The sequence below is a fragment of the Mobula birostris genome, chromosome 7 (assembly GCF_030028105.1).
Source record: "Mobula birostris isolate sMobBir1 chromosome 7, sMobBir1.hap1, whole genome shotgun sequence".
In the NCBI taxonomy this organism is placed as follows: domain Eukaryota; kingdom Metazoa; phylum Chordata; class Chondrichthyes; order Myliobatiformes; family Myliobatidae; genus Mobula; species Mobula birostris.
The window spans coordinates 18,299,604-18,443,782 of NC_092376.1; the positions used below are offsets into that span (position 1 = coordinate 18,299,604).

At 42.0% G+C, this 144,179-nt stretch overlaps 1 protein-coding gene across 1 annotated transcript; it reads left to right on the forward strand.

Annotated features, from left to right (window-relative positions):
• The first annotated feature begins 18,738 nt into the window (after nt 1-18,738).
• Nucleotides 18,739-85,821, forward strand: LOC140200666 (cytokine receptor-like factor 2). Its single transcript, XM_072264231.1, has 10 exons — nt 18,739-18,891; nt 36,760-36,877; nt 46,162-46,325; nt 51,814-51,949; nt 55,098-55,279; nt 59,342-59,487; nt 65,261-65,420; nt 69,768-69,870; nt 78,341-78,425; nt 85,479-85,821. Exons 1-10 carry the CDS (start codon nt 18,816-18,818, stop codon nt 85,755-85,757), a joined length of 1,449 nt encoding a protein of 482 aa, XP_072120332.1. The 5' UTR covers nt 18,739-18,815; the 3' UTR covers nt 85,758-85,821.
• Nucleotides 85,822-144,179: the final 58,358 nt, after the last annotated feature.

Here is a 144,179-nt window from a genome sequence, read left to right on the forward strand (position 1 = left end):
ACAAATTGGGTAGTAAATAAGCAAAGCAATGTTTCAGAGAAGCAAGATGAAATAAGGTTCATGCATTTGTGAGACACAGTGAAGAAGAAACTTCAATGCGGAGAAGTTCAAGTTCAACTATACATATGTATACAGCTAAACAAAATATTGTTTCTCTGGAGCCAAGGTGCAAAACACAGTAATAGTCACGCACAATGCATATAGTTATTACAAAACACATATTCTGTCGTTATAATAAAGCACAACACAGTCACAAAATAATATTAGCACAAGCCCCTGAGAGGCATGGCCTGAAGACTGATGGTGCATGGTGTGCTGTCCTGAAGCCATGTTTCTGCAAGAACAAGCATGCGACAATTCCTCAACTCATGCTGGGTCAATTGCAGATGGACATAATCCAGTTTGTTTTCCAGGGAGCAAACATTGGAGAGCTGCATTGATGAGCGAGCCAGCCCACAGTGGTTAGCCTTTTAACCTAACGCAACACCACCAACATTGACTAATAGGGAAGACTACCTAGGGAATGATTACAGAACTTTTTGGCTCTTGAGATAGAATATAAGGAGACAAAACAAAGGAACAGAATTAGGCCAACGGTAATATCATGGTTGGTACCAGGTGAATAAAGTAGCCTTGTGAGAGAGAATCATATTGCCTTCAGTATCAAAAAGGCTTGGCAGAGGATGTACTTCCTGCGCAGTTGGTGAAATTCCATCTTCCGCAGAACATACTGGCCCAGTCCTACACTACCATCACAGAGAATATCCTCACGTCAGACATTACAGTCTGGTTTGGTGCATCATCTTCTCACAGTATACAAAAACTACAGCATACTATCAGGTCAGCAGAAAAGCTCATTGGTTGCAAACTAGCATTACTTCAGGACTCGTATATGTGCAGGACAAGGAAGTGGGCAAGAAAAATCATAGCGGACATCACCCACCCAAAGCAAACTGCCTTTTCAAAAAATTCCCTTATGGAAAGGACTATAGGGATATTACAATAGAAAACTCACTTCAGTTTAAAAGATTCTTACCATAGGCAGTTAATCTGATCAACCATTCTAGTTAGCCCTCCCACACCCCCCTCTATCTATTACCTCAAATATTGCACTGCACTGTACACACTTTAAAGCATTTTGTATGATCCTGTTTACATTGTAAATACATGCTGGTATTTATGTATTGTTGCACACTTTATTCAATATCCATGCTTTACCTTTAACTTTATTTTCATATAATTCAATATTCTTTATAATTGTTGAATGTCGTTGCTTTCTGTTGCCTGTTGCATGTTGCACCCTGACTAATACACCACAACAAATTCCTAATACATATTAATGTCATAGTCATAGTCATAGTCATACTTTATTGATCCCGGGCGAAATTGGTTTTCGTTACAGTTGCACCATAAATAATAAATAGTAATAGAACCATAAATAGTTAAATAGTAGTATGTAAATTATGTCAGTAAATTATGAAATAAGTCCAGGACCAGCCTATTGGCTCAGGGTGTCTGACCCTCCAAGGGAGGAGTTGTAAAGTTTGATGGCCACAGGCAGGAATGACTTCCTATGACGCTGTGTATATAGCATATAAAGTTGACACTTGATTGTAAAGTTGATCCTTGATCCTTGATTCCCATACCTCGTCAAACATATTGATCCTGCTGTGAATATTCTGAGTAAATGGGCTTCCAAATCTCTCAAAGGTAAGGAATTCCTCTGGTCTGAAACGTCAACTCTCTATTCATTTCCATAGAGGCTGCCTGACCTGCTGAGTTCCTCCAGCAGTTTGTGTGAGCTGCTTTGCATTTCCAGCATCTGCAGAATTTCTTGTTTTTTTTTAACTTCTGTCCAAGTGTCAGGCCTCAGAAGGACACAAATGCAACGGAAGGAATCGCAAAAAAGCTTAGAAAATGGGGAAGAAGAAAAGTGGTGGAGAAAAGCTTAGAAATTCGGGGAAAAAAAGTCAAATACAAAGCACCAGGAAAGCAAAGGCAAAAAGCTGGGGAGGATGATAAGCAAACCCAGTGCCAACTGACCATTCACGGTATTTAGTACATTGTCTAATTGTGTCTGCTGTAGTTATTGATTAGAGGTCAGTGAAAAGGTTGACCTAAACAATGCTTTGCATTCAGGTGGTTTTTAGAAAATGGTGATCCAAATAACTTAAAGAATGTGCTTACAGTTATGGAGGTAATTATGCTAATACCACAATTATACAACAGAATACCAGACCAAGAGTACAAGGGACCTACATGAAGAAATGATTCATTGAAATCAGCGGTGCCTCAGTTGACGCTTCAGATCATCCATTAACTGTAACTCAGAAAGCTTTGCCTAGCCCCAACCATAATCCTAAGAGACCTATTGAGCTTACATTTGTTTAAGTTAATAACTGTGTCTTTAGTAGTAATCTTGGGTGGTGGCGTGGATATACATCTCTACCAAAGGAGGTGTAAGCTGCTCCTTCCCTCCACTAGCCAGTAGGGCAAGGTGTGACAACTGTTTAGCCCCCTGATCAGGGTCACATGAAACCATGGGAACAGGTGGGGATGGATGCAGAGCAGCTGGTGCATATAACAAGTCCTGGTTATGTGACGACTGACTCCAGGCAGACAGTCTCTGAAGGATATTGATAACGGTTGGGGTCACCTGCCTTGTAAAGACACTGCCCAGAAGAAGGCAATGGCAAACCATTTCTGCAAAATAATTTGCCAAGAACAATCATGATCACCAATGTCATACAACATGGCACATAATAATAATGATGATTTGTAAGCAATTAGGTAATTGATTAATTTCTTTGATCTACTTAATTAACTGATTGTTTTATGTACATAGTTGATAGCTTCTGTGAGTTTATTATTTGGGTTAAAAGGGAGGCAGTAGAGAGAATATAGGTGCATAGGTAACTTTAAGAACTGCATATCACAGGGTATAACCTTGCTGTGTTACTGTTCAACTTCTAAAGACTGTCTCCAATAAAAAAATCATTTGTAGTAGGTTCTGATTAATCACAGTGATTGTATTTGTAGTAACACCAATGAAGTGCATGGACAATGCAGTATCATGACTTATTTCTAACATCTTTTGGATGGACAAGTAAATGAAGGATAAGAACTCATTTTACACAGAAATAGCATCTACAATGATACAATGGATGACTCCAAGCTTTGGGGCCGTAGAGCACAGCGAGGAAAGCTATCAAACCTTCCAAAGTGATCTGGACCAGCTGGAAAAATGGGCTGAAAAATGGCAGATGGAATTTAATGCAGATAAGTGCGAGGTGTTGTGCTTTAGGAGGACAAACCAGGGTAGGACGTAAACGAAGTGGTAAGTGCAGTAGAACAGATTCATAATACCTTGAAAGTGGAGCCACAGGTAGGTAGGGTCGTAAAAAGAGTTTTTGGCACTTTGGCTTTCATAAATCAAAGTACTGAGTACAGGAGTTGGGATGTTTTGTTGAAGTTGTATAAGACATTGGTGAGGCCTAATTTGATGTATTGTGTGCAGTTTTGGTCACCTACCCAGAGGAAAGATACCAATAGGATTAAACAAACACAGAGAAAAAATCCAGGTACAGAAACAATTATTACACCTTAGCCATCAGACTCTTGAATCAGAGGGAATAACTTCACTCAACTTCACCTGCCCCATCACTGAACTGTTCTCACAACCTAGGAACTCACTTTCAAGGACTCTACATCTCATGTTCTCAATATTTATTGCTTGATTATTTATTATTATTATTATTCTCTTTCATGTTTACGCATTTTGTTCTTTGCACAACAGTTGTTTGGTGCAGTCTTTCATTGATTCTATTGTGTTTCTTAAATTGACTGTGAATGCCCACAAGAAAATGAATCTCAAGTTTGTATATGGTGAAATATATGTATTTTAATAATAAATTTACTTTGAAATTTGAATGAGGGAAGAATTGATAGAGGTGTACAAAATTATGAGGGGTATAGATAGGGTATGTGTAAGCAGGTTTTTTTCCACTGAAGTTGGATGAGACTGAAACTAGAGGTCATAAATGAAGAGTGAAAGCTGATCTGTCTAAAGGGAACATGAGGGGCAACTTCTCCAGTCAGAGGGTGTCGAGAGTGTAGAACAAGATGCCAGCAGAAGAGGTGGTTGAAGGTTCGACTGAAACATTTCAGAGAAATTTGAATAGATACATGGATGGGAGAGTCATGGAGGGCTATGGTCTAAGTGCAAATTGATGGTACCAGCCAGAGTAATATCTCGGCCTCTTTCTATGCTGAAGTGCTCTGTGTCTCTGACTCTATGAGGTAACTGAACCATTCCTTTAGCATAGCAATTTAAGAACATGTGAAATAGGTTGCAGTGGATTTGCAGTTTTATGTAAGTATGGTTAGGACAGACTGCTTTCAGTTCTGGTCACCCCCGTTATAGGAAGGATGCAGGTGCTATGGAGATGGTTCAAAAGAAGACTTGCAAGATGCTGCCTGGATTTGGGGATAGTTAGAACAAAATAATTTATTTCTGTCTGGAGTGGCAGAGACTGAGGAGAGCTGTAATAGAATTTTATAAAATTATAAAATTTTATGAGAGTCATAGGTAGAGCGGACAACCAGTATCTTCTCCCCTTGGTCAAAATAACTCATTCTAGAGGACAATGCATTTAAGTTCAGAGGGGAAAAGTTCAAAGTAGATGTGCGAGGCAATTTTTTTTTACACAGAGTGTGTTGGCTTCCAGGGTGACAGTGGGAGAAAATATGGCAGAGGCATTTAAGAAGCCCTTAGATGGGAGAATGTGTGTATAGAAAATGGAGAGACATGGACCATGTGTAAGTAGAAGGAATTAATGAAACTAAGTATCACTAGATTGACTTGTTCAGAGCAATATTGTGGGTGAAAGGGCCAGTTCCTGTACTATACTGTTCTTTTTTCCAGGTTCAGGAGTAGCCCACACAGGTTCTCGCGAAGTTCCTGCATTCAGTAAGAACATGACTTAGTTGATCTTAGCCTCATCTCCATCTTGCAAGTGCCCCATAAGTCTTGCCTCTATGTCAGAAGGACAATTTGTCTCTCCCGTTATGAATCAGTGGAAGAGCATCCACAGCTGTAAGGACTACAACATTTCAGTATCATGAACATCAGGTTATAGAAACATTGTTGTAATAAATGGACGATCTCTCTTTCTGAATTGGAGAATCTATTCATTTTATAAAACCCCTAATACTTATTCTAGGTTCCTTCATGAAAGAAAGTATCCACTTTTAAGCCCTTTCAAACCTTAAAAAAGTTTATTTATCATACTTCTAAAATCCTAGATACCCAAATGCTCGAAGTTTAAGATGTCAGTCCCGTCATTCTATGAATTAGAGTCTGAACATTTTCAAAATTTTCTTTTGTAAATAAGGAGAACAAATTTTATGCAAAAGTCCAGCTGTGGTCTCATATTGCAGTACAGTTGTGACAAAACCCCCATGCTTCTTTTCTCCATTTTCTTGTAATAAAGGCTGATATTCCATGTAGTTTTTTATCTACGTGCTGTATTGGTGTAATAAATGCCTGTGTTTTGTGTGCAATAAAACTTCATAAGACTAAAGCTGATGAAGCTGATGAGTGGTTGTCTGCTGGTCGAGGTCGACTACGGAGGTTGCATCCTATCTATCTACATTGCTGGTGAGTGCCATCTGTGGCTGACAAGATCAGTACAAGAGCGGCAGTTTCTGCTGCAAAGGTCACATCTATATGTGGCTGTAGCTCTGCTGGAGGTGTAGCCTTCCTTCCTAAAGGCCCTTTTGTCTTCTGTGACTTTCAGGAAGTTTTTTTCACCAGACTTAAGGTGTTGTTTCAGGGTGCTTCTCAATCTGGTGCAGCTGACTGCAAGTTTTTCTCAAAGCTCAGTGTTGATGTCCAGTGCTTTCATGTCCTGCTAGCAGACATCCTTGTAGTGCAGTTTTGGATGACCAGTAGTTCTCTTTCCTGAAGCCAGCTCATCGTAGAGGATGTCTTTTGGGATGCGGCAGACATGGCCAAGCAGCGCAACTGTGCTGCCTGACCAAGTTGTAGATGCTACAGAGGTCGGAATGAGAAAGGATCTCAGCATTCTGTGATAAGCCTATAGAAAGATGAGCTTAGGTGCATTTTTCACAGAGCATAATATTTCTGCTTGCTATTTTTCACTGTCTTAAGGACAGTAGATGGTCATGCACTTTAGGAAGACCAAACCTGCACTGCTCCCTGCTACTATTGATGGTGAGGACATGGATGTGGTGAGGACCTTCCAGTGCCTGGGAGTGCACCTGGGTGACAGACTTGTGTGGAGCACCAACATAGAGGCTGTGTACAAGAGTCATCTCTACCTCCTGAGAAATATTAAGGACATTTAGAGTATGCAGGCCTCTCCTTCACATGTTCTACCAGGCTGTTGTCATCAGTTCAATCTTCAATGTGGTGGTGCGCTGGGGCAGTGGATTCTATGCGGGTGACGCTACAGGCTCAATAGACTGATTAGAAAGGGTGGCTCTGTTATAGGAGTCAAACTGGGCACACTGGAGGCTGCGGTGGAGAAAAAGACTACAGGAAATCCTGACAATTCTGGACAATGTTTCTCACCCTCCGCATGCCACTTTGGCTGAATAGAGGAGCACTTTACTAATAGACTAAGACAACTACACAGCTCATTCTTACCCTCGGCCATTAGGCTCTGTAATGAGACAACCTATAGCCAGGGAAGTGATGACCCCTCCTGTTAACTGTTTGTGGTAACTTATTGTTTTATTCTTTCTTACTTCTGTTTGAATATTTGTATACCTGTGCACTTGTAATGCTACTGTGACACTGTAATTTCCTTCGTGATCAATAAAGTATCTATCTCTCCATCTATAGGTTGACCCCCATAGGTCCTATTGTTGGAATTAAAAGGCAGAACAGCAAGGGCCTATTGTTTTTTTTAAAGAAAGGCTTGCATTTATATGGCAGATTCTGCACCATTTCAGGACACCTCTAGTATTTGATAAACAGTCAATTGGGTAAATACTTTGAAATACAGTCAATGTTGTAATGCAGAGAAAATAGCAGGTAGTCTGCACTCAGAAAGATCACACAGCAAGCACGGGGATGATAGTCACTACTGAATCTGCTGTTGGTGATTCTTATTGAGGCCTAAGTGTTGGGCAGGACACTGATGGCAACTCTATTTCAAAATAACATCACAGGATCTGCTCCCTCAGAGAGTAGATGGAATCTTGTTTTGAAGTCTCATTCAATAGCCCAGAGAAGTCTAACTCAGAGCTCTACATTACAGAGTTCGAGCTAACACACATCTGACCAGAGGCATGCACACCAAGGGAGCCACACCAGATGCTTAGTCAAGTGGGAGAGCGGCTTGAAGGCCTTAATGTCCAAAATTCCTGGTCCTAAGTGTGTGCCTCTGACAGCTTACATTAAAATCGTTATGAGAATGTTGTGATCTTTATTTGTGGGCTTGAGCATCTGACCACATCAAGCCCAAGGCAAAGAATTTATCAAGATGAATCTTGTATCTGAGTTACCATTAGTACATGAACAGAGCGAAGACTGTTCAGTTGCACAGTGAACATCTATCTACTGTAGCATTAAACAAAGATCTAAATGGCTATATAAATACAAATTATAATACAAATATGTTAAATGGTGCAAAATTGCAGTAATTCATCAAATGATTTACCTCCTGAGGCAAGTTAAATTAAAGACTTGATGGAATTACTTCCTTGCAATGGCTTCGTTTTCGTGTTCCAGATGTTCGCTGTTACCATGAAAGTATTCATTTCAATTCTCCAGCAACAATTACCGGGGTAGCTCAGGGCTGATCACTTACATGCCTGTTTACTCTCAAGACCTGGGTTGCATTTGTATAAAAGTGCATATCAGTAAATACTGAGGAGAAACTTGCAACACGAAGATTGTAATGCAGTCAAGGGGTTGAGATGAAGTCCCAGGCTGAAAGAAGTGAGGCTTTGATGACTTAGTCATAGAAAAGTACAGCACAGAAACAGGCCCTTCGGCCTATCTAGTCTATGCTGAACCACTTAAACCACCTACTCCCATCTACCTGGACCTCTATGTTGGGATTGTTTGAGTCTTGAGATCCAACTACAACCTTTAACTTGATCCTATTTCACAAAAAGATGAACATATTTTTGAATATAATTTGGACTCACTTTCAAGGACTCTACAACTCGAGCTCTCAATATTTATTATTATTATTTTCTTTTTTCCTTTTTGTATTTGCGCAATTTTTTTGTCTTTTACTCATTGCTTGCTTCACTGTCTCTGTGGGCTGTTTTTCACTGAGTCTGTGGCGAAACTTTGTATTTACTGAGAATGCCCACAAGAAAATGAATCTTAGGGTAGTATATGTTGATACACTGTGCGATCGAGAATCTCCGGAGGGAAGGCCCCGAATCCTCGGTTTTTCCTGTTGCTGGCGGCCGGGGCTGGGGTCGAAGCACTCAGCAGAGATGGTGCTCGGTGTCAGAGGGCTGGTCGGAGGCTCAAAGTTTTTGGACGACTCGGAGTCAGACTGTGGTCGGGTGCTTCCAGGATGCTGCATCGGCAGGTTTGCAGCGCTGGTAGCTCATGGCAGAAAGAGAATTTTCTTCCTTCTCCCATCTGCGTGAGATGATGGGACTTTCGAGAGACTTTGTACATTTTTTTACTGTGCCCGTGGCCTGTTCTTCATCAAGCTACAGTATTGTTGCACTGTTGTAACTATATGTTATAATTATGTGGTTTTTGTCAGTTTTTCAGTCTTGGTCTGTCTTGTGTTTCTGTGATATCACAGCGGAGGAATATAGTATCATTTCTTAATGCATGAATTACTAAATGACAATAAAAGAGGACTGAGTGTCCTCATAATCTAAATCTAAAAATCTACATATATGTACTTCGATAATAAATTTACGTTGATCTTTGAATACATTTGGGGTCACACAGTAGCATTGGGTTAGCACAATGTTTTACTGTACAGGTGACTCAGGTTCAATTCCCGCCACTGCCTGAGAGGAGTTTGTATGCTCTTCCCGTGACCGAGTGGGTTTCCTCTGGGTGCTCCTGTTTCCTCCTACAGTTCAAAGATGCAACGGTTGCTAGGTTAAATGATCATTGTAAATTGTCCCGTGATTAGGTAGGATTAAATTGGGGGATTACTGGGTGGATCGGTGCGAAGAGCCAGAGGGACTATTCCACACTGCATTTCAATAAATAAATGTTAATACTTGAAGTCAGATGGTGAATGGGGGAGAAATAGCAGCAGGTTAAGTCACTGTTGTTGGAATGAATCTGCTTTGAAATCTGAGTTAGAAAGCTAAGCAAACTCAAGTTGAGTAATAAACTCTCCTGTCAATTTTAACTGAAGTTTCGATGAAAAACTCTGCCATCTTCATCAGGGCATGTCTAGTCTGGTGATATTTATATCCCCATCATCGGTTTCTCCTGATTGGTTAGTCCTCATCCAGTCAGGTTTCTGCTGTCCCACCTTGTTTACAATTGAATTCCAGTTCTTACTCAGAGCAAGACCTTCGTCTTTATTAAAATTCTTTTCCTCTAGTTTAATTTCAATGGCTTCCTACACCAGGAGGTCTCAAAAGTCATTGGCACGGCACAGTAGTTTTGTGCTGTCGAGGTCAATCCTATGGCCATTGCAAATGTAATGTTCTTCTACCACCGACATCTGTGGGTAAGCCAAACGGATACACCTCCTGTGCTCCTTGATGCGGGTTACCACCGTGTGTCCCATCTGACCGACATACAATAAAAAAAAATCTGACCGACATACACTGCTATGCATTCACAGGATATCCTGTAAATGCCAGTCGTCCTGAAAGAGGAGGGGATTCAGGAGGAATTGATAAGCGGGTGAGAAGAGGAAAGAGGCCAGAGTGGGGGGAATTATGAAGAGAGGAGAGAGAAGGACTTTTTTTTAACGAGGAGAAATCAATATTCATGTCATTAGGTTGGAGGTTACCCAGATGGAATAGAGGTGTATAAGATGATGAGAGGCATTGATTGTGTGGATAGCCAAAGGCTTTTTCCCAGAGCTGAAATGGCTACCACAAGGGGGATGGTTTTAAAGGTGTTTGGAAATAGGTACTGAGGGGGATGTCAGGGGTAAGTTCTTCGCACAGAGAGTGGTGGGTGCTTGGAATGTGGTGGTGGAAGCAGATACAATAAGAGACTCTTAGATAGTTATATGGAGCTTAGAAAAATAGAGGGCTATGCGTTAGGGAAATTCTAGGCAGTTTCAGGAGTAGGTTACATGGTCGGCACAACATTGTGGGCCGAAGGGCCTGTAATGTGCTGTTGACTTCTATGTTCTATGTTCCTCCACCTTGAAGGTAGATCCCCTCCTCCTTCCTTTCCTCCTATGGTCTACTGAGCTCTCCTATCAAATTCCTCCTTCTCCAGACCTTTATCTTTCCTATCCTCCTGGCTTCACCAATCACTTTCTAGCTATCTTTCTTTCCCGCCCCCCCCCCACACCTTTTTATTCTGGTATCTTCCCCTTTTCTTTCTAGTCCTGAAGAAGGGTCTTGACCCAAAACGTTGCCTGTTTATTCAGGTCCAGTGATGTTGGCTGATCTGCTGAGTTCCTCCAGTATTTTGTGCATGTGGCTTTGGACTACTTTCTATTGTTTGTGATTCTGTAGGAATGCTCTGATTAACAAATCCCTACACATTTCAACATGTGAGTCAGGAGCGTGTTTGGGGTCAGGAGCCAGTGAACCCAACTTCACTCTCCACACCTAAACCTAAGCTCAGACCCAGGGCTATGGGTGGATATCTGCTGCATACACCTTACCTCTAATCCCTCCAATTTAAACTACCATATCAAAAGGGCAATAACAGTAGGAGGATGGGCAAACCACCACAGACCGATTCCATCCAAGTCACACATCATCCTCATCACACTCAGTGGGCACTGTATTTGGCAGACTGAGTGCATGTTCATGGTCTTCTGCTGCTGTAGCACATCCACTTCAAGGTTTGAAGCGTCGTGCTTTCAGTGATGCTTTTCTGCACACCACTGTTGTAACACATGTATTTTTGAGTTACTTTTGCCTTCCTGCCGGTCTGAACCAATCTGGCAATTCTCCAGTGACCTCTCCCACAAACGAGGTGTTTTCACCCACAGAACTATCACTCATTGGATGTTTTTTGTCTTTTTGCGCCATTCTCTGTAAACTCTAGAGGCTCCTGTATGTGAAAATCCCAGGAGATCAGCAGTTTCTGAGATACTCAAACCATCCCATCTGATACCGGGAATCATTCCATGGTCAAAGTCACTTAGATCACATTTATCCCCCATTCTGATGTTTAGTCTGAATAACAACTGAACTTCTTGACCATGACTGCATGTTTTCATTCATTGAGATGCTGCCACATGATTGGCTGATTTGCATTAAAGTTCAAAGTTCAAAGTATGTACACAATATACAGCCTTGCAGACATCCACAAAACGAAGAAACAAAACAGAATCTTGAAAAACCTCACACCACAAAGACAGTCATGCATCCAATTGGCGAAATAGAAAGAACAAATTGTGCAAAAAATACCGAAAAGCCAACAAACAATCCACAGAACATAAACCACAGAGTTTCCAAAAGTGAGACTACAGCAGTCAATTTAGCACCGCAGTCGGTTCAGGAGCCCAATGCCTGCAGGCCACAGCGGCGGAGATGTTTCAGCACTCAGGTGAGTAAAGTCTCTCAGAGTAGCGAACTGAACACTGATTCATCCTCTGCCCTCAGCCTTGATGCCTTAACCTTTTAAATCTGGCTCGGCACTTAAATCGGCCAAGCTTCACTTTGTTATCCAATTTCAGGCCCGAGCCCTGCCGCTTCGGTCTAGCTTGAGGTTTCAGTCCAGCCGCAAGTCCAATCCAGGACTGGACCCCCACGGCCGTACCTGCAATCTCGGGGGTCCAGTTTGCTGAGTATTTCATGATACCGCAAAAATGCCAGGTCGTACAGATGGTTCCAGCTGGAAATTACAGGCAGCGGATTGCAGTGATCATAGTCCTGAAAAAGAATATTTAATAGAATTGTTAGTAGTTTTGTTTGTTGGTTACAAAGCGTTGCCATGTCTCGCCAGCACCATTTTTGCCAGCGCCATCTTCGGGTGTACTGAATAAGGGCCTCTGAGCGTATATCTCCGGTAGCACACGTCCGTTTACTGGAAGGATGGCACATCACAAGGGTAGTGAGGACAGAGGAAGGTTGCAGTAGTGAAGGGTCCCCAGTCATCTTGCATTCCCTGCCACTGGACACTAACATCAATCTGTCAAGGACTGTATGGTGGCTTCCTGCACATCAGCCTCTCCACATTAAGGTCACGCATAGGTGTTCTCCACTAAGAGTGCAGCCTAGCAGAATACGTACAGCCATCTGAGAACCCTCCAACAGACAACTCAAATGATCACCCTACTACTGGAATTATTTCCATAATTTTTGCAATGATCCCATGAACATTGTCACAGGTTGCTGTGGAGGCCAAGTCATTGGATATATTTAAGGCAGAGGTTGGTAGACTCTTGATTGGTCAAGACATGAAGGGATATAGGGATAAAGAAGGAGATTGGGGCTGAGGAGGAAAATGGATCAGCCATGATCAAATGGTAGAATGGACTCGATGGGCCAAACGGCCTAATTCTGCTCCTATATCTTATGGTCTTATGGAACACAACATCATTATGTTCTTACTCTCTTTTTGCTCAACTTATTTAGTTTTTTGATAAATTTCTTATTAGAATTTCTAATGTATATAATGTATTGCATTGTACTGCTGCTGTAAAACCACAAATTTCACCACATAGGACAGTATTAATAAACTGGCTTCTGATTCTGATTCAGTTTACGCTTGTCTTTAAAAGAACCCATGTGAAAAAGCTTGAATGGGAAACTTGAGACAGAAGAAGAACTGCCTTGATTATGGAATATCAGAAATCAGATATCAACATGCTGATTAAAAATTGTCACTTAGCCACTTCAACGCATTTTGAAAGTATGCAGTATTTCTGAGATGTGATAAGATGCATACCTGCCGGCAAACACTGTCCTTTTTCAGTTTATCTACTTCCGCTGTTTGCTTCTTGGAAAGTAATCTGAAGTAAATCTCCAAAACTCATCTAAATATTGCTAACAAAATATGACATTGTCCAGGTCATATAAACTGCAAAACTGGAAGCCACTATCAAAATTATTCAGAGTGAGGCAGGCGATTAATGAACGTAAAGACATAAAATATAGAAAAACAGCTGCTCATAGAGCCACTCAAACCCGCTTTATCAATCGCTTTCTGATCCAATGGCTAAAATTCACTTTCTTGTCCAATCAGTAATCTGGGTGATACACTATCAACAATTTCACCAGGATCATGAACACAGAAAAGTCTGCAGATACTGAAAATGCAAAGCAAGCACACGTAAAATGCCTTAGCAGGTCAGGCAGCATCTCTGGAAATGAATAAACAGTCGATGTTTCAGGCCGGAAGGGTCTTTCTTCAGGACTGGGAAGGAAGGGGGAAAATGCCAGAATAAAAAGGGGAAGGAGGATAGCTATAAGGTGATAGGTGACGCCAGGTGGGTGGGAAAGGTAAAGAGCTGGAGAGGAAAGAATCTGAAAGGAGAGGAGAGTGGACCACAGGAGAAAGGGAAGGAGCAGGAGCCCAAGAGGAGGTAGTAGGCAGATGAGAAGGGGATATTGGCTGGGATGGACTGCCAGAATTAGAATCAGAGTCAGATTTTATTGTTCTGACATATGTTATGAAATTTGTTGTTTGATGGCAGCAGTTCAGTGCAAGACTTAAAAAATATTATAAGTTTCAATAAATAAATAAATACAAAAATGTCTACAACCCAGTGCAGTCTCGTGCGATCCTGTGCATTGGACGGTGATGCAGCCAGTCACAATACTCTCCATGATACATATAAAGAAATTCGCAAGAGTCTTTGGAGACGTACCAAATCTCCTCAAACTCCTAATAATGTAGAGTCATCCTTATGCCATCCCTATGGAAGTAACTCAGAAAATGTGTAGCTCAGGTGGTTGATAGTTGGATTGAGTTGTTCTCCAATCTCGGCAATCCATTTGCAAATATTTTGTCACCATACGATGATGCCTTCCTTATGATTGCATCAATGCGTTGGGCTGAAGATAGATCCTCTGAGGTGTTGATGCCCAGAAACTTGAAGCTGCTCCCCCTTTTCACCACTGACCCCTCAACGTGGATCGGTGAGCGTACTCCAGACTTCCCTTTCCTGATGTCCACAATCAATTTCTTGATCTTATTGATGCAGAGTGCAAGGTTATTCTAGCGACACCACTTAACCAGCTGATTCATCTCCCTCCTGTATGCTTCCTCATCACCTTCTGAAATTCTGCCTAACCAGACAGTCGTGAGTGTTGAGAGAACAGAGTAGTAAGCTGAGAAGGCATTGTTGAGGTGTGCCTATGTTGAATGTCAGTGAGGAGACGCCGTACCAATCCATACTGACTGTGGTGTCCAGATGACGAAGTCAAGAATCCAATTGAAGATAGAGGGTCAAAGGCCCAGGTTTAGAAGCTTGGTGATTAATACTGAGGAGATGATCGCATTGAGTAACGAGCTGTAATCGATAAACAGCAGCCTGATATACGTTTTACTTTTGTCTAGGTGCTCCAAAGCTGATTGGTGAGCCAGTGAGATTGCATCTGCTGTAGAAAAGTTGTAGCAGTCGACAATCAGCAGTGAATCCAGGCCCTTGCTCTGTCAGGAGTAAATTCTATGCATGACTAACCTCTCAAAGCACTTCATTACAGTAGATGGGACTACTTTTGGCTGATAGTTATCAAGACAACTTACCGAGCTCTTCTTGGTCACCAATATGATTGATGCCTTTTTGAAGCAGGTGGGAACTGTTACGTATTGTAACTTCAAAACATGAAACTAATTTAAAGGAACTCGCAGGAGTCCAAAAATATGGGTGTGGTTTGTGTTTACTTAAAGCGAGGTGCGCACCTATCATGTGGTAGCATGATAACATATGCAATTAACTTATTTTTACATATAACCCACAATTAATTGTTTAAATGAACAAGAATGCTTAATCAACCAACATATATCAAATCAAATCAGATTCAAGTTTAATTATCATTCAACCATACGTGAATACGTGTGGCGTGTGACTAAGTGGTTAAGGCGTTGGGCTCACGATCTGAAGGTCGTGGGTTCGAGTCTCGGCCAAGGCAGCATGTTGTGTCTTTGAGCAAGGCACTTAATCACACGCTGCTCCAGTCCACCCAGCTGAAAATGGGTACCGGCAAATGCTGGGGGTTAACCTCGCGATAGACTGGCATCCTATCCGGGGGGCGGGGGGGAGTCTCACTCAGTTGCATGGTACATGTGATATTAATAAACCAATACTAAATGCTCTTATGTTAAGCAAGCCACACTTAGCATTGTATTAACACGGATGCGATGCTTGTACATTTCTGTCTGAGTACTTTGAAAGGTTTTGAAGCAATGGTCTGTTCTGAGTAGATTATGACCAGGAGGCAGTGAGTGGGAATAAAAGGATCCTTGTCTGGTTGGCTGCCAGTGACTAGTGGTGTTCCACAGTGGTCGGTGTTGGGACCACTTATTTTTATGCTGCATTTAAATGATTTAGATGATGGAATAGATGGCTTTGTTGCCAAGCTTGCAGATGATACGAAGATTGGTGGAGGGACAGGTAATGTTGAGGAAACAGGTAGGATGCAGATGGACTTGGACAGATTAGGAGAATGGGCAAGAAAGCGGCAAATGAAGTACAGTGTTGGAAAATGCATGGTTATGTATTGGTAGTAGAAATAAGTGTGTGGACTATTTTCTAAATGGGGAGAAATCCAAAAATATAAGATGCAAAGGGACTTGGGAGTCCTTATGGAAAACTCCCTAAAGTTAACTTGCAGGTTGAGTTGGTGGTGTGGAAGGCAAATGCAATGTTAGTATTCATTGCAAGAGGTCTAGAATACAAGAACAAGGATGTGATGCTGAGGCTTTATAAGACACTGGTGAGGCCTCACCTTGAGTATTGTAAACAGTTTTGGGCCCCTCATCTTAGAAAAGATGTGTTGGCATTGGAGGAGGTTCTCAAGGATGATTCCAGGAATGAAAGAGTTATCATACAGGATACATTTGATGGCTCTGGGTCTATACTCACTGGAATTCAGAGGATGAGGGGGGATCTCATTGAAACCTTTCGAATGTTGAAATGCCTAGACAGAGTAGATGTGGAAAGGATGTTTCCCATGGTGAGAGAGTCTAGGACAAGAAGGCACAGCCTCAGAATAGAGGGGCACCATTTCAAAACAAAGGCGTGGAGAAACTTCTTTAGCCAAAGGTGGTGAATTTGAGGAATATGTTGCCATTGGGTGTATTTAAGGCAGAGATTGATAGGTTCTTGATTGGACATGGCATCAAAGGTTACGGGGAGAAGGCCGGGAACTGGGGTTGAAGAGGTGAAAAAAAAAGGATCAGCCATGATTGAATGGCAGAGTAGACTCAATGGGCCAAATGGCCTAATCCAGCTCCTATGTCTTATGGTTTTACCGTCTTATTTAGAGCAGGGGTTCACAAACTTTTTTATAGCATGGACCATTAAGCTAGGAGGTCTGTGGACCCCAGGTTGGGAACTCTTGATTTAAAGATACAGCACAGAATAGGTTCTTTGAACTATGCTGCCCAGTAACCCCTAATTTAACCCTAGCCTAATCATGGGACAATTTACAAAGACCAGTTAAGCTACTAACTAGTATGTCTTTGGACTGTGGGAGGGGACCAGAGCACCCGGAGGAAATTCATGTATTCCACAAGGAGGACACACAAACTCCTTACGGAGGACACTGGGACTGAACTGTGAAGTCTAACGCCCTGGGCTGTAATGATGTCGCGCTAACTGCTACACAACCATGGCCACAGTGTGTGACCTGGAGGGGGACTTGTAGGTCGTGATGTTCCCTTGTGAACTGCAAATATTTTCCTGAAGCAAAGGAAAAGAGTAAATGCTTCACATTTTACTGATAGTGTCTTTTCATTGAAGATTTTACTTTTGATAATTTGGAAACTCATTGTGGTTGCAACTTGAACAATGATGGAACAAGTACAATTTGTTTTCAGTTTCCCTATTACACCCGCAATACTCTCCCAATATTATTTTTAACAGAAAGGGCAAGACAAGGAGACATACACCAGTACTCATCGAAGGATCAGAAGTGGAGAGAGTGAGCAATTTCAAGTTCCTGGATGTCAGTATCTCTGAGAAACTAATCTGGACCCAACATATCGATGCAGCTATAAAGAAAGCAAGGCAGCGGCTATATTTCATTTAGAGTTTGAAGAGATTTGGTTTGTAATCAAAAACACTAACAAATTTCTACAAATGTGCCATGGAGAACTTCCTGAGGAGACTGAGGTCCTTTGGAGTATGCAGGCCTCTCTTTCACATGTTCTACCAGTCTGTTGTTGCCTGTACAATCTTCTCAGTGGTGTATGCTGGGGCAATGGCATCAACACGGGTGACGCCAACAGGCTCAATAAAATGATTAGAAAACCTGTTATAGGAGTCACACTGGACACACTGGGGGCTGTCGTAGAACATAGGACCCTATGGGAAATCCTGGCAGTTCTGGATAATGTTTCTTACACTCTGCATGCCATCTTGGCTGAACAAAAGAGCACTTTTAGTAATAGACTGAGACAACTGCACTGCTCCAAAGAGCACGATATGAGGTCATTCTTACCCTCAGCTATTAGGCTCTATAATGAGTCAACCTATAGCTGGGGAGGTGATGACCCTCCTCCTGTTAGACTGTTTGAGGTAACTTATTTTTTATTCTTTCTTACTTCTCTTCTAATGTTTGTATATCTGTCTACTTGTAATGCTACTGTGTCACTGTGATTTCCCTTGGGATCAATAAAGTATCTACAGTATCTATCTAGCTGGCTGCTGCACAGTCTGTATGGTGGGGGGAGGGGTGTGGGGAGAGGGTGTTAGCTACTGCACCGGATTGAAGTAAACTGCAGAAAGTTGTAAAATTAGCCAGCTCCATCATGGCCACTAGCCTCCGTAGCATCCAGGTCATCTTTCTGAGGTCATCCTCAGAAAAGTGACATCCATCATTAAGGGACTCCACCAGGACATGTCCTCTTGTCGTTACTACCATCAGGAAGGAAGTACAGATGCTTGAAGGCACATGCACACTGATTCAAGAACAGCTTCTTCCCCTCTGCTATCTGATCTCTGAATAGACATTGAACCCATGAATACTACCTCACTACTTTTTCCTATTTCCTGTTTTTTGCACTACTCATGTAATTTAACTATTATATATATATATATATATATATATATATATATATATATATACACACACACACACATACACACTGTATGTGATTCACAGTTTTCTATCTCTCTCTCATTATGTATTGCATTGTAATGTTGCTGCAAAGTTAATCTTCATATGAAAGGCATTACTTTTGTTAGGTGATATCTCAGACTGCAAAAGCTTAGAAATGTATCAAACGCTGCATGTTCTCAAAAACATTCTGGGCTTTCTATGACAGCTAAGTAGTTTAAGTAGGTACTGAAAAGGTGACTAATTCTTAAAACAGGAAGTGAGTACAGGAAACATGATGCATCAGTTTATAAATTAAAGGCGCACTGATATGAGATGAGTTCAGTACCAAAGCCAGAGAAAAATAATCAATGAATCAAGCAAATAGTTGCAGCTAGGGTGTGTAGTGCTTGGCCCATAAATCATTCCAATTTCCAGAGATGGACTTAAAACTTGCTCTCAATGTGGTCATTATTGTCAGTCTGCAAGAGGTTGATAGTCATTCTACAAGGAAAGGTGAGTCCAGGAAAACTTTTAAAAGCTGGAGACTAAGGTAAACCTTTATACCCCACTGGTATTCAGAGTTGGGGTTCTTATGTGACATTGGTATCAAATAATTCAATATCTAGTTATGAGAAAATCGTTTGAAACAGATTTGCAAGCCAGTCATTTTGGTGATTAAATATTCTTTAAGGAGAAAGCAATTGGGTCTTCGCTTGAGCATCACATCAGCTAATGCGGCACTCTCTCAATATTTTAGTGGTGTGAAAGTTCTCCAGCTGACTCACTTGGCTGCAATCATATCTCTTCAGCAGATGCTTTGGAGTTCCAGCAGAGAACATGAAAATCTAAACTGGAGGAAGTTATGCAGTGTTAGAGGTGCTGTCTTTTTGATGAGGTGTTATAAAAGTTCCCATTCCAACGTATTGAAGTTTTCCCTGGTCCCACCACCTCTGTCTACCTGCCATTCAAATTTACTATAGCAAGCTCTCTTTCTATATTGCTGCTTGTAGAAACTTGCTGTGCACTAATATGTTGTAATGTTAACTGCATTAAGGTACATTGAGAGAGCATAAAACACACTGGTAAACTCAAGTTTTTCATTCCTCTGTGACAGGCTGAATATGACGCCACAACTCAGGTTCTCAGTATTACTTCAAGCAACACGCATCAAAGTTGCTGGTGAACGCAGCCTGGCCTGTTGCGTTCACCAGCAACTTTGATGTGTGTTGCTTGAATTTCCAGCATCTGCAGAATTCCTCGTGCTTGCATCTCAGTATTACTTGTTTAATTATTTATTATTATTATTGTTGTTGTTTAAATTATATTTGCACAGTGCATTTTCTTTTGCACATTGATCACTTGTTAGACTTGTGTGTAGTTTTTCATTCTATTGCATTCCTTTATTCTACTGTGAATGTCTGCACGAAAATGAACTTCAGGATAGTATATGGTGACAAGACAATATATTCACTTTGATAATGATGTGGTGTATTCAATTTTATAATAACATTAGATAAAGGCCTGAACAATTCCAAGTGGCACTTTAACTCTTTTGAGTTTGCAGCATGTAAGGTGTCTGTACAAGTTAAACACCTGAGATTTGTTCAATGTTTGCTTAGGCACTCGTGGCATGAGTACAAATGACCAAAGAATTGATTTGGGTTTCCAGCATCTGCAGACTTTTTCTTGTTTGTGAAAGGATCTACTTGTCTTTCATGTCGCGCAATGCTTGCGGATTGAACCATTACTTACTCAGGCACCCTTCACTCCTTTCTTGGGACTTCACCTAGGCAGAGGAATCGCGGTCGTTTGGTGCCTAGGGTTTCACAAGTCGGAACTGAGAGCTCCCCCAACAACAGCAGCGATCAAGTCACCTGACAAGGGCGACAATCGGGTGGTGACTCAGAATTGTGAGCCCTGAAATCTTTGTGGAAATCTTTGTAACTTACTACATTGCATCTTGTGTGGTTTGTTTGTACTTTCTGTTTTATGATAAGAAGCTGGGCTTGAGTTATTTTGTTGAGCTTGTACGATTATTGTCACATTTCATCGACACTCAAATTGATTTGGGTCTTTTGGGTCTAAGAAACACAGCCCATTACAGATAATAAATTTACTTTGAACTTTATGTAATATATGGTGCAAATGTCAATCTTAATTATATGATGTAGCTAAGTGTTCTTCATGTATATATTGTTGAATGAGTTGAATCTGATTTGCCTCCCTGACAGGTGTCACTCAGGAAAGTGCCCGCTCCGTCTTTTAAGTTGTATTGTTTCTTTAACCCACGAACCACCCTGCAGTACCTTAGAAATTGATACTGGCGTGCTGAATGACTCAATGTGTTTTGAGTTTTTTTTTCACTTTCAGTGGTTTCAGGATATTTGCGATAAGACCGGCATTTGTATACTAGGCCCACAGAGAAAAGGGAATAATGAGTCATGTTCTAGTCAAGCTGACACTAGCAGAAATTATTAATATTTTGTCAGGAATTTCCTTCATTAACTCATAGCTGTCTGGGTTAGCATTTGCTAATTGGATGATGTACTTTGGAAGTCATGAGATTACATCATTGAAATATAGCTTCTGATATCAGAGATACTTGCAAACTCTAAGCTTCTGCAACCATCACTAAATATATGGATGGTACTCAACATTTTTAAGGAGTGGGAAAGGAAAGGGAAGAGAAGAAAAGAGAAGGAAAGGACTCTAATTATTGCAAACACAAGAGATTCTGCAGATGCTGGAAATCCAGAGAAAACACTAACTGTGAGAGGAACTGAACAATTTAGGCAGCATCTATAGAGAGGAATACACATAAAAGTTGCTGGTGAACGCAGCAGGCCAGGCAGCATCTATTGGACTGTACCTCTTCCAATAGATGCTGCCTGGCCTGCTGCGTTCACCAGCAACTTTTATGTGTGTTGCTTGAAATTCCAGCATCTGCAGATTTCCTCGTGTTTGCATCTATAGAGGGGAAAAAAGGTTTGTTGTCTCGGGCCAAGACCCTTCATCAGAAGTGGAAAGTAAGGGGGAGGAAGCCAGGATAAAAAAGTAGGTTGAGGGGAAGGAGGTGAATGGGGGAGGGGAGTTGCTGAGAGATGATAGGTGGAAAGGGTAAAGGGCTGAAGAAGATGGAATCTGACAGGAGTGAAGAGTGGGCCATAGGAAAAAGGGAAGGAGAGAGGAATCAGAGGGAGATGATAGGCAGGTAAGGAGAAGAGAAGAGGTAAGAGGGGAGCCAAATCGGGGAATGAAAGAGAGAAGGGGGAGGGTGGGGAAACTACCAGAGGTTAGGGAAATCGGCATTCATGGCGTCAGGTTGGAAGTCTACCCAAATAGAATATGAGGTGTCGCTCCTTCAAGCTGAGAGTGGCTACACATGCCAGTAGAGGAGGCCATGGACCAACATGTCATAATGAGAATGGGGATTAGAATTAAAATGGTTGGCTAATAGGAGACAAACAAGAGCAAATCTGTAGATGCTGGAAATCCAAGCAGCACACACAAACTGCTGACGGAACTCAGCAGGCCAGGTAGCATCTATGGAAAAGAGTACAGTCAACGTTTTGGGCCGAGACGCTTTGGCTCGAAGTGGCGACTGTGCCCTTTTCCATTGTTGCTGCCTGGCCTGCTGAGTTCCTCCAGCATTTTGTGTGCGTGGTTACCGGGAGATCTTGCCTGTTGCGAATGGAGCAAAGTTGATTCCAAGGGAATTTGAAAGATGTCCTTGCGGTGTTAACAGCAACAGCCAGGGCTCAGTGTATTGTGGCCAGGCATACAAACTATGTGGTCAGGTCAGCCATGGTGATCCGAACTCCCATGCTGGAGATGGTGGTTTTGGATTAGTTCACAATGTAAGAATTTGGAAGATTCTGTGAAATCAACATTGGTGATAAATCTTCGGTTACTCTGAGATACCTACTTCAGCTTTTCTGAGTCTAAACCCCACCGGAGGACAGTGGCATATCTTATGAAGATAGGTTGAGTGAGCTCAGGCTTCCTCTTTGGAGTGAACGTGGATGACAGGTGACTTGATAGAGGTGTACAAATTGGTAAAAGGCATAGCCAGAGATTTTTCCCTAGGGTGGCTAATGGATAGCCAGAGATTTTTCCCTAGGGTGGAAATGGCTGATACCAAGAGGCATAATTCTAAAGTGATTGGAGGAAAGTATGAGAGAATATCAGAAGTAAATTCTTTACACAGAGAGTGAGGAGTGCATGGAATGCCTCGCCAGCAGTGAAGGTACAGGAAGATACATTAGGGCCATTTAAGAGGACTCTTAGATAATCATATGGATGATAGAAAAATGTAGGGGTAGGTAGGAGGGAAGGGTTAGATCTGTCTTATAATAAAAAAGGATCTAGTAATTTGAAAGATTGACATTAGATTAGGTTGAAATGTTGGCAAAATATTGTGTGGCGAAGGGCCTGTACTGTGCCATAGTGTTCTATGTTCTTTGTACTCTTGACAACATCTGCCTGCCAGAGCATAAACTTATTGTCGGGTCTGAAGTTCTAAATGTCAATTTTCCCTTCTTCATTCATCTCAAGGCTACACGGAGGCTCTGAATGTGAAGGTGAATTGTGTTGTCAATATCTAGCTGACAGGTGGCTCTTGAGAGATGGAAGTCCACAGTTTGAAAGGGTCTTGCCACATATCCTCACGGGTAATCATTGTGCATAGGGAGTAGAATGGTAGACGCTTCTTTCCTTCTGAATTGTTTAACATTCCAGCATGCCTTACTGATGAGTCATCATTTGCTTAGACTTAACCTCCGTGTGTGCACAGATGGAAGCACTTTTACATGCTCTTGCATGAAGAATAAATTTGGCATCATCATGTTACTGGAGTAGAAACAATGAAGATGAAACCAGTTTAACATCTCTTGATAGCTTAACATTCCATTAGGAGGAGTTCCAGTACTGCAGTTTGGAGGACTGAGAAAGCTAAGGATTCTTTTTATCTGTCACATGTACATCAAAACATACAGTGAAGTGCATCAGTGAAATAAGTCCAGTCAAATCAGTGAGGATTATGCTGGAGGGCAGCTCACAAGTGTCTTCATACTTCCAGCACCAACATAGCATGCCCTAACTGAACGTCTTTGGAATGTGGGAGGAAAGCAGAGCAGCTGGAGGAAACCTACACAGTCACAGGGAAAATGTACAAACTCCTCACAGACAGTGGAGAGAATTGAGCCCAAGTCTAGCGTTACACTAGCCACTATGCGACTGTGCTGCCCCCTGGAGATTTTTATCACAGAGAAAAGATTTTGTGCAAACATGCTGTCTTCTACAGTTGTACTCAACCTGAAGTGGACCCATCGATTAGGATCACCTGTTACTCATTCAAGTTTGGTCCAATATGCTAACTTGCCTTTAATTTCATGGGCTCTTACCTTTTGGTCCACACTCCCACATGGGATTAGGTGAAACGTAGAGACACAGAGCCTTACAGCATGGGAAAAGGCCGTTTGGGTTGTGTTGCTCAGCGATTGAGATCTACCTGCCCTCTAAACAATTTCTCTCCATGTACATAACTCAATGTAGAACCACATAAATCACATTGCCCTCATCTACACATTTAGAAACTCGCTCAACCATTCTATCAAAGTAGCTGGACAAGTGTTTCCTGTAACAAAGCCATTCTCGATAATCCCTGCCACTGACGGTTCAGCTTAATTCTACCCCTGGGATGCCAGAGTAATGGTTTGTACAATGTTATTGCAGCTCAAGCCGTTGGAATCTGAAGGTCAATCCCAGTCCCGGCTGTAAGGCATTTATGCACACATCTCGTGACTACGTGGTTTTTCTCTGGGCACTCTGGTTTCCTCTCACAGTCCTAAAATGTACCAGTTAATAGGTTAATTGGTCATTGTAATTTGCCAGTAATTAGACCAGGGTTAAATAGCCAGGTTGCTTGTTAGCACAGCTGGTTAGGCTTGAAGGGCTTGTTCCGCACTGTATCTCCAAATTATAAAATATAGTTCCATACCGCTCATATTGGATTCACCCTTTCCCTACAGCCTTCCTGAGTGCAGCTACTGCATGTTCGGTGCAAAGTTACTGAAGTGTTAACATGTCTGGCAGTAAGCACCGATACACTCTGATTTAGTGACACTGTTTTTGTATCTGGAGATAAACCTCTCGCACAATGTCCCTCACATCTATAAGAGAAGGGCCACAAACTCATTTCCCTAACCAAAAGATGATGTATTTAATCATAAATCAATTCCCTTTTTAAGTATATTATTGGTGAATATAACTACATACATTCAAGAAAATTACTCAGCTTCCTCTCAGAAGGAGAGATTCCCAATAACTAATATGTTATTGTGCATTCAGAAATATGATGGCAGATGGCAAGGAGCTATTTCTAAAATACGGAGATTTTCATCCTGTAGTCTTTGCCTATGAAAGTAAGACAGAACTCAGAAATTTTCTCCATCCTTTGTACAAAGAAGTACTAAAGGATATTTTACACTATTTATTTCTGTAATGTTTTAGTAATTTGATGTCTTTGCACTGTACTGCTGCCACAAAATAACAAATTTAATGTCATCCAAATTGCTGTTAATAAATCAGATTCTGAAGAATTTGAAGTCACATTGGGATATAATCAGAGCTAGGTGAACCCCTTCATTCTGTGTGGGATTGTCACATCCAAGACAGAGCTTCATGCAAGACAAGCTTGCTGGGATATTCATTTACTCTGCTGCCAGTTCTCAAGATATATAAAAAATCTTTGAGAGAATATGCATTGTATTTACAGTGAGTGTCTTAACCCTTGAGAGGTGTCTGAGAAGGTCTGATTGATGACTTTCACAAATCACTGTCATTGTAATCCCAGAGAGATATACATGTCTTCAGGAACCAGATCAAACATAAATGAAGTGTGCCTATAGTTTAAAACAATATGCCTATCGGATATATGACAATTTACTTTGACTTGACTTGTCAAATTAGCTAAATTTGCCACATAGTGGAAATAAATCAAATGTGTTGATGAGTCAGCATTTAGGAAGGAGATTGAAAATCTGGCTGAATAGTGCTATAACAGCAACCTCTCACTCGATGTCAGTAAGACAAAGGAGCTGATCATTGAGTTCAGGAGGAGCCAATCATCATCAGGGAATCAGAGGTGGTGATGGTCAGCCAACGTCCTTGAATGGAAAATCCGACAAAAATAGTGGATATGGCCCCGTCCATCACAGGTAAAGCCCTCCCCATCACTGAGAACATTCACAAGGAGCGCTGTCGCAGGGAAGCTGCATCCATCATCAAGAATCTTCACCAACCAGGCTCTCTTCTCACTGCTGCTATCAAGAAGATACCCACAGGAAGAAGACCCACATTACCAGGTTCAGGAACAGCTATTACCCTTCAACCATCAGGCTCTTGAACCAAAGAGGATAACTTCCCTCAGATTCACTTGCCCCATCACTGAACTGTTTCCACACTTTCCAGAACGTTTCATCTCATGTTCTCGATATTTATTGCTTATTTATTTATTCTTCCTATTTTTTTTCCTTTACATTTGCACAGTTTGTTGTTTATTTCCCCCGTCCTGTTGGGCATGCTCTTTCACTGATTCTATTGTGTTTCTTGGAATTACTGTGTATGCCCACAAGTCCCACCACTGCATGTAAGAAGCTTGTATATTCTTCCTGTGACTGCATGAGTTTCCTCCCACAGTCCAAAGACATCCTGGCTGGTAGGTTAATTGGTCATTGCAAATCATCCTGTGATTAGGCTAGTGTAAAATTGAGAGATTGCTGGGCAGCACAGCTCGAACGGCTGGAAGAGCCTATTCCGTGCTGTACCTTAATAAATAAATAAAAGGAAATGAACTTTATGGATGCATATCTGGTGACATTTATGTACTTCAATAATAAATTTACTTTGAACTTCGATACGTGAAAGGAAGATTTGAATTTACATTTACATTGCAGCCGCTTTTCTGTAGTAGCTTCCTTTAACAGCCATGTGTTAAAGACTGGATAACCTATTTATTTTGGTGATGTCCATTAAGGAATAAATGTCGGGTAGAATACAAGCGATCTCTCCTGTACACTTATTCAAAATAACATCTCATATTCTTGCAAGTAATGATAAACCCAGCGTAAATTTTGGATGGTAAGGTGGAGACAAATCTCTACCAAAGTGGGTGTAAGGCACTCCTTCCCTCTGCGAGTCTGCAGGTCACCCTTGGGGAAGGTGTAGCACCAGCTTAGCCCCCTGATCAGGGTCATGTGAAGCCATGGGAGCAGGTGGTGGATGGTCATATGAGCAGCTGGTGCATATCACAAGTCCTGGTTATGTGACCACTGACGCCAGGCAGACAATCTCTGAAGAGCATTGATAATAGCTGTGGTCTCCCTTCTTGTAAAGACGCTGCTCAGAAGAAGGCAATGGCAAACCACTTCAGTAGAAGAATTTGCGAGGAGCAATCATGGTCAAGGAAAGACCATGATCGCTGATGTCAGACAACAGGCACATGCTGCAATGAATCAATGTTGTAAATTTCTCTGAAATAAATATCACAGTTAATATGGAGGTGCCTACAATCTTGTTTGCTTTTGTAATTACAATGTTGTTTGTCATATACATTAAAAATCTGGATGATGAGGTGGTAAATTGGATTAGTAAGTATGCAGATGATACTAAGATAGGTGGAATTGTGGTTAATGAATTAGGTTTTCAAAGCTTGCAGAGAGATTTAGGCCAATTAGAAGAGTGGGCTGAAAGATGGCATATGGAGTTTAATGCTGATAAATGTGAGGTGCTACATTTTGGTAGGACTAATCAAAATAGGACATACATGGTAAATGGTAGGGCATTGAAGAATGCAGTAGAACAGAGGGATCTAGGAATAATAGTGCATAGTTCCCTGAAGGTGGAATCTCATGTGGATAGGGTGGTGAAGAAAGCTTTTGGTATGCTGGCCTTTATAAAACAGAGCATTGGGTATAGGAGTTGGGATGTAATGCTGAAATTGTACAAGGCATTGGTGAGGCCAAATTTGGAGTATTGTGTACCGTTTTGGTCACCAAATTATAGGAAAGATGTCAACAAAATAGAGAGAGTACAAAGAAGATTTACTAGAGTGTTACCTGGGTTTCATCACCTAAATTACAGAGAAAGGTTGAACAAGTTAGGTCTTTATTCTTTGGCGCATAGAAGGTTGAGGGGGGACTTGATAGAGGTATTTGAAATTATGAGGGGGATAGATAGAGTTGACATGGAGAGGCTTTTTCCATTGAGAGTGGGGGAGATTCAAACAAGAGGACATGAGTTGAGAGTTAAAGGGCAAAAGTTTAGGGGTAACATGAGGGGGGAGTTCTTTATTCAGAGAGTGGTAGCTGTGTGGAACGAGCTTCCAGCAGAAGTGGTTGAGGCAAGTTCAAAGTTGTCATTTAAAGTTAAATTGGACAGCTATATGGACAGGAAAGGAATGGAGGGTTATGGGCTGAGTGCAGGTCGGTGGGACTAGGTGAGAGTAAGAGTTCGGCACAGACTAGAAGGGCCGAGATGGCCTGTTTCCGTGCTGCAATTATTATATGGTTATGTGGTTATATAAGTGAACTTATATAACCATATAAATCTCGCGAACTTTGTATGAAGCTCAGGTTGTGTGAAATTATCTGCAACATATGGTTTCACACTTCTTGCAGTAGTGTCGGACACAGTCAAACTGCTTACTCAATATTGATATTTCACAGGTGCTCAAACAGCATCATCTTAGATCAGTGATTACCTGGTCAGGATGCTGAGTTGCAAAACTTTAGAGTGTATATGTATTGTGTATTTAATATTTCAGTAATTCTTTTTTAGATTATGAGAACACTCAGTCCTCTTTTATTGTCATTTAGAAATGCATACATGCATTAGACATAGTCATAGTCATACTTTATTGATCCCGATGGAAATTGGTTTTCATTACAGTTGCACCATAGATAACTAAATAGTAATAAAACCATAAATAATTAAATAGTATTATGTAAATTATGCCAAGAAATAAGTCCAGGACCAGCCTATTGGCTCAGGGTGTCTGACCCTCCAAAGGAGGAGTTGTAAAATTTGATGGCCACAGGCAGGAATGACTTCCTATGACGCTCAGTGTTGCATCTCGGTGGAATGAGTCTCTGGCTGAATGTACTCCTGTGCCCAACCAGTCGATTATGTAGTGGATGGGAGACATTGTCCAAGATGGCATGCAACTTCGACAGCATCCTCTTTTCCGACACCACCGTCAGAGAGTCCAGTTCCATCCCCACCACATCACTGGCCTTACGAATGAGTTTGTTGATTCTGTTGGTGTCTGCTACCCTCAGCCTGCTGCCCCAGCACACAACAGCAAACACGATCGCACTAACCACCACAAACTCGTAGAACACCCTCAGCATTAAGAAATTATACAATGTTTCTCCAGAGTGATATCACAGAAAACAGGACAAACCAAAGACTAACACTGACAGAACCACATAATTATAACATATAGTTACAGCAGTGCAAAGCAACACCATAATTTGATGAAGAACAAACCATGGGCATGGTAAATAAAGTCTCAAAGTCTCGAGTCGATCGAATCCCGAGTCCCCGATAGCAGGCGGCAAAAGGGAGAAACTCCCTGCCATAAACCTCCAGGCACCATCAACTTGCCGATACCTTGGAAGCAGCCAACACTGAGTCCATCCATCCGAAAACTCCGAGCTTCTGACCAGCCTCTCTGATACAGCCTCCCGAGTGCTATCCTCTGCCGAGCGCCTTCAAACTCTCCCCAGCCACTGAAACACGCGAAGCCGAGGATTTCAGGGCCTTCAGCTCTGGAGATTCCAGTCACCGCACAGTAGCAGCAGCAGCAAAGCGAGCATTTCAGAAGTTTTCCAGATGTTCCTCCGTACTCTCACATCCGTCTCCATCAAATCAGAATTGTGCACGGCCCCCTACTTGACAGATAACAGACATCATCACCGAAGTGGCTGCGCGCGCTGCCGTCACGCCGCCATCTTCTCCTCCCTCCCGGGAGGAATACTGCAAATATATTTGATGAAGCATGCTTTGTTGTTCACATGATGCATTGCGGATTATATGTAAGAGTATGTAAATGACATACGTCATCACACCACCACATGATATGTACAGTTGAAGTTGAAAGTTTACATACACTTAAGTTGAAGGCATTAAAACTCATTGTTTAACTACTCCACAGATTTCATATTAGCAAACTATAGTTTTGACAAGATGTTGAGGACATCTACTTTGTGCATGACATGAGTAATTTTTCCAACAATTGTTTACAGACAGATTTTTTCTTAAGATTTAGATTATGAGGACACTCAGTCCTCGTTTATTGTCATTTAGAAATGCATGCATTAAAAAATGATACAACGTTCCTCCAGAATTATATCACAAAAAAATGCAGGACAAACCAAGTCCCAATAGCCTCAACATCTCACGCAGGCGGTAGAAGGGAGACACTCTCCCTGCCATGAACCTCCAAGCACCGCAAACGTGCCGATGCAGCACCATTGGAAGCACCCAACTGCAGGGGACTTTGAGTCCATCCGAAAACTTCGAGCCTCCGACCAGCCCCTCTGACACAGCCTCTCCGAGCACCATCCTCTGCCGAGCGCTTCGACCCCGTCTCGGCCGCCGGGCAACAAGCAAAGCCGAGGACTCGGGGCCTTCCCCTCCAGAGATTCTGGCAGCAGAGGCAGTGAAGCAGGCATTTCAGAAGTTTCACCAAATGTTCCTCCGTGCTCTCACGTCTGTCTCCATCAAATCAGGATTGTGCACGGCACCCTACTTGACAAATAACAGATATCACCACCAGAGTGGCCGCTGCGAGTTACGTTGCGCTGCCATCTTCTCCTCTCTCCTCTAATTCACTTTTAATTGACTATATCACAATTCCAGTGGGTCAGAAGTTTACAAACAAAATCAGAAGAAATCAGCCTAGACCTCAGAAAAAAAATTGTGGACCTCCACAAGTCTGGTTCATCCTTGGGAGCAATTTCCAAACACCTGAAGGTACCACGTTCATCTGTACAAACAATAGTATGCAAGTATAAACACCATGGGACCACGCAGCTGTCATACCGCTCAGGAAGTAGGCGCATTCTGTCTCCTAGAGATTAACGTACTTTGGCGTGAAAAATGCAAGTCAATCCCAGAACAACAGCAAAGGACCTTGTGAAGATGCTGGAGGAAACAGGTGGGCAAGTATCTATATCCACAGTAAAACGAGTCCTAAATCGACATAACCTGAAAGGCTGCTCAGCAAGGAAGAAGCCACTGCTCCAAAACCGCCATAAAAAAGCCAGACTACAGTTTGCAAGTGCACACGGGGACAAAGATCTTACTTTTTGGAGAAATGTCCTCTGATCTGATGAAACAAAAATTGAACTGTTTGGCCATAAACCAAAAGGGTGGAGAGGAGAAGATGGCGACGCGATGCAGCTCGCAGCAGCCACTCCGGTGGTGATGTCTGTTATTTGTCAAGTAGGGTGCCGTGCACAATCCTGATTTGATGGAGATGGACATGACAGCATGGAGGCACATCTGGTGAAACTTCTGAACTGCCTGCTTCGCTGCTGCTGCTGTTGCTGCTGTGTGGTCCGAAATCTCCAGAGGGGAACGCCCCGAGTCCTTGGCTTTGCTTGCTGCTCGGCAGCCGGGGAGAGGTCAAAGCGCTCGGCAGAGATGGTGCCCGGTGCTCGGTGTCAGAGGGCTGGTCGGAGGCTTGAAGTTTTCGGACGGACTCAGAGTCCACTGCTGTTGGGTGCTTCCAATGGTGCTGCATCGGCAAGTTTGCGGCGCTTGGAGGTTCACGGCAGGGAGAGTTTCTCCCTTCAACCGCCTGCGTGAGATGATGAAGCTATCGGGACTTTGAGGCTTTTTTTTCCCGTGCCTATGGTTTGCTCTTTATCAAATTACGATATTGCTTTGCACTGTTGTAACTATATGTTATAATTATGTGCTTTTGTTAGTTTTAGTCTTGATTTGTCCTGTGTTTCTTGTGATATCATTCTGGAGGAACATTGTATCATTTTTTAATGCATGCATTTCTAAATGACAATAAATGAGGACTGAGTGTCCTCATAATCTAATCTAATGAACATCATTATGTTTGGAGGGAAAAGGGCGAGGCTTGCAAACCAAAGAACACCATCCCAACCGTGAAGCATGGGGGTGGCAGCACCATGTTGTGAAGGTGCTTTGCTTCAGGAGGGACTGGTGCACTTCACAAAATAGATGGCATCGTGAAGAAGGAAAATTATATGGGTATATTGAAGCAACATCTCAAGACATCAGCCAGGAAGTTAAAGCTGGGTCATAAATGGGTCTTCAAAATGAACAATGACCCCAAGCATACCTCCAAAGTTGTGGCAAAATTGCTTAAGGACAGCAAAGTCAATGTATTGGAGTGGCCACCACAAAGCCTTGACCTCAATCCGATAGAAAATTTGTAGGCAGAACTGAAAAAGCGTGTGCGAGCAAGGAGGCCTAAAAACCTGACTCAGTTACACCAGTTCTGTCTGGAGGAATGGAACAAAATTCCAGCAACTTATTGTGAGAAGCTTGTGGAAGGCCATCCAAAACATTTGACCCAAGTTAAACAATTTAAAGGCAATGCTACCAAATACTAACAAAGTGTATGTAAACTTCTAATCCACATGGAAAGTGATGAAAGAAATAAAAACTGAAATAAATCATTATCTCTACTATTATTCTGACATTTGACATTCTTAAAATAAAGCTGTGATCCTAACTGACCTAAGGCAGAGAATGTTTTCTAGGATTAAATGTCAGGAATAGTGAAAAACTAAGTTTAAATGTATTTAGCTAAGGTGTATGTAAACTTCTGTCTTCAACTGTACATGGCTCACTTAAAATAAAAACAAACTAAGACTTGCATCGCTTGGCTCTCATGTTTTCCGTTCAATTAGTTTAATATTTTTGAGTTACAAAACATAACCATGGTGACGAGGTATTTCTAAAATGAACCCAAGGTGACTATTTACCTGTTGAAGTGCAACGAGTTGTTCAAATTTAAACACAGCACGGTAAGAAATGGTTGAATTTTTTAAAAAGCATCACATTTTTTTCTTCAGAGTCACACATGTTCTTCACAAAAGTAAACACAACCAAGTAAAAAAAGGCAGAAAATGCAAAATTCATGAAAGGCAGGAGGAGAAGATAGCAGCGCGACGCAGCGCGTGCAGCTCTCCGGTGAAATGATATTGTATCTGTTAAATATGGGCCGTGGACAATTTTGATTTGATGAAGACAGACGTGAGAAGCAGAGGAACATCTGGAGAAATTTCTGAAATGTCTGGTTTCACTGCCGCTGTTACAGTGTGATCGAGGATCTCCAGAGGGAAGGCCCCAAAATCCTCGGCTTTGCCTGCTGCTGGCGACCGAGGCTGAGGTCGAAGTGTTCGGATAGAGATGGTGCTCGGTACTCGGTGTCGGAGGGCAGATCAGAACTTGAAGTTTTCAGACGACTCAGAGTCGGACTGTGGTCGGGCATGGCAGGGAGAGTTTTCTTCATTCTCCCGTGTGCATGAGGTGTGGGACTTTCGAGAGACTTTGAGCTTTTTTACTGTGCCATGGACTGTTCTTCATCAAGTTATGGTATTGTTGCACTGTTGTAGCTATATGTTATAATTATGTGATTTTATTAGTTTTTCAGTCTTGGTCTGTCCTGAGTTTCTGTGATATCACACCAGAGGAATATTGTATCATTTCTTAATGCATGCATTACGAAATAACAATAAAAGAGGACTGCATGTCCTCATAATCTAATGATCTAAATCTAATAAGCAATGAGTGCTGGGTAATAATAATCATAAAAAATACCAATAATGGCTGGCTACATCTGAAAGACAGACGCGATCAAGAGCACAACTGTTAACTGGCTCATGTATACTGAACTAATTGAGCAGTATTTTGAAGCAAATGAAATAGCCAATGAGAAACGAGTGCCAATTTTGCTGAGTGCTTTGGGTTTAAAGGCATACAGTTTATTTAGAACTGCTAAGTAAGATGCTCCAACAAAACCAGCAGAAGTGAGCTTTGCTGATATCTTGAAAGTAATGCAGAGACATTTAGAAACAAAACCATTGTTAATTGCAGAATGCTTTAGGTTTCATAAGTGGAATCCAAAGGAAGGGGAGCCCATTTCAGTGTACATGGCTGAATTGAAGAGATTATCTGAGCATTACCAATGATGGACTTACTTAAACACTGAGAAATTGTTTAGTTTGTGAACTCATACTAGTTGTACACAACTTACATTTAAAAGAGCAGCAGGAATAGTTGTATTAATGGAAGCAGCAGACTGAGATGCAATTGAATTGCAGTCAGGAATCAAAGTGGGCATGAACAAAATTCAAATGTCTAAACAGGAATCAGCCAGGCTGAGCAAATTGTGTTATTGTTGTAGCAGGAGCTCACACACAACAGACAAATGCAGATTTAAAGGCAAAACTTGAAGAAAATGCAACAAAGTAGGGAACATATGATGAGCATGTTAGGCAGACAAAAATAAATGGATTGTACAGGGGAGAGAAGAAAGATAAAAAGTTGAGCTGCAGTTTCCAAAAGAGCATTAAACTGCATGCTCTTGATGAAGAATCTGACAATGATGAAAGTGACACAGGTCTGGATAGCCTTGGGATTTTAAACGTGAGAAGATTTATGCAAAAAGCTAGCTCTGGTCCACAGGTGAAGATTCTAAGTTGGAGAAAGGTCTATTTTAATGGTATCAGAAATGATATGGCAAGTGTGGATTGGGACAGGTTGTTCTCTGACAAAGGTGTACTTGGAAAGTGCTAGATCTTCAAAAGCACAATTTAAAAAGTATAGAACTTGTATGTCCTTGTCAGAATTAAAGGTAACGATAACAAGTGTAGGGAACCTTGGTTTTCAAGAGATATTGAGGCCCTGGTTAAGAGAAAAAAGGTGCAAAGCAGGTAGAGGCAGGTAGGAACAAATGAGATGCTTATGGATTGCATGAAATGTAAGAGAACACTTTAGAAAGAAATCAGGAAGGCGAAAAGAAGGCAGGAGGTTGCTCTAGCAGACAAGATGAATGAGAATCCTAAGGGATTCTACATGTAACGTGCTGTAAGGATTCACTGCTAATGTAATGGCTTCTTTGTAATGTTCACTGCTGAGGTAACGGTTTCTCTGTAGAAGCAATGTTTGGGTTATGGCTGGAGATAACAGGACTGTGATTATGCATGTTAGCCAATCAGAAATTGTTGCTCTGTCTTGGGAATCTGGAAGGAGGTTTTTTGCAGTCTGTTGTCGAGGAGAGATGAAGAGGGAAGACGCGTGTGGAGAGGGCTTGTAGACCACCAGATGGAGTGGACTGAGATCTGAGGGTCCGAAGGTCGGCGACGCTCGGAGGAGATCGATGATGGAAGAATGACTACTGAGTGAGCTGCAATGTGAACTTTTGACTTTTCCTTGAATTGGGCCCTTTTTTTATTTTCATTACTAACCCTATATTCAGATTAAGATTCATAAAGTTCAGTTATTTAATTGCATATGGTGTATTGTCTGATATTTTGCATTGTGGGTTTGTAACTGGGCAGTACATTGCACAGCATCCACACAAACGTGATTTCTCAGTTTGGCGGGGCCAAAGGCTGTTGCTCCTAGACGAACATGAGCTGGCCGAACCTAAGGGTTACATATAGATATATTACGAGCGAAAGGATAGCAAGGGACAATATTGGTTCTCTGGAAGACCAGAGTGGAAATTGATGTGTGGAGCTAAAATGGAAGGGAGAGATCTTAAATACATTCTTTGCATCTGTAAATACTCAGGAGACAGCTGCTGAGTCTGACATACATCAGTTGTGGGAATATTTTTGGAAAGTATTCTAAGTGACTGCATATGTAAATATTTGGATAGACATGGACTGATTAAGAATGGTCAGCATGGCTTTGTGTTTGGTAGGTCATGTCGAATTAATCTTGTAGAGTTTTTCAAGGAAGTTACCAGGAAAGTGGATGAAGTTAAGATAGTGGATGTTGTCTACATGGACTTTAGTAAGGCATTTGACAAGGTCCAACACAGGAGGCAGGACAAGAAGGTTCATTTGCTCAGGATTCATTTGTGGGAGAAGCCAGAGAGTTGCCTCTCTGAATGGAGGTCAGTGACTAGTGGTGTGCTGCAGGGATCGGTGCTGGATCCTTTATTGTTTGTCATCTGTATCAATAATCTGGATTACAATGTGGTTAACCATTAAATCATGGTTGATTTATGAAAGATCTACAAGGATGTAAGTTGAGAAATTAGTAAATTGGTTTATCATTGTCTCATGTACCAAAGTAGAGTGAAAAATATGTTTTGTATGCCGTTCATATCGATCATTTCATCATATCAGTACATTGAGGCACCACAAGAGAAAACCAGGGCCAGGCAGTTAAAGTGTTAGCTGTCACTGAACTGCAATACAGATACATTTGACCAGTTTTTACAATGCTGTTTACATTGTAAATACATGCTAGTATTTATGTATTTATGCATATTTTATTCTATATTTGTACTTTGACTTCTAACTTTATTTTTATATAATCCTTTATTCTTTGTAATTGTTGAATGGTGTTTTTTAGTTTAGAAAATATTATTTAAAAACCATAAGACCATAAGACACAGGAGGAGAATTAGACCATTCAGCCCTTCAAGTTTGCTCCACCATTCCATCATGGCAGATTTATTATCCCTCTCAAACCCATTCTGCTACCTTCTCCCCATTACCTTTGACCCCCTTACTAATCAAGAGCCTATCAACCTCCTCCTTAAATATACCCAATGACTTGGCCTCCACAGCCTTCCATGACATTGAATTCCACAGATTCCCTGACCTCTGGCTAAATAAGTTCCTTCTCTGTATGACACAGTGATGGTGCCGCAAACGCAGACAGACATCATGCCTAGACTGGTAATCCACTGTTTACAACCTGCCATGGTGATTTGCGAAATAAAAGCAGGTAAAATTCATAATACACCACAAACCTGTCAACCTTTGAGGAAACCCTAACTGTGCCCTTACAACTTTGAAAAGAAAGTCTTGCATTTGTGCTCTAAAGGTACATCCTTGGACTCTTGTCCTAGACCCTCCCACTTTAGGAAGCATCTTCTCCACATCCACTCTATCTGAAGAAGTGACGTTCTTTAAGTAACTGGTCAACTGGTCAGCACAGTGAGATGCAAAATGTTAGAAAACTCATTGTATTAACTGACATTCTTTAAAAAATGGAACTGTTACTTTATGAAATTTATTTTCATTGTATTACGTTTGCACACTTACATTTAAAGTTTAAAACTATCTGTACTTGTGTCTTTGATATTGACAGGGATAAGTGAGACTACTAATCAAATAGAATGTATCTGTGACAACTTGGAACAAGTAAGATGCACATGGAAGCCAAAGGAAAAGGCAGATCATGGCAATAATGACAAGTTTTTTTATTGGTATGTCATTGTCTTGAACATTTCTATAACAGTGTTGAAAGATACAACCAGAAAAATTAATACTGATCAAACATGTGTTTTTACACTAATGCTTTGCTAATCTATTTTGTTCCTCTTCCTCTCTCTAGCATACACCTACACATTCCTGTGGTCAATTACCCCATCACCCTCCCTCCACACACACACACACACACACACACACACACACACACACACACACACACACACACACACACACACACACACACACACACACACACACACATTTTTGGCATGTGGGATGAAACAAGAGAATCTAGAAGAAATCCATGTGTTTGCAGAGGGAGCTCCACTCAGACAACACCTGAAGTCAGGATATGAACTTGATTGGTTGATGGGGTAGCTGTTCTATGAGCTGTGCCACTGTGATATAACATAGAACATTTGTACACTGCCTCTGCCCACAGTGTTATACTGACCTTTTAGCCTACTCTTAGATCAATCCAACTCTTCCCTTCTACATACCATCCATGAGCCTAAATGTCTAAATGTCTAAATGAGCTTAAATGTCACAAATGTATCTACCTCTACCATCAAACCTGGCAGGACGTTTCTGACGAAGGGTCTCGGCCCGAAATGTCGACTGTACCTCTTCCTAGAGATGCTGCCTGGCCTGCTGCATTCACCAGCAACTTTAATGTGTGTTGTTTGAATTTCCAGCATCTGCAGATTTCCTCGTGTTTGAGGACACTTCTGTCATTGTCTTTCTTTCTTCAATCTTTTTCCACCTCCCTGAAATCCGATATTGGCTATTAGCCAATTCTTCCCTGAAGCTCACTCTGTTTTTGATACAGAAATTGTCTTTATGGCAAAGATGCTGATATGGTCTTTTGTTTTTCCCCTTAATCTCTACCTACACGGAGCACAAGGGGAGCATTTTTCAAATGGTTCAAGATGGTGGGTCAGAAGGCTAAAGAAAGCTAAGAAATTCGGTGCAGAGTTTGATGGTGTGATCTGTAAATCACTCCAGTTGAGATAATGCTAATAGAATCTTTAAAAATAAAGAATTGGTTAGGCAGTATTACCAGCATATTGGGAAGGAATTCTGTGCAGTTGCTCCACCTCCCATACCAGACAGTAATGCAATCAGCTAGAATGCCCTCCACGGGACATCTGTAGGAATCTGCGAGTGATTTTGGTGACTTACCAAATCACCTCAAACTCCTCATGAAATATAATTGCTGTCTTGCTCTTAGAGGAGGGTAAAAGGGTCAGCACAGCATCTTGAGCCGAAGGGCCGAGACCGTGCTGTAGTGTTCTATGTTCCATGTTCATTAGCACTGCTTAGTTTGATTTTATAATTCTATTCCATTTGAACCCTCAGTGGAAGCGGCTGAATTCTGCCTCAAGAATTGGACTGAAATCTTAACAGGAAATCCAAAGTAGACAGCTCTGCAAGGTTTCTCGTTCAGAAAACACCTGCAAATTGCATTACCTGAACGCTGCATAAGATTCAAACCATGCTGCACAAGCGGGAGTTGGTAAACACTCACTTATTGCATCTGGTGTTCCCAATGCAGCCTCCTCCTTATGTTAAGACCTGATGGGTTGGGGGGGGGGGGGGGATCAGTCGAGCACCTTCATTCTGTCATCACGACAGCCATGATCTCCCAGTGGACAGCCATTTTAATTCTACTCCCTTTCCCACACTGATATGTCAGTCTACGGCTGCACTGCTACCATGGCGAGGCTAAACACAGATTAGAGCAGCAGCACCTAATATTTCACCTTGCTTTTTGCCTACCTTCCGGCATGAATATTAGCTTCTGTAACCTCTGGTAACCACTCCCCACTGTGCCTCATTCACTCATCAGCCTCATCATCCCTTCCTGTTCCACACCTCCCAAATCTGCCCATTGCCCACACATTCCTCCCTCCAGTTTTCCTCCTCACCTCCTTTCCTTTAATTCTTGGTCCACTGTCCTCTTCCTATCTGATTCCACCTTCTGTAGCCCTTTGTCACATACACATCTCACCTCCCTACTCCTTTATCTTCACACTCCCCCACCCTCACCTGCCTACCATTCCTCCCTCATTTATCACCTACCAGCTATTGCCCATACTATTTTATGCTGGCCGTCTCCCTTAGTCCATAAGGCATAGGAGCAGTATTCTGCCATTCAGCCCATCAAGTCTACTCTACCATTCCACCATGGCTGATTTATTATCCCCCTCAATCCTATTCTCCTGCTTTCTCTCCATAACCTTTGATGCCCTGACTAATCACAAACATATAAACCTCCACTTTAAATACACTCAATGCCTTGGCCTCCACAGCCATCCGTGGCAATGAATACCACAAATTCACCACCCTCTGGCCAAAAAAAAACTTCTCATACTGTCCTTGTATTCTGAGGCTGTGCCCTCTAATCCTAGACTCACCCACTACAGGAAACATCTTCTCCAATTTCACTCTATCTCGGCCTATCAATATTCAATAAGTTTCAGTGAGATACCCCTCATTCTTCTAAACTCCAGCAAGTACAAGCCCAAGATCATCAAACGCTCCTCACGCATTAACCCTTCCATTCCCACAATCATTCTCATGAACCCCATCTGGACCCCTCCAATGCCAGGAACATCTTTTGTTAGATGATGGGCCAAAAACTGCTCACAGTAGTCCAAATGCAGTCTAACCAATGCCTTATAAAGCTTCAGCAATACATCCTTGCTCTTATATTTTGGTCCTCTCAAAATGAATGCTAGCATTCCATTTGCCTTCCTTACTACTGATTCAATCTGCAAGTTATCCTGTAGGAAATCCCACACAAGAACTCTCAAGTCCCACTGCACCCCTGATTTTTGAATTTTCTCCTCATTTGGAAAATAGTTGACACCTTTATTTCCCCTACCAAAGTGCATGACCATGCACTTCCTTACGCTATATTCCATCTGCCACTTCTGTCTCCCAATTCTCCCAATTCTTCCAATCCATCTAAGTCCTTCTACAGACACCCTGCTTCCTCAACATTACTTGCCCCTCCACCTATTTTCGTGTCATCCACAGATTTGGCCATCATCGAAATCATTGACATATAATGTGAAAAGAGGCGGTCAAATACTGACCCCTGTGGAACACCACTAGTCACCATCAGCTAGCCAGAAAAAGCCCCCTTGATTTCCACTCTTTGCCTCCTGCTAGTTAATCACATCCAAAACGTAGAAAACCTGGGCAACACTCTCCAGGACCAGCAGCAGGCTCTCTCCTCTCCAGTAGCAGAGCCATCAAGAGAAAGGCAGCCAGCGCTCACCCTCTGCACTCGCCTCGATATTTTAATTTCCCTCATCCAATTACCCGGCAAACAATGGAAGCTTTAATTGGCAAAATGGAGTCGAACATCGGCTCGCTTGCTTGCCTGCCATGAGGTTTGTTTATGCTGCCTTTGCCTCTCAGAATCCTCTCGGAGAGTGCAGAGTGCTGGAACGTCCAAAAGATCTCCAAACAGCAAATCACAGGCTCCAACAGTTCCAGAAGCTCATTCAAGACAAAATATAAAAGATATAAAAGAAGTGAATTACATGGTTTTGTGATCTATCCAGAGGATGTCAACCGAAGGAGTATTGTACACAGGCGCCATCTTGACTGGAAGTTCAACTGATTAGCTTGGTGAACCAATAGGGCTAGCTGACTTATCTACCATCAGACTTATCAGCTTCCCAAGCATCTCCTCCTTAGTATTAGCAACTGCATTCAAGTTAGTTTAAATTGTCACCTACAGTTCTCACAAAGTTGCCCACGAGGATATTGGTCCCCCTTGAGTTGTCCTGTAATCCGCCTTTTTTTCAGGTGTAAACGTTCTGTGTTTGTGATTCCATTTTCAGAGAACTATGGATTTGTACTCCACTCACTGCATTCTTCCTACATTTGACCTCCCTGTGCAACACCTCACACTTCTCCAGATTAAATCTGCCTTCTTTACCCACATATCTAACTGATCTCTGCCCCTCTATATCCTTTGACAATCTTCTTCATTATTCACAACTCCACCAATTTCAATATCTGCAAACTTACCAATCTGCCCACCTACATTTTCATCCAAGTTATTTTTTATATATCACCAGTGTCTCCAATCAAAGCATTGCATGATATCAGAAAATCGAGCCAGCAGTGTTTGCTGCTGTTGAAATAAGTGAAGCTTCAGACTGTAACAGCGAGCTGTTGGTCTCTCTCTTGCTGTGTCAGGAGCGATATCTCTCTCTGTCATTACTTAGAGAGTGAGCCTGCAGCATGTCGAATGCTGGGATGAACAGTGTTTTTTTTTATGGACTGTAGATCATGGGGTCTCTTTGGAGGCTCTACTATTCCTTGCATGGAAGGATGCTTTTGCTGAGGCAGGTGGGAGGAGGGTGAGTGGGGAGGATTGATGCTTTGCTGCTGCTTGTGTGTGGGAGGGGGGGAGGGGGACTTCTGGTTTCTAATGTTTTTCTGTCATAGTATACATTCCATTGGGGTTCTTTCTTCTGCTTCATGGGTGTCTGCGAAGAGTAAGAATTTCAGGTTGCATACTGTGTACATTCTCTGATATTAAATGGAACCATTAAACCATTGAAACAAGAGATTCCAGAAACAATCCTCCTAGAACACAATTGGTCTCAATCAGAATAACACTCCTCTCCTATCTTCTACAACCAAGCCTACTTTGAATCCTATCTACTAGGTCTTCATGGATCCCATTATCTTTTAGATAAGGGAACTTGTCAGAAGCTTTACTAAGTTCTTTGTAAGCAGACATCCAGTGCTCTACGATCAACCGCCATCTCTGCCACCACCTCAAAAGAAAATCTTGATCAACTCCCTGCTTCGTAACGAAGGGTCTTGGCCCAAAATGTTTTCTGTTCGTTCCCCTCCCCAAGTGTTTCCTGAACTGCTGAGTTCCTCCAGCACGTTTCTTCTTTGTGGCTGAAGCTATTTCCGCTACTCTTTCTTAAATGCCTTACAAATTGTCTTTCTTAAAGTGCTGGCGTAAACAAAGTAAACATTTTATTGGATTCTGCTGCCACCATCCTTTCAGGCATCAACAATATAGCAACTCAATGGATTAAATAAAACCTTATCTTTCCAACAACAATTTTAACGAACTAGTTAGCTTGAAACATCTCTTGCCTGCCAAAGGATAATTAATGTTAACTCTATTTCTCTCTCTACAAATATTATCCAACTTGGAAATAACTTGCAAGATGTGTGGCTCGGGTGGCTGATGGTTGGGTTGAGTTGCTTTCCAGTCTTGGCGGTCCAGCTGCAAACGTTTCATCACCATATCAAGAGACATCTTCAGTGTGCTGTTCACTTGTGCTGTGGCCTTTATATACTTCTCAATCAGTTGGTTGACTGCCATTATGAAAACTCACTTGTGACGTAGGGAGGGTTTTGCTTTCACAAGACAAGATCACAAGACAAAGGAGCAGAAGTAGGCCATTCAGCCCATTGAGTCTGCTTCGCAGCTCCCCCATGAGCTAAACTATTCACCCATCTAGTTCCAATTTCCGGCTTTTTCCCCATATCCCTTGATACCCTAACTAATTAGATACCTGTCAATCTCCTCCTTAAACACCGTCAATGATCGGGCCTCCACAGCCATATGTGGCAACGAATTCCACAAATTCACGACCCTCTGGCTAAAAAAATTTCTCCTCATCTCTGTTTTAACTGGGTAGCCTCTAATTCTAAGACTGTGGCCTCTTGTCCAGGACTCACCCACCAAGGGAAACAACCTTTCCACATCTATTCTGTCCAACCCTTTCAACATTCGAAACGTTTCTATGAGATCCCCTCTCATTCTTCTATACTCTAATGAATGCAGTCCAAGAGCCGACAGACGCTCCTCATATGTTAGCCCCTGCATTCCAGGAATCATCCTCGTAAATCTTCTCTGAACTCTCTCCAACATCGGTATATCCTTTCTAAGATAGGGGGCCCAAAACTGCACACAGTATTCCAAATGAGGTCTCACTAATGCCCCATAGAGCCTCATCAACACCTCCTTACTCTTATACACTATTCCTCTTGAAATGAATGCCAACATAGCATTCGCTTTCCTTACCGCCAATCCAACTTGGTGGTTAACCTTTAGGGTATCCTGCACGAGGATCCCAAGTCCCTTTGCACTTCCGATTTTTGAAGTTTCTCCCCATCTAAATAATAATCTGCCCAATTATTTCTTCTTCCAAAATGTACAACCGTACATTTGTCAATGTTGTATCTCATCTGCCATTTCTTTGCCCACTCTCCTAAACTGACTAAGTCTCTCTGCAACCTTTCCATTTCTTCAACATTTCCTGCTCCTCCACCTATCTTGGTGTCATCCGCAAACTTGGCCACAAAACCATTTAATCCATAATCCAAATCATCGATATACATCGTAAAAAGAAGCAGCCCCAACACCGACCCCTGCAGAACACCACTAGTAACCGGCAACCAATCAGAATAGGATCCCTTTATTCCCACCCTTTGCTTTCTGCCTATCAGCCAATGCTCCACCATTTCAATATCTTTCCTATAATTCCATGGGCTCTCATCTTATTAAGCAGCCTCATATGCGGCACCTTATCGAAGGCCTTTTGAAAATCCAAATACACAACATCCACAGCCTCTCCCTTGTCAATCTTATTTGAGATTACCTCAAAAAATTCCAATAAGTTGGTAAGGCAGGATCTTCCCTTCATGAAACCATGCTGGCTTCAGCCTATCTTGTCATGCACCTCGAGGTATTTCATAACCTCGTCCTTGAGGATTGACTCCAATATCTTTCCAACCACCGATGTCAGACTAATAGGTCTGTAATTTTCTTTTTGCTGCCTCCTTCCTTTCTTAAATAGCGGAACTACATTTGCAACCTTCCAGTCCTCCGGAACCATGCCAGAGTCTATTGTTTCCTGGAAGAACATTTCCAATGCTTCCACAATCTCCAAAGCCACCTCCTTCAGAACCCTTGGGTGCATCTCATTCGGGCCGGGAGACTTATCTATTCTTAGTCCACTTAGCTTCCCAAGCACTTTCTCTCTAGTTATATTGACTGTACCTAATTCTATTCCCTGATACCTCTGGCTATCAGGTATATTGCTCATATCTTCCACTGTGAAGACTGATGCAAAATACTCATTCAGTTCCTCCACCATCTCTTTGTTATCCATTATAATTATTCCAGCATCATTTTCAATCGGTCCCATATCTACCCTTGTCACTCTTTTACTCTTCATATATTTAAAAAAACTCTTAGTATCCTTTTTTATGTTAATCGCCAACTTCCTTTCATAATTCATCTTTTCTTTCCTAATGACTTTCTTAGTTTCTTTCTGTAAGTTTTTAAAGGTCTTCCAGTCCTCATTTTTCCCACTAATTTTTGCTTCCTTGTACGCCGTTTCTTTTGCTTTTATTTTTGCCTTAACCTCTCTCGTTAGCCACATTTGTGCCATTTTTCCATTCATGATTTTCTTTTTTCTTGGAATATATTTTTCCTGCATTTTCCTTATTTCTTGTAGGAATTTCATCCAATTCTGCTCTGTCGTCCCTCCATTTAGTTCACTTTTCCAATCGATTTGGGCCAGTTCCTCTCTCATACCACTGTAATTTCCCCTGTTCCACTGAAATATCGATACACCTGATACCAGCTTCTCCTTTTCAAATTTGAGACTGAACTCAATCATATTATGATCACTACTTCCAAGAGGTTCCTTTACCTCCAGCTCCCTAATTGCCTTAGGTTCGTTACACAGCACCCAATCCAAAACAGCCGGTCCTCTGGTGGGCTTCTGGACAAGTTGCTCCAAAAAGCCATCCTGTAGGCATTCTACAAACTTCCTCTCCTGAGATCCATTACCTTCCTAACTTTCCCAATCCACTTTCATATTAAAATCCCCCATCATTATCTTGACATTGTCCTTCTGACATGCTTTTTCTATTTCCAGCTGCAACTTGTAGTCCACATCCCGACTGCTGTTTGGAGGCCTGTATATAACTGCTATTAGTGTCTTTTTACCCTTGCCATTTCTTAATTCTACCCATAAGGGTTCTACCTCTTCTGATCCTATGTCCCTTCTTTCTATTGATTTGATATCGTTACTTACCATCAGGGCCACGCCACCCCCTTTACCTACCTTCCTATCCTTCCTGTACACTGTGTATCCTGGGATATTCAGCTCCCAATCACATCCATCATTTAGCCATGACTCGGTGATGGCCACAATGTCATACCTTTTAACCTGTAGCTGTGCAGCAAGGTCATCCACTTTATTTCTAATGCGTGCATTTAAGTACAGTACATTTAGATCGGTACCTGTTGCCACTTGTGCTATATATCTATTTTGCAGCAAATTATCCTGTATATTCACCGGCCTGTCCTTCTTACCATCTTTGCTGCACAGTATTTTTGACTTACTTCTATTTTCCTCTTCCTCAATCCTAACACCTTGGTTTCCTTCCCCTTGCCAACTTAGTTTAAACCCTCCCTAACAGCTATATTAAACAATCCCGCTAGGATATTAGTATCTTTTGAGTTCAGGTGTAATCCATCTTTTTTGTACAAGTCATGCCTTCCCCAAAATAGATCCCAATGATTCAAGAATTTGAAACCCTGCCCCCTGCACCAGTTACTTAGCCACACATTCATCTGCTTAATTTTGCTATTCTTACCATCATTAGCGTGCAGCTCAGGCAGCAATCCTGAAATTATTACTCTGGAGGTCCGGCTTTTCAATTTTCTTCCTAGCTCCCAGTAATCTTTCTTCAGGACCTCCTCTCTTTTTCTGTCTATATCATTGGTACCTACATGTACCAAGACTTCCGGCTGCTCGCCCTCTCTCCTCATGGTGAACTCTGTGCGTTGTCTGGAATTTTGCCCAAATTGACTTATAGATAGGATCGAGGTCAACATATCTGTTTATATAGAATTGTTTGCAGAAATCCATGCTTCAGAAGTATATAAAGGCCAAGCATTCAGACACACCACAAGTGAACAGCACAATGATGTTGTCTCCATGTATGGTGACGAAACTTTTGCAAATGGATTGCCAAGATTGGAGAACTCAACCCAACCATACTGTCCAATTCACAAGCAATTCCAATATTTCCTGTTTTTATGTTATTTTTGAAACTTCTTCAAGACTTATTTCCTGTTAAACTCCTTAGCACCTTGATAGAACAACGTTGAACATTTCCCATTCTTGCCATTGCATGAATCTAACAAAAGAAGTGAATGCGCAACGTATTCAGCTAACACAGTTCTCTATGTATGTGAATATTCCCACAGGTTTGTGAAAAGAATGTTTCAAAACAAATGCAACTTAACTGAAGGGAAACAGAGATGTGAACTGGAAGTAAGAAAGAAAAACAATAATTGGTTGTGCTTATACATAAGCACCTCCAACAGTCAGTCAATGATGCCTATGAGCTGCTTCCAAGTGAAGGACCACGGTATGAAGTACACACCTATATTGTATGTAAGCTGACTTCCATATTTATGTTTCTCAAATACCCCTTTTTGATCTATACACATTATAACGTATGTGCTATTGCTGATAGTTTTTGAAAATTACTTTGATGAAGGAATGCTGGCGGAAGAGTGGAGTGACATTTGCAAATTTTCGGTCTTCCAGAATCATTCCAGAATGTACTGATTTTTGAAAGATCATTAGTAACACCTCCACAATCTCTTCAGCTACCTCTTTCTAAACCCTGGTGTTCCTCCCCTTCCCTTTCTTCCAGAGACTTCTACTTTCTCCTATCAGATTCCCCTTCTCCAGCCCATTATCTCTTTCGCCAATCAACTTCCCAGCTCTTTAGTTCACCACTCCCGCTCTCCCAGTTTCACCTATCACCTCAACACACATAAAAATTGCTGGTGAATGCAGCGGGCCAGGCAGCATCTATAGGAAGAGGTACGGTCGACATTTCAGGCCGAGACCCTTCGTCAGGACTAACTGAAAGAAGAGCCAATAAGAGATTTGAAAGTGGGAGGGAGAGGGGGAGATCCAAAATGATAGAAGAAGACAGGAGGGGGAGGGATGGAGCCAAGAGCTGGACAGGTGATAGGCAAAAGGGGTATGAGAGGATCATGGGACAGGAGGCCGAGGGAGAAAGAAAAGGAGGAGGCGGGAAGCCCAAAGGATGGGCAAGGTGTATAGTGAAAAGGGACAGAGGGAGAAAAAGGAGAGAGAGAGAAAAAGAATGTGTGTATATAAATAAATAACAGATGGGGTACAGGGGAGGTGGGGCATTAGCGGAAGTTTGCAAAGTCAATGTTCATGCCATCAGGTTGGAGGCTACCCAGACGGAATATAAGGTGTTGTTCCTCCAACCTGAGTGTGGCTTCATCTTTACAGTAGAGGAAACTGTGGATAGACATGTCAGAATGGGAATGGGATGTGGAATTAAAATGTGTGGCCACTGGGAGATCCTGCTTTCTCTGGCGGACAGGGCGTAGGTGTTCAGCAAAGCGGTCTCCCAGTCTGCGTCGGGTCTCGCCAATATATAAAAGGCCGCATCGGGAGCACCGGACGCAGTATACCACCCCAGCCGACTCACAGCCCATCAAAGCCCATCAAACCTGCACACATGGGGCAAGGCAGAGTCATCTGCATGCCCACTGTGCTCCAAGAGAGGAACCCTGGAGCACATCCTCAGCGGCTGCGCGAGGGCACCTGGTGAGGGACGGTACAGGTGGAGGCATGGTCAGGTCCTGAAGACCATTGCTGAAGCCGTCAGCGCAGGAGTTGAGTGGGCAAAGCGGTCCCGACCCTCCAAGCAGACCATTGCCTTTGTCAGAGCTGGCGAGCAGCCAATACCTGCCAAAAGAACATCTGCAGGCATCCTGACCTCTGCAAGGGACTGGCAGCTGTTAGTGGACCTCGAATGGCAGCTGCAGTTCCCCAACCATATTGCAGCCAACACCTACGCTCTGTCCGCCAGAGCAAGCAGGATTTCCCAGTGGCCACATATTTTAATTCCACGTTCCATTCCCATTCCGATATGTCTATCCATGGTCTCCTCTACTGTAAAGGTGAAGCCACACTCAGGTTGGAGGAGCAACACCTTATATTCTGTCTGGGTAGCCTCCAACCTGATGGCATGAACGTTGACTTCTCAAACTTACGCTAATGCCCCACCTCCTCCTCGTACCCCATCTGTTATTTATTTATATACACACATTTTTTTTCCCTCTTTCCTTTTTCTCTCTCTGTCCCTCTGACTATACCCCTTGCTCATCCTCTGAGCATTTCTCCCCCTCCCCCTTTTCTTTCTCCCTGGGCCTCTTGTCCCGTGATCATCTCATATCCCTTTTGTCAATCAACTGTCCAGCTCTTGGCTCCATCCCTCCCCCTCCTGTCTTCTCCTATCATTTTGGATCTCCTCCTCCTCCTCCCACTTTCAAATCTCTTACTAACTCTTCCTTCAGTTAGTCCTGACGAAGGATCTCGGCCTGAAACGTCGACTGTACCTCTTCCTATAGATGCTGCCTGGCCTGCTGCGTTCACCAGCAACTTTTATGTGTGTTGCTTGAAATTCCAGCATCTGCAGAATTCCTCATGTTTGCGTTTTTAAATTCATCTATCACCTACCACTTTGTACTTTTTCCTCCCCTTCCCTCACCTTATTGGTTTGAATTGTCATTTATTTTTCCAGTCCTGATGAAGGGTCTCGGCTCAAATCATCGGCTATTTATTCTTTTCCGTCGATGCTGCCTGTCTTGCTAAGTTCCTCCAGCATTTTGTGTGTGTTGCTTGGATTTCCAGCATCTGCAGATTTTCTCATGTCCCTTTTAAATATATTGATTTTATTCTGCTTAACCTTTCAGTCACTCTTGGAATAGAAAAATCCTGCCTCTATCCTCTCACAGATTCATTGAAATATCTATCTCACCTAGACACTTGACAGTTTGGTAAGGCAAATGCTCTGCACAAAAGAGCATAAACCCGCAGAGCTGCAAGCACAGCTCAGCACATCATGGATACCAGTTTCCCTGGCATGGACTCTATCTTTACTGCCTGCTGCTTCAGAAAGAAGCCAGCATCATCAAAGATCCCATCCACCCCACACATTCTCTCTTCTCTCCCCTCCAATCAAGCAGAAGACACAAAAACCTGTAAGCATGTACCGCTAGGTTCAAGGACAGCTTCTATCGCATTAGTGTAGGTCTATGGAAAAGTTCCCTACTATGATAAGATTTGACCTCACAATCTACTTCATTATGATCTTTCACCTTATCGCTATCTTCATGGAAACTTCTCTCTCGCTGTTACACTTTCCTCTACAATCTGTGGTGGATTTGCTTTGTGGTACCTCAACGCACTGTTTAATGAATTGATCTATATGAATAGTATTCAAGTTTTCCACTTTATGTCAATAAATATGAAAATAATGAACCAATTCCAGTTCCAGATTTATCTGCAACATGCCCTCTTTTCAAAGATTCAAAATTCAAGGTACATTTATTTTCAAAGGGTATAAATTATACGACCTTAAGATTCATCTCCTTACAGGCAGCCACAAGACATCAAAAAAAGACTAACAAACCCCCAATGGGGAGGGAGGGAGGGAGAGAGGGGAGTGGGAGAGAGAGAAAAAGAGAAAAAAAAACACAAATTGTGCAAACAATAAAAGCAAGCAACAGCTTTCAGGACTAAAATGAGTCCATAGACACAAAGCCTGGAGCAGCCAGAGCAGGCCCACAGCCTCAGCCTCAGTTCATCATACAGTGGAGCAAGTTGTTGCGGAGCTTGCAGACACAAAGCCCGAGGCAGTAGGAGCAGGTTCACAGCCTTAGCTTCAGTGCTCCAGAGAGCAGAGTAAGAGTCGCAGAGCAGCAAACTGAACTGGCCCAACCCTCGCCTCTGGCCCCGACACCTTGCTTTTTCAGTCCTTCTGGCCCGATATTTAAATTTTCCAAATACCAGGTAATTGCCCGCACTAGGACCTGGGCCCTGTTGCTTTGATATGCTCTGGGCCTGGAGCTCATCACCCATGTTCCGTCCCATCATCCATCTCATTATAACCTGACACCTTACTGTCCACCTGCGTTGGACTTTCTCTGTAATTATTACACTTTATTCTGCACTCTGTTATTGTTTTAACCTGTTCTATTTCAATTTATTGTGTAATGCCAAGTTCATGGCAGATGCAATTTAATGTGGATAAATGTGAGGTTATCCACTTTGGTGACAAGAACAGGAAAACAGATTATTATCTGAATGGTGGCCAATTAGGAAAAGGGGAGGTGCAATGAGACCTGGGTGTCATTGTACACCAGTCATTGAAAGTGGGCATGCAGGTACGGCAGGCGGTGAAAAAGGCGAATGGTATGCTGGCATTCATAGCAAGAGGATTCGAGTACAGGAGCAGGGAGGTACTACTGCAGTTGTACAAGGCCTTGGTGAGACCACACCTGGAGTATTGTGTGCAGTTTGGTCCCCTAATCTGAGGAAAGACATTCTTGCCATAGAGAGAGTACAAAGAAGGTTCACCAGATTGATTCCTGGGATGGCAGGACCTTCATATGATGAAAGACTGGATTGACTAGGCTTATACTCTCTGGAATTTAGAAGATTGAGGGGGTATCTTATTGAAATGTATAAAATTCTAAAGGGATTGGACAGGCTAAATGCAGGAAGATTGTTCCCGATGTTAGGGAAGTCCAGAACGAGGGGTCACAGTTTGAGGATAAAGGGGAAGCCTTTTAGGACCGAGATTAGGAAAAACTTCTTCACACAGAGAGTGGTGAATCTGTGGAATTCTCTCCACAGGAAACAGTTGAGGCCAGTTCATTGGCTATATTTAAGAGGGAGTTAGATATGGCCCTTGTGGCTACGGGGATCAGGGGGTATGGAGGGAATGCTGGTACAGGGTTCTGAGTTAGATGGTCAGCTATGATCATACTGAATGGCGGTGCAGGCTCAAAGGGCTGAATGGCCTACTCCTGCACCTATTTTCTATGTTTCTATGTTTCTATGATATGACCTACATGAACAGTATATAAGATAAACTTTTCATTCTACTTCAGTACATGTGCAGATCATAAACCAATTCCATAGGGTGCCATGATGGTGTGCAATTAAGATAATCCTGTTACAGCGTGGGGCCTTGGAGTTTGGAGTTCAATTCCAGTGTCCTTTGTAGAAAGTCTGTATGTTCTTCCTGTAGGCATGTGGGTTTCCTCTGGGTGCTCCTGTTTCTTCACACAGTCCAAAGACAAACCAGTTAGTAGGTTAATTGATCATTATGAATTGTGCTGTGATTAGGCTAGTGTTTAATAGGTGGGTTGCAAGGCAGTGTAGCCCATTGGACTAGAAGGGCCTGTTCCACACTCTTTCCCTAAATAAATAAAATTCCAATTTCAGTTACTGATTTCCACTAAAAACAGTTAAACTATTTTAATAATTCTACTTTCTGTTTTGTATTTCACTATACCGTCAGTGACCACTTTGTTAGGTATCCCATCCACTTCAAGGTTTGATGTGTTGTGTGTTCAGAGATGCTCTTCTGCGCACCATTGTTGCAACACACTGTTAGTTGAGTTACTGTCACCGTCCTGTCAGCTTGAACCAGTCCGGTCATTCTCCTCTGACCTCTCTCATTAACAAGGCGTTCTTACCCACAGATCTACTTCTCACTGGATGCTCTTTGTATCTTGAACCATTCTCTATGAGCTCTAGAGTCTGTTGTGTGTGAAGATCCCAAACCAGCAGATTCTGAGGTACTGGCACTAACAATCATTCCATGATCAAAGTCACTTAGATCTCATTTCTTCTCCATTCTGTTTAGTCTGTATAACAATTGAACCTCTTGACCATGTCTGCATTCTTTTATGCATTGAGTTGCTGTCATGGATTGACTAATTAGATATTGGCAGTAACAACAGTATATACTTGCCTAATTCCATGTTCTTTTATCTTTCACTGCTCTACAGGACCACATAGATTGGTGCTTAATAAATCAGACTCTTCTGAGTTGTGCTACCTGTATCCTGATGGTAAATACTTGAACTGCTCATGGGAGAAAGACAAGGAGAAAAGGAGAAATATAACTTATTACATTAAATATATGTAAGTCTTCTTCGGGATCCATGTGCCAAAGATCACAATGGAGCCAGTAATATGAATCGTGTAATGTATCCACTACAGCAACAAGGAAGGGGAGCAGAGGTGTGAGGAGCTAGTTGGTTTACTTTGGTGGTGTTTTAGGTTGATAATTCAGTCTGGAATAGGAGCACAAGCTGTGTGACTTGTATGTCAGAGTCAGCAGAAAGAATTTTCAGATACAACGATAATAGCTGCTACCATAATCATGTATGGAGCATAGATATTCCAAGTGTAAATTCCTTTGAATAACATTGAAAAGGGCATGGAACCAATTAAATTTCAAGTCAAGTCAAATCAAGTTTATTGTCATTTAACTATATTCATGTATTCCATCAAATGAGACAATGTTTCTCTGGACTGGGGGGAAAGCACCTAACACACATATAATAAACAATAACTTTAAAAAGTGACGATAAAATCTACAGATGTGTTGCCCATAAATAAATAAAGAGCATTGCATAAGTTAAATATTGTAAGAAATGGAATAGATTAACCAGAGGCACTTTGAATGTAGGCAGAGAATTCAGAAGAGTAATGGCCTAAGGGAAGAAATTGTTTTCCATCCTGGCCGTTCCTGTTTTTATCCATCAGAGTCTCATGCCTAAGTCAAAAGTTTGGCAGTATTTGTATTCATGGTCATTTTTAATTGGTTCTCTGCCTGTCTTGGTTGTTCAAAGAAATTCATTATTATTCAAAGATGATGTGTTCATGGACCAAGTATGCTTGGGGTTAATATTTCTGTAGACACATGGCTGGGCAGTGGAGTGGCCATTTACTATAGAATTCCACAAGTTCCTCTGACTGGTGATTTATGACAGTCCTCATATTACATTGAAATTTGGAGCACTTGCTTGTAGAATAGGGGCGTGATTTTGCATGAGGGTGCAATCACCATCTGGAACCCTAACAAATAAGAGCCAATCTCCTATAAAATAATCCCATTGTATTTCAGGCTCACTTCAAAGCCGTAATCCCATTTAATGACCTTCCACATCAGAGCTGGGGTCTTGCAGATTCGCCCAAACCAAAGACGCAACGGTTAATAGGTTAGTTGGGTCACATGGGTGTAATTGGGTGGTGCAAGTTCTTTTAGCAGGAAGAGCACGTTCCTGTGCTGTATCTCTAAATAAATAAATTTCGGAGAAAAGTAAAGACTTTCCTTCTGCTTGCTTGACAAATATCCATTTTCAGCTAGGAGCCAATAAAATCAGTTGTCCATATCAACAAATTCATTTATATTTGTTATTGTTTATCAAGAAATTTATTGATATTTGTTGGATCTTAGATCTTCATTGGCTTCTGAATATATTATCTATAACTGTATTTCTGTTACATTTTATTAGCTGGTAAGGAACAGCCAGAGGCAGCTAAAGAAGCCATTTCTCTTTGATTTCATGACACAAAATGCAGAAGGAACTCAGTAGGTCAGCAAGCATCAATGGAAAGTAATACAGAGCCGATGTCACATTAGGACTTTCTTTTTAAGAAGTTGAGGTTGGAAAGGAAGGAGAAGACAGGGATGAGAGCAACGATCAGAGGGAGTGAATAAGTTGTGAGGATTTATAAACGTAGATGAGGGGGGAGGATTGGGATATTCAGGGAAGCTAGGATGGAAGGAAGTTGGAGACTCAAAGGAATGAAAAGGTGACAGTGGAGCCAGTGAGATGAGTGGAGTGGAAGCATCCAGGGCCAGTGGAACCAGAATTGGAGATGGCGGGATCTGTGGTATGGAGGCATCTGATCAAGTGTTTTTGTGTCTTTGATTTAATAATTAATTTGAGAGCTTCGAAACAATAGTTGACAAATCACACCTCTAACTGACAGGCTAATATGGTCGCAGTAAGTTATTGAATACTATAGGGATGTAAGATATTGTAGATTCTGGAATCTGCAGTATAAACAATCTGCTGGAGGAATTTTATTGGTCGGGCTGCATCTGTGGAGGGAAATGGAAGTCAACTTTTCAAGAGACCCTTTTTCTGGAATGGAAGAATAGAGGGGAGATAGTCAATATAAAGAGATGAGGGAATGGGATGGAGCAATAACTAACAAGCAATAGCTGTAACCAGATGAGAAGTGGTGATACAGAGATAGAGGAGGGGAGAGTAGAAATAATAACAGAGGCTGGAAGGTTGATAGATGGAGACAACAGGGTTGCAGGCATGGAATTTTGTTAAGAAAGGAAGATGGATCATTGAAGCAATCAAAGGAAGTGGGATGGGAAATTGAGAATGGTGGGGAGAGGGGTCCTCGTGCAGGGAGTGTGTGAGTGATAAACAAATAGGGTGTGTGGAGAAGGGAAAAGAAACAGATTGACTGAAGCTAATGGCTTCTGGGGGTGGGGTTGTTGCTGTGCGTGTGTGTGTGTGTGTGTGTGTGTGTGTGTGTGTGTGTGTGTACGTGTGTGTGTGTGTGGGAGGAACTGGGTAGATCACATTGAATTCCCCAACTTCAGGAAACCTGCTCCCTATCTCCTCCCTGCTCTTTCAGTCCAGGTGAAAGGTCTTGACTAAAATGTCAATTCTCCATTTTTCCACAGAAGACACAAGAGGCATGAACACTAATTTCTCTAAATCCTGATAATCACTTCCCTGTGTTTCTCCCCACACTCCCTTTCTTCCCTTTTCCCATTCCCCATTCTCATGACCTCCGTCAGTTCCCCACCTCCTTTCCGTTATTCTATGATCCACAGTCTCTCCTATCAGAATCTCTCTTCTTCAGTCCTTATCTCTTCAATCTATCACCTCCCAGCCTCCCACATTATACTCCCTCCCCCACCCATCTAGCTTCCCACTCACCGGGTCTCACTTCTCATATTTCCCTGGCCACAACTTTCTTATTCTGACTTCTGCACTCTTCCTTTTCAGTCTTGATGAAGGATCTCAGCCCAAACCGCCAGTCATTCCCCTCCATAGATATTGCCTGACCTTCCAAGTTCCTCCAGAACCTTGCTAACATTGTTTCTTTCACAGCTTGATTTGCTGATTTCCTCCATATTGAAAAGATAAAGCCAATTGTTTTGAGGTGTGATTGGAACAGCAATGATGATCGCTGGAAATGCTTAACTCTGCTTCTAGTTTACATGAAAGATTCAGTCCTTAATTTCCTGCAGGTTGTCAAAACACATGCCGCTGAAGCGGTGCCAACAATATGTAAGGGATGGAAGTCACAATATTGGCTGCTACTTTAACGTCAGTCTTGAAACTGTCAATACTAAATTTCTTTACGTCTACGTAATGGATAACGGCAACGTAACAAGAATAGGACCTCAGAAATTTCTACTTATCGAACATGGTATGCTAATTTTTGAGCAGTTTTTTTTAAATCAAAGTCAAAGTTGAGTTTATTGTCATTTGCACAAGTATATGTATGCACAGATGCAATAAAAAAAATATCTACAGCAGCATCACAGGCAAAGAGCATCAGTGGTGTTCACAAGATAAACGTAAATGCAAATTAAACAGAAGTTTTACTAATATTTAAACTTTATTTGGAGAAGCACACAGATAGGAAAGGTTTACAGCAGGGGTTCCCAACCTTTCTTTATGACAGGGACCCCTACTATTAACCGAGGGGTCCATGGACCCCAGATTGAAGCCCTTGGTTTAAAGAGTTTTGGACCAAACTTAGGTAAATCAGACAAGCTTAGGTATTACACAGTAAAGTTTGTCAAGGAGCTTATTTCAGAGCTGTATTATTCTGACTGTATATATCTCTGCCTTAACATAGGTTAAAACCTAACTTAGGTTACAATCTGAAGCAAGAAATTATAGAAGATGTCAAAAGTCAAAGTTGAGTTTATTGTCTTGGGCACAAGTACATCTATACACAGGTTGAATGAAAAATGTAATTGCAGCAGCATCACAGGCACACAGCATCATATAAGCAGCATTCACAATAAAAATATTTTGCAAAAAAGAACACAAGTGGAAAGATAAGAAACAGAAAATTCATTTCAGTGTGAAGTGATCATAGTGTTGCTAAACTGAAGTGAGCATCACTGTGCCGGGGTTTATTCAAGAAACAAATGTTTGAAAGAAGCTACTGGGCTTGATCCTGGTGGTGTAAGGCTTCAGACTTCTATACAATTGCTTCTCCCAACTCAGGAAAACATTATATTTGCCAGGTTTTTTTTTGCTTTGGTGAACTTTCTTAGGAAATGCACTGGTGTGAAAAGAGATGGAGTGATTGGGTAACCTAGTCACCATGCTACAGCCATACTGATTATGGTTTGATCCTGATGCACCGAACTGAATGGAGCATACTTCCATAATCATACATAAATTTCCTTTCTGATTCTTGGCTTGGGTTGCATCAATCTTCCTTTCCAGATAGACACAACTGCATGAAATGCCTTAATTATTGGTTTGTATAAATGTATTTGGGCAGTGTCAGTGTGTTCTGTTCTGCAACTCGGGAAAGTTAACATGGCATTCAGTGGTTCCATTTAATATCCGAGAATGTATACGGTATACAACCTGAAATCCTTACTCTTTGCAGACATCCATGAAATGAAAGAAAAACTCCAGAGAATGAAAGACAGGAAAACATTAAAACCCCAAAGCTCCACCCCCTCTCATGTTTGACCAAACTTTTGAAATCACAAGCGCTTTGGAAAGAAAAGAGAACAGTGAATTTACTGTGCTTGGATTTCCAGGTTTTTGATAAGGAATTGTGTTTTTTTTTTAATTTCAGATTTCCTGAATGTGTAGTTTTTAATTTTTAATAAAACTCTTATGAAGTGTTTCACTAAAGGTTGTTGGAAGTAGTGAAAACTCTTGATATAAAGCATAATGCCTCCCCATGGATACAAGATCGACTGGCTAACAGGGCAGTACGATACCAGAAAGGGTGGCATGGTAGTGCAATCATTTCAAAGTTCAAAGTAAATCAAAGTAAATACATGTCACCATACACAGTCCTGAGATTCATTATCTTGCAGGCATTCACAATAAATCCATAGAGTAATAACCTTAACAGAATCAATGAAAGATCACCCAACTTGGACCTTCAACCACAGTGCAGAAGAAAACTAACTGAAAATACAAAAAGAAACAAATAATAATAGTAAATAAATAAGCAATAAATATCAAAAACATGAGATAAAGAGTTCTTGAAAGTGAGTCCATAGGTTATGGGAACATTTCAATGATGGGGCGAGTGAGTTAAACAGAATCTAGTGCTTTCCTGGTGTATATGATGCATAATCACTTTTCGGGTTTCCAACTGGGTTCAGGTGTCGATTTTAACCAACGTTTTGATGACAAACTCTGCCATCTTCAGTTTAGTCTGGTGATACATATGGTGAACTCCCATTGCCTGACCATCCAGATTGTTAATCCTCAACCAATCAGGTTTCCCCTGGCCCACCTTGTTTAAAATCGTATTCCAGGTGGGAAGGTGGGACAAGATGCGACAGCAGAAGACTGATTGGTTGAGGACTAACTGGTCATGAGGGATGGAAGATGGGAGTTGAGTATGAATACCATCGGACCAGACATTCCTAGTCATCATTCCTGAAGAAAACGGCAGAGTTTGTCATTGAAGCATTGGTTAAAATTGACCCCTAGAGCTGACTGGAAGCCTGAGAAGAGTTTACCTAAATTCAGTGAAGTTATCCACTTTGGTTCATCAGCGGCAGTGATCATTGATTCCTACCACTGTAAGGAGCTTGCGTGTTCTACCCATAAATATGTGCATTTCCTCAGAGTGCTCTGGTTTCCTCCCACATTACAAAGATGTGTGGATTCGTGGGTTAGTTAGTCACATGGGTATAACTGGGCATCATGGGCTCATTGGCTTGGAGGGCCTATTACCACTCACAATCTGATTGACTTTTCCTGCCTCCAACCAGTTAATTACAATTTGGTTTTTAATTTGTAAATTAGATTCAGTCAGTCCCTTCCTTCTTTCGTAACATTAGCTCAATAACCCATCTTAATTTGATGACATTAAGTTGTTGGTCAATAAATGTGAATGTAATTAGATTTTTGTGAACTTCCATTCTGATGACGAATGGCTGGGCAACAATAACATGGTAGTGAAGTGGTATTGAGAGATTTTAGCCCAATAAATAATTAAGGTCCAGTGAGATACAGTTCCGAAGCCATGAGACAAGGAATGTGATTCAGGAGTTGGGGCACTCCTTGTGTTCACAGCTATTGTCTCTGCAGATTGTCAGAGATGCACCATGGGAAACATCTCAACTCTGCCCAGGACTGCCAGAAATTGTGAAAAGTTCTGAACCCAGCCCAGTCCTTCATGCAAACCAACCTTCCTTCCGTTGACACTTTCTCTACTTCTTGATGCCTCTGAAAAGCAACCAAAATGATCAAGCATCCTTCCCAAACCAGTCATTCTCCTTTTCCCCTCTTCCAATGGGGAGAAGATACAAAGGCCTAAGAGCAGAAATCACCAGACTCAAAGACACCTTCAATACCATTGTTAGAAGAGTAAACGGGGTGGGGGGTTCATAACCTGCCAAATATTGAAAGGCTGAGATTAAGAGGACATGAAGAAGGTGTCTCTAATAGTAGGAGCATCTTGGACTGGAGGGCACAGCCTCAGAATAGAAAGATATTTCTTTCGAGCAGAGAGACAGAGGAATTTATTTAACCAGGGGACGGTGAGTCTCTGGAATTCATTGCCCCATACAGCTGTGGTGGCCAAGTCATTGGGTTGATAGGTTCTTGGTTATTGAGGATGTCAACGGTTTCGGGGCGAAAGCAGAAAATCAAGGTTGGGAGGGACAACAAATCAGCCAAAATTGAATGATAAACCAGATTTGATGGGCTGAATGGCCTAATTCTGCTCCTGTTTCTAATGGTTTGATGGTGCCAGATGATGAGATTAAATGAATGTTGAAATATTCAACAGCTTGCTGACTAAGCAAGGCAGATAACTAAATCCAGAGCATTTCCATGTTATGAAAGTGAAACTGATGAATCCTTTCTACATAAGAATGAGGTTCTCTAACATTATTGAATTCAAAACTCAGATGTATGCACAAGTACTTGTTCCAATGAACAGCAGAACTAATTTCTAACACCCCTGCCTTTTTCTCCTTTTTTTACTTATCAGTTCTATGTGCCTTTGATGACATTCATTACAATATCAATGAAGTAAGATTACTATATTACGTGACTTCCATGTATTTTCTGACTTAGGGACAAGATAGATTTATGGAAATGCATAAAAATGGGACCAGCTTGCTCCTCAGGAATGGGTTCTGAGGAGGACAAGTCTGTGACAAGTCAACTTCCTGTCCTTTACAAGGGGCACTCTATGTTCTGCAGTAAAATTCCAAACTATATTTTGTGAATATAATTAATGTTGTACTTTGTCTTAATATCTCAGCAAAAATGAATCCGCCACTAATCCAGACAGCTAAACTTGATGGAAAGGAAAGGGTTTTGTTGACGTGGAATGCAGAACGTGGCAGGAAACCAGGTTATCTTCAGTATGAGATGAAATACAAAAGCAACTGGGACTCAGCCTGGAAGGTATATGTCTCGCAAGATTCATTGAGCTCACTCAGTGCATTGGTATCATGGTGTTTCAGGCGCAGCACTTGTTCCGCTTGCAAGGTTAAGTGACAGGAGGGTGATCAGTGGGGAGGGACAAATGGACAAGGGAGTTGCAGAAAGCAGAAAGTGGGAGGGAGGGAGGGAAAGATGTGCTTCGAGGTGGGATCCCGTTGGAGATGGTGGAAGTCACGGAGGATTGTGTGCTGGACACGGACGGTGGTAGGATGGTAGGAGCGGACAAAAAAAACCCTGGGGTGGCAGGAGGATGAGATGCGGACAGTCGTGCATGAAGTGGAAGTGATGTGGTTCAGGGCAGCGTTGATGGTGGAGGAAGGGAAGTTCCTTTTCTTTGAAGAAGAAGAAGGACATCTCCTTAGCTCTGGAATGAAAAGCCTCATCCTGAGAGCAGATGTGGTGCAGCTGGAGAAATTGAGAGAACCAGGATCACCCAGTGGCCACCAATTTCAATTCTACTTCCCATTCCCATTCCAAGATATCAGTCCATCGCCTCCTGTGCTGTGATGAGGCCACACTCAGGTTGGAGAAACAAACCTTATATTCTGTCTGGCTGGCTTCCAACCTGATGGCATGAACACTGAGTTCTCAAACTACCAGTAATGGCCCCTGCCTCTCCTTCACCATTCCCCATTCCCATTTCTCTCTCTCACCTTATCTCCTTACCTGCCCATCAGCCCCCTCTGGCACTTCTTCCCTTCCCTTTCTCCAATGGCCTTCTGTCCTCTCCTATCAGATTCCCTCTTCTCTAGTTTTTTATCTCATCCACCAATCGACTTCCCAATTCCTTACTTCACCACTCCCCTCTCCCAGTTTCACCTATCACTTACTACCTTGTATATCTTTCTCCTCTCCCCCCATCTTCTTACTCTGACCTCATCTTTTTTCTACAGTCCTGATGAAGGGTCTTAGCCCAAAACAACGTCTGTTTACTCTTTTACATAGATGCCACCTGACCCTCTGAACTCCCCCTGCATTTTGTGTGTATTACTGGGACTTCCAGCATCTGCAGATTTTCGCTTGTTTGTAGTTAGCCTATCACAACTTCGCTTTCAGTATCGTGTGCCTTATGTCTCTAGGTCTATCCATCCACCGTTAGCAGACCATAATTCTCTCCCAAATTCTCTCTACTTCTACGCATCACTTTCTTAGAACACAGAACAGTACAGGACAGGAGCAGGGCCTTCAGCCCACTATGTTGTGCTGAACCAATTCAATTAATTCTCCTTGAGCTCTCTTTTGCCTAATCTGTGAAAATAGTTTAATGTCATTTTTCTTTGATAACACTACCTGGGTGGACTTTGGTATAGTTTTTTAAACATATTACATTTTCTATATAAATACTCCATTATTAATGGACAGAAAATAAATAACCTAATTTGGAGTACTGATCAGTTTTGGTCATCTATCTACAGGAAAGATGATAACAGGGTTGAAAGAGTACAGAGAAAATTTACAAGGGTCTGGAGATCTGAATTATACGAAGTGATTGAATAGGTTAGGACTATATAATTTAGAACATAGAAGATTGAGAGGAGATTTGACAGAGATATACAAAATTATGAGGAATATAGATAGGGTAAACGCAAGCAGGCTTTTGACACTGTTTGTTGGGACCATGACCAGAGGTCAAGTGTTAAGGGTGAAAGGTGAGAAGCTTAGGGGGAACATGAGGGGAAACTTCTTCATTCAGAGAGTCCTGAGAGTGTGGAACGAGTCGCCAGCATAAGTGGTGCATGCAAGCTTGATTTCAAAATTTAAGAGAGTTTGGATCGGTACATGGATAGTAAGGGTATGGAAGGCTGTGGTCTGGGTGCAGGCTGATAGGAGTAGGCAGCTTAACTGGGTCAGAATGAGTTAGATGGACTGAAGGGCATGTTTCTGTGCTGTACTTCTCTATGATTCCATGACTGCAAATAGGAACTCGATTGATTAAGCAGCATCTATAAAAAACAATCAAAATCAGGTTTAATATCACTGGCATATGTTGTGAAATTTGTTAACTTTGTGGTAGCAGTACAATGCAATACATGATAATATAGAAAAAACTGTGAATTACAGTAAGCATGTATATGTATATGAGATATTTAAATATGTAGTGTAAAACATAAATAAAAAAGTAGTGAAGTGGATTCATTGTCCATTTAGAAATAAGATGGTTGAGGTAAAGAAGCTATTCCTGAATTGTTGAGTGTGTGCCTTCAAGCATCTGTACCTCCTTCCTGATGGTAACAATGAGAAGAGGGCATGTCGTTGGTGGTGGAGGTCCTTAACCATGGATGCCAAATGCTGACAATTCAGATGTCACACAGTTATTGATATAAACTTTAGGTGTTAGAATGATGGGGGAATTAATGTGTTGCAAAGGTTTTGGAATGAGTGGAGGTAGAGTTATGAAAGGTAAATGCTGTAAGATACTTTCAAATCTATTACATTTTAATTCAAACTGAAACAAGGTTTATTTGAAGTGAGGGAAATTTAATACGATTCATAAAATCTATCACTAAAGAGGGAAGAGGGTTTAATTTCCCCTGGTTAATGTATTTGCATAAAATTCCTCTGCGTACTATTTTAGGATTTAAAATAAAATGAATCCTTTTCCCAATGTGTTTAAGAAATGGCTGGCCCTTAACACCCTTTCTAATTCTGCCTCGGCGCCTTGTGTAATTCTTCCGATAGATGATTGCATGAAGAATACAAAAGACCATGAGGACAAAGTCCAAAAGATTCAATTAGTTTGGAAAGAGTAAAAAAAAAATCTGTTGAAATTCAGCCATTGAGAAGGGCTAAATTCACCACAGACATAAAGAGATGAATACCCCCTCACTGTATTAAAACCTTTTGGGCTTCAAAATCTACCAGAACTCTTCTCCTACTGTGTTCGTCTCAAGGCACAACAGGGTTAATTTTGTTTTGAAGTGATGGGATATAAGATGGATAATTTCAATGTGGCCTCTCTCTTCTGATTTCCATTTCCAAATGGGAGTGAAATTTGGAAGAGGTAGTTAATTGGTGGAGAAAATAATACTGCTCATTTCAAAGTGTGTCCAAACCTGCAGGGAGCCGGAACAAAGGTTGCTGCCTGGGCTTAGTGACTATACATGGTACAATAGAATATTTTCTGATTCATTCTATGAAGCAACAGGGGAGATACAAAAGTGTCTGGGAACTAAAGGCCAGTATGAAACTGCAATCTAATCATGAGTTTTGGCAGCCAATCATAAGTATCTCTGCTATCCTTTTGCCATTCTTGATAAAACATCATTTGAAATTCCTTATGATTCTACAGCCTCATTCCCTCTACTCATTTTCCATAATGTTGTATTTCTCTTCAGAGAATAATGCAGTGAGCACTGGTGTGAAGTAGATATCACTTGATGTGCACATTCCTAGCCCAAGATCATTAAACTTTATGGCTGGCAAAATACCAGGGGCAAGATGTGTATAATTTTGCATTACTTCCTCTCAGGAGCTTTCAAGAAGATTTAGAGAATGCTACCAGGAATCCAGGGTGTTAGTTGCAAGCAGAGGTTAAGTTGACTAGGACTTTATTCCTTGGATCACAGGAGAATGAGGATGACCTTACAGAGTTGTTTGAAATCATGAGCGGCATAGATGGTCACAGAATTTTTCCCCGAGAAAGGTTCCAAAAGCTAAAGGACATAGATTTAGAGTGAACAGGGAAAGATTTAAAATGGACAACTTCTTCATGCAGGTGGCATATACTTATATGGAACAAGGTGCCGGAGATCGTAGTTGACGCAGGTACAGTCACAACATTGAAAAGACATTTGGACAGATACGTGGATAGGAAAAGTTTAACATAAAACATAAAATATAGAACATTACTGCTCAGTATAGTTCATTCGGCCCATGATGTAGTGCCAGCATTTTAACGTATTATAATATCAATCTAACTCTTCCCTCCAAAGTAGCCCTTCACTTTTCAATTTTCCATTTGTCTACCTAAGAGTTTCTTAAGTGTCCCTAATCTATCCGTCTCTACCAGCACCCCAGGAACACGTTCAACACAACCAATCTCTGTAAAAATCCTACCTCTGGCAACCCCCACCGATACATTTTTCCAATCATCTGACCTCTCATATTAGTTATTTCACCTTGAGAAAAGATCTCCAGCTACCCACTCAATCTTGTATGCCTCTATCAAGGTGCCTCTCATCTTCCTTTGCTCCAAAGATAAAAGCCTTAGCTTGCTCAACCTATTGTCATAATATGACAATAGACAATAGGTGCAGGAGTAGGCTATTTGGCCCTTCAAGCCAGCACTGCCATTCACTGTGATCATAGCTGATCATCCACAATCAGTATCCAGTTCCTGCCTTATCCCCATAACCTTTGATTTCACTATCTTTAAGAGCTCCATCCATCTCTTTCTTGAAAGCATCCAGAGACTTGGCCTCCACAGCCTTCTGGGGCAGAGCATTCCATATATCCACCACTCACTGGGTGAAAAAGTTTTTCCTCAACTCCATTCTAAATGGCCTACCCCTTATTCTTAAACTGTGGCCTCTGGTTCTGGACTCACCCATCAGCTGGAACATGCTTCCTGCCTCCAGCGTGTCCAATCCCTTAATATATGTTTCAATAAGATCCCCTCTCAGCCTTCTAAATTCCAGAGTATACAAGCCCAGTCGCTCCAATGTTTCGACATATGACAGTCCCGCCATCCTAGGAATTAACCTTGTGAACCTACGCTGCACTCCCTCAATAGCAAGAATGCCCTTCCTCAAATTTGGAGACCAAAACTGCACACAGTACTCCAGGTGTGGTCTCACCAGGGCCCTGTACAGCTGCAGAAGGACCTCTTTGCTCATATACTCAATTCCCCTTGTTACGAAGGCCAGCATGCCATTAGCTTTCTTCACTACCTGCTATACTTGCATACTTGCTTTCAGTGACTGATGTACAAGAACACCTAGATCTCGTTGTGCTTCCCCTTTTCCTAACTTGACTCCATTTAGATAATAATCTGCCTTCTCGTTCTTACCACCAAAGTGGATAACCTCACATTTATCCACATTAAACTGCATCTGCCCACTCACCCAGCCTGTCCAAATCACCTTGCATTCTCATAACATCCTCCTCACATTTCACACTGCCACCCAGCTTTGTGATCTTTAATGTGCTCTTTAATCGAGGTGGGGTTCAGAAGGATATAGATCAAATGCTGGCATATGTGACTAGTGGTGTAGAGACTGTTTCTGTGCTGTATTACTCTAAGACTCTATCTGCTTCAATGTGATATGTAGCTCTTTCTTCCTACTCTTCCTCCTAACCGATGTACTTACTAGGAGCATTGTGTATGCAGGGACCTTAACATTATCAATGATCCCTCCCATCTGTCCAACAATCTCTTTGATGCCCTACCATCGAGCAGGAGGTACCATAGCACCAGAACAAGAACTGTTAAGGTGGGAAACAGCTACTTCATCCAGACCTTGAGATTACTGAACTCTCTACCACCTCCTAGGTTTCACCAAGTATGAAGCGTCAGTAGCGTTATACTGTTGAGTCCGCTACTATCCATAGTTCTTACGTTGTAATATAAATAGTCTGTATTTATTATTACCACGTTTACAGGTACTCTGTGAGCTTCATGCAAATTGGAATTTTTTTGCACCATGGTGTATATGTCAGTAAACTAATCTCATCTAAAATTGCCTCTTTTTAATGCAATAACTCAGTCACTCTGCAACATTGTTTGTCCTTGCAGACAGAATCAACTCGTGGACTATCATTTCACTTGTTAAATGCTGATCCTGCAAAGTGTTATTTCTTCCATCTAAGATCCAAGGTCTCTAAAATGTATGCGACTAAAGGCTACTGGAGTGATTGGAGTCCCGCACTTATTTGGAAAGAAAAGACTGCAGTAGGTGCTGAATTTTGTTTTCAAATCTTGATCTCCTTATGTATTTTTATTTATTGTACTTAGAGATACAACACGGTAACAAGCCCTTCCAGCCCAATGAGCCCACGACACCCAATTATACCCAAGTGACCAATTAACCTACTAACCCATACATCATCGGAATGTGGGAGGAAACCAGAACACCTGGAGGAAACCCACGCGGCCACCAGGAAGAATGTATAGGCAGTAATGAGAACTGAACACAGGTTGCTGGCATTATGTTAACTACTACACTAACATGGCACCCCACCTAGAAGCCAACTCTATTTTTCAGACACTAATTTGTCTTCTGAAACTCAGACGATTCTGTGTAAGAACTACGACACGTAGCACACTACTGGATAAATGCAACAGGTCAGGTGGATTTCATAGAGGGTAAAGGACCGAAGATATTTCATGTTGAGGCCCTTTATCTGGACTGGATGAAGATTCTTGACCCAAAACATTGACAGTCCATTTCCCTCCACAGATGCTATGTAACCTCTAGTAGATTGTTTTTCTCCCCCTACAGATTCTAGCATCTGCAATCTCTTGTGCTACATCTCAGAACGTAAGCCAAAAATGCATCATTTCCAGCCACAATATTTAAATCAAACACAAATTTAATTATCATTCAACATACATGAATACAGCTGAACAAAACATTCCTCTGGGGTCAAAATGAAAACATACAGAGCACATTTAAAACAGTAAGCAAAAAAACAGTCACGCAAAAAAAGAACACGTATATGGCCCGAGACCCTAAGCGATATAGAAACCATAGAAACCATAGAAAACTACAGTACAGAAACAGGCCCTTTGGCCCTTCTTGGTTGTGCCGAACCATTTTCTGCCTAGTCCCACTGACCGGCACACGAACCATATCCCTCCATACACCTCCTATCCAGGTATCTGTCCAATTTATTCTTAATCGTTAAAAAAAAACCCGCCTTTACTACCTCATCTGGCAGCTCATTCCATACTCCCACCACTCTCTGTGTGAAGAAGCCCCCTTAATGTTCCCTTTAAACTTTTCCCTCCTCACCCTTAGCCCATGTCCTCTGGTTTCTTTCTCCCCTTGCCTCAGTGGAAAAAGCCTGCTTGCGTTCACTCTATCTATACCCATCATAATTTTATATACCTCTATCAAATCTCCCCTCATTTTTCTACGCTCCAGGGAATAAAGTCCTAACCTATTCAACCTTTCTCTGTAACTGAGTTTCTCAAGTCCTGGCAGCATCCTTGTAAACCTATGTCCCACAAATTAATGGTATCGTTCCTGGCACTGCAATACAGCCTTTCATTCTAGCTGAACCAACACTAGAGGACAGCCCTCAACCATGCATGGATGCTAAGCTGCACTGCCTCCAGTGTCTCCTCTCCTAGACTGCAGCAGCAGGCAAGCCCACGGCTTGAGGCCTAGTCCTTGCTGAGGCTACACTGCTTCCCCGTTACCTGCCAAACAAGGAAAACAGGCCTGCAGCATCTTACATTATCACCTTGTATTTGCCCTGTTTGTTTTCTTTTGCAAATGTTGTTTGTCATTCTATGTTGTGTATAGTTTTTCATTGATTCTTTTATATTTGTGTTCTACTGTGAATGCCCACAATAAAATGAATCTTAGAGTAGTATGTGGTGACATATATGTACTTTAATAATAAATTCACTTTGAACTTTGTATTTATAAAAGCTCAAGAAGGAAACGCAAGAGATTAAACATAGAAAAGCATCTTTTTAATTATGTATATGAAGATTTAAAAGAACAATTATGTTCTATTAAATGTTTATATACATAATTAAAAAGACAGGTATATGGATAAGAAAAACAAAACTGCTGATGCTGGAATCTGTAGCAAGATAGAAACAATCTTCTGTAGGAATTTGGGAGGGGGTTGGTGGAATGCAATGGATTAGCAGGTACCTGAGGGATGAAGCTGTGACCAAATCGTTGGTTTGGCTCCAACGTGAATACTGAATCCATTTTTGGTCGCATTACTCCAGGATAGATGAGAAGATCTGAGAAAGGGTGAACGATGGATTTACAAGAATGATTACAAGGAAGAAGCACTTTAAATACAAAGATGAAGTGAGAATCAGTGATTGTTCCCCTAAAAAGTGAGGATATTGAAAGGAGATTTGATGGAAATATTTAAAATCATGAAGTGTAAGAAGAGAAAAACAATTCCCATGGACAAAGGGGAAGACAGAGAATAGAAAATCAGTAAAACTCAGGAACAAGCCCTTCTGCCCATGTGACTGTGCTGAATTAATTAAATGCCGAATTAAATTAATCCCGCCTGCCTACAGACTGTCCATATCTCTCCATTCTCTGCACATTTCTGTGCCTATATCAGAGCCTCTTCAGTGCCTCTATCATACTTTACTCCACAACTGGCAGTGAATTCCAGTCACCCACCACTCGCTGTATGAAAATATTTCAAACATGAGGAAGTCTGCCGATGCTGGATATCCAAAGCAAAACACATAAAATGCTGGAGGAACTCAGCAGGTCAGGCAGCATCTACGGAAAACAGGAAACAATGGGCATTTCGGGCCGGGACCTTTCATCAGGACCGGAGAAAAAGATGAGATCAAAGTAAGAAGACGGGGGGAGCAGTGGAAGAAGCACAAGCTGGGAGGTGATAAGCAAAACAGGAAGAGGGGGAGGTTGAAGTAAAGAGCTGGGAAATTGATTGATAAAAGAGATAAAGGGCTGGAGAAGGGAGAACACACACAAAACTGCTGGAGGAACTCAGCAGGCCAGGCTGCATCCATGGAAGAAATGTATAGTTGATGTTTTGGACTGAGACCCTTCCGCAGGACTGGAGAAAAAAAGATGAGGGGGAGATTTAAAAGGTGTGGGAGGGGAGAGAAAAACACAAGGTGATAGGTGGAACTAAGAGGGGGAGGGATGAAGTAAAGAGCTGGGAAGTTAATTGGTGAAAGAGATATAGGGCTGGAGAAGGGGAAACCTAATATGGGAAGACATAGGCCACGAGAAAAGAAAAGCGGGAAGGAGCCACAGAGGGAGTGATGGGCAGGCAAGGAGATAGAGTGAGAGAGGGAAAAGAAAATGGGGAATGGTGAAGTGGAAGGGCGGAGGAATTACTGGAAGTACAAGAAATCGATGTTTCAGAAGGAATAAAAGGTATTGGTCCTTCAACCTGAGTGTGGCCTCATTGCGACAGGAGAGGAGGCCATGGATTAACATGTCGGAATGGGAATGGGAAATGGAATTGAAATAGGTCTACTATCGGATGAAGCGTAAGTGCTCGGTCAAGGGAGAATCTGATTGGAGAGAACAGAAGGCCATGGAAGAAAGGGAAAAGGGAGGAGTACCAGAAGGAGGTGATGAGCAGGTAAGGAGATAGGTGAGAGAGGGAAAAGAAAATGGGGAATGGTAAAGGAGAGGAGGGGACCATTACCAGAAGTCCGAAAACTCAATGTTCATGCTATTAGGTTAGACTCAGACGGAATATAAGGTGTTGCTCTTCCAACCTGAGTGTGGCCTCCTCACGACAGTAGAGGAGGCCACGGACTGACATGTTGGAATAGGAATGGGAAGTAGAATTGAAATTGATGGCTACAAGGAGATCCCACGTTTTCTGGCGGGCAGAGCATAGGTGCTCCGCACGGCAGTCTCCCAGTCTATGCAGATCTCACTTTTCAGAGCTATGCAGGAGAGCAGGTTATTTCAAAGTTCAAAGTAAATTCATTATTGAGGTACATATATGTTACCATATACAACCCTCAGATTCATTTCCTTGCAGGCACTTGCAGGAAAATAAGAAAATAAAGTAGAATGAATAAAAACAAATACATCAACCGAACTGGCGATTTGTATTAGCAGGATTGCTTGCACAGGCTATCCCTGCATTAGGGCCATTCATGCTGAGGAAGTTTGCCCTCAAAATTCATAAATCTCTCAAAACTCACTCAGAATAAAATTAATTCTCTTTGTGTGAAAAAGGAAGTAATAAGTAAACATGGAATTTATTTTTGTTGCACTTTACGCATGTGCATACGGCAAATCCTTGCGTTACAGGAAGTCACGACATGGCCTGTTTTCTAGAAGCGTCACCCCGTCACGTAGGGTCAGCAGAGACTCAATGCGCTGAATGCCTTCCTTCTGTACCGTAAATGAATCAATGAGTGTCTTCCATCACAATGGCAAAGGACAAAGTCCTCATCTGCTTTAGGACATGACATTGGCAAATAAGAAGCCTAATGGCAAACTGAAGTCCACACTGAAGAAAAAGTATACCTGAAATTTTAGTAAGTTATATTGCTGGATAATGGTTCTTTAATGTGTTTCTCCATCTTCTTCCCCCAGACTCATGCCCCTCATCTAGGATAAAGATGCTTTTCCTGGTGTTACTGCCAGCAGCACTACTTGTTTTGGTCATACTAATCTGCGTGCTTTATAGAGTAAAGAGGTAAGTCATGGATTTCTCAGTGGGGAAGTCTGTGGTATTTTGGGCTGTTGATTGAAGCAGAGTGAAGATAACGTCAACAGTAATATAACACTGAATGAGTATCATCAATTAGATCTTTGGTCACGTTAATCTGAGTAACATTGGTCACTATTCAGTCACAGTTTTACTTAATTACTTAATCCCATCATCCCTACAGAGGCAACAGGCCGCCAACAGTAGCTTGCCAGAATTCTCTATGCTGGGCCAGTCTTTCATGTTGCCTCCAGGCGCAGCCATCTTTGAAGAGTCTTCCTCTCCCAAGGATGAGGTCTTTGGAGTTTCTAATGGTGATTCTGTAGTACTGGGTTTTTACAGGGTGGGGTTGCTAGCCCCATGGCTAACCTTCCTCTTTATGTAGCTGGGATTGGTCCTGTCCAAGTCAGAGTTCATTCACAGTGGAGCCAACTCTTATTGAGGCTGAAAGCTTAGAAACACTGTCATTCAATGGGGCATTTATGATCAACTACAGTTGCTTCCAGAATGGTTCTTGCCCCTTTCCCACACAGCTCACCCCGCACTTTGCTCTTCCTGAAAGTTGAGCCTTATTACACACCTCTTTGTAGATGACATGGGGATACAAATGTCATACAGTAGAGCCCAAAGGGACAACGTCAAAGGGAGAGAAGTATCTGCTGGCATTGAAGCGGGTCCAGAGGTGGTTCACAAGAATCATTCTGGGAATGAATGAGTTAATGTATGAGGAGCATTTGATAGCTCTACACATGACTCAGTGCAGTTCAGAAGAATGAGAGGGGATCTCATTGAAACTTACTGAATATTGAAAGGCCTGGATAATGTGGACTTGGAGAAGATGTTCCCTATAATTGGAGAATCTAGGAAAACACTGCATAGTCTCAGAATACAAGGACGTGATATTAGAAAGAGTTGAGGAGGAATTTCTTTAGCCTGAGGGTGGTGAATGTGTGGAATTCATTTACACAGACTGCTGTGGAGGGAATATTTAAAGTGGAGGTTGATAAGTTCTTAATTAGTAAGAGTGTCAAAGGTTAAGGAAAGAAGACAGGCTAATGGGGTTGAGAGTGATAATAAATCAGCCACAATGGAAGGGTGGAACAGAGGGGCTGAATGGCCTAATTCTGCTCCTATTTCTTATTTTCTTATGGTTTTATCAGAGGAAGCAGAAGAAGGTTCATCAGCCAACTCCTACCTAGGCTTCACAGGAAACCACGCACTCCTCTGCATCTCAGAGGACCAATGTGCATGCAAGCTACACTTCTGAAAGATGGTCTCAAAGTAAAGCTCACTACCTCTGGTGCAACCGTTCCCTCATTTATATGGGTTCCATGTAACCATATTAAAACCTATATACCTTGGTATTTCAATATTTGACTAGATACTTCTTCAAATGTTGTGCGAGGATCCACCAACCCCTCAGGTAAAACATTGCAGACCCTTCTGTGAAATAATTCTTCCTCATATTCCTCAGACCCCAGCCGGCAGCCAAGCTCAAGGTCCCAGACCCCAGCTGGCAGCCAAGCTCCAAGAACCCAAGCCTCGAGGGTTCTTGGAGCTTGGCTTGGGATCCTTGAGGTTAGGGTTCTTGGAGCTTGGTTTGGGATCCAAGCCTGAAGTCCCCAGCCTCCAATCTCAAGATGCAAGGCCCCAGCCTGCAGCCAAGCTCAAGACCCAAGGCCCTGGCCTCAAACCTCAAGTCCCCAGCCTGTCTCCAAGCTCAGGCCTCTAGACCCCAGCCACATCCTGCCCTGAAGCCATGTCATGTCCTTGCCTGGTTCTGGGGTCCGAGCCCGAGGCAAGACCCAGGTTCTGGGTCCTAGTCCGGTCTTGGGCTCGGAGTCAAAGCCTTGTCCATGGTTTCTAGTCCTGGTCCCGCTTTCCCAAGCCCAAGTCTGCATTCTTGTCCCTGCTCCTGGTCTGAATCCTGTCACGTCCCTACTCTAGTCAAGTCCTGTTCCTTGTACTTCAGTGCCCGCGTCTTACATTTGGGTCCGTTCCCAGTGCCCCATTGTGACATAAGTTATATTTAATTTCATGAATTTCAGATTGCTAAACTCTCTGGGTGTCCATCTGAGACTTGAGCCCTATAAACTCTGAATGCTTGAGTTGTGGCTTTGACCAGAATCTGGTGCTTCCTGTTAGGTGGATCTTAAATTATAGAGCAGCATCACATGTTATTCGGGTTTTAAGACAAATGTTTAAATTACTACAGCATTATGTTATCTTTCATGATGCAATAAGTAGTTCAAGGTTATCACGAAGTATTTTACCACCTGCTGAATAGCCTGATTTCTATCTGATACTCAACAGCACTGTACAATGAACTTCAATCTGTGGTATGCCAGAGCTATTAAACTCTCAAATAAGCCCCACCCTCAGCTCATTTCATTGCCGAATTTCCAAAGAGAAGGAGGGTTGTATCTGGAGGTGCATGATCTCCTCTTGCATGATGATGATGCCACCCTCAGAGTGGAGGAGAAACACCTTAAATTCTGTTTGGTATCTTCCAACATGATGGCATAAATACCAACTTCTCCTTCCAGTAATTTTCTTTCCTCCTGCTCCCTTCTTCCTCTATTCCCCATTCTGGCCTTTCACCTCTTTTTACCTGCCCATCACTCCCCCTGGGTCCTTTCCTCCTTCCCTTTCTCCTATGGTACACTCGCCTCTCCAATCAGATTCCTTCTTCTCCAGCTTTTTATCTTTCCCACCCACCTAGCTTCACATATCACCTTCAAGCGAGCTTACTTTCTCTCACTCCACCTTTTTATTCTGGCACCTTCCCCACTTCCTTTCCAGTGCCGAAGAATGGTCTCAGCCCAAAATGTCAGCTGCTTATTTTTCGGTTCCATAGATGCTGCCTGGCTTGCTAAGTCTCTCCCGCACTTTTGTGTGTTGCTTTGTACCTGGTGATATCTGGTAAAAGTGTTACACTTCATCAAAAGGCTGGATGTCCCATAAGACATGGGAGCAGAATTAGGCTATTCAGTCGATCCAGACTGCTCTGCCATTCCAGAAAGCCAGCTCCTCCAACATGGTGGACCTTCCATGGGACTGCACTGTATCATGACAAAGTTGATGCTTGGGAGTGGGGCTTTTACCCAGAGTCATACAGCATGGGGATTGTCCTTTGGCCTACATTGTTCTTGCTGGACATAAATTCAGATCAATATCAAACCCATTTTCCAACACTTTGTCATAGAAACCATAGAAACTACAGCACAGAAACAGGCCTTTTGGCCCTTCTTGGCTGTGCCGAACCATTTTCTGCCTAGTCCCACTGACCTGCACACGGACCATATCCCTCCATACACCTCCCATCCATGTATCTGTCCAATTTATTCTTAAATGTTAAAAAAGAACCCGCATTTACCACCTCGTCTGGCAGCTCATTCCATACTCCGACCACTCTCTGTGTGAAGAAGCCCCCCCCCCCAATGTTCCCTTTAAACTTTTCCCCCCTCACCCTAAACCCATGTCCTCTAGTTTTTTTCTCCCCTTGCCTCAGTGGAAAAAGCCTGCTTGCATTCACTCTATCTATAACGATCATAATTTTATATACCTCTATCAAATCTCCCCTCATTCTTCTACGCTCCAGGGAATAAAGTCCTAACCTATTCAACCTTTCTCTGTAACTGAGTTTCTCAAGTCCCGGCAACATACTTGTAAACCTTCTCTGTACTCTTTCAACATTATTTATATCCTTCCTGTAATTTGGTGACCAAAACTGAACACAATACTCCAGATTGGCCTCACCAATGCCTTATACAACCTCATCATAGCATTCCAGCTCTTATACTCAATACTTTGATTAATAAAGGCCAATGTACCAAAAGCTCTCTTTACGACCCTATCTACCTGTGACGCCACTTTTAGGGAATTTTGTATCTGTATTCCCAGATCCCTCTGTTCCACTGCACTCCTCAGTGCCTTACCATTAACCCTATATGTTCTACGTTGGTTTGTCCTTCCAACGCGCAATACCTCACACTTGTCAGTATTAAACTCCATCTGCCATTTTTTAGCCTATTTTTCCAGCTGGTCCAAGTCCCTCTGCAGGCTCTGAAAACCTTCCTCACTGTCTACTACACCTCCAATCAGCAAACTTGCTGATCCAATTTACCACATTATCATCCAGATCATTGATATAGATGACAAATAACAATGGACCCAGCACTGATTCCTGTGGCACACCACTAGTCACAGGCCTCCACTCAGAGAAGCAATTCTCTACCACCACTCTCTGGCTTCTTCCATCGAGTCAATGTCTAATCCAATTTACCACCTCTCCATGTATACCTAGCGACTGAATTTTCCTAACTAACCTCCCATGCGGGACCTTGTCAAAGGCCTTACTGAAGTCAATGTAGACAATATTCACTGCCTTCTCTTCATCCACTTTCCTGGTAACCTCCTGAAAAAACTCCAATAGATTGGTCAAACATGACCTACCACGCACAAAGCCATGTTGACTCTCCCTAATAAGTCCCTGTCTATCCAAATGCTTGTAGATTCTGTCTCTTAGTATTCCCTCCAATAACTTACCTACTACCGACGTTAAACTTATTGGCCTATAATTTCCCGGGTTGCTTCTCGATCCTTTTTTAAACAACGGAACAACATGAGCCACTCTCCAATCCTCCGGCACTTCACCTGTAGACAGCGACATTTTAAATATTTCAGCCAGGGCCCCTGCAATTTCAACACTAGTCTCCTTCAAGGTCCGAGGGAACACCCTGTCAGATCCCGGGGATTTATCCACTTTAATTTTCCTCAAGACAGAAAGGACCTCTTCCTTTTCGATCTGTACAGTTTCCATGATCTCACTACTTGTTTCCCTTAATTCCATAGACTTCATGCCAGTTTCCTTAGTAAACACAGACGAAAAAACCCATTTAAGATCTCCCCCATTTCCTTTGGTTCTGCACATAGCCGACCACTCTGATCTTCAAGAGGACCAATTTTATCCCTTACAATCTTTTTGCTCTTAATATACCTGTAAAAGCTCTTTGGATTATCCTTCACCTTGACTGCCAAGGCAACCTCATGTCTTCTTTTAGCCCTCCTGATTTCTTTCTTAAGTATTTTCTTGCACTTCTTATACTCCTCAAGCACCTTATTTACTCCCTGCTTCCTATACACGTCATACAACTCCCTCTTCTTCTTTATCAGAGTTGCAATATCCCTTGAGAACCAAGGTTCCTTATTCTTATTCACCTTGCCTTTAATCCTGACAGGAACATACAAATTCTGCACTCTCAAAATTTCTGCTTTGAAGGCTTCCCACCTACCGATCACATCCATGCCAGAGAACAACCTGTCCCAATCCACGCTTTTTAGATCCTTTCTCATTTCTTCAGATTTGGCCTTCTTCCAGTTAAGAACCTCAACCCTAGGACCAGATCTATCCTTGTGCATGATCAAGTTGAAACTAATGGTGTTATGATCACTGGAACCAAAGTGTTCCCCTACACACACTTCTGTCACTTGTCCTAACTCGTTTCCTAACAGGAGATCCAATATTGCATCCCCTCTAGTTGGTCCCTCTATATACTGATTTAGAAAACTTTCCTGAACACATTTTACAAACTCTAAACTATCTAGACCCCTAACAGTATGGGAGTCCCAATCAATATATGGAAAATTAAAATCCCCTACGACCACAACTTTATGTTTCCTGCAGTTGCCTGCTATCTCTCTGCAGATTTGCACTTCCAATTCTCTTTGACTATTGGGTGGTCTGTAATACAATCCCACTAATGTGGCCATACCTTTCCTGTTTCTCAGCTCCACCCACAAGGACTCAGTAGACAAGCCCTCTAATCTGTCCTGCCTGAGTACTGCTGTAATATTTTCCCTAACAAGCAATGCCACTCCCCCACCTTTCATTCCTCTGCCTCGATCACATCTGAAATATCAGAACCCTGGAATATTAAGCTGCCAGTCCTGCCCCTCCTGTAGCCAAGTTTCACTAATTGCTACAACGTCATAATTCCACGTGTCAATCCACGCCCTCAACTCATCCGTCTTCCCAGCAATACTCCTAGCATTGAAATATATACACCTCAGAAGATTTTTACCACCACTCACAACCTTTCTATTAGTGGATATGCTTGAACTTTTGACATCATTTATTTTCACCCCAGCCACACTGTCAGCTCTGGTACTGTGGTTCCCATCCCCCCTGCAAATCTAGTTTAAAGCCTCCCCAATAACATTAACAAACCTCCCTGAAAGGATATTGGGCCCCCTGTAGTTCAAGTGTAACCTGTCTCTCTTGTACAGGTCCCACCTGCCCCAGAAGAGGTCCCAATTATCCTGAAATCTGAAACCCTGCTCCCTACACCAGTTCCTCAGCCACTTGTTCATCCTCCAGAGCATTCTATTCCTACCCTCACTGGCACGTAGCACAGGTAGCGATCCTGAGATTACCATCCTCGAGGTCCTGCTTTTCAACTTCCTACCAAGCTCTCTATACTCACTGTCCAGGACGTCTTCACTCTTCCTTGTTATGTCATTGGTACCGATGTGCACCACGACATCTGGCTGATCACCCTCCCACTTCAGAATGTCATGCAATCGATCAGAGACATCCTTGACCCTGGCACCCGGGAGGCAACAAACCATCCTGGATTCTCTGTCACGACCACAGAACCTCCTATCTGCACCTCTAACTATCGAGTCCCCTATCACTACTGCTCTCCTCTTTTTCCCCCCTCCCTTCTGCACTGCAGAGCCAGACCCAGTGCCAGAGATCCGGCTACTGCAGCTAGTCCCAGGTAAGTCATCCCCCCCAACAGTATCCAATGCGGTATACTTGTTGTTGAGGGGAATGGCCACAGGGGAACCCTGCTCTGCCTGCCCTTTCCCCTTCCCTCGCCTGACAGTGACCCAATTTCCTGTCCTCTGCTCCTTTGGCGTAACTACCTCTCTGTAGCTGCTATCTATAATCTCCTCATTCTCCCGAATGATCCGCAGCCACAGCCTTCTTAGGGTGTTTCAAAGAGCTCACCTAAAAACTACTTAAACATTGACAGCATCTGGGTCTCCACCCCCCTCTGAAGGCAATATATTCCAAATTTCAATCACCCTCATGGCAAAAAATTAACAGCTGAAATCTGGTCTTGACCTTTGAATCTCCACAGCAAAAGCCATTGGGCCACAAATGGCAGGCTGGTCAACAAGGTTCAGTCACTCGGCATTCAAGATGAGGTGGTAAATTGGATTAGACAATGGCTTTATGGGAGAAGTCAGAGAGTGGTTGCCTCTCCGACTGGAGGCCTGTGACTAGTGGAGTTCTCCAAGGATCGGTGCTGGGTCCATAGTTGTCTGTCAACTATATCAATGATTTGGATAATGTGGTTAACTGGATCAGCAGATTTGCAGTGGACAGCGAGGAAGGCTATCATATCTTACAGAGGGATTTGGACCAGCTGGAAAAATGGGCTGAAAAATGGCAGATGGAATTTAATGTAGACAACTGTGAGGTGTTGCACTTTGGTAGGACCAGCCAGGCTAGGTCTTTACACAGTGAACGGTAGGACACTGAGGAGTGTGGTAAAGCAAAGGGATCTGGGAAAACAGGTCCATAATTCATTGACTGTGGCGTGATTGGTAGATAGTGTCACAAAGAAAGCTTTTGGCACATTGGCCTTCATAAATCAAAGTACTGAGTACAGGAGATGGGGTGTAGTGTTGATTTTGTATGAAATGTTGGTAAGGCCTAATTTGGAGTATTAATGGCAGTTTTGGTCATCTTCCTACAGGAAAGATGTAAATAAGGTTGAAAAACTGCATAGAAAAGTTACAAGGATGTTGTCTGTTCTGGAGGACAAATTGTGAGGAAAGTTTGAATGGATTAGAACTTTATTCCTTAGAGCGTAGACGATTGAGAGGAGATTTGATAGAGGTATACAAAAATGTGAGGTGTATAGAGAAGATAAACGCAAGCGGGTGAGAATTTTAAGGGGAACGTGACGGGAAGCTCTTTCATTCAAGGGGTTGTGACAGTGTGGAATGAGCTGCCAGCACAAGTGATGCATGCGAGCTTGATTTCAACGCTTAAGCAAAGTTTGGTTAGGTACATAGATGGTAGGGGTACACAGGAACATGGTCCCAGTGCAGGTCGATGGGATTAGGCCATTTAAATCGTTCTGCACAGACTAGATGGGCTGAAGGGCCTGTTTCTGTGTGTACTTTTCTATCACTTTATGACCGCAGACGTGTAACATGAATAAGTGAGAGTGGACACAATTACATATTCTCATGACATTTAAACATCTCCCATTTATTCTTTTCCATAGAGGGATAAACCTGCTGAGTTCTTCTAGCATTATGTGTGTTGCTCTGGGTTTCCAATATCTGCAATATCTCCTGCATTTGTAAACATTTTCTTTCTGTGTATACCAATAGCATCGGCCTCTGTATGTGAACTGATCATATTTTACTTCTTTAGGGTAAGGAATAGGCTTTTCCCAGGAATACCAGATCCAAAACGTTTATTCGTAGACCTATTTGATGATCACAATGGAAACTTCCAGGTAATATGAGAATTATTTTAAATTGTACTCTTTACATACAAGCCTTCTTTCCTGTCTACGGATGCTGTCTGGTGAGTTACATTATAAGAAACTCTGTCTGTTTGATAGGAATCGCTGTGGATGTGAAATTTTGCGGTTGTCATAGATAACTATGTACTAAAGGTCACTGAATATTACAGTAAAAATCTTAGATAGTAATCTGTTGAACAAGTGTTAGCTAATCTTTTTTTTTATTTTGCTTTCTAGCTATCTAAAGTATCAAAAGAGTGTCTAAATTGAGATTATAGCAAAGAAACTGGGCATTCACTCCAAATTGTCTACACCAGAGAACGTACTCCATACGAATCCCCTCCCAGTTCATTTATTTATGGAAACAGGCCCTTCCAGACCATGAGCCTGTGCTGCCCAGTTACACCCATGTAAACAATCTTTGGCATGTGAGAGCTATCCAAAGCACCCAGGGGAAACCTTGCAGACACAATGAGACTGTACAAACTCCTTATAGATAACGACAGGGTCATTGGCATTGTGACGGCATGGCACTAACTGCTAAGCTACCACGCCACCCAATTATTTCATCTCAGCATTTGGGATTCCTCACTATTCTCTTTACCCTTATATACTTAACATTCTTACATCTGAAAGCAATTAAGCGTTTAGTCTCAAAGTTCAAAGTAAGTTCATTATCGAAGTGCATATACGTCACCATATACAACCCAGAGATTCATTGTCTTGTGGGCATACTCAATATATCCAAAACAGAATAATAACTGTAATAGAATCAATGAAAGATCACTCAACTTGGGTGTTCAACCAGAGTACAGAAGACAAAAATCTGCGCAAGTACAGAAAGAGAGAAATAGTAATAACAAATAAATAAGCAATAAATATCAAGAATGTGAGATGAAGAGTCCTTGAAAGGGAGTCTGTTGATTGTGGGAACATTTCAATGATGGGACAAGTGAAGTTGAGTGAAGTTATCCCATTTGGTTAAAGAGACTGATGGCTGAGGGGTAATAACTGTTCCTGTACCTGGTGGTGTGAGTCCTAAAACTCGAGTGCCTTCTTCTTGATGGCAGCAGCGAGAAAAGTGCATGACCTGGGTGATGGAGTCTCTGATGATGGATAATGCTTTCCTGCATCATTGTTCTGTAAAGATGTGGTCAATGGCTGGGAGAGCTTTACCCATAATGAACTGGGCTGTATTCAATACTTTTTGTAGGATTTTTCACTCAAGGGTATTGGTGTTCCAATACCAGGCGGTGATGCATCTAGTCAACATGTTCTCCAGTACATATCTCTTGAGGTTTTTCAAAGTTTTAGACGCAATGCTGAACCTTTGCAAACTCTTAAGCAACTAGAGGCACTGTCATATTTTCTTCTTACGTGCTGGGCCTAGGACCAGTCCTCTGAAATAATAACACCGAGGAATTTAAAATTGCTGACCCTCTCCACCTTTGATCTTCTGATGAGTACTGGCTCGTTGATCTCTAGTTTCCTTCTCCTGAAGTCAATAATCAGTTCCTTTGTCTTGCTGACATTGAGTAAGAAGTGTTGTTATGACAACTCAGGCAGACTTTCATTCTCCTTTCTTTGTACTGGTTCATCACCTCCTTCGATTAGGCCTATGACAGTGATGTTGTCAGCAAATTGAAATATGGCATTGGAGCTGTGCTTAGCCACACATTTATAAGTGTAAAGAGAGTAGAGCAGGGGGCTAAGCACACAGCCTTGTTGTGTATCCACACTGATTGAGATCATGGAGGAGATGTTACCAATCTAAACCGACTGTGGTCTGCAAGAGAGGAAATCAAGGATCCAATTGCATAAGGAGATATTGAGGCCAAGGTCTTGGAGCTTATTGATTAGTTTTGAGGGGATGATGGTATTGAATGCTGAGCTGTAGTCAAAAAGGAGCATTCTGATGTATGCATCTTTGTTCTCCAGATATTCCAGGGTTGAGTTAAGAGCCAACGAGATGACATCTGCTGCTGACCTGTTGCTCCAGTAGGCAAACTGGATCCTTCTCAGGCAGAATTGATATGTTTTATTACCAACCTCTCAAAGGCCACAGTTTAAGAATAAGGGGTAAACAATTTAGAACGGAGTTGAGGAGAAACTTTTTCACACAGAGGGTTGTGGTTCTGTGGAATGCTCTGCCTCAGAAGGCAGTGGAGGCCAATTCTCTCGATTCTTTCAAAAAAAAGAGTTATATAGAGCTCTTAAAGATAGCAGAGAGAAGGGATATGGGGAGAAGACAGGAAAAAGGTACTGATTGTGGATTATCAACCACGATCACAGTGAATGGTGGTGCTGGCTCGAAGGGCTGAATGGCCTACTCCTGCACCTATTGTCTATTGTCTAAAACACTCCATCACTGTGGATGTAAGTGCTACTGAGTGACAGTCATTGAGGCAGGTCACCACACTTTTCTTGGGCACCAGTATAAATGAAGCTTGCTTGAAGAAGCTGAGTACCTCAGGCAGCTGAAGCGAGAGGTTAAAGTTCTCAGTGAACACTCCAGTCAGTTGATCAGCACAGGTCTTTAGTACTTGGCCAGGTACCTCATCTGGTCAGGATAATTTTCAGGAGTTCACCCTCCTGAAGGCTGCTCACACATCGGCCACTGAGTCTGAAATCATAGGATCATCAGGAGCTGTGGGAGTTTGTGATGCTTCCTCCATGTTCGGATCATCAAAGCAAGCATAGAAGGCATTGACCTCACCTAAAAGCGAAGCCCTGCTGTAGCCTATGTCACTTGATCTAACTTTATAAGAGGTGATAGTATTGAAGCCCCGCCACAACTGTCGAACATCCTCCATTGATTCAAGTTTATTCCAGAATTGCCACTTCGCCCATGAGTTGGCTTTCTGGAGGTCGCACCTGGACTTGTAAACTTTCATGGTCACCAGACTGGAATGCCTCTGATTCAGCTTTCAGCAGATTGCGGACCTCATAGTTCATCTAGGGCTTTTCAAAGCATCTTATAGTAGAGCAACACATTACAAATTCTGGAGGAAGTCAGCAGGTCAGGCAGCATCTATGGAAATGAATAACCAGTCAATGTTTTATGCCGAGACTTTTGGTCAGGACTGAATATGAAGGGGGAAGAAGCCAGAATAAGAAAGTGGGGGCAGGGGAAGGAGGTCAAATTAGATGATAGGTGAAGCCAGATGCAGGGGATGGTAGGAGGGTGGGAGAGGGAGGATAAAGTGAAAAGCTGGGAGGTGTTAGGTGAAAAAGGTGAAGAGCTGAAAGGAAGTTCCCCACATCTCACTTTGGATTTACTAGTATCGGACTTGAACACCCTACAAAGAATATAATAATAATAATAAATACTTTATTGATCCTGAGTGGGAAATTCTTTTACTACAGCAACAACATTTAAAAACACACTTAGCAGTGTGCAGATTTAACTAATAATAACGTGCAGAATAATAATATACACAATAATGATTTACCAATGTTCAATAATGTGCAAAATAATAAAACAGAGACTATTGTACAATGATGTTCTCCTGTCACACAGAGATGAACTGTTTCATATGCTTATTGCATTTAGAAGGAAAGAAATATGAGAATGGCTGAAAGGATCATTGAGGTCTCCTTACTATCTATCGGGGACATTTATCAGGAGAGCTGTGAACACAGGGCCCTTAATACTTTTAAGATTCCCACCCGTCCATTCAGCATCCTCTTTGACCTACCATCAGACAGGAGACTCTGATGCATAAAAACAAGAATGGTCAGGATAGGAAACCTGTTTCTTCCCTCAGGCTTTGAACTCCATGTCGCATCGTACTTGAAATTTCACTGGTTAATCTTTTTTATACCTTACAATATTTAATTTATCCACTTTAGGTTGTTTACTTATGCATAATTCATCTGTAGATTTTATCCTTCCCCTTTCAAAAGTTATTGCATGTTATGTGTGTTTCATGTACTCCTGTGCTTTACAGCCTGGTTTGGAAAACGTTGTCTCCTTCGACAGTTAATGGCAATAAACTTGACTTGACTTGACTAGTTACCATCCTAAAGATATGGATGAAGATTTCATTGACTAAACAACTGAGATTGAATCCAAAGAAGGTGGTATTCCATTGGTATTCCATTGTATTCCATTTGATGGTATTCATGGTATTCTGTGATGGATGTAAACAACTTTCCTTTTTAGGGAAATAAGTTAGGGGAGCAGGAAGAAGGGAATAGAGTGCATCTTAAATCAGGAACACGGAAAGAGGGTGAGGTGAAACCTAAACACCCACTGAGTCAAATGATCTCTCTCTGTGTTGGGAAACCTATGTAATCAGTCTGTTGATTATTTTTCTCAGTCTCCAATGTACAGTATGTTTGCAGTGGACTCAAGGGCGTGAGTTTTGCCTTGTCTACCTCTGCTTCTCTAAATATTATAAGCAATTTAATCTCATGTCAGCTTCCTCTGTCCTGAAGGAAATGACCACAACTTATCCACAATCTCATTAAATGTCTCCAAAATTAACTTATTTCCTCATGTTGAAACCTCTCTGTTCCTTGTCAATCCACTTTGCACCCTGTCAAATTTTTGTAATGCAATGCTCAGGTCAGTTTTAGCTCTAGCTTCACCAGTCTGTTTCCTTGTGCTGGGTGTTCACAAATATTTACTGATCATACTTACAAGTTGTGGCTAATTTGACCGCATTAACATTTGAGGACTCTTAATTGAACAGTTGTGTAGCATAAAATACTGGTTAAACTTTGACAAACTACTTTAGGTGCACAGTGGTTAGTATAAAGACTGGTTGCATCACAGCCTGGTATGGAAAAGCCTGTAGTGGACAGAGTCCAGTCCATCACAGGTAAAACTCTCCTCATCATCAATCACGTCTACGTGTGGGCTGTCGCTAGAAAGCAGCTCCCATCATCAAGGGCTCTCTCCATCCAGGTCAAGCTCTCTTCTCACTACTGCCATCAGGAAGGAGGTACAGGAGCCTTATGTTCCACACCGACAGGTTCAGAAACAATTATTACCCCTCAACCATCAGGCTTTACTTACCCCAACACTGAACTGATTCCACAAGCTAAGGACTTACTTTTACTGACTCTAAAACTCACGTTCTCAATATTATTTATTACTTATTAATCTAATATTATTATTTGTTCTTGTTGAATTTGCAGAATCAGTCATCTTTTGCACATTGGTTGTTTGCCTGTCTTTGTGTGTAGTTTTTCATTGATTCTATTGTGTTTCTTTGTGTTTCTGACTTCCGACAAGAAGATGGGTCTCAGGTTAATATATGATGACACATATGTACATTTATAATACATTTACTTGGAAATTTGAACTTTGAACTTAGTTTAACTTGAAATTTGAAATATATTCTTTTAATTCAAAACTGAAAGTTTATGTAGCCTAACTATGATCTGAAGGCACTTAACCAATGGTGCCATGGGATACCAATGGTTTTGGAGACAGTAGTTAACTGGAAATGCCATAAGAAAGGCCGTAGGTGATCTCTACAAGTTGAACACTTTCACACTTTAGTGAAGGGCGAAGTTGGTTCTAACAAATTCACAAAAGCAGGAAATTGAGGACCTGAGTTAGAAGGAAAGCTTGAAAAAGTTAAGACTTTCTTCCCTGAAGCATAGGAGAATGAGGGAAGATTCGATAGAGATATGCAAAATTATGAAGGGCATAGATGGAGTAATGCAAGCAGGCTTTTTAAACTAAGGCCGGGCAGGACAGGAACTAGAGGTCAGAGGCCAAAGGTGAAAGGCGAAATACTAAAACAACCTGAGGGGGTTCTTCATTTGGAGCATGGTGTAAGGTGGAACAAGCTGCCAGTGAAGTGGTGGATGCAGATTCAATTTCAACACTTCTAAGAGAAATTTGGATAAGTACATGGATGGGGAGGCATGGAGGGCTACAGCCCAGGTGTCAGTTGATGGGCTTAGGCAGAATAATAGTTCAGCATGGGCTCATGGGATGAAGAACCTGTTTCTGTGCTGTAGTATTCTATTAATCTACGACAAGATTCTATTAATCCTTTCATCATGCATGTTCATGGTTATAATATGGAACTGGGAACAGGCTCCAGTCATGAAGGCTAAGTTCATTCAGAGAGGCTGACCCAGCAGTATCTCACTAATATAGACCTCAGTTAATTCAGGGAGATTCGACAACTATCTTAGAGCAATAAAGAATTTAACCTGATTCATTCCTTGTGCGGACTGTTCGTTTGCAGAGCTCCTAATTGAGATCTCATTGAAACCTACTGAATATTTGAAAGACCTGGATAGAGTGGATAATGAGAGGATGTTTCCTATAGTGGGGAAATCTAGGACTAGAGGGAATAACCTCAGAATATAAGGGTGTCCATCACCTATATTTAGTAGAGAGATGAAGAGGAATTTCTTTAGCCAGAGTTCATTGCCACAGACATCTATGAAGGACAAGCCATTAGGTATATTTAAAGCTCTTGATTAGTAAGGCAGCAAAAGTTGCGGGGAGAAGGTAGGGGAATCAGGTTAAGTGGAGTACTTAGTTGGCCATGATGGAATCGTGAGAAGGACTTGATGGGACAAATGGTCTAATTCTGCTCCTACGTCTTATGGTCTTCAAGTTCTGGCTAATTTTACTCCCATTTCATCTGGAAATTTATTTCAATAGTATAAATAGGTAAAGGTAAAGTTCCTCCCTGCACCATTAGGCAACCTTGCCACTTCTTTAGTGTTTGTCTGTTTTACATCGCTTAGTTGTTAGCTCAATGCTCGACCCAGCACAGGTGGCACTCGTGCAAGAAGCTGGCTGGATTTGAACCTGGGACCTCTTGTTCCAAAGTCCAAGTGCAGGTGCCACGACACCATCAGCGCAGTTATTTCAATAGAATAGCTTCCCATTAGACACTGGTCAGCTATAGACAAGTTAATCTATCCCACAATTACCAATTGATATTTAGAATGGGATGAAGAAGCAGTAACAGTAATAGAATTCAGGCTCTTAGTTTTAGACACCTAACCTACTATGAATAAAGCATAATAATTAACATGTCAAAATAATGCTTCTGTTTACAAAAGGAATGGATTGGTGTTTCTAAGGATCTACATACAGACTGTCAATCAAATTGTACTCCGATTGAATGCCTAATTGAAGAGGATTCAGTGAGAGTGAACACAGAGTGCGAGGATTCCCCGGAGGACATAACTGAAAGAAATGAGCCAGCCCCAGAGACTATTAATGAATGTATTGAAAACTCAGAAGAGAATATACCAACCTCCCAGTTACTGGGTCCAAAGCCTGCTGCTATTGACATGTCCAAGTTTGTTGTGGATGGAAGCATATATATTAAGCTATGAAATGCAAGCTAAGGAATATGCCTTTTAACATAAGATACATGATAGATGTCAATAAGGAAGAAATTGAAACTCTAAAGTTAATATACATAGCTTGTAAAACTAATGTTTAAGAAAATATTTGCATTCATTGTGCATCACTAGGATGCCTGCTGTTGTTCTAAACACGAGTTAAACATTATTTCTGTAACTAAGATATTGGTTGTAAAATTCCTTGTGTAGTTTCTTCTTTAATGAAATTACCATACACAATCAGAAATAACCTTGTAACTGATTATCTAGATTATTAGCCATATTGGATGACACAAAATAACTTTTATTCTTATTGAAACAGAAAAATTTTCAAAACAAAAGCTATGTTACTTTTAGAGGATTAAATATTATTTCACTCATTCTCAAATGGGAACATTAGGACTGATGTTCTAAAATGTGGTCAAAAAGATAGATTAATTCAAAGACATAACTTTAAAGATAACTGGCAGGTTGAGTCGGTAGTAGGGAAGCCAAACAATGTTAGCACTCATTTCGAAAAGACTAGAACATAAAATAAGGATGTAATGGTGAGGCTTTATGAAGCATTAGTAAGATTGAGCTTGGAGAATTGTGAGCAGTTTTGGGCCCCTGATCTATGAATGGGTGTGCTGGCATCAGAGGGGATCCAGAGCATTATCTCGGAAATGAAAGGGTCATCTAATGAGGAGTGTTTAATGGCTTTGGGCCTGTAATCACTGGAGTTCAGGAGAATGAGGTGGGGGGATCTCATTGAAACCCACTGAATATTGAAAGGCCTAGACAGAGTAGACATGAAAAGGATGTTTCCTAGAGTGGGGGAATCTAGGATCAGAGGGCACAGCCTCAGAATAGAAGAAGATCCCTTTAGAACAGAGATAAGGAAGAAGGGTGGTCAATCTGCGGAATACATTGCCACAGATGGCTGTGGAGACTAAGTTATTGGGTATACTTAAAGCGGAGGTTTATGGGTTCTTGATTAGTAAGGGTGTCAAAGGTTAGAAGAAGGTAGGAGAATGGGATTGAGAGGGGTAATAAATCAGCCATGATGGAATAGCAAAGCATACTCAATGGGCCAAATGGCCTGATTATGCTCTTATGGTCTTACGTTCTTAAAGAATAATTTTCAAAAAGAAAATGATCTTTATCTACACAGTATATCACCTTTCACAACTTTGTGATCTTTATCTGTACATCTTAAAGTGACAACACTAAAGCAGCAAATACAGTGGTGAATTCACACAAACAGCAATGTATAAGCAGATGAACTATTTTAGTGATGTTAAAAGATACATGTTGCTTGATTCATCTGCTCATCCCTGAAAACCATGGGATCTTTAATTCCAAACTGAGACTGTAGATGGAGCCTCAGTTTAATAACTAAATCCAAAAACACAAACCTCCTACAGTGAATCATTGTACTTGATGCTTCCTAACAGCCAGCATTGCGAAAGATCCTTTACCCCAACTCATCCATGCCATGCTTCTGTAGTGAGATACGAACTCACTACCTTTTGATACAAAGTTGGTTAGCTTTACCTGTGGTAATTTGAAAGTATGAGGATGAACTATTTATTTTTGATGGACTCTAGATCATGGTCTCTTTGGGGGGTTTGCTATTCCTTAAATGGTGGATGGTGAGGGGGTTGATGCTTTTAGTTGGAATAAGTGGGAGGCAGAGGGGGAGGGGAGGGTTGATGCTTTGTTGTGAGTGACAGGGAGGGGGGCGCTTAAGGGATCTACATTTTTCTGTCATTCTTCGGGGCTTTTTTCTGTTTCATGGATGTCTGCAAAGAGTAAGAATTTCAGATTGTATATCGTGCATTCTCTGATATTAAATGAAACCATTGAACTATTGATTAATCATAAAGAAATATTATTTAATGACACTGCTGGTCTGACCTAAACCAATCAAAACATCTCAAGAAATTTCATGTGGTTTAATTTTACAATATGTTACTGAGATTTGCAAAACATGACAGAGATTGTCATGAACATGAAAATGCTGAATTAGATATTATGGTTGATGCCTGAGGTGTTTGCCTAATAAATAATTAAAGTAAATTTAATATCGAAGTACGTATTTGTCACCATATGCTACTCTGAGATTTATTGAGATACAATGTGGAATAGGCCCTTCAGGCCCTTCCAGCCATGTTACCCAGCAATCCCCCGACAATTTACCCAGCAATTTGACACAGGACAGCTTACAATGACCAATTAACCTACTGACGGTATGCTTTTAGACTGTGGGAGGAAACTGGAGCACCTAGAGGACACCCACACATACAATGCCTTACAGGCAGCAGCAAGAACTGAACTTGAGTTGTCTGTATTTAAAATGTTGTGCTCACCACTATGCTACCATACCACCCCACAGTATCTCGCAGGCCTTCACAGCAGAACAAAGGAATACAGTTATCTCAATGAAAAATGACACACAATCAAACACGGACAAACAACCAATGTGCAAAACAAGATGTACCGTGCAAATGCAAAAGAAGCAAATAGTTAATGAATAAATAATACTGAGAACATGAGTTGTCGAATCCATAGGTTGTGGTATCAGTGCATTGTTGAAGTGAGTGAAGTAAACCAGGCTGATTCAGGAGCCTGGGTTCTTGTCTACGTCACAACAGCAATGGCGTGTGACTTCAGTAAGGTGGCTTTATAGAGACAAGCATTACTTGATGAAATCTAAAAGATAACAACCTTAGAAGCGTTGACTAAAACTTTGTGAAGGAGGAAGCTTTTCGATAAGGGGTTTCCAGTAAATTCACACAGTTCACAGAGACAGATAGTGTTGAGGAAGCGGGGACTCTGCAGAGGGGCTTATAGCGCCTTGAATAAGTATTCAGTCCCAACCCTTTGTTCACATAAGTGAGTATTACAACAAAGCTTTTTGATCAATTTAACTGAGAATTTTTATTTGTGAATCACATGCTCACGTTTTTCACTATAGAACCCAGAAAAACAGGGAGAATTGTAAAGTATAAAAGCTAAAAATTCAAAAACTAAACTGTCAGCAATTCAAAAGTATTCATTCCCCTTTTGTACAGTACTTAGTTGAGCCACCTCTTGCAGCTAGTAGTCTTTTTGGATGAGTCTTCTATTAGTTTGGCACAATGTGTTGGAGCAAGATTTCTCCATTCTTCCTTGCAGAATTGCTTAAGCTCTGCCTGGTTAGTGGGGAGCAGTTGTGAACAGCAATCTTGAATTGTGCTAGAGATAGTCTATCAGGTTAAGGTCAGGACTCTGACTGGGCCATTCAAGGGCATCAATTTTCCTCATTTGAAACCACGTCATGGTTGTTCAGGCAGTGTGACTTGGTCTCTGTCCTGCAGAAGGACAAACTTCCTCCCCAGTTTAAGCTTTCTGACAGAAGTGAGCAGGTTAACACCCCAGATCTCTCTGGATTTAGCAGCATTCATCTTTCCATCAATCCTGCCCAGATTTCTGGTCCCTGCTGCTGAAAAATATCCTCACAGCATGATGCTGCTTCCACCATACTTCACTGTAGGGATGGTGTTACTTGGCTGATTTGCAGTATTGGATTTATGCATATCCTTGCATGTAAAGGCTTTGCAAAGAGTCACATAGAAGATAGTATAAGGATGTGGAAGAAGGTCTTGTGGTCAGATAAGACTTCAGTCTCAACAGTAAGCAGTACGTGTGGTGTAAATCAAATCACGTAGGTGAGGTGAAGGATCTCATTAAAACCTATCAAATATTGATCTCTGGAAATCCTTGCCATGTATGGCTGTGAAGGCAAAGTAATTGGGTCTATTTAAAGTGGAAGTTAATAGATTCTTAATTAATCAAGGAGTCAAAGACAATGGAGAGAAGTCAGGAGAATGGGGTTGAGAGGGATAGTAAACCATTCGTGATGGAATGACAGAGCAAATTCAAAGAGCCCAGTAGCCTAATTCTACTCCTATGTCTTATGATCTTATGGTTTTGATCATTTAATTTATTTTAGAAGTTGGTTTAGCAACAACGCTCACCAGCATCCAAGTGAAAAAGTTTTTTTAATTATCTGTCCCCTTATTTTGTGATCTCAAAACTGGGTTCCTATCACCCCAAAACACGAGGAAATCTGCAGATGCTGGAAATTCAAGCAACACACACAAAAAAAAATGCTGGTGAATGCAGCAGGCCAGGCAGCATCTATAGGAAGCAGTACAGTCGACGTTTCAGGCTGAGACCCTTTGTCAGGACTAACTGAAAGGCGAGATAGTAAGAGATTTGAAAGTGGGAGGGGGAGGGGGAGGGATGGAGCTAAGAGCTGGAAAGTTGATTGGCAAAAGGGATACGAGGCTGGAGAAGGGAGAGGATCATGGGACGGGAGGCCTAGGGAGAAAGAAAGGGGGAGGGGGGAAAGCCCAGAGGATGGGCAAGGGGTGTAGTGAGACGGACAGAGGGAGCGAAAAGAGAGAGAGAAAAAAAGGGGGAGAAAAAATAATAAATAAATACATAAATAATTAAGAGATAGGGTACAGGGGGAGGTGGGGCATTAACGGAAGTTTGAGAAGTCAATGTTCATGCCAGCAGGTTGGAGGCTACCCAGACAGAATATAAGGTGTTGTTCCTCCAACCTGAGAGTGGCTTCATCTTGACAGTAGAGGAGACCTATCCACTCCTTGCCCATCCTCTGGGCTCCCCTCCTCCTTTCTTTCTCCTTAGGCCTCCTCTCCCATGATCCTCTCCCTTCTCCAGCCTCGTACTCCTTTTGCCAATCACCTGACCAGCTCTTGGCTCCATCCCTCCCCCTCCTGTCTTCTCCTATCATTTTGGATCTCCCCCTCCCCCTCCCACTTTCAAATCTCTTACTAGCTCTTCCTTCAGTTAGGCCTGACGAAGGGTCTCGGCCCGAAATGTCGACTGTACCTCTTCCCATAGATGCTGCCTGACCTGCTGCGTTCAGCAGCATTTTTTTTTTGTGTGTCTTCCTATCACCCCAACTGAGGAAATGTCAACACTGCATCTATCCTGTCAGGTTCTGTAAGGATATTGTAAGTTTAAACAAGTCATTCCACTAAATTCAAGGGAATGCATACTGATCTGTTAATCTACTTAACAGGGGTAGCACGGTAACGTAGTGGTTAGCATAATAGCTACAGTGCAAGCGCCTCGGTTCAACTTGTCACATTTGTACACTGTCAATCTCGGAACCCAAGTGCAGACTCTCCGATGTACAGAGAGCGACGAGCGTTTGTTCATGATAGTTCCAAAAGAGAATCAGTGGCTTGGCTGGCGACACCTCAAGAAGTAACATTCTCAAAACTAGAACCCTGCCATTTGGTTAAATAAGCCAAGTAACATGGTGCTCCTGAGCCTACCAAAATACAGAGAGCACCGGCAGACCACATTACAAAGAACGAGTTGCTTGAGAAAAGCATAAGGAACTCTAAGTGATTAATGACTTCAATTGAACAACAATTAACCAACTCAGGCGCTGTCACAACCTCTGAGTCCAATGTCCTCTCGCGCCCCACAAAGGCCTGAAGAACTCATTAAACAATTCCCAGCATTGTGTGTAAGGAGTTTGTGTGTGCATGGGTTTCCTCCAGGTGTTTTTGTGGCTGTTCTTTGCTGTGGGGGAGGGGATTGGATTGTACATGTGTACTTGGACAAAAGAATTCACCTATGAACTTATGAGGTGCTCCGGTTTCTTCCAACATTCCGCAGAGTTAGTAAGTTGCGGGCATGCAATATTCATGCCCTAAGTATGGCGGTACCTGTGAGCTGTACCCCAGTGCATATTCATACTGTGTTGGTCGTTGGCGCAAATGATACATTTCATTGATATTTCAATGTACACGCGACAAATAAAGCTAATCTTTACCTTTATTTCTTCTCATACAATAAACCTGCCTTCTCAGAGACCATGTGGACAGCCACCATATCAGGTGTATGCCCTAATCTAAATCCATGTCTTGACTAGGAACATTGGCAGTCTATTTCCCTCCATAGATACCACCTGACCCACTGCATTCCCCCATATTCTTGCTTGTTGCACCAGATTCCAGCATCTGCAGTCTCTGTCTATCTCTCTCTCCCGGGGTTAACCTGATTAACTATTGCTGTGCTTCTTAGGTTCGCTTTTTTTTCTTTCTTATTATTTATATATGTATGTATGTATGTATGTATGTATGTAGAGGCTCGGTGTGGGAAAGGCCCTTCCGACCCTTGATGCTTCACTGCCCTGAAACCTCCAATTTAATTCTAGCCTAATCATGGGACAATTTACAATGACCAATTAACCTACTAACTGTCCTTGGACTGTTGTAGGAAACCAGAGGACCTGGTGAATACCCACACATTTCCACGGGGCGGATGTACAGATGACATCAGAATTCAACTTTGAGCCTGAGCTGTAATAGCATGATACGAGCTGCTATGCTACCATGTTTTCCTCCTTAAGCAGGTGCACATCACTGGGTAAAAGTGGGAAAGATAAATGGGAGAAAATTATGGTTTGGGAAGTGGGAAAGATAGCTTAAAGATTAGCTTTATTTGCGACATGTACATCGACACCTTGAAACAGACAGTGAAATGCGTCAATGAGTGACACAGTCTGAGAGTGTGCTGGGGGCAGCCTCAAGTGTTGCCATGCTTCTGGTGCCAACATAGCATGCCCACAACTTTCTAAAACCAATCCGCATGTCTTTGAAATGTGGGAAGAAACCGAAGCATCTCGGGGAAACCCAAGGGGCCAGGAGAAAAATATACAAACTCCTTACAAACAGTTGGGGACAGAATCAAACCCCCAAACACTGGCTCTGTAAAACATTAAGCTAACTGCTACATGACCATCAAAGTTCAAATTTCAAAGTAAAATTTGTCATCAAAGTACATACATGTCACCATACACAGCCATGAGATTCTTTTTCTGCGGGCATACTTAGCAAATCTATAGAACAGTAACTGTAAACAGGATCCGTAAACTGTAAACAAACTGTGCAAATGCAGTTAATAAATAAATAGCAATAGGTAATAAATAAACAACATAGAGCCCAAAATCATAAAGAATGTAAAACAACATGAGACCTAAGGCAAAAAGCCTGAAGCTGTTGAAGGGCAACCACAATGGAGACAGCTACTAATGCCTGTTGTAATAAAGTTATATCTAGTATACTTTATACTTTACTTTATTGTCGCCAAACAATTGATACTAGTATGTACAATCATCATAACGATATTTGATTCTGCACTTCCCGCTCCCTGGATTAAAAATCGATAGTAAATATTAAAAATTTAAATTATAAATCATAAATAGAAAATTAAAAAATGGGAAGTTAGTGCAAAAAATGATGTAGGTCCAGATATTTGGAGAGTACAATTATTTTTAATTAGTCATTAAATGTTTATGTACACTGTTACCTCACACAGGTGTTGATAGAGTGGGAAAGGAACAATGTGTTCCCAGTAATCAAGGCAATTATGCTAATTCAGTAATTATGGGACAGAATGCCAGAACAAACATCAGTCAATAACTTAACTCACCTCAACACTGAACTGACCCACAACCTATAAACTCAATTTCAAGGACTCTATAACTTATGTTCTCAGTCTTACTTTTACTTTTTTAGTATTTGCACAACTTGTCTTCTTTTGCACATTGGTTGTCCGTCAGTCTTTATGTATAGTTTATCCTAAATTCTATCGCATCTCTTTATTTTTCTGTGAATGTACAGGAGCCTCAGGACTCACACCACCAGGTTCAGGAGCAGTTATTACCCCTCAACCATCAGGCTCCTGAACCAGAGGGGAAAATTTCACTTAGCTTCATTTGCACCATCACTGAGATGTTCCCACAACCTATGGACTCACTTTCAAGGACTCTTCATCTCATGTTCTCAATACTGATTGCTTATTTATTTATTATTATTATTTATTTCTTTTTGTATTTGCACAGTTTGTGTCTTTTGCACACTGGTTGAACTCCAATGTTGGGGTGATCTTTCATTGATTCTAATATAGTTACCATTCTATTATGGATTTCTTGAATATACCTGCAGAGAATGAATTTCAGGGTTCTATATGGTAATATATAAATGTACTTTGATAATAAGTTTCCTTTGACAAACATACAAGGACCTTCATGAACAACCAGTGCTTCAGGTAGATATTCCAGAACCATTAGTGTAGTTTATGGTGAAGAGTTTCAAAGTGGACAAAACTAAGAGACTGATTTTGAGTGAGTACATTGGGTTTGGTTGTCTAAGCTTTGTACCTTATCGAGGTCAGAACAAAGTACTCATTGAATGTGCTCCCTGGGATAAGTTTTCCTACTTCTGTCTGAGAAGGTCAGGTGAAATTGTTTCAGGCAGGTATGGAGAAAATTATGAGCTCAAGTAGGTTTTGGATTAGCTGTGGTAATTCGATTTGTCTATTTCTTGCACAATGAAGCAGTCCATACAAACATGTGGGAAAAAAATGGATCTACAAGTGTCAAGTCACATTTGCACTCCACAAGGAAACAGGTCAATTAAATGAACACCAGCATACAAGATCCCTTTTCCAAGTCCAACCACCTGAACATGGCCTTAGAAGAAAGAATGAAGCTTGCTGAAGCTTTCAAAATTCATATGGGGCTTGAGATGTTGCTTCTGGTCTAGGAGTCTGCAACTAGGTCTTCAAGTCACAGGCAAAGGACAGGCAGTTAGGATAGTGATGAGGAAACATTTCTTCAGGCAAAGGAAGGTGAATCTCAGGAAGTATCTTCTCAGATGGTAGTGGAGCATTGGTTACTGTTCATTCACTGTCAAATCTAACATCTCCCCCTTTGTTTTTCAGTCCTGATGAAGAGTGTCAGCCCAAAACATCAACTATTTATTCATTTCCATAGATGCTGCCTGACTTGCTGTGTTCTTCCAGCATTTTGTGTATGTTACTCTGTTCTTTCAAAGTTCAAAGTAACTTTATTATCAAAGTATATATACAGTATATACTACCTTGAGATTCATCTGACAGGCATTTACAGGAAAATAAATACTGTCGAATTTATTGAAAAAATACATGTGAGCGAAGACTGACTAATAATAAATGTGCAAAAAAGACAAACTGTGCAAATAATTAAAAGCAAGAGATAAGTAATACTGAAAACATGAGTTGTAGAGTTCTTGAAATTGAGTTTATAGGTTGTTGAGTTCAGTTCAGCATTGAGGTGAGTGAAGTTACCCACACTGGTTCAGGAGCCTGACCGTGGAAGGGCAAGAACTGATCCTGAGTCTGGTGGTGCGAGGCCTAAGTCCTCTGTACCTCCTTTCCATTTGTAGTATTGAGAAAAAACATTGCTAGGTGATGGCGGTCATTGATGATGAACTCAGTTTTTTTCACTTTTTTTCTTTTTTCTTTGCTTCACTATCACCTTCTCGAGGACATTTGGGGATGGGCAATAATGCTGGTACTCTCAGCAGTACCCTCACCTCACATTAAAATGAAAAACAAATATTTGTTTTCTATTTCTCCTTTTTCTAATCCTGAAAGAACCTGTAGAAACTGGGATCTACCAGCATCGGTTTTTGCCGGCGACTTTTTTTTTTAAATTGTTCATACGTCACTTACGTGACGGGATGGGGACTATCTTTGGCTCAAACTTTACCTGACATCTGTACAAGCACTCTTTCTAATGTCGCTCTGTCTGCACATCTGGATGAATGGCAAATTGCGTGCCTCCTAGGAGTCAGCAGACTCATTTCCTGTTTAATGAATTGTAATCCTGTGGTTATCTCAGCTGAACTCAGTGTGGGCGGCTGAAGTTAATAATGAAGGCTGGTATCAAGTTTCCCTTGTGTATCTTCACATTTGGAAAGTTTGCTGCTTGAAAGAGTAATTCATTCCACAGAGGCCTGGAAACACAGCCCCAGAAAACTTATTGCACCAGTATTGTGGAATATGTCCTTGCATAGACAGATCTGTAATAGTAATACTGTCAAAATCCAATGGTTAAGTACCTGGATTAATAGGTCAAAATCCTGCATTCAAATCCAACCATGACATCTCTAGAATCTGAATTCAGTAAATAATTTGGAAATTAGACCTTGAAAAATCACACACTGGATTACACTGGATCGAAACAACTGGATTATTATTAATTAACCTAGTTTGATTCACAAGTAAATAAAGGAATGAAGTCAATTCAGTTCAACTCTGGAGCAGAGGGCATTTGCTGTCATTATCTGTTATGGCTTATTGACTCAGTGGCCACTTTAGTCACTACCTCCTGTACCTAATAAAGTGGCCACTGAGTACATGTTTGTGGTCTTCTGCTGCTGTAGCCTATCCACTTCAAAATTTGACATGTTGTGCATTCAGAGATGCTGTTGTTGTCACCACTGCTGTAACATGTGGCTATTTGAGTTACTGTCGCCTTCCTGTCAGCTTGAACCAGTCGGCCATTCTCCTCTGACCTCTCCCATTAACAAGGCATTTTCACCCACAGAGCTGCCACTCACTGGACGTTTTGTTTTTCTTTTATTTTGTACCATTCTCTGTAAACTCCGGAGACAGTTATGTGTGAAAATCATTGGAGATCAGCAGTTCTTGAGATACTCAAACCACCCCATATGGCACCAACAATCATTCTACGGTCAAAGACAATTATATCACATATCTTCTGCGGTTTGGTCTAAACAAGAACTTTAACCTCTTGACCATGCTTTTATGCATTGAGTTGCTGCCAAGTGATTGGCTGATTAGATATTTACATGAATGAGCAAGTGTAGAGGTGTACCTAATACAGTGGCCACTGTGGTGTATATTGCTTCACAGTTCAAAGCCCTCTGGTTGAGGAATCTGTGAGTTCAAGGAGCAATTAGGGATAGACAGTAAATGCTACCCTTGCTATTTGTGACCGGTTCCTGAGAAAAAAAGAGAAAATTTCTTTTCTTGGTACATCCATATTTTAAGTCTCCTCTCCGGAAGGCACTTTATATTTCAGGGTGATTCTCTTTTGCATTGACAGCTACAGTAGAGTCATAAAATTGCTTACTGGATTTTAGCCTATTAGAAAGAAAAATGTAGGGCTATATGGGAAGGAAGCATTAGATTGATGTTGGAGTAGGTTAAAATCTCGCCTAACATCATGAGCCAAAAGGCCTGTATTGTGCTGTGCTGTTCTATGTCCTATGAGACAATTCCAGCTCGTTAGCCAATCTCTGCTGTACAATACTGCTTCTGTTCCCCACAGATATATGAGTTTTCCACTTCAAATACTTATCCACTTGGGGTTTGATACCATTCTGATAGTTTAAATTGGTAAACTTGTTTATTATTGTCACGTTTACCGGGGTACAATGAAAAACACTATTTTGCCGACCATCCATGCAGACCCTTTCATCGCAATGATACATCAAGTTAGTGCAAGGGAAAAAGCAATGACGGAATGCAGGTTGAGGGCTTACAGTTACAGAGTAAGTGGAGAGCAGGCAACCAGTAACCACCAGGCCCTAATGAGGTGGATTGTGAGGTCAAGGGTTCACCTCAGCTCCCTTGACACAGAACTGTCTGGATTCACCGTGGCTTGGTATGGCAACTGCTCTGCTTAAGACGGCAAGAAACTGCAGAGAGTGGTGAACGCAGCCCAGGACATCACAAAAACCAGCCTCCCATCCACTGACTCCATCAACATTTCCCGCTGCCTCAGGAAGATAGCCAGCATAGTCAAGGACCCCGCTGCCCAGGGCATTCTCTCCCCTATCTCATTATCAATTAGCATTAATAACTAGTAACAATTAATTATTTTAAATTAAAACAAATAAGACCATTAATTAAAATAAAAATTCTATTTCCATAATTCATTTTGGGGCTAGGCAAATTTGCAGACCACCAAGATTCAGCTTCAGACATTTGCCCATTAGAACCAGCAGTGCCTGTACTGGAACCGAAAACAAAGTCTTTGATCTGCCAAATAATCAGTTGAAGAAATTTCTGTTCATCTGCTACCCTGCATTCATCACGCAGCCTTAATAATTCAGATATGTTGGGGGTGTGAGATAAAAACTTGTTGAGATGTCTCAATTGAAGTAGTTTTAAGATGCCCAGAAGATATGAGAACTACCATATGTATACAATGTGCTCGGTTTAATTGCTCATTGGAAATAAAAAATAAGTTTTCATTCCAGGTTTATCATCAGATAAAAAACAGATTCCGTTGCAAATGTTTGCTTCATTTCCCCTTTATCTAAACCACATCAGGCTTACCTGAAACACAATAGCTGCATATTTCCCGTATTATTGATAAGAAAGGATGCGCTGATAATGGCTTGTTGCAGTTTATCAGGGACCTATCCAGTCATTATGTCATCTAAATATGTATGTGAGATAAGGGTAATGGAAAGATACATTGAAACCACCAAGCTATGAAATCTTTGTACACATTCTGGTAAGAGTCTAAAGTGCATCGAAGTGCAAAGTCTAATTCCAGACATCTATACTTATAGATGTTATATAAAATGTGCTCAGTTCTCTTCTCAGCAACACACACAAAATGCTGGAGGAACTCAGCAGACACGTAGGGGCATCAGTGGGTCTGCACCAAGAAGCTTGAATACTCACCTGGAAGCCGTGTGGTGCAAGATGGCGGTGAAGACAAGTTCCCAGGAAGGAAACATGGGTAAGGAGGCCCCAGGTTATCATCCAGTCCTCCTGTGTGAACCCTTTCAGTCCTGGGATAATTTTTGTGACCCTCTCCAATGTCAGCACATTCCTTCTTAGATAACGGGCCCAAAACTGCTGACAATGCTGCAAGTGCAGCCTGACCAATGCCTTCGAAAGCCTCAGAACTTTTTGGCTATGTTGACATTTTTGGCAAGCTGTCATTTCCTATTCATCCCTAATTGGCACTGAAATGAGGAGACAGTTACAAGCCAACAATGTTGATGGGGTGGACTCAGCTTCGAATCAATCTGGGTAGGGAGGCCAGATTTCCTTCCTTCAAGGATATTAGTGAATGAGATGGGGATTTAAAGTAATCCAGAGGCTTCATGTTACCATTACTGAGATTGACTTTTCTTAAATTAAAAACTCCAGGTTCATTTAATTACATAAATTCAAGCTCCCTGCAACATGGTGGGATTTAAACTTATGTTTTTAGATCACTGACTGTATCATGGAAGGTGCTATTCTAATAACTTCAGTATTGTCATACTCCTTCAACAGTCTAAATGTGTTTAATTGACCAGCTATTTGAATGCAATCTATTGTGTGCTTTTAATATTAATCCTAAATTTATCATTAATCTATCAGCAGACAAGTGCAAATAATTGTCTCTCTAAACAATCTTCCATTATATAGCTCTCAATTCTTTGTTAACGTTTGCAAACATCTATTACTTGTGTCCTAACCACTTTTGCATTAATGATTACAGACCTCATTCAGCATCATATTTTCCATTTCCCTTGTTAGCCAGAATTACATATCCTAATTCCCCCATGGAGGTGGGCTGGTACATCACTGTAACTTGCCCAAGGCCTTATAATGAAGGTGCAAGAAAGATTGCAGATGCTAGAAATCTGAAGCAACACACAAAAAAATTCTGGAGGAGCTCAGCAGGTTAAGCAGTATCTATGGAGGGAAATGGACAGCTGACATTTCAGGCCGAGACTCTCCATCAGGACAGATCAAATCAGCATCAGAGGAATTTCCTGTAGATTCTCTGCTGAGAAGGTGGAGTGGCCAAATTGACTGGTTGTGCACATTAGGTGGATAAGGGCAGAGTTTCTTAGACTGGAGGGAACTAGGGTGGAAATTTGTGGACTCATGGTTTTAAATGCAGGGACAAGAAATTAAAATTGGACTGAACAGGATCCCAAAGACCTCATGAACTTCTGCCCTGATATATTCTAAATATTCCGAGGGCAGAACTTACAAAGGTAACTGACAGTGCTGCCTAATGACTTTCAACCAGTCCACCAATCTCCTATTCAGATATGTATATGCGGACAAATTGGCTATAGCTGAACTAACAACAATTCCTACATACTGCTGATGTAGAATGCACTTTTAACTAGGATTGTTGTATGCCCGCTAGAATCAAAATCAAGTTTATTATCACTGACGTACGTTGCGAAATCACAGTACATTGCAATAAATTGCTGTAAGTTGCAATAAGAAATATATTTTAAAAATTAAATAAACAATGCAAAAACAAAGCAAAATAGTGAGATAGCCTCCATGAGTTCATGGACCTGTTGTTGCGGGAAGAAAAGTGAATAACTAGTAGATATAGATGTGGCTTGTGCTAATGCAATAACAGGAAATCACAGACAAAAGTAGAGATATGGAAGACAGCAGTGACAACACACAAGTTTCAGCAACTTCACTAGTTATGTTCAGGAACATTGCTAATTATGCGCTAGCCACCGTAGCATCCAAGGAGTGATGCCTCAAAAAGATAGCATCCATCATTAAGGTCCTACATCGCCCAGGACATGTCCTGTTCTCTTTCTGCCATCAGGAAGGAAGTACAGGAGCCTGAAGACGCACACTCCATGAATCAGGAGCAGCTTCTTCCCCTCTGCCATCAGATTTCTGAATGGATATTGATCCCATGAACACTACCTCACTAATTTTTTGCACTGCTTACTGATTCATGGCCTGGTACGGAAACACCAATGACCTTGAACAGAAAAAAAAACTACAAAAAGTAGTGAATACGGTCCAGTCCGTCACTGGTAAAGCCCTCCCCACCAATGAGCACATTTACAGTACAGGGAGTGCCGTCACAGGAAAACAGCACTCACTTTCTAGACCATGCTTTCTTCTTGCTGCTGCTATCAAAAAGGAGGTACAGGAGCCTCATGTCCCACACCACCAGGTTCAGGAACAATTGTAACCCCTCAACCATTAGGCTCTTGAACCAGAGGGGATAATTTCACTCACCCGAACACTGAACTGATTCCACAACCTGTGGACTCACGTTTGAGGACTCTGCAACTCGTGTTCTTGATATTTATTGCTTTTTTTTTCTCTCAGGTCAAGCTAGTAAAACTAAAGGTACTGGCATAGCCAGGCACACTCATTTCTAAGTTGCTAGGAACTTTCAGACTAGTCTAGTGATGTTTAGTATTGTGGTTCTCTGAAGATTTACGTAAATATTGAAGTGTAGCCCTATTTGTTTAATGCTAGTGTGTAGTGCCTTTGAGATGATACCAGTTGTAGATGTCAGTATCGGGACAAAATATATCTTGTTCATGTTCCAAAATCTTTCAATTTCCTCTTTTAATTCAGCATATTTCTGGATTTTCTCACTTATCGATTTCTGTTGGTTATGTGTGTTTGGAATGGCTATATTAAATAAATTGTTCTTGCTTATTTACCATGTATTATTTTATCCAGACAGTTGGTATGGATTGTCCTGTCTGTAATAACTGATCTGTCATAATATAATTTGTAGTATTCTGACTTTAAAACTTGATCTGACTTGTATTTATAGTAAGGTGTGATTTAATTTATGTTTGTATTTTAAAGCAAGGTTTTATTATTATTATTATTTTCTTTTCTTTTTGTATTTGAACAATTTTTTGTCTTTTGCACATTCATTGCTTGTCTCTGTCGTGTGCAGTTTTTCATTGATTCAATAGTGTTTCTTTCTATATGTTGTGAATACATAAAAGAAAATGAATCTCAGCCCAGTACAGTATATGGTGAAATAAATGTACTTTGAATTTTGATCAGGTAGATCAGCAGCTCTCCTGGTGTGCACCAGTTTTTAATACATTGCTTGTAATTTTGAACACCCAATTCACATGATCACAAAGGTTGCTCCGACAGATCATTCAGAAATCTGATGGTGAAGGGGAAGAAGCTGTTCCTAAAACTATGAGTGTCTGTCTTCAGGCTCCTGTATCTCCTCCCTGATGGTAGCAATGAGAGAAGGGTATATCCTGATGGTTTTACCAAGCACGTCCTGAGAGGAGCCAAGTGTCCCAGTTTTAGAGTCATACAGTCATTGAGCAGTACAGCATGGAAACAGGCCCTTCAGCCCATCTGGACCATGCTGAACTATTAGTCTGCCTAGTCCCATCAACCTGCAATTTCTCTTAAATGTTGAAATCGGACCTGCATCCACCACTTTCGCTGGGCATCTCATTCCACGCTCTCACCACCATCTGAGTGAAAAAGATCCCCCTCGTGTACCCATTAAACATTTCAACTTTCATCCTTAACCCATGCCCTTCAGTTCTAGTCTTGCTCAACCTCAGTGGAAAAAAGCCTACTTACATTTACCCTATCTATATCCTCATAATTTTGTATACCTCTTCCAAATCTCGCCTTATTCTTGTACGTTTTCAGAACTAACCTATTCAACAATCCCCTATAACATGGGTCCTCAAGTCATAGAACATAGAACATAGAACAGTACAGCACAGTGCAGGCCCTTCGGCCCACAATGTTGTGCCGACCCTCAAACCCTGCCTCCCATATAAGCCCCCACCTTAAATTCCTCCATATACCTGTCTAGTAGTCTCTTAAACTTCACTAGTGTATCTGCCTCCACCACTGACTCAGGCAGTGCATTCCACACACCAACCACTCTCTGAGTAAAAAACCTTCCTCTAATATCCCCCTTGAACTTCCCACCCCTTACCTTAAAGCCATGTCCTCTTGCATTGAGCAGTGGTGCCCTGGGGAAGAGGTGCTGGCTATCCACTCTATCTATTCCTCTTATTATCTTGTACACCTCTATCATGTCTCCTCTCATCCTCCTTTTCTCCAAAGAGTAAAGCCCTAGCTCCCTTCATCTCTGATCATAATGCATACTCTCTAAACCAGGCAGCATCCTGGTAAGTCTCCTCTGTACCCTTTCCAATGCTTCCACATCCTTCCTATAGTGAGGCAACCAGAACTGGACACAGTACTCCAAGTGTGGCCTAACCAGACTTTTATAGAGCTGCATCATTACATCGCGACTCTTAAACTCTATCCCTCGACTTATGAAAGCTAACACCCCATAAGTTTTCTTAACTACCCTATCCACCTGTGAGGCAACTTTCAGGGATCTGTGGACATGTACCCCGAGATCCTTCTGCTCCTCCACATTACCAAGTATCCTGCCATTTACTTTGTACTCTGCCTTGGAGTTTGTCCTTCCAAAGTGTACCACCTCACACTTCTCCGGGTTGAACTCCATCTGCCACTTCTCAGCCAACTTCTGCATCCTATCAATGTCTCTCTGCAATCTTTGACAATCTCTACACTATCTACAACACCACCAACCTTTGTGTCGTCTGCAAACTTACCAATCCACCCTTCTACCCCCACATCCAGGTCATTAATAAAAATCACGAAAAGTAGAGGTCCCAGAACAGATCCTTGTGGGACACCACTAGTCACAATCCTCCAACCTGAATGTACTCCCTCCACCATGACCCTCTGCCTTCTGCAGGCAAGCCAATTCTGAATCCACCTGGCCAAACTTCCCCGGATCCCATGCCTTCTGACTTTCTGAACAAGCCTACCGTGTGGAACTTTGTCAACACCCTGACAACATTCTTGTAATTTTTCTCTGTATTGGCAAGGATATAATGTTGAGACTTTATAAAGCATTGGTCAGGCCACATTTGAGTCTTGTGAGCAGATTTGGGCCTCCTACCTAAGGATCGATATGCTGGCATTGGAGAGGGTGCAGAAGAGGTTCACAAGAATAAGCCCAGAGAATTAAAGAGGTAATGTACGAGTGTTTAATGGCTCTGGGCCTGTATTTGATGGATTTTAGAAGAATGAGGATGGATCTCATTGAAACCTACCGAATACTGAAAGGCCTGGATAGAGTTGATGTGACGGGGATGTTTCCTAATGTGGAGGAGTCCACATCCGGAGGTCACAGCCTCAGAAAAGAAGAAAGTCCCTTTAGAATTGAGATGAGTAGGAATTTCTTTAGCCAGAGGGTATTGAATATGTGGAATTCATTGCCGCGGATGGCTGCGGTGGTCGTCATTGGTACATTTCAAGTTGAGGTTGTTAGGTTCCTGAGCAGTAAGGGTGTCAAAGGTTACAGAGAGAATGGGGTTGAGAGGGAAATGCATCAGACAAGGTAGGATGGCAAAGCAGACTCAATGAGCCAAATGGCCTAATTCTGCCTCTATGTCTTATGGTATTATAACAAGTAGTTGGATACAGATTATAGTTTCTGATACACCACACAGTCATGGTGCATAGAATAATCTTAATGCCTTTTATCACTGCATATCTTTCAAGTATTAAACTTAATTTTCATGACCACAGCAGATGCTGTCACTAAATGGGATGTAAAACCACATCAAACATTCTTTTTTTCTATGTGCTTTGTTGGCTTTTTAAGGTTTCATTATTCATGTTTTATGTATTAAAGGCATCCGTTAGTCTTGCGAGACCATGGATCTGTGCCTGGAAAGTCTTCACTCTCCAGGGCGCAGGCCTGGGCAAGGTTGTATGGAAGACTGGCTGTTGCCCATACTGTAAGTCTCCCCTCTCCACGACACCGATGCTGTCCAAGGGAAGGGCATTAGGACCCATATGGCTTGGCACCGGTGTTGTCGCAGAGCACTATGTGCTTTATGTACTCAAACTTAAATTCAATATTTCAGGTAGAGAATGATCCAAGAAACATTACTAAATTTCTACATCTATCTTCCTTTTGTACCTCACAGATAATTCTATTGAAGTTTGAGTGTGCTTGTTACCACATCCTATGTTCTAGAGCATTCAGCAATGTACTGCGGGTATATGCCCATTCGCCTACAATGTCTGTGCCAATCACAATGCCAATTTAAACTGCACAACATGATTTATGTCTCTCCATTCCCTCCTGCAAAGTCTGTCTAAATGACTCTTAAACATTGCTGTCATAGCTGCTTCTGTCATTTCCTCCAGCAAGGTGCTCCAGGCACCTACCACCTTCCAGGTGAAACGCCTTGTAAATTTCCTTCAAACTTCCTCCCTCTCACCTCAAAACTATGCCCTCTAGTAATGGACATGTCCATACTGGGAAAAAGACCGAGTGATTAGTGAAGCTGGATGTTCAGATCCTTTCCCTTTTCCAGTATCATCACGACGCGAACGTAATTTGATTCCCTACAACGGGAAAGATATGCACTCAGAGGCCACATTATTAGGTTTCTCCTGTACCTAATAAAATGGCCACTGAGTGTATGTTCATGCTCTTCTGCTGCTGTAGCCCATCCACTTCAAGGTTCGATGGGATCTGCACTTAAATTTGCTCCTCTGCACACCGCTGTTGCCTTCCTTCAGCTTGAACCTATCTGGCCGTTCTCCACTGACTTTTCTCATTAACAAAGTGTTTTCATTCACAGAACAGCCACACACCCAATGATTTCTGACTTTTTAAACCATTCTGTGTAAACTCTAGAGACCGCGATGCATGAAAATCCCAGGATGTCAGCAGTCTCTGAGATACTCAAACCACCCTGTCTGCTACCAACAATCTTCCGGTTAGATCACATTTCTTTCCCATTCTGATGTTTGGTCTGAACCTCTTGACCATGTCAGCATGCTTTTATGCATTGAGTTGCTTCACAATGATTGACTGATTAGATGTTTGCGTTAACAAGCAAGTGTACAGGTATATTTAATAAGGTGGTCACTGACTGAATTCTGATTACCTTTTCTTTGATCCAAATTGGACGGCCCCTTGCATTCCCTCATGTTGAACACTGTCTACTGAAGATTTGCCCATTCCCTTAGACTGTATTTCCCTATTGCTAGCAACTCCCATGTTGCTCTGCTTCCAACATAGTGTACTTATTACTAGTCCTTCATTTGCATTTCAATATGCAATTATCTCCTCACCTGTAAATAGGCATCCATTAGACTCGCGAGACCATGGATTTGCAGCTTGGAAAGTTTCCAGGGCACAGGCCTGGGCAAGGTTGTATGGAAGACCGGCAGTTGCCCATGCTGCAAGTCTCTCCTCTCCATGCCACCGATGTTGTCCATGGGAAGGACACTAGGACTCATACAGCTTGGCATCAGTGTCGTTGCAGAGCAATGTGTGGTTAAGTGCCTTGCTCAAGGACACAACACGCTGCCGCAGCCAAGGCTCGAACCAGCGATTTCAGATCACTAGACGAACACCTTAACCACTTGGCCACGCGCCAACACTCACCTGTAAATGGGTCACCCAATAAGATAAAGTTTTCTTATTTACTAATCAACAATATATCTTATTACCTTAACTAGGGTTCAATAGGGATTTAGGGATGGGAGTTAGAGCAATCGCAGTTCCTGTCATTACAAGGATGCAATTGTACTGTGTGGGTATAGAGAAAATTTATTGGGTATTGCTGGAGACAGTGTGCTTCAAATGAGTAAAGATTAGCTTTATTTATCACATATACAAAAAACAATAAAAAAATTATCACATGTAAGTTGAGACATGCAGTGAAATGCAACGTTTACGTTATCATTTGCGATGCGCTGGGGGCAGCCCGCAAGTGTCATCACGCATTCGATATTATCATAGCTCAGCCACAACTCAGGAACCCTAACCATCTGCCTTTGGGATGTGTGGAGGAAACCAGAACACGCAGAGGAAACCCTAGCAGCCACAGGGAGAATGTACTAACTCCTCAAAGACAGCAATTGGAATTGAACCCTGATCGGAGGTTGCTGGTGCTGTAAAGTAATTGTGCCTACCACTATGTTATGAAGCCACCTTTTTCAGTAATGAGGAGAGACTGGACTTATTTTCCTTGGAACAGAGGAGGATGAGGGGAAATCCTAAGAGAGGTACACAAAATTAGAGAGCCATAGGTACAGTAGATAGTGAGAAATACTTCCCTTTGGCAGAGGTACCTGAGTCCAGAGGGCTTGGTTTGATGAGTATGACTTTTACAGGGGACCCGAGGAAGAATCCTTTCACTCAGAAAGTGGTTGCAATCTGGAATTCACTGATAGAGGCATGTACTCTCATATCATTTAGAGAGCATCTGAACAAATACATGAATTGTTGTTTCAGCATGTGGCCAAAGCAACTAAGTGGATTTGTATTGTTAGGTACTTGATAGTCAGCACAAATATAGGGTCACAGGGCAAATTTCCGTGCAGCTACTAGATGTTGGGTGAGAATGCAATGGCAGTCAACTGTAATGGTGTTGGTAATGATTTACCCAGATTTACCAGTGAAAAGCTCATCTTGAGCACTGCTCCTACAGATCAGATGATGACACAGTGTATTGAAAGAGAACAAGGTAAAACAGCAATGATGCAGAAACACAGGAAAATCTGCAGATGCTGGAAATCCAAAGCAACACACGCAAAATGCTGGAGGAACACAGCAAGCCAGACAGCATCTATAGAAAAGAGTAAACAGTCGACATTTCAGACAGAGATCCTTGATCAAGACTGGGGGAAAAGGGGAGAAGTCAGAGTAAGAAGATGGGGGAAGGAAAGGAAGAATTACAAGGTGGCAGGTGACAGGGGAAACCAGGAGAGGGGAAAGGGGTGAAGTAAAGAGCTGGGAATTTGATTGGTGAGAGAGATAAAGGGCTGGAGAAGGGAGAATCCGATAGGAGAGGACAGAAGACCATGGAAGAAAGGAAAGGGCAGAGGAGCACTAGAGAGAGGTGATGGACAGGTATGGAGATGAGTTAAGTGAGGAAAACAGGAATGGGAAATGATGAAGGAAAGGGGGGCAATTACTGGAAGTTCGAGAAATCGAAGTTAATGTCATCAGGTTGGAGGCTACCCAGACAGAATACAAGGTGTTGCTCCTCTAGCCTAAGTGTGGCCTCATCACGGCTGTAGGGGAGGCCATGGGCTGACTTGTTGGAATGGGAACGAGAAGTAGAATTGAAATCGACATCAGGCAGATGTCGTGGTGCAGATTGGTACCAACGACATAGCAAGGAAGAGTGAGGAGGTCCTGGAGAGTGAGTATAGAGAGCTTGGTAGGAAGTTGAAAAGCAGGACAGCGAGGGTGGTAATCTCAGGATTGCTACCTGTGCCACATGTCAGTGAGGGTAAGAATAGGATGCTCTGGAGGATGAACAAGTGGCTGAGGAACTGGTGTAGGGGGCAGGGTTTCAGGTTTCAGGATCATTGGGACCTCTTCTGGGGCAGGTGGGACCTGCACAAGAGAGACGGGTTACATCTGAACTACAAGGGGACCAATATCCTTTCAGGGAGGTTTGTTAGTGCTGTTGGGGAGGCTTTAAACTAGATTTGCAGGAGGATGGGAACCAGAGTGCCAGAGCTGACAGTGTGGCTGGGGTGAAAATAAATTATGTTAGAGGTTCAAGCAAAGCCGCAAATAGAAAGGTTGTGAGTGGTGGTAAAAATCTTCTGAGATGTATATATTTCAATGCTAGGAGTATTGCGGGGAAGGCAGATGAGTTGAGGGCGTGGATTGACACGTGGAATTATGATGTTATAGCAATTAGTGAAACTTGGCTACAGGAGGGGCAGGACTGGCAGCTTAATATTCCAGGGTTCCGATGTTTCAGATGTGATAGAGGCAGAGGAATGAAAGGTGGGGGAGTAGCATTGCTTGTTAGGGAAAATATTACAGCAGTGCACAGGCAGGACAGATTAGAGGGCTTGTCTGCTGATTTCTTATGGGTGGAGCTGAGAAACAGGAAGGATATGGCCACATTTGTGGGGTTGTATTATAGACCACCCAATAGTCAGTGAGGATTGGCAGAGAGATAGCAGGCAACTGCAGGAAACATAAGGTTGTGGTGGTAGGGGATATTAATTTTCCACATATTGATTGGGACTCCCATACTGTTAGGGGTCTAGATGGGTTAGAGTTTGTAAAATGTGTACAGGAAAGTTTTCTAAATCAATATATAGAGGTACCAACAAGAGGGGATGCAATATTAGATCTCCTATTAGGAAACAAGTTAGGACAAGTGACGGAAGTGTGTGTAGGGGAGCAATTCGGTTCCAGTGATCATAAAACCATTAGTTTCAACTTGATCATGGATAAAGATAGATCTGGTCCTAGAGTTGAGGTTCTAAACTGGAAGAAGGCCAAATTTGAAGAAATGAGAAAGGATCTAAAAAGCGTGGATTGGGACAGGTTGTTCTCTGGCAAGGATGTGATTGGTAAGTGGGAAGCCTTCAAAGGAGAAATTTTGAGAGTGCAGAGCTTGTATGTTCCTGTCAGGATTAAAGGCAAAGTGAATAGGAATAAGGAACCTTGGTTCTCAAGGGATATTGCAACTCTGATAAAGAAGAAGAGAGAGTTGTATGACATGTATAGGAAACAGGGAGTAAATAAAGTGCTTGAGGAGTATAAAAAAGTGGAAGAAAATACTTAAGGAGGAAATCAGGAGGGCTAAAAGAAGACATGAGGTTGGTTTGGCAGTCAAAGTGAAGGATAATCCAAAGAGCTTTTACAGGTATATTAAAAGTAAAAGAATTGTAAGTGATAAAATTGGTACTCTTGAAGATCAGAGTGGTCAGCTATGTGTGGAACCAAAAGAAATGGGGGAGATCTTAAATGGGTTTTTTGCATCTGTATTTACTAAGGAAACTGGCATGAAGTCTATGGAATTAAGAGAAACAAGTAGTGAGATCATGAAAGCTGTACAGATTGAAAAGGAAGAGGTGCTTGCTATCTTGAGACAAATTAAAGTGGATAAATCCCTAGGACCTGACAGGGTATTCCCTCGGACCTTGAAGGAGACTAGTGTTGAAATTGCAGGGGCCCTGGCAGATATATTTAAAATGTCGGTGTCTACGGATGAGGTGCCGGAGGATTGGAGAATGGCTCATGTTGTTCCGTTGTTTAAAAAAGGATCAAAAAGTAATCCGGGAAATTATAGGCTGGTAAATTTGACATTGGTAGTGGGTAAATTATTGGAGGGAGTACTAAGAGATAGAATCTACAAGCATTTGGATAGACAGGGACTTATTAGGGAGAGTCAACATGGCTTTGTGCATGGTAGGTCATGTTTGACCAATCTATTGGACTTTTTCGAGGAGGTTACCAGAAAAGTGGATGAAGGGAAGGCAGTGGATGTCATCTACATGGACTTCAGTAAGGCCTTTGACAAGGTCCCACATGAGAGGTTAGTTAGGAAAATTTAGTCGCTAGATATACATGGAAAGGTGGTAAATTGGATTAGACATTGGCTCAATGGAAGAAGCCAAAGAGTGGTAGTAGAGGATTGCTTCTCAGAGTGGAGGCCTGTGACTAGTGGTGTGCCACAGGGATCAGTGCTGGGTCCATTATTATTTGTCATCTATATCAATGATCTGGATGATAATGTGGTAAATTGGATCAGTAAATTTGCTGATGATACAAAGATTGGAGGTGTAGTAGACAGTGAGGAAGGTTTTCAAACCTTGCAGAGGGATTTGGACCAGCTGGAAAAATGGGCTGAAAAATGGCAGATGGAGTTTAATACAGACAAGTGTGAGGTATTGCACTTTGGAAGGACAAACCAAGGTAGAACATATAGGGTAAATAGTAAGGCACTGAGGAGTGCAGTAGAACAGAGGGATCTGGGAATACAGACACAAAATTCCCTAAAAGTGGCGTCACAGGTAGATAGGGTCGTAACGAGAGCTTTTGGTACATTGGCCTTTATTAATCAAAGTATTGAGTATAAGAGCTGGAATGTTATGATGAGGTTGTATAAGGCATTGGTGAGGCCGAATCTCAAGCATTGTGTTCAGTTTTGGTCACCAAATTGCAGGAAGGATATTAATAAGGTTGAAAGAGTGCAGAGAAGGTTTACAAGGATGCTGCCCAGAATTGAGAAACTCAGTTACAGAGTTAGGTTGAATAGGTTAGGACTTTTTTCCCTGGAGTGTAGAAGAATGAGGGGAGATTTGATAGAGGTATATAAAATTATGATGGGTATAGATAGAATGAATGCAAGCAGGCTTTATCCACTGAGGCAAGGGGAGAAATAAACCAGAGGTTAAGGGTGAAGGGGGAAAAGTTTAAAGGGAACATTGGGGGGGAGCTTCTTCACACAGAGAGTGGTCGGAGTGTGGAATGAGCTGCCAGACGAGGTGGTAAATGCGGGTTCTTTTTTAACATTTAAGAATAAATTGGACAGGTACATGGATGGGAGGTGTATGGAGGGATATGGTCCGTGTGCAGGTCAGTGGGACTAGGCAGAAAATGGTTCGGCATAGCCAAGAAGGGCCAAAAGGCCTGGTTCTGTGCTGTTTTTCTATGGTTTCTATGGTTTCCTATAGAAACGGGTGGCCATTGGGAGATCCCTCTTTTTGCGGCAGACGGTGCGAAGGTGCTCAACGATGCGGTCTCCCAATCTGCCTCAGGTCTCACCGATACACCGGAGGCCAGGATACAAGGAGCATCGGATACAGTAGATGACCCATCAGACTCGCAGGTGAAGTGACCTCTAGCCTGGAAAGACTGCTTGGGACCCTGAACTGTAATGAGGGGCAGGTGTGGTTCTTGAGCAATGAATGCAGAAGTGTAACCGCTACAGAGAAAATGCAGAGCAAGTAAACAATGAAGTGTAAGATCGTAAGTTAGATTGCGAGGCCTAGAGTTCAACTTAGTGTACTAGGGAACAACTTAATAGTCTTATAACAGTGGAATAGAAGCTGTCCTTGAACCTGGTAGTATGTGCTTTCTGGCTTTTGTACCCTCTGCCCAAAGGGAGAGGGGAGAGGGGAAAATGTCTGGGGTGGATGGTGTCTTTGATTGTGTTGGCAGCTTTACCGATGCAGTGAGAAATATAGCCAGAGTCTATGAAAGGACGGTTGGTGTTTGTGAGGTGCTGAGCTGTGGCCACAACTCTTGACAGTTTCTTGTAATCACGTGCAGAGCAATTGCCATATCAATCTGTTTTGCATTCAGACAAGATGCTTTTTATGGTACATCAATAAAAATAATGCCCTGTTCACATTTGCAGTGTACTTAATATTTCAGTAATAGTTGAGTAATATTTTAAATATATTGCTTGATTAAGCATTCTTTATTTCTTTACATAATTCATGTAAGAAGTATGTAAATGGCATACGTCATTACTGGAATGCTTTGTAACTTCGAAATATTGAACTAATTTAAAGGAAGGCATGGGAGTCCAAGACACATGTCTAACTTCGTGTTTACTTTAAGTGAGGCACTCATGTATCATGTGGTAGTGTGATAACATATATTCATACAAATATCCTGTAATTCTTTAACTAAATTAACAAGAATTCTTAATCATCAACATATACAAGATTACTCAAATATTGCAGAAATATTAAACACACAACACTCCTCCCTGCTTAGATATAAAATCCCACGCAATCAAGAATATAGCTCAACTATGCACAGTATATGCTACACAATACAACTACTATACAGACATCCATAGCATAGTAAATGTTAAATTGTCCCATTCTGGATTAAAGATTTAATAGCTGTGGAGGATTTCTTACTCTTGAGGGATAACGCCTTTCCTGATAAGGAGAATCACTCTGCTTGGCAGGTGAGACTTGTGGCTGTGAAACGATCAGGGGCCTTCTCTATGGTGGTTGTAGGAGTTGATTCTGAGTCTGTAGGAACTGGTCCTAACAGTGGCAGCCACCTTTCTTCTTCTTCCCTTTTCTTCTTTTGGTCTGTGTATCTTGATCTTGCGGAAGATGGACTTAGTTCATTAAACTACTAAGTTCACTAAGAATATTCTCTTATTAATCTATCCTTTACGATCTGATCTCCCCTCTTTGTTTCCTCATCCGCAACATCATCTGACAAATCCTCTGTTTTCCTATCTCTATTTTTGGGTTTCCATTTGTCTACCTGGGATTTGGCCTTTGCATCTACTTTGACAAGCAGCCACTTGTCTCCCACTTGAAATCCTTGCAATAACCTTAATGCAGACAAAGTAGTTTCTGGTTCTTTACACTCACAAAAGCTGAGTGCTTGCAACTTTCCTGAAGCTCCTTGAGCTCCCTTCCAGTTTAAAACCAAGCCTCATTTCAGAAGTAACTGCCTAATTAACATAACAGACACTTTCTTGGATATGTTGTCTAGTCGGGCCACTGGTTTTATCATTTTCACAATTCCTCTGAGCAGCATGGTTCTTCCTTGGTCCAAAACGCTTTTCAATCAGAGGCACAGAGGTTGACACGAACACCTGTTTGTCCTCTGTCGGGTAACAGTTCATGGTGTATGGGATAGAGACAGTTACAGCACCATTCAGTACCTTTCTTAATTCACTTTCAAACGCCTTCATGTGTCACTCTCATCATTATCAGATTTTCATCAACAGCATGTGATTACTGCTCTTTCTGAAACTGCAACTTGCCTGTTTAGCTTTTACTCTTCTCTGAGCAATCCTTTTATTTTTGTCTGCCCGACGCGCTCGTTGTACATGTCCTACTTTGTTGCAATTTTTGCAAGATTCATCTTTAAATCTGCATTTGTTTGATGTATATGAGCCCCTGCCACAATGGTAACACAGGTTGCTTTCTGTTTAGATGCTGCAATTTTATTCACACTCACTTTCATTGCTGACTGCAACTCAATTGCATCTCTGTCTGTGGTTCCCATTGAAACCATGATTTCAATTGCTCTTTTAAATGAAAGTAGAAGCTGTTTTTGAATGCTTTCTTTCAAGATTCCACAAACTAAGTTATCGCTTAGTGTATCATTAAACCCATTACTGAACTTATAATGCTCAGACAATTTCTTCATTTCAGCCAAATACTCTAAAATGGACTCCCTTTCTTTTTGATTTTGGTTAATAATGTTCTTAATAATTACGTTCTACAATCAACAGTGGTTTTGGTTCTAATTGTTCCTGCATGCCTTAGACAATATTAGCAATGTTCGTTTCTGCTGGTTTTGTTGGAGCAGTCGAACTTTGACGAGAAACTGTATGCCTTTGAACCCACTGCACTCAGCAAAATTTGTGCTTCATTGGCTATTTCATTTGCTTCAAAATACTGTTGAATTAGCTCAGTATACCTATTCCAGTTATCTTTTGTGTAATCAAACATGTCAATTTGTTAGACGTAGCCGGCTATTTCTGCTTTTTTTAATGAGTATTATCATCTGGTACTCGCTCTTTATGCAGTACAATGCAAAGCAAAATATTTTTAAAAAACACATAAAAATACAATAATAAATACAATGGATTCTTGTTAATTGTACCACATCAGGACCAGTACACTTTGGCCCAATTAAGCAGCTGCTCCAATTAGCTGAAGTATCATGGGAACAATTAAAAAGGTATGAAAAGACAAAGTTTTGTTTAACTGAGCAGTAACAAATGAAATGCAGAATAAATTACAACATTAGCAATACTACTTCAGTACTATAAAACTGTGGATTAGTTCCTAATAGTTATTGACAGAGGAATTCATCCAGTGTACACTGCCAAGTTCTGTTTTATGAACTGTAAATGAACAAATTCACCGCAGACATCTAATGCAGAACTTGGACTGCCTTCATACAATCCTTATGCTGATACCTTCAAATTTGTGGTAGTTTGTAACTTGTTGAAGTTGTGAAAACATTTCATTTTCACTCCTGGCTGTTTCTGGCATCTCCAAGCCTCAACATTTGCAACTGCAGTGAGCAAACCCATTTTGAATTGTCTTTCTGCATTCTGCTTCTTTTTTGCCAACTATCGGTGACAAAAATCACTGCTTTTTTAACACTATTTAAAAACCATTCACTCTAAGTATGGTGTAGAGTCTAACAGCCATATAATTGCATGTGACTGAAGATAGAAACTCAGTCGACATTTTGGGCTGAAACCCTTCGTCAGGACTAACTGAAAGAAGAGATAGTAAGAGATTTGAAGGGGGGGGGGACGAGGTGATCCAAAATGATAGGAGAAGACAGGAGGGGGAGGAATAAACCTAACAGCTGGAAAGTTGATTGGCAAAAGGGATACAAGACTGGAGAAGGGAGAGGATCATGGGATGGGAGGCCTAGGGAGAAAGAAAGGGGGAGGGGAGCACCAGAGGAAGATGGCGAGCAGGCAAGGAGTTATTGTGAGAGGGCCAGAGAGAGAAAAAAGAGAGAGAGAGAGAGAGAGAGAGAAAAAAAGGAAAAAAATAATAAATAAGTAAATAAATAAATAAGGAATGGGGTAAGAACAGGAGGAGGGGCATTAGCTGAAGTTTGAGAAGTTAATGTTCATGCCATCAGGTTGGAGGCTACCCAGACGGAATATAATGTGTTGTTCCTCCCACCTGAGTGTGGCTTCATCTTGACAGTAGAGGAGGCTGTGGATAGACATATCAGAATGGGAATGGGATGTGGAATTAAAATGTGTGGCCACTGGGAGATCCTGCTTTCTCTGGCGGACAGAACATAGGTGTTCAGTGAAACGGTCTCCCAGCCTGCACCGGGTCTCACCAATATATAGAAGGCCGCATTGGGAGCACCGAACGCAGTGTATCACACCAGCAGACTCACAGGTGAAGTGTCGCCTCACCTGGAAGGACTGTCTGGGGCCCTGAATGTTGGTGAGGGAGGAAGTGTAAGGGCATGTTTAGCACTTGTTCTGCTTGCAAGGATAAATGCTGGGAGGGAGATCGGTGGGAAGGGATGGGGGGGACGAATGGATAAGGAAGTCGCTTAGGGAGCGATCCATACGGAAAGCAGAAAGAAGGGGGTAGTGAATGATGTGCTTGGTGGTGGGATCCTGCTGGAGATGGCGGAGTTACGGAGAACTATATGTTGGACCCGGAGGCTGGGGGGTGGTAGGTAAATCTCTTACTATCTCTTCTTTCAGTTAGTCCTGATGAAGGGTCTCAGCCCAAAACATTGACTGTGCTTCTTCCTATGGATGCTGTCTGGCCTGCTGCATTCCACCAGCATTTTGTGTGTGTTTCTTGAATTTCCAGCATCTGCAGATTTCCTCGTGTTGACGATAGAAACTGTTTGGCCACAGTCTTCTGCCTCAATTAATCTGCACAGTGTCCCAAATAAATGAAGGGAACCCAGTTTATTTTCTTGATTAGTTTTTGTTCTTTAAATAAGTGGTTGCCCTGATTAACCGATGGCCCAATTAAATGAAATCCACTGTATATAAGTATATTAAATAAATTAATTAGTGCAAGAAGAGAGTAATATTAGGGAAAATAGTGAGGTAGTGAACATGCGTCCATTGTCCATTCAGAAATCTGATGGCAAAAAGGATGCTGTTCCTGAAACATTGAGTGTGTTCCTTCAGGTTCCTGTACCTCCTCCCTGATGGTAGTAATGGGAAGAGGGCATATCCTGGGTGATGGAGTCCAATACCTGTCCTTTCTCCACAGCCATGGAGGTATCTTCTAGCTATTTTACTAGCTAAAAACATTTCAGCAGGTGAAATGCTACGAACATCACTTTACCATTGAAATGTCCTACAACCTATGGATTCACTTTCAAGGACTCTTCATCTCATGTTCTTGATATTCATTGATTATTTATTTATTATTATTATTATTATTTTTATTATTATTTCATTCTTTTTGTATTTGCACAGTTTGTTGCCTTTTGCCCAAGTTGGCTGAACGCCCAAGTTGGTTGAATGCCCAAGTTGGTTGAATGCCCAAGTTGGTTGAAGGCCTAAGTTGGCGCGGTCCTTCATTGATTCTATCACGGTTATTATTCTTTTATGGATTTTTTAAGTACGCCCACAAGAAAACGAATTTTATGGTTGTATATGGTGATATATATGTACATTGATAATAAATTTACTTTGAACTTTGAGATCCCTTTGAAAAATAAATTGGAAGTAAATGTTTTTTTGCACAAGTTCTTTGCTGGCTTGAGCAAATGTGTTCTATAGAACAGATGGCAATTTTTTTCTGGTTGTGACTGTAAAAATTTTATTTTTATATATCACAAAAGATGAAACATATTTGAGAGATGAGTCATGTTCCATATGATTTACTCCTAGTTTAATTGTTTTATTGTTACAGGGAAACAGAGTGCATAAACCAAAGTAAAACAGAGAATAATCAATCAATCAATTACAGTATATACATATGAATATTGAATAGATTAAAAATAGTGCAAAAACAGAAATAATCTATATTTAAAAAATGAGGTAGTGTTCATGTGTTCGATGTCCATTTAGGAATCGTATGGCACAGGGGCTATTAATTCCAGGGTGCCTTATGGAATGGTGATCTTGAACAGCAGAGCTCAATGGATATGATTCAATATTCCCATTTCACTATTAGTTTGTTCTGTCTTAGCAGAGTTGGTTAATTATATGTTAGTACATGATTGTGGAGCATCACCCCTGATGTAATGTGAATATTAAAGACTGCATCAGATTAATTTATGTTTTCTTCAAAAAAGTATTCCATTTCCCTAGATTAGCTAGCCTGTCTAAGTATTTTGGTTAGCTTAACAACTTTTCTTCCATTGTGGGTTGTATGATAATGTGTATAAGATTTTCTCTCCTGAATATTGTGGAGGGAATATTGACTCTTTGTTGTAAGTGCTAAATGCATATGCATCTGTAAATGGCCACTTTTACCCTTCGAACTGAAAGAGAAAAACTGAGCCAAATAGAAACATACATAGAAAATAGGTGCAGGAGTAGGCCATTCGGCCCTTCGAGCCTGCACCGCCATTTATTATGATCATGGCTGATCATCCAACTCAGAACCCCACCCCAGCCTTCCCTCCATACCCCCTGACCCCCGTAGCCACAAGGGCCATATCTAACTCCCTCTACTGGTGTATAATGACACCCAGGTCTCGTTGCACCTCCCCTTTTCCTAATCGGCCACCATTCAGATAATAATCTGTTTTCCTATTTTTGCCACCAAAGTGGATAACTTCACATTTATCCACATTAAATTGCACCTGCCATGAATTTGCCCACTCACCCAACCTATCCAAGTCACCCTGCGTCCTCTTAGCATCCTCCTCACAGCTAACACTGCCACCCAGCTTCGTGTCATCTGCAAACTTGGAGATGCTGCATTTAATTCCCTCATCCAAGTCATTAATATATATTGTAAACAACTGACGTCCCAGCACTGAGCCTTGTGGTACCCCACTAGTCACCGCCTGCCATTCTGAAAAGGTCCTGTTTATTCCCACTCTTTGCTTCCTGTCTGCTATCCAACTCTCCACCCTCACCAATACCTTACCCGCAATACCGTGTGCTTTAAGTTTGCACACTAATCTCCTGTGTGGGACCTTGTCAAAAGTATTGAGAAAATGGGTTGTAGGGTCTTTGGGGGGTTGTGGAATCAATTCAGCATTGAGGGGAGTGGAGTTATCCACGCCAGTTCAGGAGCCTGATGGTTGAAGGGTAATAGCTGTTCCTAAACCTGATGTTGTGCGATCTAAGTCTTCTATACTTCCTGCCTGGTGGTGGTAGTGAGAATGAGTATGGCCTGAATGGTGGGGCTCCTTGCTGCATTTTTTTTGTGGCAGTGCTCAATGGTAAGGAGATTTTTTTCCTATGATGGGCTGGGCTGTATCTACCATTTTTTTTTTGTTTTCTTTCATTCTTAGAATCTGTCTCCATCTCCACAGTTGCCACCTGACCTGCTGAGTGTTTTCAGCATTTTCTGTTTTTATTTCAAATTTCCAGCATCTGAAGTTTTCTTTTGATTTTTAAGCTCCTTTAAATGTCAATTCTACAATGTTATTTGGTATCTTCATGCAGGAAACATGGACCAGCACCTGGTAAACAACACAGGCTGCCCTCTTTTTCAGAACAGTCCCTTATAGTCCATCCAACAACACAATGAAGTTCTTATCCAAAAGGCAAAACCTCTAACAGTGCTTTCACTATCATGCTATTCTAGAACACGAAGCTAAATTTTTATGTTGAAGTCTCTGGACCTTAGGCATTCTTCCTCAGAAACAAGGTTGTCATTACTGAGCTGTAAATGATGTATGTAATTTAATAATAATAATAATATTAATAATAACAATACAACAGATTTACAAGGATGTTGCCTGGATTGGGGAGCATGCCTTATGAGAATAGGTTGAGTGAACTCGGCCTTTTCTCCTTGGAGCGATGGAGGATGAGAGGTGACCTGATAGAGGTGGACAAGATAATGAGAGTCATTGATTGTGTGGATAGTCAGAGGCTTATCCCCCAGGGCTGAAATGGCTAGCATCAGAGGGCATAGTTTTAAGGGGCTTGGAAGTAAGTACATAGGAGATGTCAGGGGTAAGTTTTTACGCAGAGAGTGGTGAGTGCATGGAATAGGCTACCGGTGGCTATGGTGGAGACAGAAACAATAGGGTCTTTTAAGAGACTCCTGGATGGCAACATGGAGCTTAGAAAAATACAGGGCTATGGGTAAAGCCTAGGTAGTTCTAAGGTACAGCTCTGTGGGCCGAAGGGCCTGTATTGTGCTGTATGTTTTCTATGTTTCTATGTTTCTGCAACTGATTGAAGAACATGAAACATTTAAGTATCTGGGATATCAACAGTGAAGAAAATAGATCATAGAGCAATAAAGGAAAAACTTTTGACAGAATTTACTTCAAGGCTTACCAAAATCTGCCAAACAGAGCTCAATAGTAAAAATATAACAAAGGCAATAAACACCTTCGATAAACCTATATTATCGTATTCTTTTGGCATAATATCTTGGTCTGAAATTGATCTAGAAATTTTACAAAGAAAAGTAAGAGCTGATATGACAAATTCCTGAAAGCATTATGTAAATTCAAACGGGCTTAGATTAACACTCCATACGACAGAAAGGGGAAGAGGAATAACAGACATTAAAAATCTGCACAACAGTCAGATCAAACTTCTGAGGATATAATTTCATCAATAAAAACAGAATTCAGCACTCCACCTGAGCATATGCAACTCTGATAAGAAGTATACATTACTAAACTTAAATGAGACCACAACCCAGAAAAATGAAGAAATTATCACTAATCGAAGAACAAAGTTAACCATTGGAAGAGCATAACCCTTCTTGGAAGACACCGCCACAATGTGAGCAGACTAAATGTTGACAAGGAAATGCCGCATGCCTGGCTCTGATATAACCCAGGTTAATTAAACCCAAAGATGTAATGTTAGAAGGTTCCACCTGTAGAGGGATGAAAATGAGTTTTACTGATTTAAAAAAAAAGAGAGGAAGCATGGCTGACGCAGTACAGACAAGGACAGGAAAACAGCAATGATTAGAAGCTGAAGACATGAACTGTTAAGAGTGGAATTAGAAGTGAGTATCTTTACCCTACTAGCTTGAAAACCTCAGGGTGAAAACCCTGGAGGAGAGGTAATAGCGATACAAGATTTATTGAAGCTTCAGCTATAACATGCAGCAGCTTTAATGAGACAATATCAGCAGAGATGTGTGTCCAAGATCAGACGTGAGGGAATAGGACCAATCAAGTGTGACAGTGGAAAGGTGTGTATGGATCCGGAAGAGATAGCTGAGGTGCTTAATGGGCAATTTGCTTCAGTATTCACTATGGAAAAGGATCTTGGTGATTGTAGGGATGAATTTACAACAGACTGAAAAGCTTGAGCATGTAGATATTAACAAAGAGAATGTGCTGGAGCTTTTGGAAAGCATCAAGTTGGATAAGTCACCGGGACTGGAGGATATGTACCCTAGCCTACTGTAGGAGATGAGGGAGGAGATTGCTGAGCCTCTGGCGATGATCTTTGCATCATTAATGGGGACGGGAGACGTTCCGGAGGATTGGAGTTTTGCGGACGTTGTTCCATTATTCAAGAAAGGGAGTAGAGATAGCCCAGGAAATTATAGACCGGTGAGTCTTACTTCAGTGATTGGTAAGTTGATAGAGAAGATCCAGAGAGGCAGGATTTATGAACATTTGGAGAGGTATAATATGATTAGGAATAGTCAGCATGGCTTTGTGAAAGGCAGGTCGTGTCTTTCGAGCCTGATTGAATTTTTTGACGATGTAACTAAACACATTGATGAAGTTGGAGCAGTAGATGTAGTGTATATGTATTTCAACAAGGCATTTGATAAGGTATCCCATGCAAAACTTATTGAGAAAATAAGGAGGCATGGGATCCAAGGGGACATTGCTTTATGGATCTAGAACTGGCTTGTCCACAGAAGGCAAAGAGTGGTTCTAGACGGATCATGTTCTGCATAGAGGTCGGTAACCAGTGGTGTGCGTCAGGGTTCTGTTCTGGGATGCCTAATCTTCGTGATTTTTATAAATGATCTGGATGAGCAAGTGGAGGGATGGATTAGTAAATTTACAGATGACACAAAGGTTGGGAGGTGTTATAGATGGTGTGGAGGGCTGTCAGAGGTTACAGCGGAACATTGATGGGATGCAAAACTGGGCTGAGAAGTGGCAGATGGAGTTCAACCCAGATAAGTGTGAGGTGGTTCATTTTGGCAGGTCAAATATGATGGCAGAATATAGTATTTATCGTAAGACTCTTGGCAGTGTGGAGGATCAGAGGGATCTTGGGGACCAAGTCCATAGGACACTCAAAGCTGCTCTGCAGGTTGACTCTGTGGTTAAGAAAGCATACGGTGCATTGGCCTTCATCAATCATGGGATTGAGTTTAGGAGCTGAGAGGTAATGTTGCAGCTATATAGGACCCTGGTCAGACCCCACTTGGAGTACTGTGCTCAGTTCTGGTTGCCTAACTACAGGAAGTATGTGGAAACCATAGAAAGGGTGCAGAGGAGATTTACAAGGATGATGCCTGGATTGGGGAGCATGCCTTATGAGAATATGTTGAGTGAACTCGGCTTTTTCTCCTTGGAGCGATGGAGGATGAGAGGTGACCTGATAGAAGTGTACAAGATAATGAGAGGCATTGGTCGTGTGGATAGTCAGAGGCTTTTCCCCAGGGCTGAAATGGCTAGCACGAGAGGGCACAGTTTTAAGGTGCTTGGAAGCAGGCACAGAGGAGATGTCAGGGATAAGATTTTTGCTCAGAGAGTGGTGAGTGCATGGAATGGGCTGCCGGTGACGTTAGTGGAGGTGGATACGATAGGGTCTTTTGAGAGACTCCTGGACAAGTACATGGAGCTCAGAAAAATAGAGTGCTATGCGTAACCCTAGGTAATTTCTAAGGTAAGGACATGTTCGTCACAGCTTTGTGGGCCAAAGGGCCTCTACTGTGCTGTAGTTTTTCTATGTTTCTGCGTTTCTATGTCTCCAAGGTCCCTACTGTGTAGTCGGGAATTAGTTCTGTAAAATCATACCAAGGGATTTGGTCAAGTTTTTTGTACAAGTTTGTGAACTGGCTTTTCGTGGGTGATCAACTATTTTATCCAACGAAACAAGAAACAAGATGGCAAGCCACCCAAAATGATGACCCAGCGCAGGAACAAAATACGTAATGACACAAAGGATTTAATAAGGTTGGATGTATAAGTTTATTTTCACTCAAAGAATCAAAAATTGATTTTCTACAAGAACTGACTATTTTTGCAAAGATTGAATGAGATTTACATTGTTTAAAAGTTGTGATGTTGGAGAATTATCGTGAAAGGAGTTAAACTGTGTACATGTAATTTTTGAATTTCAATTTCAATTTGCAGACATACTGTCTTGAACTGAAACTGAAGTTAACTATAATACCTAAGAAGAGTACTTCAATTAGGTTTCTAACTACCTAGGAAAAAAAGAAAAGTTTAGTAACATGCTGTGGGGTTTCATTGCTGTGTAACATGCTGTAAGGTTTCATTGATAATGTAATGGTTTCGCTGTAGCAGCAATATTTACATGATACATAATACATAATACAAGACCAACAAAGTCAAGAGGATAAATTTAGAAAATACCAAGAAAAAAAAGAGAAGCAATCCAACACATTACAGGATCCTGTAGCATTGCAAAGGCACTACAAAATAACATTGAACAATTAGGCCTGCACAATAATATTTCTGTCAATCTTCAGAAAGCTACAATACTAAAGTTCATTAGAATAGTCTGAAAGTTTCATGCTATTGAGAAATGAGCATGCGCGGCTATGACTATACCTCAGATATTAAAACTTGAGCTGAGAAAATATAAAAATATAGTAACAATAATAATATCAAATAACCCATCACGATATCATCCTGTTACTTGTTTGTAAGCTATATATAAAAGTATAACATCACACATCTCGCAACAAATCACCAATCGCTTAGTTAGCCACAATATAGAACATAGAACAAAGAATAGTACAGCACAGTACAGGCCCTTCAGCCCACAATGTTGTGCCGACACTTAAACCCTGCCTCCCATATAACCTCCAACTTAAATTCCTCCATATACCTGTCTAGTAGTCTCTTAAATTTCATGAGTGTATCTGCCTCCACCACTGACTCAGGCAGAGCATTCCACGCACCAACCACTCTCTGAGTAGAAAACCTTCCTCTAATATCCCGCTTGAACTTCCCACCCCTTACCTTAAAGCCATGTCCCCTTGTATTGAGCAGTGGTGCCCTGGGGAAGAGGTGCTGGCTGTTCACTCTATCTATTCCTCTTAATATCTTGCACACCTCTATCATGTCTCCTCTCATCCTCCTTCTCTCCAAAGAGTAAAGCCCTAGCTTCCTTAATCTCTGATCATAATGCATACTCTCTAAACCAGGCAGCATCCTGGTAAATCTCCTCTGTACCCTTTCCAATACTTCCACATCCTTCCTATAGTGAGGTGACCAGAACTGGACACAGTACTCCAAGTGTGGCCTAACCCATTTTTATAGAGCCGCATCATTACCTCGCGACTCTTAAACTCAGTCCCTTGACTTATGAAAGCTAACACTGCATAAGCTTTTTTAGCTACCCTATCTAGTTGAGGCAACTTTTAGGGATCTGTAGACAAGTACCCCCAGATCCCTCTGCTCCTCCACACTACCAAGTATCCTGCCATTTTCTTTGTACTCTGCCTTGGAATTTGTCCTTCCAAAGTGTACCACCTCACACTTCTCCGGGTTGAACTCCATCTGCCACTTCTCTGCCCACTTCTGCATCCTATCAATATCTCTCTGCAACCTTTGACAATCCTCTACACTATCCACAACACCACCAACCTTTGTGTCGTCTGCAAACTTGCCAACCCACCCTTTTACCCCCCACATCCAGGTTGTTAATAAAATATAAAGTATAGGTCCCAGAACCGATCCTTGTGGGACACCACTAGTCACAACCCTCCAGTCCGAATGTACTCCTTCCACCGCGACCCTCTGCTTTCTGCAGGCAAGCCAATTCTGAATTCACCTGACCAAACTTCCCTGGATCCCATGCCTTCTGACTTTCTGAATAAGCCTACCGTGTGGAACCTTGACAAATGCCTTACTAAAATCCATGTAGATCACATCCACTGCACTATCCTCATCTACATGCCTGGGCACCACCTCAAAGAACTCTATCAGTCTCGTTAGACACGATCTGCCCTTCACAAACCCATGCTGACTGTCCCTGATCAGACCATGATTCTCTAAATGCCCAGAGATCCTATCTCTAAGAATCTTTTCCAACAGCTTTCCCACCACAGACGTAAGGCTCACTGGTCTATAATTACCCGGACTATCCCTACTACCTTTTTCAAACAAGGGGACAACATTTTCCTCCCTCCAATCCTCCAGTACCATTCCTGTGCACAACGTGGACATAAAGATCCTAACCAGAGGCTCAGCAATCTCTTCCCTCACCTTGTGGAGCAGCCTAGGGAACATTCCGTTAGGCCCCGGGGACTTATCCGTCCTAATGTATTTTAACAACTCCAACACCTCCTCTCCCTTAATATCAACATGCTCCAGAACATCAACCTCACTCATATTGTCTTCATCGTCATCAAGTTCCCTCTCATTGGTGAATACTAAAGAGAAGTATTCATTGAGGACCTCGCTCACTTCCACAGCCTCCAGGCAGATCTTCCCACCTTTATCTCTAATCGGTCCTACCTTCACTCCTGTCATCTTTTTGTTCTTCACATATACTTACATATATAACATCCTTCCCGCAATATATACTTCACATGTACTTCACGTATACTTACAGAAGAGCAGGAAGGATGCCAAGAACAACTAATAATAGATTATGTAATTCAAAATCAAGCCCAGTGGAAAAGCAGAAATCTTTTGTGTTGTTATATTGGCTACCAAAAAGCATTTGATTCTGTCCCATACTCAAAATTAATAGAATCTCTTAATACATATAAAATATATGTGAAATTTCTACAACATCTGATGAAGCACTGGCTTACTATATTCACCCTATCTATTAACAACTAAGAAAGAACAACCACCATTATAAAAATAAACCAAGGCATTTTCCAGAGTGACTCTCTCAGTCCATGATGGTTTTGCAGAGCTGTAAACCTATTCTGTAATTTACTAAACTGGATAAAAATCAGAGACAACTAAATGACTTATGCCTTGACACACCTTCCACATACGGACGATTTGAAATTATACACTCCTTCATCAGTAAAGCTAAAGCAATTAATTCAAGTAGTAGAACTATTTTCTAAAGATATAAACATGAATTTTGGACTGGATAAATGCAGAACATTAAACATAAAGAAGGGTGCAATAGAGCTAGTAGAATATAAAACAGAGCTGTAGGATAAGATATAACCAGTGGAAGAACATGAACACATAGGTATCTGGGATATCAACAAGGAAAGAAAATAGATCATAGTGCCATGAAGGGAAAACAATCAACAGAATTTACTTCAAGGTTTGAGAAAATCTGCCAGAATGCGCTCAAGCAATAAGCTCTTTCAATATACCCATAATAATGTATTCTTCTGCATAATATCTTCGTCTGAAGCCAATTTGGAAAAATTACAAAGAAAAATAAGAACTGAAATGACAAATTTTGAAAACACTGTACACTCAAACAGTAGATTAACACTACCTAGGACAGGAGGGAGAAGAGGAATAACAGACATACAAAATTTACACAACTGTTTGATAAAACTTCTAAGAATGTATTTGTATCAATGAAAACAGGATTCAGCACTCCATGCAATTTTGATGAGAAGTACACACCACACAACTTAAATGAAAGCACAACCCAGAAAAATGAAGAAGTTATCACTACAGAAGAAATTAACCGATGGAAGGGTATGACTCTCCGTGGAAGATATCCACACAGTCTGAGTGACCTAGATGTTGACAGGGGAGTCTTGAATGCTTGGTTTAGAATACCCAGAAACAGAGGGGTTCCTTGTGGCAATACAGGACCAGGTGGTTAACACAAAAATTTATCAAAAGTACACAATTAGAAGATGGACAAATTCAGAACAGTAAATGTAGTAAATACCAAAATAAATCAAAAATAATCTTACACATTACAAGATCCTGCAGCAATTTAACTCAGTCTGATTACTTAGAAAGGCACAATCAAGTGTCAAACTTCATTCAAGTAAATTTTGCTTTATAATACAATCTCATAAAAGACACCATACCTTACCATAAATACAAGCCTCCTCCAGTTTTAGAGTCAGAGATATATGACCAATCCATTATTACAGACAGGAAAATCCATAATATAATATTAAAGGATAAAGAAGCAAGTTGTTCAACAAGTGATAACCAAGCTGTTCAGCTCACTGCTACATGAGGTTTACCTGGCTCTGCGCTGAACTGAAACTGTGGCCTGCCACCTTTATGAACTTCAGTTCTGAATGCTATTTGCTTACTTTTTTTTGTTTGCACAGTTTGTTTTTTGTCTGCACATTCGGTGTTTGACAGTCTTTTTTAAATGGGTTCAAGTGGGTTTCTTTGTTTGTCTTGCCTCTAAGGCGATGAATCTTAAAGTTGTATATAGTATACGTACTTTGATATAAATGTATTTTGAACTTTGAAGAACAACTTACCATTCAGGTAGCATCAATGGCTGAATTTTGGCAGCAGCCTGGGTGTGTTGAATAGAGAGTGGACAGTCATTATGGCATTGGTAATTAACAATCAAGAGTAATCATACAAGTGCATTTTGTGAGGATCTTTTTGGGGAAATCAGCATGGAATTTCGAATGTAATCAGAATACATGCCATCTGTATAAAACATTAACTTCCTTTCTCCACTGATGTTGGCAAACCTGCCTAGTTTCATTGTTTTCTATTTTTTTAGTTCCGATTCCCAGTATCTACAGGATTTTCTCTTTTTTTCTGAAAAGTTTAATTTAGGAAAGTTGGTTAAGTCACTTGACTGGAAAACATGGTCACTGACTGATACAGATCTTAGTCTGAGCTCAGCAAATCACGCAACAGCTGTGGAGGGAAATGGACAGCTGAAATTTCGATACGTTTCATTTGATACTACAGATAAAAGATTTAAACCTGAAATTTTGGACTGTCCGTTTCCCTCCACGGAAGCTGCCTGACCCTTAGAGTTCCTCTAGCAGCTTGTTCTGATGGTCCAGATTCCTCCTGCTACAGTCTCCCACGTCTCCAGATCAAGATGCTCTATTCTCATTCATGACCTAGTCTAAAACAGAGATTAGCAACCTGAAAACACTCATGGAAGGGTCGTCAGTAGTCAATATCTTGTGCAACACGCACAAAATGCTGAATGAAATCAGCAGATCAGACATTTACCTAAGGGGGGAATAAACAGTCCACATTTCAGCTGAGACCCTTCATCAGAACCTCTCCTATCCTAATGAAGGGTCTTGGGCTAAATCATCAAGTTTTTATTTCCCTCTATAGATGCTGCTTGAACTCTTGAGTTCCTCCAGAATTTTGTGTGTGTTGCTCAAGATTTCCAGCACCTGCAGAACCTCTTGTGTCTATGTTAACTATGTTTCACTTTCTATCAATGCTATCTGATCTGCTGACTGCTCATTATACATTCTATTTTTGTTTCAGATTTTAAGCATTTTGTGGACTTTCAAGTAAAAGGTTGGTCTTTCAACAATTCAGCTAAACAGTCTAACATCAGCCTCAGCTGTTGCATTGCTCCCAGCTGGTGTACAGAGCACAGTCACTCCATCTGTCTCGCACCTAACACCCAGAGGAACCACATCCTCTCCAGCCTCTGGCATTTCCTTCAATCTCCCAAAGATCACGTTGGTCCTCCCCCTACCTCTCCCTCCTCTTCGCTTCTATTTGATGCACTCTGACCATCATCTTGTTCGAGTTGTTTCCCATCCTGCTCCATGCCCCCAAAGGAATTTTGAACAAGCTTCCTTTATTTATTAGGGTAGAGTTCAGCTTCAAAGAAGGCAGCTATTCAATAGCAGTCAGGAAGATAACACAAACCAGGAAACCACTCTTCATGGAAAATTAATGAAAACCACAAATGATAAAAACCTGAAATAAGAGCAGAAAATGCCTGAAACGCTCAGCAGGTCAGGCAGTGTCTGTGGAAAGAAGACAGTTAATGTTTCAGATTAATGACCATAGATGAATCAGGAGGTATATCATCTGCTGAAGGCTAGATCTCTGGCATTCAAGTCTGGCAACCCAGAAAACCAAATATGACTTGTGGAGGGCTATTTCAAGGGTGGAGAGACAATTTCAAATGAGATTGGAGGTGTTATCAGATGCCCGGCATCTCTGGCAGGGTCTACAAGACATTACTTCCTACAAAACAAAACTACCAGATGCTTCACTACCAGATGAATTCAATGCGTTACTTCCTACAAAACAAAACTACCAGATGCTTCACTACCAGATGAACTCAATGCGTTCTATGCCCACTTTGAAAGGGAGAACACAACTACAGCTATGAAGATCCCTGCTACACCTGATGACCCTGTGATCTCTGTCTCAGAGGCCGATGTTAGACTGTCTTTAAAGTGAGTGAACCCTCGCAAGGCAGAAGGTCCCGATGGAGTACCTGGTAAGGCTCTGAAAACCTGTGCCAACCAACTAGTGGGAGTATTCAAGGACATTTTCAACCTCTCACTGCTACGGGCAGAAGTTCTCACTTGCTTCAAAAAGGCAACAATTAAACCAGTGCTTAAGAAGAGTAATGTTGAGTGCCTTAACGACTATCGCCCGGTAGTACTCACATCGACAGGGATGAAATGCTTTGACAGGTTGGTTAAGACTAGACTGAACTCCTGCCTCAGCAAAGGCCTGGACCCATTGCAGTTTCCTTATTGCCACCATAGGTCAATGGCAGACACAATCTCAATGACTTTCTACCTGGAGTTAGACCACATGGACAACACAAACACCTGTGGATACTGTTCATCGACTATGGCTCAGCATTTAATATCATCATTCCCACAATCCTGATTGAGAAGTTGCAGAACCCGGTCCTCTGTACCTCCCTCTGCAATTGGATCCTCGACTTCCTAACCAGAAGACCACAATCTGTGCGGATTGGTGATAACATATCTTCCTCACTGATGATCAACACTGGTGCAGCTCAGGGGTGTGTGCTTAGCCCACTGCTCTACTCTCTCTATAGCCATGACTGTGTGGCTAGGCATAGCTCAAATACCATCTACAAATTTGTTGATGATACAAACATTGTTGGTAGAATTTCAGGTGGTGACAAGAGGGCGTACAGGAGTGAGATATGCCAACTAGTGGAATGGTGCCGCAGTAACAATCTGGCACTCAACGTCAGTAAGATGAAAGAGCTGATTGTGGACTTCAGGAAGTGTAAGACGAAGGAACACATACCAATCATCATAGAGGGATCTGAAGTGGAGAGAGTGAGCAGTTTCAAGTTCTTCAGTGTCAAGATCTCTGAGGATCTAACCTGGTCCCAACACATTGATGTAGTCATAAATAAGGCAAGACAGCGTCTATACTTTATTAGCAGTTTGAAGAGATTTGGCATGTCAACAAATACACTCAAAAACTTCTATAGTTGTACTGTGGAGAGTATTCTGACAGGCTGCATCACTGTCTGGTATGAAGGGGCTACTGCACAGGACCAAAAGGAGCTGCAGAGGGTTGTACATCTAGTCAGCTCCATCTTGGGTACGAGCCTACAAAGTACCCAGGACACCTTTAAGGAGTGGTGTCTCAGAAGGCAGCGTCCATTATTAAAGACCTCCAGCACCCAGGGCATGCCCTTTTCTCACTGTTACCATCAGGTGGGAGATACAGAAGCCTGAAGACACACACTCAGAGATTCAGGAACAGCTTCTTCCCCTCTGCCATCTGATTCCTAAATGGACATTGAAGCTTTGGACACTACCTCACTTTTTTTAATATACAGTATTTCTGTTTTGCACATCTGTAAAAATCTGTTCAGTACACATAATTGATTCACTTGTTTATTTATTATTATGTTTTATTTTATTTTTTTTTCTCTCTCTCTGCTAGATTATGTATCGCATTGAACTGCTGCTGCTAAGTTATCAAATTTCACGTCACGTGCCGGTGATAATAAACCTGATTCTGATTCTGATTCTGTTCAAAGATCTTTTTCAAATGTGACAAAGTATCTTTGACTTGTAGGGTTAACCTTGTTCCTCTTTCCACTGAAGCAGCTCGACCTGCTGAAGGAACTTGGGAATCCTTGTGCAGGATTCCCTAAAAGTTAATTTGCAGGCTAAGTCAGTGGTGAGGAAGGCAAATGCAATGTTAATATTCATTTCGAGAGGACTAGAACATAAATGCAGGAATGTAATGCTGAGGCTTTATAAGGCACTGGTGAGGTCTCACTTGAAGTATTGTAAGCAGTTTTGGACCACTTATCAAAGAAAGATTGTGCTGATATTGGAGAAGGTTCAGAGGAGGTTCACAAGAATGATTCTGGAATGAAAAAGTTATCATATGGGGAGCATTTGATGGCTCTGTGCCTGTACCTGCTGGAATTTAGAATGAGGGGATGATCTCATTGAAATCTATTGAATGTTGAAAGTCCTTGATAGAGAGGACGTGGAGAGGATGTTTCCTATAGCGGAGAAGTCTAGGACCAGAAGACACAACCTCGGAATGGAGGAATGTCTATTTAGAATGGAGATGAGGAGGAATTTCATTAGCCAGAGGATGGTGAATACGTGGTATTTGTTGCTACATATGCCTGCAGAGGTCAGGTCATGGCGTATATTTAAGGTGGAGGTTGGTACATTCTTGATTAGCCAGGGTGTGAAAGGTTACAGGGAGAAGGCAAGAGAATGGAGCTGAGAGGGAAATCAACCATGATGAAATGGCGGAGCAGATTCAATGGGCCAAAGGGCCTAATTTGGCTCCTATGTCTTATGGTTATGGTCTTATTTCCAAACAACTTAAGTTCCTTGACAGGCTGATGTACAATTCTAGACTGGGTGAACTGGGATGGATAGATACAGTCTATGCTGGGATCAGAAAAGCTATGCTGGTCATATGTTAGGTAAATTTATTGTCATTAATAATGCAAGAATGTTTGTATCCACCTTCTGTCTAACTTCAATGCTGACATAGGCCCTTCACCAAGTCGGTCAGCTATCCACTTGCACGAACACAGACAAATAGTCAAGTTCCAGTCTGTCACTCAACCATACATGAAAACATCCAAACGAAAAAGAATTTATCCATGATCAAGGAGCAAACCGCGACACAACAGTTGTACACTTCACAAGACACATATAACACATATAACATAGCAGTGAGTTACAGTCACACAAAAAAATAGTCCAAGCTCCCAAGTCCATGAATATTGCAGCAGTCTGCAGTGGATCACAATACAGCTTGTCTTCTGCCAAGTGAACACTAGGAGGCAGTACCAACAACAGCACCGACGCTGCACCATAGCATCTCCGGCACTCTAGTGGACTGCCCGACTGTGATACTTCCCCCTGGACGGCTGCAAACAGGCAGTTGCAGACGAGTTGACGTTTTGTGCCAAGACCTCTTGAAGGATCTCAGCCCGAAACACCGAAACATCAACTGCTTATCCCTTTCCACAGATGCTGCCTGACCTGCTGAGTTCCTCCAGCATTTTGTATTTGTTACTCTAGATTCCCTGCGTCTGCAGAAACTCCTGTGTTTATGCCTATCATATTATTTAATTAGGGTTTAATAGGGAATGGTAGTTAACTGTAATTCTAGTTTCTGTTATCACAGTATTCATCAGAGCCTCAGCTTGAAATGTCAATTCTTTACTCCTTTCCATAGATGCCGCCTGACCTATTGAGTTCTTCCAGGTTCAATTCCTGCTGCTGTAGGTAAGGAGTTTGTATTTTCTCCCTGTGACCTCCTGGTGATCTGGTTTCCTCCCACATTACAATGACATACAGTTTATAGATAGTAAGGTCTGGACATGTTATGTTGGTGCTGGTAGTTTGCTGATACTTGAGGGCTATCCGCAGCACATCCTAGACTGTTGGTTGTTGACGCGAACAATGCTTGCTTTTCAATGTTTTTTGAACATATGACAAAAAAGCTTATTGTTATCTTTTAATCACTTTATCCAACTCCTTTAAATGCTACTAGACCCACAGAACAAATTATAATGGTCACTTAACCCATCAACCCACACATAATTGAGATGTGGGAGGAAACCCATTTCATCACATGGAAAATATACAAACTCCACACCTGTCACTGCCTGTAAGGAGTTTGTACGTTCTCCCTGTGACCGAATGGCTTTCCTCCGGCTGCTCTAGTCTCCTCCCACCGTCCAAAGAAGTACCGGTTAATTGGTCACTAGAAATGATCGCGTGATTAGGCTAGGATGAAAGTTGGCAGTTGCTCGGAACTGTGGCTCGAAGGCTGAAAGGGCCTATTCCTTGCTGAGTGTCAGCTAATAAATAAACAAACAAACAACATGGGAGACAAGAGAAATCTTGTGCCATTGGATCTGTGATGCAGCTGTTCTACACCCCATGCCACTGTCTGTGTCACCGATTGCACCACTGGCTGTACCACTGGTTCACGCAATTGCTGTACCACCGGTTAATTCATTGGCTGTACTACTGGTTGACTCACTGACTGTGCCACTGGCTGTGTCACTGGGTGTGCCAGTGTCTGACCAATTGACTGTGCCACTGACTGCATCACTGAGTGTGCCAGTGGCTGGCCAATTGACTGTATCACTGGCTGTGTCACTGGGTGTGCCAGTGGCTGGCCAATTGACTGTACCACTGACTGTGTCACTGTGCTGCTCATTCAGGACAATGTCAAAAAGTACTTCTTCAATTATTAGTGATTGGTAAATAGAATTGAAGGACCTTCAACTGTCCCAAACTTGTCCTGCTATTCATTGAGATCATGTCTAATCCATGTGCAGTCACAGGGGGAACTTACTAACTCCACATAATCAGCCCCAGATGTCAGGATTGAACCCACGAACCCAGCTGCTGGCAGAGGTGAATTACTGAACGGGCCAGACTATTAAATCAACTGAGGAATATGTTATGACAGTGGAGGAATCAGTCATGCATGTGAAATATAGAGGAAAGATATCCACAGGCTCAGAAACAAGCCTAGTTGCAGTGCTGTGACAATGAGATGGTGGCGCCCTCGGCTGGTAAAGTGAGGGAGACCAGAGAGAGCTGCGGGGCTGAGGTTGCTATCACTGTTTCCAGTTGGGGAAATTTCCTAAACAGTGGAAACAATAGTAGAGACAGAAAGTGTGACGATCTGCCTATCTCCTTATGTCAGAACGCTGCCATTATACTAAATAAACAAATTGCAGAGCAAAAAATTGTCATTTGTCTCAAATAACCTGATAAGGAGATGACTAGACATGATTGGTAGGAATTGTCTGCTGTAATACAACACAGAAACAGATCCTTCAGCCAATGTCTACATAGTAACCATCAAAACCCATTTATGCCAATCCTACATTCATCTCGATTTGTTCATTCTCCCAACATTCCCTAGATTCCGCCACTCACGTATACACTGGGAGCAATTTACAGCTGCCAATAACCTAGCAACTCATCCATCTTTGGGACAGGGAAGGAAACCAGACTGCCCAGGGGATAACAGCATGAACATAAGGAGATGGCACAACTTCACAGCACCAGAGGTGCTAAATCAATATATAGAGGGACCAACTAGAGGGCATGCAATATTGGATCTCCTGTTAGGAAACGAATTAGGGCAAGTGACAGAAGTCTGTGTAGGGGAGCACTTTGGTTCCAGTGATCATGACACTATTAGTTTCAATTTGATCATGGACAAGAATAGATCTGTCCTAGGGTTGAGGTTCTTAACTGGAAGAAGGCCAAATTTGAAGAAATGAGAAAGGATCTAAAAAGCGTGGATTGGGACAGGTTGTTCTCTGGCAAAGATGTGATTGGTAGGTGGGAAGCCTTCAAAGGGGAAATTTTGAGAGTGCAGAGTTTGTATGTTCCTTTCAGGATTAAAGGCAAATTGAATAGGAATAAGGAACCTTGGTTCAAGGGATATTGCAACTCTGATAAAGAAGAAGAGGGAGTTGTATGAAATGTATAGGAAACAGGGGGTAAATCAAGTGCTTGAGGAGTATAAGAAGTGCAAGAAAATACTTAAGAAAGAAATCAGGAGGGCTAAAAGAAGACATGAGGTTGCCTTGGCAGTCAAAGTGAAGGATAATCCAAAGAGCTTTTACAAGTATATTAAGAGCAAAAGGATTGTAAGGGATAAAATTGGTCCTCTTGAAGATCAGAGTGGTCGGCTTTGTGCAGAACCAAAGGAAATGGGGGAGATCTTAAATAGGTTTTTTGCGTCTGTATTTACTAAGGAAGCTGCCATGAAATCTATGGAATTGAGGGAATCAAGTTGTGAGACCATGGAAACTGGTCAGATTGAAAAGGAAGAGGTGCTTGCTGTCTTGAGGAAAGTTAAAGTGGATAAATCCCCGGGACTTGACAGAGTGTTCCCTCGGACCTTGAAGGAGACTAGTGTTGAAATTGCGGGGGCCCTGGCAGAAATATTTAAAATGTCGCTGTCTACGGGTGAAGTGCCGGAGGATTGGAGAGTGGCTTATGTTGTTCCGTTGTTTAAAAAAGGATCGAAAAATAATTCGGGAAATTATAGGCCGGTGAGTTTAACGTCAGTAGTAGCTAAGTTATTGGAGGGAGTACTAAGAGACAGAATCTACAAGCATTTGGATAGACAGGGGCTTATTAGGGAGAGTCAACATGGCTTTGTGCGTGGTAGGTCATGTTTGACCAATCTGTTGGAGTTTTTCGAGGAGGTTACCAGGAAAGTGGATGAAGGGAAGGCAGTGGATATTGTCTACATGGACTTCATTAAGGCCTTTGACAAGGTCCCGCATGGGAGGTTAGTTAGGAAAATTCAGTCGCTAGGTATACATGGAGAGGTGGTAAATTGGATTGGACATTGGCTCGATGGAAGAAGCCAGAGAGTGGTGGTAGAAAATTGCTTCTCTGAGTGGAGGCCTGTGACTAGTGGTGTGCCACAGGGATCAGTGCTGGGTCCATTGTTATTTGTCATCTATATCAATGATCTGGATGATAATGTGGGAAATTGGATCAGCAAGTTTGCTGATGATACAAAGATTGGAGGTGTAGTAGACAGTGAGGAAGGTTTTCAGAGCCTGCAGAGGGACTTGGACCAGCTGGAAAAATGGGCTGAAAAATTAGATGGAGTTTAATACTGACAAGTGTGAGGTATCGCACATTGGAAGGACAAACCAACGTAGAACATACAGGGTTAATGGTAAGGCACTGAGGAGTGCAGTGGAACAGAGGGATCTGGGAATACAGATACAAAATTCCCTAAAAGTGTCGTCACAGGTAGATAGGGTCGTAAAGAGAGCTTTTGGTACATTGGCCTTTATTAATCGAAGTATTGAGTATAAGAGCTGGAATATTATGATGAGGTTGTATAAGGCACTGGTGAGGCCGAATCTGGAGTATTGTGTTCAGTTTTGGTCACCAAATTACAGGAAGGATATAAATAAGGTTGAAAGAGTGCAGAGAAGGTTTACAAGGATGTTGCCGGGACTTGAGAAACTCAGTTACAGAAAAAGGTTGAATAGGTTAGGACTTTATTCCCTGGAGCGTAGAAGAATGAGGGGAGATTTGATAGAGGTATATAAATTTATCATGGGTATAGATCGAGTGAATACAAGCAGGCTTTTTCCACTGAGGCAAGGGGAGAAAAAAACCGGAGGACATGGGTTAAGGGTGAGGGGGGAAAAGTTTAAAGGGAACATTAGGGGGGGCTTCTTCACACAGAGAGTGGTGGGAGTATGGAATGAGCTGCCAGACGAGGTGGTAAATGCGGGTTCTTTTTTAACATTTAAGAATAAATTGGACAGATACATGGATGGGAGGTGTATGGAGGGATATGGTCCGTGTGCAGGTCAGTGGGACTAGGCAGAAAATGGTTTGGCACAGCCAAGAAGGGCCAAAGGGCCTGTTTCTGTGCTGTAGTTTCTATGGTTTCTATGGTCAGATTGAACCCAGGACCCTGCAGCTCCTCTTAGATGTGTCATTTTTGGTTTGGTTTGTTGGAGACGAGGGTTGACTCCATCCCCTTCTCTCAGTTCCTCCAGCTCCACTGCATCTGCTCTCAGGATGCGGCTTTTCATTCTAGAAGAAAGGAGGTGTCCTCCCTTTTCAAAGAGAGGGGCTTCCCTTCCTCCACCGTCAACGTTTTCCTCAACTGCGTCTCATCCATTTCACACACATCTGGTCTTACCCCATCCTCCCGCCACACTACCAGGGATAGGGTTCCTCTTGTCCTCACCTAATACCCCACCAGCCTCCATGTCCAGCGCATAATTCTCCGAAACTTCTGCCACCTCCAAGTGGATCACACCACCAAGCACATCTTTTCCTCCCCTCCACTTTCTGCTTTCCGCAGGGATTGCTCTCTCACAACTCCCTTGTCCACTCATCCCTCCCCTCTGATCTCCCTCCTGGTACTTATCTTTGCAAGTGAAACAAGTGCTACACCTGCCTCTACTCCTCCTCCCTCACTACCATCCAGGGCCCTAAATTGTCCTTCTGTGAGTGTGTTGTCGTTATATACTGTGTCTGGTGCACCTGGTGTGCTCCTGTATATCGGTGAGACGTGACATAGATTGGGAGACCATTTCACTGAGCACCTACACTCCATCTGCCAGAAAAAGCGGGATCTCCCAATGGCCACACATTTTAATTCCACTTCCCATTCCCATTCCGGTATGTCCATCCATGGCCTCCTCTACTGTCGCGATGAGGCCACATCCAGGTTGGAGAAACAACACCTTATATTCCGTTTGGGTAGCCTCCAACCTGATGGCACAAGCACCGAAGTCTCAAACTTCTGGTAATGACCCCATCCTTCACCATTCCCCATCCCCTTTTCCCTCTCTCACCTTATCTCCTTGCCTGCCATTCACCTTCCTCTGGTTCTCCGCCCCTGTTTTCTTGTTTCCATGGTCTTCAGTCTTTTACCAATCAACTTCCCAGCTCTTTACTTTATCCCTCCCCCCTCAGGTTTCACCTATCACCTGGTGTTTCTCTCTCCCCTCCCCCACCTTTTAAATCGACTCCTCAGATTTTTCTTCCCCAGTCTTGCCAAAGGGTTTCGGCCCAAAACGTCGACTGTACTCTTTTCCATAGATGTTGCCTGCCTTGCTGAATTCCTCCAGCATTTTCTATGAGTTATCCTTAACTCCTATCACCTTACGGCCAACCTCAGCTCCGGCCAAGGAAAGTTAACGTGCAGATAGATCGCATTTATTTAAGCAGGATTTCTATTACTGTGAAAAACATAAAGGCAAGCAAGTACAATTTTATTAGATTTTGAAAACACAATATTTCATACTTATGATCAAATATTTTGCACTTATCTGAATAGTTCTTAATTAATTAAGAAACATTCAAAAATAATTGATAGGCTGCCTGAAGCCTGGTCCCTGTTTGGACCTGGGCTATTAGTCTGCCTGGCGCCTGGTAAAGATAAGCCTGAGAGGGCAGACACAGCAGCCAGCTCTGCAAGTGGCCAGATTTAGTTTTTAATTTAATTGTTTAGTTTTTAATTATTCTTTTAGGTTTTTTAAGGATAGTCTTAGAGATAGGTATTTAGGGTTCAGGTTTGGGTTTTAGGAACAGGGATTTTTGGTATTAGAGGTCAGACCAGAGTCATAGTCTCCACTCCACGTTCGAAGACCAGCAATGCGGCAGGGGGGAAACGTATGGCTGAATGTTGAATGTTGGACCAGGAGAGAGTGGACAAAGCCCCTCTCCAGGTCAGCTAGTTGTCGGAGGGTTCCAGAATTGAAGTTTTGTCTGGGCCTGTGGAACAAGTTACAATGACCCATTGGCTTTGCGATTTGGCTTTGTGAGAAGAGTTCAAAGCCTACTGTTAGGGTTCTTGCCATCAGCGATTCTAGATGTTGAGGGTCTGGTGTTCAGTGATCAGTGTGGCCTGGGATTGATGACAAGGTCAGAGACCCAAGGGTTGAATTGGAAATCTGGAAGCTGAGATCCCTTGGCCAGAGCTGAATTTGAAAATCTCTGTGAGCCTGTTGGGGAGGTTAAAGTCCTGAGACTGCAGGCCCAAGTCTGTGTCAGCTGGAGGCTGGAGGCCTAGCCTGGTGTTAAAGGCCTGTGTGTGTGCACAGGTGGGAAGGAGGAATGGGTCTTATTTTTTGCTGATGCCGCTTGTTATGTTTTGTATCGTTCTGCTGAGCATTGTAGGCATGCTATGTTGGCACCAGAGTATGTGGCAAATTCAGGTGTGCTGGTTGTTAACACATATGATGCACTTCATTGTGTGCATGATATAAATGTGACAAATAAACTTCTGTATTGAACCTTGACGTTATGACTTGCAAATGTTAATGACTGAAAGTGTATAATGAGCCAGATAAACTGCATTTCATCAATCTAAGGGCAAAAAAAAACTGCAGGGATTCTGAAATCAGAACAGAGAATATTGGAATATTTGTAACTATGTCTATAGTTCTCACTGTCTTAGTAAAGCAGTCAGAGTAGTCAAAGGTGCCATACCATCAGGATGTTCTCTCTTCTCTCCTCTTCCATTTGGGCAGAAGATACAAAAGCCCGAAAGCTCAAGGCATCAGAATCAGAATCAGATTTTATTACCACTGATATTTGTCGTGAAATTTGTTGACTTTGCAGCAGCAGTAATTCAGTGCAATACATGATAAAATATAGGGAAAACACCAGAATTACAGCAAGTATGTGTATGTATATTAAATACTTAGGTTAAAATAAGTAGTGCAAAAACAGAAATAAAAACGTAGTGAGGTAGTGTTCATGGGTTCAACATCCATCCATGGCAAAGGGGAAGAAGCTGTTCCTGAATCGCTGTGCGTGTGCCTTCAGGCTTCTGTACCTCCTTCCTGATGGTAACACTGAGAAGAGGGCATGTCCTGGGTGGTGGGGGTGCTTAACGATGGAAGCTGTTTTTCCAAGGCACCGCTCCTTGAAGGTATCCTGGATACTGTGGAGGTTAGTGCCCATGATGAAGCTGACTAATTTTACGACTTTCTGCAACTTTTTTGATTCTGTGCAGTAGCCCCACCCCCCATACCAAATGGTGATGGACCCAGTCAGAGTGCACCCCACGGTACATCTGTTGAAATTTTCAAGTGTTTTAGTGAATCTCCTCAAATTCTATCACAGATTCTATCGCACTGTTATCTGGTACTTGAACAAACCCCTTGTCCAACAAAATGGACACTTGGCCTCACAGTCTATCTCATTATGACCTGGTACTTTATTGCTAATCTAACTTGTGCTCTCTCTGTAGCTGTTACATTTTATTCTGCATTGTTGTTGTTGTTTACACCATCTTCTACCTCAATGCAGTGTGCAATGGTATAATCAGCATACAAAACAAGGTCTTCACTGTATCTTGGCAATAATAAATGGTTCCTTGAGAAAACAAAAATGGTCAGAACATCAAGCAGCATCTGTGGAGAGGAGATGAAATAGAGAGTCAACATTTCAGAATAGTGGCCATCTCTGTTGAAAAGTCATGAACCTGAATCATTTACTCTGTTTCTTTCTCCACCAATGCTGACCTGTTGAGTTTTTGGCATTTCTATATTTTTTTAATTTTTGATTTCTAACATCTGCAGTTTTGTTCTTGATTTGAGGGGGGGGGAGGAGAAGATGGCGGCACAACGTAGCGTACGCGGCCGCTCCGAATTGATATCGTATTTGTGAAGTAGGATGCCGTGCATAATCCTGATTTGATGGAGACAGCCGAGAGAAGCACGGAGGAACATCTGGAGAAAGTTCTGAAATGCCTGCTTCGCTGCCGCTGCTACTGTGCGATGGAGAATCTCCAGAGGGGAAGTCCCCAAATCCTCGGCTTTGCCTATTGCCGGTTGCTGGGGCTGGGGTCGAAGCACTCGGCAGAAATGGTGCTTAGTACTCGGTGTCAGAGAGCTGGTCGGAGGCTCAAAGCTTTTGGACGGACTCGGAGTCGGACTGTGGTCGGGTGCTTCCAGGATGCTGCATCGGCAAGTTTGCGGCACTGGAAGCTTATGGCAGGAAGAGATTTCTTCCTCCAACCGTCTGCGTGAGATGATGGGACTTTCGAGAGACTTTGAGACTTTTCTTACCGTGCCCATGGTCTTTTCTTTATGTGGTTTTTGTCAGTTTTTTTTTAGTCTTGGTTTGTCTTGCGTTTCTGTGATATCATTCTGGAGGAACAAATTGTATCATAGAAATACATAGAATACATAGAAAATAGGTGCAGGAGTAGGCCATTCGGCCCTTCGAGCCTGCACCGCCATTTATTATGATCATGGCTGATCATCCAACTCAGAACCCCGCCCCAGTCTTCCCTCCATGCCCCCTGACCCCCGTAGCCACAAGGGCCATATCTAACTCCCTCTTAAATATAGCCAATGAACTGGCCTCAACTGTTTCCTGTGGCAGAGAATTCCACAGATTCACCACTCTCTGTGTGAAGAAGTTTTTCCTAATCTCGGTCCTAAAAGGCTTCCCCTCTATCCTCAAACTGTGGCCCCTCGTTCTGGACTTCCCCAACATCGGGGACAATCTTCCTGCATCTAGCCTGTCCAATCCCTTTAGGATCTAATACGTTTCAATCAGATCCCCCCTCAATCTTCTAAATTCCAACGAGTACAAGCCCAGTTCATCCAGTCTTTCTTCATATGAAAGTCCTGCCATCCCAGGAATCAATCTGGTGAACCTTCTTTGTACTCCCTCTATGGCAAGGATGTCTTTCCTCAGATTAGGGGACCAAAACTGCACACAATACTCCAGGTGTGGTCTCACCAAGGCCTTGTACAACTGCAGTAGTACCTCCCTGCTCCTGTACTCGAATCCTCTCGCTATAAATGCCAGCATACCATTCGCCTTTTTCACCGCCTGCTGTACCTGCATGCCCACTTTCAATGACTGGTGTATAATGACACCCAGGTCTCGTTGCACCTCCCCTTTTCCTAATCGGCCACCATTCAGATAATAATCTGTTTTCCTATTTTTGCCACCAAAGTGGATAACTTCACATTTATCCACATTAAATTGCATCTGCCATGAATTTGCCCACTCACCCAACCTATCCAAGTCACCCTGCATCCTCTTAGCATCCTCCTCACAGCTAACACTGCCACCCAGCTTCGTGTCATCCGCAAACTTGGAGATGCTGCATTTAATTCCCTCATCCAAGTCATTAATATATATTGTAAACAACTGGGGTCCCAGCACTGAGCCTTGCGGTACCCCACTAGTCACCGCCTGCCATTCTGAAAAGGTCCCGTTTATTCCCACTCTTTGCTTCCTGTCTGCTAACCAACTCTCCACCCACACCAATACCTTACCCGCAATACCGCGTGCTTTAAGTTTGCACACTAATCTCCTGTGTGGGACCTTGTCAAAAGCCTTTTGAAAATCCAAATATACCACATCCACTGGTTCTCCCCTATCCACTCTACTAGTTACATCCTCAAAAAATTCTATGAGATTCGTCAGACATGATTTCCCTTTCACAAATCCATATTGACTTTGTCCGATCATTTCACCGCTTTCCAAATGTGCTGTTATCACATCCTTGATAACTGACTCCAGCAGTTTCCCCACCACCGACGTTAGGCTAACCGGTCTATAATTCCCCGGTTTCTCTCTCCCTCCTTTTTTAAAAAGTGGAGTTACATTAGCCACCCTCCAATCCTCAGGAACTAGTCCAGAATCTAACAAGTTTTGAAAAATTATCACTAATGCATCCACTATTTCTTGGGCTACTTCCTTAAGCACCCTGGGATGCAGACCACCTGGCCCTGGGGATTTATCTGCCTTCAATCCCTTCAATTACCTAACACCACTTCCCTACTAACATGTATTTCGCCCAGGTCCTCCATCTCACTGGACCCTCGGTCCCCTACTATTTCTGGAAGATTATTTATGTCCTCCTTAGTGAAGACAGAACCAAAGTAATTATTCAATTGGTCTGCCATGTCCTTGCTCCCCATAATCAATTCACCTGTTTCTGTCTGCAGGGGACCTACATTTGTCTTTACCAGTCTTTTCCTTTTCACATATCTATAAAAGCTTTTACAGTCCGTTTTTATGTTTCCTGCCAGTTTTCTCTCATAATCTTTTTTCCCCTTCCTAATTAAGCCCTTTGTCCTCCTCTGCTGAACTCTGAATTTCTCCCAGTCCTCAGGTGATCCACTTTCTCTGGCTAATTTGTATGCTTCTTCTTTGGAATTGATACTATCCCTAACTTCTCTTGTCAGCCACGGGTGCACTACCTTCCTTGATTTATTCTTTTGCCAAACTGGGATGAACAATTGTTGTAGTTCATCCATGCAACCTTTAAATGCTTGCCATTACATATCCACCGTCAATCCTTTAAGTGTCATTTGCCAGTCTATCTTAGCTAATTCACGTCTCATACCTTCAAAGTTACCCCTCTTTAAGTTTAGAACCTTCGTTTCTGAATTAACTATGTCACTCTCCATCTTAATGAAGAATTCCACCATATTATGGTCACTCTTACCCAAGGGGCCTCTCACGACAAGATCGCTAATTAACCCTTCCTCATTGCTCAAAACCCAGTCCAGAATAGCCTGCTCTCTGGTCGCTTCCTCGACATGTTGGTTCAAAAAATCATCCCGCATACATTCCAAGAAATCCTCTTCCTCAGCACCTTTACCAATTTGGTTCACCCAATCTACATGTAGATTGAAGTCACCCATTATAACTGCTGTTCCTTTATTGCACACAGTTCTAATTTTCTGTTTAATACCATCTCCGAACTCACTACTACTGTTAGGTGGCCTGTACACAACTCCCACCAGCGTCTTCTGCCCCTTAGTGTTACGCAGCTCTACCCATATCGATTCCACATCTTCCCGGCTTATGTCCTTCCTTTCTATTGCGTTAATCTCTTCTTTAACCAGCAACGCCACCCCACCTCCCCTCCCTTCATGTCTATCCCTCCTGAATATTGAATATCCCTGAACGTTGAGCTCCCATCCCTGGTCACCCTGGAGCCATGTCTCTGTGATCCCAACTATATCATAATCATTAATAACAATCTGCACTTTCAATTCATCCACCTTATTACGAATGCTCCTTGCATTGACACACAAAGCCTTCAGTCGCTCTTTTACAACTCTCTTAGTCCTTTTACAATTATGCTGAAAAGTGGCCCTCTTTAATGCTCGCCCTGGATTTGTCGGCCTGCCACTTTTACTTTTCTCCATAGTACTTTTTGTTTCTACCCTCACTTTACACCCCTCTGTCTCTCTGCACTAGTTCCCATCCCCCTGTAGTGAACTAACCTCCTCACGCCTAGCCTCTTTAATTTGATTCCCACCCCCCAACCATTCTAGTTTAAAGTCACCTCAGTAGCCCCCGCTAATCTCCCTGCCAGGATATTGGTCCCCCTAGGATTCAGGTGCAACCCGTCCTTTTTGTACAGGTCACGCCTGCGCCAAAAGAGGTCCCAATGATCCAAAAACTTGAATCCCTGCCCCCTGCTCCAATCCCTCAGCCACGCATTTATCCTCCACGTCATCGCATTCCTACTCTCACTGTCGCGTGGCACAGGCAATAATCCCGAGAATACTACCTTTGCGGCCCTTTTTCTCAACTCCCTTCCTAGCTCCCTATATTCTCCTTTCAGGACCTCATTCCTTTTCCTACCTATGTCATTGGTACCTGTATGTACCACGACCTCTGGCTCCTCACCCTCCCACTTCAGGATATCTTGGACACGATCAGAAATATCCCGGACCCTGGCACCAGGGAGGCAAACTACCATCCGGGTCTCTGGACTGCGTCCACAGAATCGCCTATCTGACCCCCTTACTATTGAGTCCCCTATCACAACTGCCCTCCTCTTCCTTGCCCTACCCTTCTGAGCTACAGGGCCGGACTCTGTGCCGGAGGCACGGCCACTGTTGCTTCCCCCGGGTAAGCCGTCCCCCCCAACAGTACTCAAACAGGAGTACCTGTTGTTAAGGGGCACAGCCACCAGTGTACTCCCTATTACCTGACTTTTTCCCTTCCCCCTCCTAACCGTGACCCACTTGTCTGCCTCCCGTGGCCCCGGCGTGACCACCTGCCTGCAACTCCTCTCTATCACCTCCTCACTCTCCCTGACCAGACGAAGGTCATCGAGCTGCAGCTCCAGTTCCGTAACGCGGTCCCTTAGGAGCTGCATCTCGATGCACTTGGCGCAGATGTAGACGTCCGGGAGGCTTGGAGACTCCAGGGCCTCCCACATCCGACACCGAGAACAGCAAACTGCCC

Bases quoted from the DNA above. Each gene is read 5' to 3' on its own strand.
- LOC140200666 (XM_072264231.1), top strand. From the start codon at position 18,816: ATGGACTTAAAACTTGCTCTCAATGTGGTCATTATTGTCAGTCTGCAA. The intron at 18,892-36,759 runs GTGAGTCCAGGA...TGATATTGACAG, and splicing joins TAGTCATTCTACAAGGAAAG to GGATAAGTGAGACTACTAAT. The intron at 69,871-78,340 runs GTAAGTCATGGA...TTACTTCTTTAG, and splicing joins GTGCTTTATAGAGTAAAGAG to GGTAAGGAATAGGCTTTTCC.